The 137,655-nt window shown below is 53.3% G+C and overlaps 8 protein-coding genes across 8 annotated transcripts in view; 3 read left to right on the forward strand and 5 right to left on the reverse strand.

Moving 5' to 3' along the window:
• The window catches only part of GUCA1B (guanylate cyclase activator 1B), a gene marked incomplete at both ends in the record, with an annotated part of 4,422 nt that extends 1,729 nt beyond the window's left edge, over positions 1–2,693 (reverse strand). The window contains 2 exons of the mRNA XM_084275973.1: positions 390–539; positions 2,490–2,693. Coding sequence (XP_084132099.1) covers positions 390–539; positions 2,490–2,693 — 354 coding nt within the window. The remainder of the gene's footprint in view (positions 1–389; positions 540–2,489) is intronic.
• A 7,758-nt stretch (positions 2,694–10,451) lies between these two features.
• On the forward strand, positions 10,452–14,456 carry IRF6 (interferon regulatory factor 6). Its single transcript, XM_084276062.1, has 7 exons — positions 10,452–10,730; positions 11,581–11,785; positions 12,220–12,342; positions 12,443–12,589; positions 12,801–13,193; positions 13,562–13,680; positions 13,982–14,456. The coding sequence occupies exons 1-7, from the start codon at positions 10,557–10,559 to the stop codon at positions 14,201–14,203; spliced, it is 1,383 nt and encodes a 460-aa protein (XP_084132188.1). The 5' UTR covers positions 10,452–10,556; the 3' UTR covers positions 14,204–14,456.
• Positions 14,457–14,989: 533 nt separating this feature from the next.
• LOC311201573 (UPF0739 protein C1orf74 homolog) lies at positions 14,990–16,136 on the forward strand (the record flags this gene model as incomplete). The annotated part of the gene is made up of 1 exon (XM_084275985.1): positions 14,990–16,136. One exon carries the CDS (start codon positions 14,990–14,992, stop codon positions 15,821–15,823), a length of 834 nt encoding a protein of 277 aa, XP_084132111.1. The 3' UTR covers positions 15,824–16,136.
• Positions 16,137–16,842: 706 nt separating this feature from the next.
• On the reverse strand, positions 16,843–29,731 carry TRAF3IP3 (TRAF3 interacting protein 3). The gene is made up of 16 exons (XM_084275986.1): positions 29,671–29,731; positions 27,910–28,238; positions 26,864–26,960; positions 26,320–26,377; positions 26,087–26,111; positions 25,648–25,677; positions 25,306–25,401; positions 21,506–21,577; positions 21,153–21,293; positions 20,533–20,670; positions 20,155–20,290; positions 19,356–19,418; positions 19,217–19,276; positions 18,517–18,677; positions 17,147–17,413; positions 16,843–16,980 (listed from the first exon to the last, which is right to left on the reverse strand). The coding sequence occupies exons 2-16, from the start codon at positions 28,198–28,200 to the stop codon at positions 16,897–16,899; spliced, it is 1,719 nt and encodes a 572-aa protein (XP_084132112.1). The 5' UTR covers positions 28,201–28,238; positions 29,671–29,731; the 3' UTR covers positions 16,843–16,896.
• Positions 29,732–30,286: 555 nt separating this feature from the next.
• On the reverse strand, positions 30,287–39,346 carry HSD11B1 (hydroxysteroid 11-beta dehydrogenase 1; the record flags this gene model as incomplete). Its single annotated transcript, XM_084275825.1, has 13 exons — positions 30,287–30,846; positions 31,263–31,406; positions 31,945–32,130; positions 32,263–32,374; positions 32,759–32,889; positions 33,466–33,696; positions 34,101–34,256; positions 35,249–35,458; positions 36,076–36,219; positions 37,036–37,221; positions 37,849–37,974; positions 38,459–38,647; positions 39,259–39,346. 13 exons carry the CDS (start codon positions 39,344–39,346, stop codon positions 30,626–30,628), a joined length of 2,124 nt encoding a protein of 707 aa, XP_084131951.1. The 3' UTR covers positions 30,287–30,625.
• Positions 39,347–45,687: 6,341 nt separating this feature from the next.
• Positions 45,688–46,744, reverse strand: G0S2 (G0/G1 switch 2). Its single transcript, XM_084275933.1, has 2 exons — positions 46,647–46,744; positions 45,688–46,333 (listed from the first exon to the last, which is right to left on the reverse strand). The coding sequence occupies exon 2, from the start codon at positions 46,287–46,289 to the stop codon at positions 45,981–45,983; it is 309 nt and encodes a 102-aa protein (XP_084132059.1). The 5' UTR covers positions 46,290–46,333; positions 46,647–46,744; the 3' UTR covers positions 45,688–45,980.
• An 8,474-nt stretch (positions 46,745–55,218) lies between these two features.
• Positions 55,219–80,629, forward strand: LAMB3 (laminin subunit beta 3; the record flags this gene model as incomplete). The annotated part of the gene is made up of 23 exons (XM_084275826.1): positions 55,219–55,268; positions 56,916–56,980; positions 57,437–57,591; positions 66,305–66,419; positions 66,586–66,659; positions 67,130–67,312; positions 67,702–67,765; positions 68,103–68,278; positions 68,919–69,042; positions 69,436–69,624; positions 69,718–69,873; positions 70,431–70,627; positions 71,361–71,472; positions 71,937–72,309; positions 72,789–72,949; positions 73,957–74,165; positions 75,038–75,241; positions 75,936–76,080; positions 77,392–77,599; positions 78,529–78,670; positions 79,037–79,213; positions 79,571–79,724; positions 80,124–80,629. 23 exons carry the CDS (start codon positions 55,219–55,221, stop codon positions 80,258–80,260), a joined length of 3,570 nt encoding a protein of 1,189 aa, XP_084131952.1. The 3' UTR covers positions 80,261–80,629.
• Positions 80,630–82,697: 2,068 nt separating this feature from the next.
• CAMK1G (calcium/calmodulin dependent protein kinase IG) lies at positions 82,698–91,396 on the reverse strand (the record flags this gene model as incomplete). Its single annotated transcript, XM_084275964.1, has 11 exons — positions 82,698–82,791; positions 83,314–83,741; positions 84,450–84,537; positions 84,957–85,035; positions 86,034–86,146; positions 86,661–86,736; positions 87,288–87,411; positions 87,521–87,659; positions 88,358–88,432; positions 88,930–89,058; positions 91,302–91,396. The coding sequence occupies 11 exons, from the start codon at positions 91,394–91,396 to the stop codon at positions 82,698–82,700; spliced, it is 1,440 nt and encodes a 479-aa protein (XP_084132090.1).
• Positions 91,397–137,655: the final 46,259 nt, after the last annotated feature.

Raw genomic sequence — 137,655 nt, forward strand, 5'->3', positions numbered from 1 at the left:
TGTCTCAGTGTATTGTCACCAGCTACACAGGTGGGAAACTTGGCTCCTGTACGGGGCACGGGGCAAAACCCTCTCCCACTGGTCAGTTCTGTGAATCTCAGTGTTAGAGCAGAGAAGAGACATGGGAGCTCCACAGCAGCACCCAGATGCTGCATTTCTGGCCAGCTTCAGCAGGGCCAGGCTGCCCACAGTGGGGTCAACTGATCCCTCAGTCACCTCATCAGGCTCCAAACCACCCAGTACATGACCCTTTCACCAAGGTCAGGCATCCTCACCACATCACTGCCCACAGCTGCCTCGAAACCCAATTATCACAAAAACCACGTACATCACTGCATTGCCAAAGAACTGTGATTGCTTCAAGAGGTGATGAGGCAATGCCAACTTACCTCAACAATTTCCAGCAGCTCAGGTTTATCTATGCAGCCATTCCCATCCTTGTCATACACCTTGAACGTCCACCTCAGCTTGTGCTCCAGTTTTCCCCGTAAAACAAGATTCAAGGCAGCTACATATTCCAGAAAGTCAATGGTGTTATCCTGGAGAAACAGAGAAGCAGCTGGAAGTCACCTAAGTGGGTACAGTTGATAGAAAACTGCTTATGAAACAGAGATAAAAGCCACCAAGATACTCCACAGGACAGCTATTTGTTTTCCACTTCGTAGGAGACACAAAGGAGAGACAGTGGAGTCCAAAGCAGTCTTCCCACAGAGCAATAAGAGAGACACCTGCCCCCCTCCAGAAGTGAGCTTTTGAATACCCCAAGACAATGCAGATTACATGGAGAACAGGGATTAGTGCAGGAGGTGCTGCCTTTTGGGAAGGGATTGTCAGTCTCAATCTCAGCCGCTTCACCAATGAGACCAACATCCAACCATCACCCCTTTCCCCCCACCCTTCCCCCTCATTCGATCTTGGTCTGTATGAGGAAGGCAATGAAAACATCACCATTCAGGAGGCAGCAGCAAGGACACCTCCAGTGATTTACATCATGTGCTCATCCTCCTAAAAACTTCAGATGGGGAAGGGATGTGGGGCTTGGGCAGAGAGTCCTCATGTAGATCAACACCCACCCTACGTCCAAGCCAGGGCCCCACGTCACCTTCCAGCCCTCCCCACCCAGGCAGCAAACCCTCCTGAAATCCAAGTGATGCTGCCTGTCCTCAATTGTCCACACTCAATTGTGGGCACAGAGATGCTCCATGGACTGTGAGCTGCCACCACCAGCCCTCAGAGCCCAACCAGTGTAAAAAGGCAGCCGAGGTGTTGGCATTATCTTCTCACCTTAGGCTGTGAGGTCCTGAGCAGCCCATTACATACCACAGGCATATTTAAACAAATACATGAGCCTAGGCCTGATTTAGTGTTTGCAGCACCCCTTAAACACAGATTCTCAGTCACCTTAAGAAAACTCCTATGAAGCCAGAACAGGACTTGGCCTTATACACACACCATTTGCTCTGCAACCCTTTCTGCCCAGCTCAGGGAGCAGAGTTTGCTCCTGGACCTTTCTGTTTGTGCAGGAATTGGGGTTTTACCAGCTTCAGGTTCTGAGAGAAGCCTGACCCACCCACACCTTCTGTAGGCTTTCTTGTTCTCTCTCACAAGCTGACTTTTGTTGGCACCTCAATAGGATTTTGCTGCTGCTTTCAAAGGGAGCTTAAAGGAAACTGCTGTGTGTATATACATATATATATAGGAGAGGCAACAGACTTGCCTCCCCTTCTCCTACACCAACATACAGCAACAAACACCCCCGCAACTCCGAATACGATCAGGAGCTGCAGGAAATAAAAGCCTGAGCTGTTTGGCAAGCGCTGCTCAGCCCTTTGGGGATGGGAAAGGCACCCCTGTTCCATTTGCACCTAAAAACACGGGCTGGCCTCACGCTCCCTTTGCACCAACATGCGGGTCTGTGCGAGCTGCTGTGGAACCAGCAAGCCGGCTTTTCCAGGTGTCTGATGACAAACACAGCAACGGGAATCAAAACCAGAATATCTGAATTGCTCAACATTCCTGAGCTTTTCAGCAGATAAAAATCAATATTTTGTTACATGCCACCTGCTCACACCCTCCCTCCAGCACTCAGCGAGCAGGGCTCTCCTGTAACTCCCTCTCTATCACAACCAGTTTTATTCCCCCCCCACCATGTATCAGCCTCGGTTATTTGAGGATCTCTCAGCAATACTGTCTCAAAAGGCAACTGCCTAAATATCAACCTTTTTAATCCAACTTTAGTCCCTTAAGGGAACACTCTGTCCTTAATTTGTACAGATTTATGAGAGGATAAATCCACAGCAGCCCAGCCGGAGAGCGCTCCTCCTCCTGCCCCTGAAGATCCATCCATCGCCCTTGCCTTCGTCTCACCAAGCACAGTAACCAGGGCAGGAACAGCATCAAAGCACCTCCAAATTACTCTGCCCCAGCCAAACCCAGCACAAGAAGGGGTGAAAAATATTAGATAACTGTAAAAATTCCTCACCACTTACCCCATTCTTATCAAAAGCTCTGAACATGTTCTCGATGTACTCTGCTGCTTCATGGTTATCCTGGACCCCGAAGAACCGCTTGAATTCGTGCATGAAGAGGGTCCCACTGGGACACTCAACCACAAACTTCTTATACCACTCCTGCAGCTCAGCAACATCGATCTCTGCTTGTTCCCCTTCGGCATTGGTGAACTGCTGTCCCATTTCGGGTTGAGATTAGAAAAAGAAAGGGAACAAAGGGAAAACCCAGCCAAAGCCCTTAGCTTGTATTGTCCTTTTATCACCCTTAGTTGCTTTTCCTTTGTTCTTTTTCTTGTCGCTGCTTTGTGCCTTTATTCAATGCGAATATGGTGTCTTGGTTTCACCTTCTTTTCGGGTTTTAGCTGCTTCTTCCTCCTTCTCCCCTGGAGCTTTCACTGCCACAGCTTTGTGTGCTCGCTGGGTGATGGTAGAGCTGCTTCTCTGCGTTAGGGCAGCATAAGATGTGGTATGAGGCACATATAAAAATAGCTAAGATCATTAGGAGATTCCCACCCATGAGTCACAGAGACCTTCAGATGCTCTAAGCTGTGCCCTATTTAGGGCCGGGCTCCAGGGGCTCAGGGTCCTTCTGCACATAGATACCCTCACATCAAAGAATTCAGGAGCTGAGGTTCCCCCCTGCACGTGACACACAGCCCCACTTGCAGCTCTGTAAGGTGTCTAGGGAAAAGGCAGCTGTAAGCAACCTTCTCCAGCATCAGCTTTCCAGATTCAAAATGTACGTACACACTCCCTACTCATGGGGGATACACAGTGATTCAGGGAAGTGGGACATGTTACAAAACAGCAATTACAGAAGGCAAATCCCCACAAAATTAGCACACATCCACAAAACCTGTCAACTCATAAAGATAACTAAACACCTTCTATAGACTGCACTCCATACAAAATGGTTGCAAGAGCTAGTAAGTGCACATAGCTACAAATACACTCATCTTATTTTCATAATTAACTCTTAAAACCCTCAGTTAAAAATAGCAGGAACACATTAACAACTTACTGCCCAAATGTTTAGAGCCCCACATTCTCCTTATTCCCCTCCCATACATGTTTCCTCCCCACTGAAAGATACCCCCCACCTACACCTCTCACTACAGGTACAACACACAGTTCTGTCTCTGCCCTCTTCCCATTCTGTAGCCACTCACCACAGCCCAGGAGCAGGCGGCTCACAGCCAAAGATCAATCTCTCCTCCCCACAAACAACCCCCTGGGCTTTCCCTTTCCTCCTGGGGCCACCAGCTTTATACACATCACACCAGGTGCTCTGAATCTAACCAGTGTCAGCTGGAAAGAAATGACCCGTAGCTATAAATGTGTCTGAGCTGGCCTGGCATCTAGGTAGGATTCTTCTTTTAAGAGGATTGGAGCAGTGTTAATAAGAAACAATAGTCTTATTGTGTAATTCTCAGGCCCAGAAGGATTTAAGATGTTCAATTTTTTCCCCCCTCCCCATTAATTTGGAAAGAATGGCTCCTCATGCAGGAAACACCAGTCATGATTCAGCCTGAAAGGTGACACAGCAGAGCAGTGCAGCAGTTGGTGCTCCCCTGTAAGAACAGGGCTTGCTCTGGACCCATTCAGACTGGCTGGTACCCATTGGTGGTGAGTAACCCATTAGTGATGAGTAACCCATTGGTGGTGCTGCATGTGCACGTGTAGACATGTACATGGACTGATCTGCAGGGGCACAGTGTGACTTTGTGTGTGTGAGGGTGCCTGGGCCATGTGTGGTGTTACTGAACAGCATGAAGTGAGAAGGCAGGACAGGTATATGGGCATGGCAGGGAAGGGCTGGGGGGTTGTGAGTGCTTCCCTTCAATGAGAGGTGTATTTTCAGTAATACAGACTCACAGAATGCTTTGGGTTGGAAGGAACCTTAAGGGTCATCATGTCCCACTCCCTGCCATGGGGGGACACCTCTCACTAGACCAGGCTGCTCAAGGCTCCATCCAACCCGACCCTGAACACCTCTAGGGAGGGGACATCCATCACCTCCCTTGGCACCCTGTGCCAGGGCCTCACCACCCTCAGAGTGAGGGATTTCTTCCAATCTAAATCTACCCCCTTCCCATTTAAACCCATTCCCCCTTATCCTATCACTCCCTACCCCTATAAACAGTCCCTCCTCAACACAGAGCAGTCCCGTTTGTCTACCCCTGTGTCTGGGCAAATACAGTAGACTCAGCTGTGGCAGGTCTTCCTGCAGCAGAGCCAGGGAGCTTTGCAGGCGCTGGTGTGAGGCCTACCACCATTTCGCGCAGCTCCCCTGCGCCAAGGCCGCAGGCAGGAATGCGAGTGCTGAGAGCACACGACAAGACTCCACACGCCTGGGACGGTGTCTTGCCTCCTTGCATAACTCTGTTTTGCCTTATGGGAACTCGGTGCTCTGTTCCCAGGAGAGAAAATGGTTCCTCTTTGTTTTGATGACTGCAATCTTTTCCAGATGGGAACAAAGGGCTGCGGGAGCCCTGCGTGGCAAAGTCTAGCTGGTGCTATTGCAGGTATCATGACACACAATCGTGTTGATAAAAGTACTGATGTTAATTTGGCACTGAAAGAAGTTAAATCCTATAGCTCCTGGTATGGAAATTCCTTGGTGTACGAGGTGTGCGCTCAGCAGGCTGCACTGCCACGGCGGCCCTCTCAGTAGGCAGAATGCCAGCCTGGGAAGCAGAGTTTGTCAGCCAAAGGATTTCTTTGATTTGGAAAAAAGATGCAGGTAGAGGTAAATATAAGCAGAGAGAGTGGAAAATAAAAAGAACAGGGTTGTTTTTTTTTTTTTTTAGAAAGGTTGGTGCTGTTTTGGCAGCCTGAAGGGCAAGGCTCAGTGCTTTATACATTATGTCAATGAACCCTTTGGATGATTAGCTGCAAACAGGTAACATCTGATTACAATCCTGCCTAATGAGCTGTCCCCAGATTATCACCTGTACAGCTGAAAAGCTGCAGTTTCCCAGCCAGGAGCATGGAAAAGGGCAGCTTGCTTCCTGTCAGTTCAGTAACACAGCATGCTGCCACATGCTCCAGCACAGCCTGGTAGAAACTGGAGAAAAAAAACAAACCCCAAACCAACCCCAAACCCTGTGGAGAGCTGAGGAGGCTCATTTTCTTGGCATCTGCAGCACTGTGGGGTGAAGGCAGCAGTGGCTCTGACAGAGGTGGTGGGGTATTGGCAGGCAGAGCTGCCTGGCTGGAAAGGAACCAGTTTAATGAAACTGGAGGCAAGATGAGATCCTTGGCCCACACCTAGCCGTTTGCCACATGGTCACTGTATTTGGAGCTCAGGTGTCCTTACAGGGGGCCTAGAAAAAGCCAAACTCTGCCTAGGGCTGGTCCCAGCCCTCTGGCAACCAGCCCATGATGTGCATGTCAGTCTAAAGCTCCCTGAGCATCAGACCACAAAGGAGGGCAAACCGGAAGCATCCTTTAATTCACCCATCGGCAGGATGGACACGTGCGCAGGAGGAGTGCAGGGAGGATGAAGGCTTGTGCTGGCCCATTCAAGGAGAGAGCAAAGAACCCAACATCCCTGTGCACCTCTTCTCAAGCTTCTCACCAAATGCTGCGTGTTTTTACACAGCAGTACAGCAGGGTGGATGGCATCACAGAGCAGCTGCGCCTTGTTTTGTATATAAAAACGTCCAGGTGCAACAAACCAAACTCCTAAAAACCCCACTGACCTGCAAAAAGCCTCCTGACCCTTGAGCATCACCTGTTGTCTTTGTTGATGGTCAGAAAGATGTTATGATGTGCTGACAGACTGTTCACTGTTACCTCTGAGTGCTTCAGGTGTGAAGGAAGCCTGAAGTATTTATCTACAGCTCAAGCTGTGTGAGAACAACGCCAAATTGCTTCTACTCTGTGCAAAGATACATCTTGTGTAGTTCCAAAGCCTTGACACAGGACTGGGTGTAAGTCAGGAGGTGCTTTGGGTGTAGACACTGAGTGTAAGTCAGCCTTTCCCAAGCCAGGATTCAGCATTATCCGTGGTGTCAGTGATGGGAAGGAGAAGGGAAATTCCCACTGGTGGTTGGTGTTTTTTTGCTGGTTCACTGAAACTGAATAGTAAGGCGCTGTGTGGTGACTTGAAACCAGGATTCACCACTGAGTCACAGTCCTCCACCTACGAGGAAAAGAAATGAGATGCGAGGCTGGTGCAGCCCGCAGTGGAAGGCTGCGGCCGGGCCGGGGGGAGATGCTGCGGAGCCCCCCCGCAGCCCAAGGTAGGTGGTTTGCGAGCAGGGCCGGGGCATTTCCACGCTGCTAGGAGGGAGCTGCGTGCCCGTGGCTCCGCGGTAACCGCACCTGACTTTGCCTTTGTTCCGCGGAACCCCGGAACTTTGTGCCCCTCGCTAAACGCTCCCTTCAAAAAGAGAAGGGGGCGCGGAGGGGGGTAAAGCATCAGGGTGCGGATGCTCCGCTTGCCCCGAGACCTCTGGGGAGGGGAGTGGAGGGGGGGGGGTGCGCGGAACCGAGCCCACCCCGCGGCCGTGGGCGGAGCGGGCGGCGGCGCGGCTGCGCCCGGCGCACCTGGGCAGGTGAGGGCGGAGCGGGCGGTGAGTGTGCGCCGCGGCCGCGCTCCCCTCGCCCCGCTCCCCGGCGCCGCCCCGCCGCTGCGCCCACGCGTGGGCCCCGCGGGGCGGCCGAGAGCCCCCGCGGGCGCGGAGCTGGTCCCTGCCCGCCGGAGGGGTAAGTTGCGCGGGGCGGGGGGTCGCGGTAGCCGGTGGGACCGGACCGGCCTGACCCCCGCCGCGCCCCGCGGATCCGCCCGGTCTCCCGAGGCCGCGTGGGGCCCATCCCGCGGCGGGCGGGCCGGGGGCCGGGGCGGCGGGAGAGGGGGGGTCGGTCTGGGCCGGAAAACTCGCGGGGCGGCGGGGACCGACCGGGCGTGCGCGGGGCTGTGCGGGACACGCGTGGGCGGGGGAAGGGTCGCGGCTCCGGGCGGGATCGGGGGGTGCGCGGGGTGCCCGAAGCGGGTAACGCCCGCTGCGGACGTCTGGTTATCGCTCCCTTCCCCATCCGCGCCCGCGGGTTGTGCTGCGCTAGCCCCAGGCTACGCCTTTCCAGTGGGTGTAAAGGCCTGGAGTTAGGGCAGGGGTAGCGTTTGCCCCCCGCCCCGTTCTGTGGGGACCGGCTGTTACCGAGTCCAGAGCCCAAATTATCCCTGATAACTCATGCAGCAACAGAGCGGGCTGAGGCTGCCAGGCTGGGGCACGGGCACCCTGAGTTGTAGGAGTTAGTTGTGTGTGAGGAGCGTTGCTCACACCCTGCACAGGGACCATGGGTGCCTGCGGGAGAAGTGATGTACTGGGGAGCTGTGGGGTCCCGGTGTAAGGAGGTGACTATGTGTTGGATGTTTGGATGGAAACTCAGCCTGTTTCTCTGTGGGGACGCTGATTTAGCGATGCCTTTGGAAGAAAAAATAATAATACAAATTGAGTAGGATAATGTAATCAAACAAAGGTAATGAGCAAGCAACGAGGTCTGCAGTATCGCAGCGATGAGCCCAGGGAAGACCCTTTCCCTCTCTTAGAGGCTTGGTGAACTGGGTGGAGTGGGAGCTCTGAATGCGCCTGGGCATGCAGAATGTGAAAGCAGCTGTGCAGCAAGGCTGGGACAGGCTTCAGTCGCCTTTTCCTGGTGCACTGCGTGTTGTTATGCTGCTTGGCACCGCATCGCGGCCCTGAGAGTCATCACAGCTGACTGGGGCTGTCCCTGACCTTGGGCACTTGTCTGTGGCTGTCGGGGAAGGCTGCAGGATGTCTGCTCGTTATGGAGTTTGCTTGAGTTGTTCCTGTTGGGATAGAAGGTGTCTCCTCCAAGGAAAAATGTATGACTGAGTTAATAATAGTTGGGGTACAGGGAATAATTGTATTGCTGCCCAGAGATGCGCTAGCAGCGCAGGGATGTGCTAATTACATCCCCTACACCAGCCAGCTTGAGTGGGAATAAAGCAAACTGGAGGGTTCCTGGGTGTGTGCACTGAGGAGTCCTGAGAGAGGGCCAAGCCTCCCTTGGCAAATCCAATTAACGGTGCCAAGACGTTCCCCGAGCTCACCCCTGCCGCTCTGCACGGGAGCAGCCGCTGGCATTAGTGGACCCCTCAGGATGGAAGTTGAAGGTTGTCAGGCTGACTCACCGTCTGAGCTCAGCAATGGGATCCAAGTCGATTTGCTCTTGGTTATTGTGTCAACAAGCCATTGGTGATAAAAGGTCATAAAGCATTGTAGTGTCAGGTATTGACAGACACTGTCTGCGATCAGAGGGACATTTCCAACCGCGTACAGCAGTGCCACGTGACTGAGCTCGTGTTGTTGGAGAGAGGTATGCATTCTTCTCCCTCCTGTGTGGGTTTGAGTTTGCTCTTGGTCTCACAAATGTGTGTGTACACAGTGTGTGTGTTACTAGAAGCAGAGGGGACTGCTTGTGAAGTTACGTGTAAAGGAGATCCTGGAAACAAGCTTTAGTCAGGATTTCTTTGTTACCACGAGCAGTCGCATTTTTTCCTGTGCAAGGGAAATCGATACCCAGTTTTGGTCTGAACTTCAAGTCCAGGATTAACCTGGACTTTGTGTCTTTGCAAACATGCTACTCAAAGTTTAATTTTGATAGGTTTTTTGTCATGGATAACTGAGAGAGGAGTTTCAGAAGCACAAAAATAATTGTTGGGAATGCTTTCTGGTCCTGTGCAGCTTGGGGGAAGGAGTCTGCCAACATCCCCGGGTCCCTGGTGAAGAACTCTCTCAAGCTATTATTTAAAGCTGATTTGTAATTGAATCTGAATGTTTTCTTTGCTTAACAGGTAAAATAAGTTGCGTTCGGCTTAATTTTGTGTGAGCACTTGCATCTGAATGGGATCTGCAGGTATTTGAACAAATAAAGTCTGTTCCTAGACTAGTTCCTGGAGAGGATTTTTTTAATCTCCTCTATCTCTGCTACTAGATGCATTTTGCAACTCCTCCACCAGTATCCAGAGCTTGTGGCAAAGGCTTTATTTATCCTGCAACTGCTTTACTAAGGGAAATATTTGTCAGTTCTCGTGCCTGTTTCAAGATGTACAAATGACTGTGGGGATCCACCTTCTAAACACACGTGCAGCATAGAAGTCCCCTCCCAGAAATCTAAAGATACCACTGCTGCCTCTTCCTGCACAGGGACAGACACTGATTCTGTTTGCTTGGCTTTGCATCTGTTCTGTGGCAGAAAAATACTGTCGGCTGGTTGCAAGGGGAGCAGCAGCACAGGGCTGGTTAAACAACAGAGTTCACCTGCAGCTAACTGAGCACCGCTGCTTAAAAACAAAAAGAATCTAAACAGTGGGAGAAGGTCACTTGACTTTTAGGACGCGTGTAGGCAGACTTGGACTTGCAGTTCGTGTCCTTCTGGACAAACATCCTGGTTATTATAGGTCAGCGATGTTTGTGAATGATTATACTGTGCTCAGAGTGCTGGTGAGAGCCGTGAGAGGACTTTCAGAGGAACTTCTGTCTCTGATAAAACATTCCCCTCTGCTTCAGCCTCCAGCTCCCACCTCAGCTGGGACAAAAGCCTCTGATTCAGCACGCTGGTGGTTGTCCTCCTGGATGCGAGTCTGACACAACTCGATCAGCTCGGCCCCTTGGCTGAGGCGTACGTGGAGGCTTTTGAAATGCAGCTGCCTGTTCTTGCCGTGGCTTGTTGGCGGCTTTATCTCCCGCGCAGCGTTTCCAGCTCGGTGTGATTGGGGCTCGCCCTCCCTGCGCTCACTGAACACAAACAACGCGCCGTCTCTGCTTGCTGGGGTTGTAAAGAAGCTGTTCTGGTAACAGTCGTGGTCCCTGCGTTGCGATGCGCCTGGATCTCCCAGCAGAAGTCACCTACCTGAGTCTGGATGAGTGGCTTTGCTGCGTGGTCACCTAACAAGCGATAGGAGTCACGCTGCTGTAGGGTTCTTTTTCATCAAATTAACTGTTTCTGTGAAGCATGAGAGTCTCAACTAACCTCTAGCAGCTGGGCTACTATTACCCCTGTCTTTTGTAGACAATGGCGTTGCACCCGCGAAGAGTCCGCTTGAAGCCGTGGCTGGTGGCCCAGGTCGATAGCGGTATGTATCCCGGCCTTATCTGGCTCAACCGAGAGGCAAAGCGGTTTCAGATCCCCTGGAAGCACGCAACGCGGCACAGCCCGCAGCACGAGGAGGAGAACACCATCTTCAAGGTGAGGGAGGGGAAGCTTGGTTCCACCACGGCTCTTAAACAGGGACAAAGGGTTGAATTGTTGGCCCAGGCGCTGGATAGGCATCTCGGTAGCTGTTTCCAGGCACATTTTGACCTCAGAAAAGCCACTTTGTGCACCTGGATGCCAAGCTTGGCACTGCCTGAAATGGTGTTGAGTTCTTTAACCCCTTCCAACCTCCAAAGACCTGGTGATAACTAATTGTGTGGGATCTGAAACATGGCTGCTCTTTGCTTCATCTGCTGGGTTTAGGATGTGGTAGCCGGCTTGTTCTTAGCAGCAAACCGGTAAATGCTCTTACATAAACCTTAAGAGGTCCAACACTCATCACTGTTGTCCCTAATATTCTTATCCCAAGGGATTCATTATAACTCCTACACTCTGACCGCTGCCTTGGAGGGATCTTGGACCGATAGCCTGATCTGGGGTGAGAAAGGGCCAGCTGGGTGTCTGTGCCTGCCCTTCCACTCCATTTTAAGAGAGCCCATTCCTCCTACGCAGTATGGCTTGCTGTCAAATGTGACGTGGTATTGAACCCGAGACACTGAGAAAAGCTCAGTGCAGAGTCATGGACAATTTATACTTCAACTCCTGTGAAGATACATGCTCAGAATTGCTAATGGTTTGGGACATTTAGATTTAAGTCCTCCCCCCCCCCCCTTTCTTTTAATGGGAAGGGCTATTAAAGTGGAAATTTCTGTTATGAGAAGAGCTCTAGTTCAGACTTCTGCAAGAGAAGGATTTTTACAGTGAATTTCTTTAGACGTTTGATTTGTGATAAAAGCTGCTCTGCTGAGAGGGCTGGACTGAGCGCAGTGTACTTTGTCCCCAGGCTTGGGCTGTGGAAACGGGAAAGTACCAGGAAGGAGTCGATGAACCAGACCCTGCGAAGTGGAAAGCCCAGCTCCGATGTGCTCTTAACAAAAGCCGGGAGTTTAACTTGATGTACGATGGCACCAAGGAGGTGCCCATGAATCCTGTTAAAATTTATGAAGTGTGTGATATCCCGCAGTCCCAGGGATCAATCATTAATCCAGGTGAGGGCCTTGCTGATACAGGGCTGGTGACTGAGCAGGCGCTGGGCCAATGCCTGTTCTGTTCCCTCCGTGGCATTAACCCTCAAGCTGCCTTTGTGTGTGGCAGGAAGCACCTGCCCTGTGTAAGCCCAGCTGTGCCTAAACTGAAGAGCACGCTGAGCCACAGCATGCCTGCACACAGTTGCATGTCTTCTGCTAAGAAACAGTGGCAATAGTTTCTCTGCTTCCTTAGCTTTCTAGAATTATGTGCTCAGCTGTAAATAGTATGTAGCACAGATCAGATTTTTGCTTTTTAAATTATATTCAGAAAACACACAAATAAAATTACAATACTGTGCAAAGCCAGTGTGAAGATGTCATCATTTTTTTCCAAGCAAGAAGCGCTTCAGTGCTTCACACCGATCGGCTGCCCACAAGAATGTGCTTGTTTGCAGGTTCCACAGGCTCAGCTCCATGGGATGAGAAGGATAATGATCTTGATGAGGAAGAGGAGGAAGAACTGAATCAGTCTCAGCATGTCCCTATTCAAGAGACATTTCCATATCTTAATATCAATGGTTGGTGGCATAGGCTAATGCATTAGCTAAGGTATTTCCTTGTAAATTGGCATGTGCTTGAAATAAAGTCTCAGTGCATTAAAGAACTGTTTCCTTGTAGATTCTCCAATGGCTCCAGCCAGCGCAGAAAACTGCAGCCCTGAAGCTGTGTGGCCAAAGAATGAACCTCTAGATATGGAAATGCCCCCAACTGCGCTGCAGCACGACTTCTTCAGCAGCCCCGAGCTCTGGATCAGCTCTCTGCCAAGTACGTACATGGATTTGTAGTGCTTCTGTCATTGGATTTTTCTTTAAAAATAGTGTTGACTTTTTTCCTGTGGCTGTTTGCTTGTTAGCATGGAGAACTGGGTGTAGTGAAACATCCCTGTGACTGTAGTGTGGATTGTGTGGTGTGTTGCTACTGCTGACACGCTACATGCAAAGCCCAGGAAAAGCTAAACTGACAGTTTCTCTCTCAGTGACAGACCTAGAAATCAAGTTTGAATACAGAGGAAAGGAGACTGGACCAACGACGACTGTAAGCAACCCGCAGGGATGCAGACTCTTCTACGGAGAGCTGGGTCCTATGCCAGACCAGGAAGAGCTCTTTGGGCCTATTAGTCTGGAGCAAGTCAAGTTCCCAGGAACAGAGCAAATCACCAATGAAAGGCAGAAGATCTTCACAAGTCGGCTGTTGGATGTTATGGACAGGGGACTGATCCTGGAGGTCAGTGGCCATGCCATCTACGCTGTCCGGCTCTGCCAGTGCAAGGTGTATTGGTCTGGTCCCTGTGCGCCTTCCTCCACTACACCGAATCTGATTGAGAGGCAAAAGAAAGTCAAACTCTTCTGTCTGGAAACGTTCCTAAGTGGTAGGTAGCTTCTGCTTCTGAAAGATAGCTTTGGATACTGGTCTGGGCACTTGATGGTACTGCTGGAGAGTGTGGTCAGGCTGGATGCACTGATTAGTTTGTGTGCGAAGCCTGGGTAGGGGCCACAGCTTCCCAGGCTGCAGTGGCCTGTGGAGTAGGTGTGCATCAGAAGAGTCATTTGGTGATCTGGGAAACATTGGTGGGCCTTGCTTTAAGGAAAGCTCTTCTGGGTGCAAGAAATAAGCTGTGATTGTGTAGGAGTGGCTCTGGGAAAGGTCAGCAAGATCCTAGACAGTATAATGATGTGGGATGTGGGGAGAGATTAACTGAAAGAGGTTAACTCCACAGCATTCTGCTTTTCTTCCTAGAGCTGATTGCCCATCAGAAAGGACAGATTGAGAAACAGCCACCATATGAAATCTACTTCTGTTTTGGAGAAGAATGGCCTGATGGAAAACCCAGGGAGAGGAAGCTGATTGTGGTTCAGGTAGGAGCCAAGGCTCTGAAGTGACAGGGGCCAGCTGAGCTGGGGCTGGTGTGTTGGCTCTGGATTGATGCCCACAGATACCAGAGACCTCCTCTTCCCTGGTTAGTGACACCAGGAAACCCCAGCAGAGCTGCTGGGTTTTGTCATGGCAAATACGTGTGCTTGATGGCATCAGTCTATGAGTGCAGGTCAGGTTATTATGGAAAACATCCCGTGCATCCAGGGGAGGGGAATCCTGGCCAGATAACAGGACTGTACTGTGCGGCCATTAAGCTAAAACAACCAAATTCTTCTTAAACAGGTCATTCCAGTTGTGGCTCGGATGATCTACGAAATGTTTTCTGGTGACTTCACACGCTCCTTCGATAGCGGCAGCGTGCGGCTCCAGATCTCCACACCCGACATCAAGGACAACATCGTGGCTCACCTCAAGCAGCTGTACCGCCTGCTGCAGAACCACCAGGAAGCGTGGCCCATGCAGGGCCCCCCCATGCACATGGCGCAGCCGCTCCCCGCGCAGTGACACGCGCTTTGCTTTCCCCGGCGGTTTCTTAACGTTGTACATACGAAAAGAGTTATTTCTTAACAAGTGCCTTGCCTAAGCCTGAATAAAATCTGTAAATCTGGTCATTTGATTCAAATTCAGCTCTCTATGGTACTACTGTTGTAGCCGTGTTTAACACAGAGGTGATGACAGGGTACCTCCAGCTCCTCTGCTCTTTTCAGCCGTTTGCTTAAACAACCCCTATGTATAAATAAAATTTTAAATTCTGTAATATTTTTAATCTGCTGTTGGTATATTGTATATAAATACTTGATCTTTGGGGGGAGGGAGAAGGGAATAATCTCTGCTCTATTAAACCTCCCTGGACAGTATCACCTTGCCTTGTTTTCTCTCTTTAACTGGGCTAGAGCTGCACCCTGGGCAGGTGATGCTGCTTCTGGGTGGGGCTGGGTTTTTATATGTAGGTACACACACACACACGCACGATTACATTAACATATATATTTCAAATAATCAGCTCTGCCCCTTCAAGCAGACCCCTAACAGGGCTTGGAAGGGACCTCAAGAGACCATTGAGTCCCAGCTCGGCGCTGTGCTCGCCTTGCTCTAGCTGAGGGCCGTGGGCGCACCTGTGAACCGAGGCCTGGCGCTGGGCGGCGCGGCCTGCCCGGGCAGAACCAGGCCTAGAGCGGGGCGCAGCGGGCTTCCCCAGCGGCCCCGCCCCGGCGCCCCGCCCACGCCAGCGCCGAGGCCGACCCGGAAGCGGTAGGCCCGGCCGTGGCTTCTTCTCAGCGCGCCGTGGCCATGGGCCCGGCGGCCGAGGTGGAGCCCCCGGCGGGTAGAGCCCTGTCGGCACCGCGGCTGGTGGCGGCGGCGCGGGAGGAGCTGGGGACCGGGCGGCGGCGGCGTTTGCCGGCGGGCCGTGCCCTGCAGCTGGCCGGGGAGGTGCTGGCGGTGGCGGCGGGGCTGAAGCCGGCTCTGCTGTACGACTGCGGCGCGGCGGGTCCCGCTGAGCTGCGGCGGTACTTGGCCCGCTTGCGGGAGGCCGGGCTGGCCCCGCCCTGCTTGCACTTGCTGGATGCGGGGGGCTCGGCCCTCCTGCTGCACCCGGGACTCGCCCGGCAGAGGCTGGGGGCTGTGTTGCGCTCCCGCCCTGCGCCCTTCGTGGATGTCTCAGCGGGGAAGCGGTGCCCGGCTCTCTGTGGGCCCGTGGAGGCCGAGGCCATCAGGGGCCACCTCGCCGCCCTCCTCGCCCACCTGGGGGCTGCCGAGGCCACCGCCACCGGCCCCGTGTCCTCCAGTGAGGTTGTCCCCACGGGCTGGAACCTCTGCACCGTTGTCGGGGTGCTGCTGGGCTACCCGGTGGCGTATGCCTTCTCCATGGAGGAGGGCGACGAGAACTGTCTGGCGCTGACGCCGCTGAGGGTGTTCACGGCCCGGGCCTCCTGCCCCAGGATAAAGGATGGACTCGTGGTCCAGATCTACTCCTTCAGCATCCCGGAGAGCCTCTGCGCGGAGCTGAAGGAGCTGCTGGATGCCTGGTGTGATGAACTGGAGGAGGCTTTCAGCGCACAGAGTGACTTTGTAGACCTCCGCATTTCCAGCGAGGTGGTGACTCTTCCAGCAGTCGCCTTGTAAAACACACACTCAGACTTTTATGGCCTTTCTCTCACATGCCTTAGGGACCGAGGCAAGAGCGGCGGTTCCCATGTGTGGGGCTGGCTGAGGCGCTCAGGAGGCCCCAGAGCACCGGGGACTGAATGGTGATGATCTCAGGCCCCAGACCTCATAGGGTGGTTGCAGATCAAATACACGTGTACTTCCCACAAGATGAGCATGTGGATGTCTGTGCTCACAGCTGCCCTGCAGCCTGTCCTGACTGCAGAGCATACCCTGTGAACTCAGGCTGTATTTATTTGCTGCGAGCAGCTGAGAATTCAATAAAAAATCTGCACACCACGGTACTCTGAATTTGTGAAGTTTATTGTAGGCTCTGTATCATGTTTACTACTGGTGTGAAATAGTGTCACACACCGTCTCCTAGCTGAGCTGGCGCTGAAACGAGGGGTAGGTGCTACTGTAAAACCCGTCCAGTGCAGCATTGGAAGGGGCTTGAAACCCCTGTGTGGGTTTAACGTGGTGCTGGCAGTGAAGGGGAAGCGCATGTGGCTGTGGGGATGCTTGGCATCAGTCAGGCTCACTGGGGGGTTGAACTGGGTCCTGTGGGCAGAAGGTGGGAAGATTGTTCGGGATCGTGCGTGGGGGGAGCGTGAGGGGCTGTGCTAAAAGCTGGCTTTATTCCTCAGGTACCAGTAGAGATGGTCCAGGGTCACACACCTCCCATTTTAGGGAGGAAATAAAAGACTTGTGTGGCCTTCTCAGGCACAGGGTGTGAAAACTGGGGAGGCTGTATCCAGGGGGAACAGCCTGCCTCGTTCCACCCGGATTGAGACATCCAGTGCTGGCTGGAGTGGCTGTGTCCCTTGGTGCCACAGGAACTGGGCAGGCAGCACAACCTTCAACTGATGTGGAACAGCCAAAGCAGTGTCGGGGAGGAGTGATCTCTCAGAGTTTATGTGAGATTCTGGTGCGACACCAGCCCAGGTTATGAACCACACAGGTAAGTAGAAAAACAGCTGATGTGCACTGTGGAACACGGTGGTGAAGCAGAAGTCAGTTCCTGCAGTGAGACGGGTCATCCAGAAGGCCCTTCATGGTCTGTAACTTGTGAGGAAGGCGGCTGTGGCCACTGCTACCAGTGCCACCAGGAGAGGGATCCAGTGACTGCGCTGTCTCTGCAAGGAGAAGCAAGGAAATTGGTGGGGAGAAGAAACGTCTCATCTCCTCCCTAGCAAACACTCATCTCTCAGGAATGCACAAATAAATGGGGGAGCTTTTCCCAGCCCCATCTGCAGCCTGGGTCGGAAGGCACTGGGGGCTGGGGTGAGGAACGCCTCCCACCTTTGCCTGCTTGCCCTGGAAGTGGTTGAGCTCGTCCCGGCACTGGCGCAGCCTGGTCAGGCAGGAGCGGTACTCCTCGCTCAGGGCCTCCAGCTCCGAGCGCAGCTCCGAGCACTGCAAGCAGAGCGAGGGGCCGTTAGCGGGAGGGATCCCCTCGCTCCTGTACGCACCCCGAGCGACTGGGCCCCCGCAGCGGCTGCAGCGCTTGGCCGGGACGCTGCGGTGATGGGGGGGGTTGGCTTCTGCTCCCTGTACGCCCACTTGTACCTATAAGGAACAGAGCAGATCCCAGTGTTACTGGGGATGTGGCGATAGAGGCAGCGCCTGGCCCGTGATCACCCCGTGAGCTGCTCGGCCCTGCTGCCCTGGAGAGAGAAGCAGGAGTTATTTATATGACTGGAGAAGAAGGCGCAGCAGGATGGAGCAGAGCTCGTGGCAGGGTCTGCTTCTCATTCTGAGATCACCCGCATGCCACTGACTGCCAGAGCAAGTGCAGAGCCCTCTGCACCTCCTGAGACACGGAGCACACATGCCAGACATGGTTAAACAGCCTGGCCGTGCTGTTTAACCCCAAATCCCAGGGAGCACCCCAGCAGCCCCGGTGCCTTCTCAGTGGTGTGCTGGGGAGGGGGCAGCCTGTTCCCCGGGGCTGCCAGAGCCAGGCAGGTGTTGGGCAGCCAGGCTACCCCCAGCTGTTCCCTTTTGCTGTGATTGTGCTATACAAAACCTTTCCCCAGGTGGTGCTGGGGGTTGTTTGGGGTTGGTGTGTGTTCCTCAGCATGGGTCAGTAGGACAAGCTCTTCTCCTTTGTGGCTTGGAGCTCTGCTACAGTAAGTTATTGATCCTTTTTTTATAAGCTCTTGTGATGGGAGTGCTGCTGTGGGGAGGTTGGTTGGCAGAGGGCATGGTTTGGGCTGGTAGTACTGTGTCCTGAGGCAGGATTTTGGAAGGGAAGGTGCAACTAAGAGGCCAGAAGGCTTTGAAGTTTTTTGCAGCCCAGTTGTGAGGGCATTGCTTTTCAGGACCTGCCTGTTATTTGTAAGCCTTTTTCTCCTTCCTTTTATGCTCAGGAATTCAGCTTTTAAAGTGTGGCTTTGGCTTTTCCCTGTTAGTTGAGACTCTCCTGCCTGCAGGAGCAGGAATGGGTTTGTATGGAGAGGGCCGGGCTGCTGCCCCCTGCCCTCGTGTGTGGAGACTGGGGTTTGGCTGAGGCTGGTATCAGATGATTCAGCAGAGATCATCCTTACAGGAGAAACCAAGCTCTGGTTGCTGCCAGGGTGTTGTGTCCTGCTGCTGCTGGAGCACTTACACCCACAGCTCGCTCCCCAGCCCGGACCTCTGTCCCAGCCATGGTTTGGTGATGTCCTCACCTCTTTCTCCTTTGCTGTAAGCTGAGATGTCCTTTTCTGTATCTCATCCTTCAGACTTTCTTCTCCCTCCTCCTCCTCCTCCTCAGGGTGCTCTAACAGAGTGTATTGTTTCTCCTTGGCAGGAGTGAGAGGTGGTGGGGTCTGGATGGTGAAAACCTGGTCTAGAAAACAGTCAGGTTTCTGATGAGAAACAGGTCCTGGCTCTCAGTTTGCTTTAGATCTTGTTTGCTCAGCACAGTTGAAAGATAATATTTGTGTGCAACCCCACAGCAGAGGACACAGGAGCTGGGTTATAATCAAGAGCCTGCCTCTGCTGCAAGTTAATCATCGTTAGAGGAATATTTAGAATAAGTTGCCAGAAATGGGAGGGAGGGAGGGGTAAAATGCTTTTTATCTCTGTTGGGTTTTTTTTTCTCCAAGTGCAGCTGTAGTTGCAATTACAAACTGGAATGGTTTTGCTTGGGGGGAAAAAAATGGCATAGCCACCACTGTAGAGTTAGCAATGAAATCCATTTATTTTAACGTGTTTGCCAACATAAATACACTTATATTTAATGTTAACTAGCAAAATATGGTAACTCATTTTGTGCAGCTTAAAAATAATCCTTTGTTCTAAACCAGTGCAGACTCCTAGAGCCAGGTCTAACGCTCCTGTATCCAGGGAGAGGGGTGCTAGGTGGGAGTTACAAAGTTTGCTGACCTTTCCTCTGCACCATCGTGTCCTGGGTCTTCTGTGTGTTGGTCTGGTTCTGTATCAGGTCTGTGAAGGTGGAAAGCCTGGGTTACCCTCCACAGCACGAGCTCAGAGCTCTGGCTTCGTGCTTCTCGGTGTCACTTACTGTGCAGGTAGCTGATCTGTGCCTCCAGTGTCATCTTCTGGGTTTGTTCTCTTTGTAGTTTATCTGCAACAACAGCAAGAAGAAAACCAAGGCTGATGTCAGTCTCTGTATCTTTATGTAAGGATGGCAACTTTCCCTTTCCCCACATTTAATGGGAGGGGTTGTTACTGGCTGGGCTGAACTTTCTTCTCTGAAGGGACATGAGTTTTAGCTGGTAATTGCTCCATTTCATCAGCTTTTCCTGTGTTTTATTAATTTATGTCTGAGATCAGTTATGGAAATAAACTGCTGGCCCTGTTCTCTTCCTGGGTTGTGTTTTAAAGTAGCCATGTGAAGTCTGTGGGGGTTTCCCTGCCTTTACCAGAATTGGTACATTTAGATGCTATTAGGTCACATTTATACACCAGTGTCACCCTCCACCTCCCAGCAGCACCTCAGACAGTAGTGGGTGATGCCCTGCCATTGAGCAGGCTTGTGTGCAGCATCTGATGGGTCTGACAGGGGTGCAGAAGTCCTCATCAAAGCTGAGGGCTCATCTTTGAATCTTTCTTCTGTGTCAGGTTTTGAGTCCATGCTTGCTTCTAGAAAAGTTACCGCACTCCTCTGAAATCCTTTAATCTAGTTGGCAATGACTTCAGGAGCCCTCTGGAAACCACTTGCTCAGCAAGCCAAGATGCGTGGCACATCCTGCACACGTGAGCTTGGCTTTAAGGACCAGGATTTTAAGGCTATTTTCCTTATCTTCCTGTCATTTGGAGGATGGATGTGCCCCCCACCACCGCCCCCCTGCCCACCATACCTTCCATGGTGCTGATGCGCTCTGCCTTCAGGTCGTTGTCCTCCCGCAAGGCGCTGGCTTGCCGGCGGAGCACGGCGTGCTCGTTCTGCAGGCTGCCCAGGGCTTGCTGGAGCTGCTCGTTCTGTGTGTCTGCTTGCTGGGGGTGAGAAGAGCCCCAGGAGCATCAGCCTAGCTCCAGAATCAGCCTAGCTCCAGCACTGTGCCATGGGTGGCCTGTGAGCATCAGCTTTGGCCAGCGACATGCAGCCCCAAGCTGAAGGCTGGGCTGTGGCTGCTGCCCCTCATCCAGCAGGATGCTCTGCTTGGGGATCTCACCCTGCTTGTGAACTGGGAGATGGAAGCCCCCATGGGCGCTGCTCTGTTGAGGATGTCACATACCTGCAGCTTGCTCTGCAAGACCAGGGAGCGGCTCTCGAGCTCGGCGTGCGCTGCGCTCATCTTGGTCAGCTCGGCTTTGAGTGTGGCATGGTGCTCTTTCCAGAGGGCAAGGTCCTCCCTCGTCACTGCCAGGCTTCTCTGGGGGTTGGAAAAAGGGCCCAGGGGGTGGGCTGTGACTGGGGGCTTTCCCCGAACTGATGGGCACAGCGTGGGGCTGGGGCAGTGTGTTTGCCTGCTGTGCCAGGGCCGCAACATCCTGCGTGGGGCTGATGCCATCTGATGGACAGCACGCAGAGGGCTCGCTCTGCTGCAGGGACTGTGAAGCCTGGCAGTGTCTGGGATCAGACTGACTTGTTTTGCTGAAAATATCATTTAGCTTGTAGGTCAAAGCAAAGTGCTGCCTCTTGGGGGGAAATCCCTTTTTATATAAACAGCAACTCTAGAAAAAAGCATCCCTGGATGTTTGTGTGTGTGTTTGGCTGCTTGTTCTGAGAAAAAGATATATTTTTGCATCTTTGCTCCTAATGGTAAGCTAGTGACTGCCCTTCCCTGATGTGTGGGAGCTCTTTGCTGCTGTTAGACTAGATTAAAGCAAACCCAGGGTGAAACATGCTGCTTACTTGAGAATTCTGCAGCTGCTGCTCTGTTTGGAGCTTGTCCTCCAGCATCTTCTGAAGAGCCTCTTTTGCCTTCTGCTCGTAGGTCTGCTTCTGGTCCTCCATCTCTACCAGGATCTTCTTCACACACTCCTTGGAGTAACTCTTTAAAGGGAGAATTAAAGTGCTTGGAGGATCTTATCCTGCTCTTGCCTGTGTAAATGCTGCTGCTAACTTGCTGTGAAGCATTGCTTCAGCAAGCAGGAAAAGCCCTTTTCAAATCTGTATCTGATCAGATTGCTCAGAAACAGAGACCTGACCTGGTTGGGTATTCTGTCAGGTTTCTGTTTCTGTGCTTCTCAGGGGTCAGACGTTACCTGGGTGCAGGTCTGCAGCTGATTTTCAAGTGCCCTTAGTTTACACTTCAATTTATCTTCATTCAGCTGACCCTAGGGGGGGAAAACAGTTGGTGAGCTACAGAGTATGCCCCCAGTGTTTTGCTTGTTTCACTTCCTTGTCATCTATGATATTGTGGCTAAACTTGCTCAGATAACCTCTCACAATCTCAGAATAAACAGGATACAGGGGAAGGAAACCTTGTACACACTGAAAAACTCTCCTGGGGCAGTTCCACGGGGTGCAGGTACTTGCTGTGAGCTGGTAAAAGCAGAGCAAGGGGATTTTGGGTTAGTTTGGCTGGCATAGCTGCTGGTCCCCATGCACAGCCCCGCTCCCTGGCCTCCAGGAGCCAGGGATGGTTCCTCCCTGTGATGCTCCTTGCCTAAAGCTCTGGCTGGTGCTGAGGTCTTGTCTTGCTGGTTCCCTTAGGAACTAGATTGGGTCTGTGTTACAACATTAGCAGCTGGGCAGGGGATAGAGGGCAACAGCAAAGATTCATTTCCTTGATAACCTCCTCTCAGTGCTACTCAGGCTTCTGAAGTTCTGTGAAACCAGACTGCATGCAAATGCAGATAAAACTTCTAGCAAGGCCTTCACAGAGGCTGTTTTTCCACCACTGATACTGGTATCCTCTCTGTTTGAAGTCAAGCCTCTGAAAAGCAGCTCCTTGATGTTACAGGAATAGCTGCTAGACCCAAGCAAAACCAGATTCTCTGGTGTCTTGGCACTGTTTAAATTTGCACAGAAATAAGCTTGCAGTCCAGGAGACTAAATCTCCCCAGTTCAGTTGTTGATAGAGGACCTGAAGGCTCTATTGTCTTGGAAAGTGGGTGGAATCTTGAAAAGCATCTTTGTAAGTGAAGCACTATGCCCAGCTTTCCTCTGCAGGTTGTGTTATTTGCTGTCTGCAAAGGTTCCTGTTGGAGGGTGGTGTTGCCACAGCCGTTGGGCACAGATGTAAATGACTGTGCAGAGTATGAGGTGGCAGAGCACGGGGCCCTTCCTACGCTTCAGACGTGTGCTGGCAAGCTCCTTTCCTGGAGGGGCAGCCTATACGTTGGTAGAGGAACATAAAGGTTTCCCTGAACAGATGGAGGTGGCTGTTGGGGCTGGTACCAGACCAGCATGGCAGTGAGGGGGGAGCAATGTACGTGGGAGGGCATGAGAAACGATGCCTCTCACCAGCGAGGTTACAGGAGCGAATCTTGGTCGAGGCCTCATGAAAGGGGATGTTTTAAAAACCCAAACCAAAACCCTACCACTAAACAAAACACCAACACCCCATCTTGGGGTGATGGCTTTTCCCCTCGTGACCGTGTCCCTGCTGCTGTTACTAATGCTGCCTGGGGGTCCCTGCACGGCTCCTGGCTAGAGACAAAGGACACCCGTGCTCCCAAGTACCATGTTTGAATTCTCCATAGCCCTCTTCTCCAGAGTTACCTGAATGGGCAGCTCCAAAACCTCTCTCAAAGCCTTCTGCAGTTCTCTCTCACTGTCATTTAAGTGCCATCTCAGCATTTTAAGCTGGTTTTGGCTGGCAGCTGTAGTATTCTGGTTGCACTGTTCACTTGGTGCCTTATCTCATACTCCTTCCCTTAATCGTTTTAAATAGCTGCTCCAAAGCAATAATAATAAATGCTGTTTCTGGAAGGCTTCCAGTTTGCCCAAATGTGATGCTTGTGCTAGGAAACAAAGTTCATGTAGTAGTAATGCACTGGAAAGGACAGAGCTTAAACTTGGCAGTGCTGCGAGGTACTTCCAAAGGTCAGGCTCCCTTCAGAGGTCAGGGTGGGAAGAGAATGTATTAAAGTAGCAATTCTCTTCTTAAAGATGAGATTCTCTTCTTTAAGAGGCTCTAAGAGATTAAGAATAATTCTCTTCTTAAAGAGAAGAATGTTTATCAATATGGTGAGAAGTGCTTTGTGTGTATATATATAAAACCCAATTCTCCTCTTAAAGAAGAGAATTCTCTTAATCATAATGAGACTGACTTTGCTTCCTTCATCTGGCAGCATCTCTGAATCAGCTAAGCTAGTTTTACAACAGACGGGGGGATTTAAGCACAGACCTGTGGTAGGAAGGTCTCTCTAACCCAAAAGTAAAATCACAGGAGGGGGAAGGACCCAAATGCTTTTTATCCCAGTTTAACAACACCTCCATCTTCCTGCAGAGCATCCGCTTGCTCCATCAAGGCAGAAGCCCCCGTGGACACGAGCAGCACCTCAAAACCAGCTCTGTGGCAGTCTCAGGGGTTACTATCATAGTGCTCATGGGGATGCAATAGCATTTCTTTGAGACCTGGAGTACCTGAAAGGATTAAAAACCTGGTACTTCAGCCAGGCCTGGGAAGGGGTGACCAGCCATCAGTTCCCACGGCAGAGCGTTACGGTACGGGACGTCTCCATCCCTCCTGGAGAAGCCCCCAGCCCCAGCCTCCCTCTGTGCGCCTTCCCCTCGACCCAGGCAGCATCCACCTTGTTTGCCCCATCGTCCCCACTGCCAGCAGCAGGTTAATTTTTACTCTGCTGGCAGCCTGAAAGGCAGCAGCAGAGCCTCCCCACTGCAGCAGAGATAGCGAGAAGCAAAGTGCACCCACCTGCTTTTAACCTGAGGTTTCATGGCTGCTTCCTGCCGAGTGTGGCAGGGTGTTTTTTCCTGCTCATGTTATATTTGAAGCAGCAAGCACAGGCGGAAGTTTCTAACCACAGCACCAGGGCTGAGAGCATCGTGCCCAATCGCTCGCTCTCCTGCTCCAAACCAGCTCTCAAGCCGCTTTTATTTCGTGGCACAGTGAAGTGTAAATGAATGTTTGATTGCATCACCCTGCATAAAATGTGTCAGCTTAACTTTACCTCCTTGTAGCAGAACAGGCAAGGGCCCTGTTTCAGTGCTGCCCAGAGTGTTTGGGTTTCGTGGGGCGATAGCTGGGTGCTGGGCTGTGATTCAGCAGCGCACGTAAGGTGCCAGAGCATCACTGTCTGGGCTCCTCTGACCTGTGTTTAGGGCCAGAATATACCCCCCCAAAAGGAACCCAGGAAGTGCTGTGTGCAGGATGTCCCCGTGGGAGGGGCTGTCAGCCTTAGTGTTCCCAGATAAAGACATCATCTGATTGCTCCCCCACCTGATGAGTGTTTGCCAGGGCCTGGAGGCACCAGATCATCAGCTTGGTGCATCTAAAAAACATATTTTGGGGTGGGCTGTGGGAGGGAAAGCTTCAAAATATTTTAAACCTGTTTTGGCCAGGAAGGAAACCTGGGTGGAAGGTGCCTGTTGGGTCGACTCCAATTTTTTTTCTCCCACTTACAGACTTCTGTTTGCTTTTTAGTTAAGAAAAAGTGGGAAAGGGGCAAATACAGAACCCAACCAAAGCCTTACAGGAGGGAAATGGTTTGCGCTTCTTGTTGTTCTGAAAGCAAAGTACCTTTTGTATCAATATTTTAGGGGACAAAAAGGGGGAAAACTTCAGGCAAAGTTTCCCCCTGACCTCTGAGTGTGTGTCCAGCCCTCCCTGGAAAGAAAGCTGACAGCAAGGAAGGATGCAGGGCGTGCAGACACTGCAGGAGAGGGGTTCTGCCCCATGTCTTGCTGGCTGGGTGTTGGGCTTCACACCTGTAGCATCCCCACACTTGCAAAGCCCCAGAACTGGGCAGAGAGAGAGCTTAGGTTTGAGAAGGGAAGGCAGACAGACCTGGGCTCTTCTTGCTTCACACAAGCCCAGTGTGGGGCAAAACCTCCCCCTCCCAGCCCCCCTGGGAATTGCCACGTGCTGTTCTGGTACCTGCCAGGATTTTTCTGATGCTTGCAGCAGGGTGGAGAAAAGCTCCTGCAGAATGACCATCTTCTGCTTGAGCAGCAGCTCACGGTGCAGGGCCTCCTGAGGGAAGGGGAGAGCGGGTCAGGGGGTCTGCTGGGGATCCCCCCAGTCTGGCAAGGACCCCCTCAATCAGGGTTTCTGCCAAGCCAGGGGGTTCAGACAGGTCTTTGAGTTCAGCAGCATATCTGGAGCTTTCCTGCCCATGTTGAACTTGGGCATGTGGTGATGCTAATTGGGTGTTTAATATTAATTCTAACAGTGTTGATCTGCTTGCTGAGGGGGTACTTAGCTGGTTTTGATACCTACCTTCAGGTAGTTGGACAGCTGCACCATCTCCTGCAAGGGGAAAGACGAGTGGTTAATCCCATGGGATTCTTTGTTTGTAAACGTTGTGAGAACTTGCTACAAAATCCAAATATTTTGGCCTAACGGGGGAAGTTCCCAGCAGGTGTTTGGGTAGAGGAGGAGACCCTGCTGGGGTCTGTTTGCTTGTTTTTCCAGAGAAGTGAAAACATCTTCTCCTGCAACTTACAGCATTGGAGCTGTGGCATCTTTGCCATGGGGTCTATTGAAGGGGGCAGCTGCAGAGCCCTGGGGTAGAGCCCCCTCTCTCTTCCACAGCAGCTGGTTCATCATTTTTTGAAGCTCTAGAAACTGAGCATCAGTCAGTGCCCTGGTCAGACACTTTAGAAACTGATTTAATTTGCAGGAGTTCAAGGCTGGTTATTGTCTGTGCTTTGCTTACCTTGTTCAAAACTGCTATTCCACAGCTAAAATAAAAAGAGAAAGGGTGTTACTGAGGTGGGCACACTATGGGGGTCTGCAGCTGTCTGTGCCTCTAGACCCCAGCACACTGGGGGTGTTTGTACAGGGATAACTCGTGCTGAGGTGAAACGTGTCTGGGCTCGGGCATCGCTGCTGCCCTGTGGTACCCAAACTCGTGCCCCACAGAGGGAGGGGAGGACAGGACTGGCTTACTCTGTCTGCTGGCTCGAGTGTTTCACTCCTGCATGTGGATGTGTAAGGGTCTGGGTTCCTGGGAAAGCAAAGCAAAAGGGTGTGAGTGATCCCCTGTGCCAGGGCTGTGATGGAGCCCTCCTGTTTGGGTGCCCATCTCTGCCCTGAGGGCATCGCCTCTGGCATGCGGAGTGGCTGTTGAAGCAGCAGCTGGGAATGTGGCTCTGTAGGCAGGAGGGGACAAGGAGAGTCCTGCTCAGATGGACAGAGATGTAGAAGCTGAGGGGTCCTGCGGATCGACTCCACCTCCCAGGCCCCTGGATAATTTGGGGCGCTTATGGGGAAGCCACAGGGCAAAGCAGGAACGTTCTTAACACCTGCAGCTTGCAGGGGAAGCTCAGCCTGGGGCAGTACAACTTGGCACAGGCATGGGGCTGCTGGCAGAGGAGCTTGGGATGGAGGGAGCAACCAGCTCGCATCCCAAACTGCTCCATGGAGACTTGGAGGCGGGAGGGAGGTGCTGTGGCTGCTGCTGTGTTGGGAAACCCCAGCACTCCTCACCTACCTTGGGTGTTCACAGAGGCACCTTGCCTGGGGACAGCTTCTGCCAAAACACCGAGAGGGGGGTGTGCGAGGGAGAGCGTGGGGCAGCTCCACGGGTGCTGGAACGAGAGGGTGGCACGAGTCAGCATCTCCCCAAGGTCCCTGCAGTGCCTGAGTGAAGAGCCTCAGGGAGATGCCAAGAAACCACAACAAATTCATGAGGATCTGCTGCTTTGGCTCTGTGGGAAGGGGGTGAAACCTGCTGGCTTTGTGGGTAACAGGACACACTGGAACAGGACGAGTTCTCCCAAAGTGTCTAGAGATTTTTAGTGGGGGAGAAATAAGCATTTGGGAGGCAGGAAGCTGGGTTCTGGGTTGGGTCTCTGCTACCATTCAGCACAGAGGTACCTGCTCTGTGCTGGCTTCCCTGGGGCTGGGGGAGTGGAGGGCTCACCGCATCACCATCTACCTCTTGTTACCTCTGCACACGCAGTCAGGGGAGTGTGCTGTGCAGGGGGGCATGTGTGTACGTGCTTGTTCCAGATTCCTGCTGTCTAGCAGGTGATTGAAGCCAGGGAACCAGATGGCAGCAGGAGATGGGTATCTGCTCTGTGAAGGGGTCCTGTGGGGAAGTCACCTCGTGTTCAACTGCCTCTGCCCACGGAGGCTTGTGCAGCCCCTGGGGTGAGCTCACGTTGCATGGGATGAGAGTTTAGGAAGAAATTGGTTTGGTGCTCAGACTGGAGGGTTTCACATTGCACCCTCCTGCAGATGTTGTTCCAGACAGTGACTCCTCTGGGCTGCTGTTGTCTGTGCAGCACCGGGCAGGCCACGAGTGCCAGGGAGTCTCCAAATTCTGGGTGGAGGGGACAGTGTTTACCTGTCCCAAATTCTGCAGTTCCTGAGGAAATGCACATTTTGTCTGTGTGTTCCCCACTCTTTGGCTGTACTTTAATGTCGGGCCCCGTGCTGCTTTGGTCAGTGGACAGGTTGTGACTGCTTTAGTGGGTGCTATCTGGAGAGGGCAGAGCACCGAGCTGCGCTCAGGAGTGGGGGGCTGGACGTTACCTGGAGCAAGACGAGTGATCTCGGCTGCAGCAATGAGGAGGAGCCCAGGAGGGTGCGTGCTTTGGGCTCCTTTGGGCTGCCAGCATCGCTCTCCAGGTTCCTCCTCCTCAGGAACTCCCTTTGCCGGGGGCTCTGCGCCGGCTGCTCCGCTCTCCGGCCGGGGAAGCGGCAGGTGGTCGCGTTGTGCCGCTGCCGCCGGTTCTCCCGCGTCTCGTGCCGCCGCTCACACTTCTCATCGTAGCTCTCGGCCCGTCTGTGCTGCGGCCGGGCCTTCTCAGGCTGGCTGATCATGTTGGGCACAGCTCTGCTGCTCCTGGCAGCCTCTCTCCCTGTGAAACCAAGGGAAAAGACACGATTGGAGGGAGAGTGAATTGTTGGTGAGGTTACGTGGATGTGAGGTATCAGATGCTGGGGCCATCATGTGATGGGTACAAGTGGTGTTCCTGGAGCCGTTTGGCATCTGTGGACCCATGTGTGGGGGGTGTGTAAGATGCTCTGTGCTGTTCCTGCTCCTCTAGCAGGTGGTGCTGACAGGAGGATGCTTGGAGCAGAATTTCTAACAATTAACGCAGCCTGGTGAGCTTGGCCTCGCCACCAAGCAACGATGCTCCCATCGTCATCAGTGACGATCCCCTTCCTGGTAAAATAACATCCCTCTGATTCAACCTGATTCTTTGTGCACCCTGTTACAGCTTTTCAGCCAACCTAAAGCAAGCGGTGAAAGCACAGGAAGAGCAGCAACTGCTGTCTCTGCAGTGAACTTCTCTTCAGTGTGCACTTCTTGTGCTGTTGCCTTTTTCATAGGTCCAGATATCGTGGTGCTGTGGTGTGACTTGCTCTCCAGGCAGTGGCACCGTGTTTCTTAGAGGTGGCTGTCTCATCTGTGTGCACAGAGAGGTCTGGAGCACTGAAAACTTTGCAGTGTTGTGAGGGTTTGGGGATTTCTTTAATGGAGCGTCTATTGAGGCCCCCACACACCCACTCCCTGAAGAATACAGCTACAGAGTGCTGCTCTCTTAACCCCCTGGTTGCTCCCTGCATCCCCAGCTCTTGGGTTGGATGCTGTGTAACAGCATCCAGTAACAGGCTGCCTTGAAGCTGGGTATGACTCCATAGCTTGGGACAATGTGTGCATCTACAGCCAACCCCTCTCCTAACCCTCCAGGACCATCTAAAAATATATTTCAACTGGGGTTTTTTTCTTAATTGTAGAAATAACCCAGTTGTGTGTTGAATCCGGGCCTCGGATGTCCTGCTCAGTCCTCACTCATCCAGCTCTTCCCATCAGGAATTGCTCGGTCCCTCTCCTGCCTGTGCTGCCTCTGGGCTGCCCAGCCTGGTACCGAGCACCCCAACAACAGCTCTTGGTATCCTCTGTGAACCAAAAATGCACTTTAAAAGCAAGGTTAAGCTTAAAGAAATACACGGTCTACTACTCACCCCACACTGAGCAAACTGCTGAGGCCTCCTTGACAAGCTAATACTCCATTTCCTCCTTCTGTTACCCTGAATTACCCTCTCTAATTAGCACACACATCATTTCTCTTTGCCTTCCAAGCTGTTGGGCTTCTCGCTTCAAGGGAAACCAGATTAAAAAAGAAGAGTGCTGCTTGCTGGTTCATGTTCCAGCCTCCCAGTGTCAGAGGTGCAGCTGGGAACGGGGCAGAAACAAATGAGGAAAGAAGGTGCACACCCCTGCTCTTAGCATGGCGGCTCCGCTCCCCTCCATCCCTCACCGGCCCCAGTGCTGCGGGCACTTACCTGGCCCGGGGTGGGGGTCCCGTCCTACCCCTGAACTGCCCTGGAGGAGCAGGGGGCTATCAGGCACGAACACGCTCCATCTGCCATCTTCATGCCAACCGCCCCATTCTGCTGCTCTCACTCTGTGGAACAGGAAATGTTGCAGCCGTGGCCAAGCCCCGGTTCCTGTCCCTGCTCGCAGCCTGGCTACAGGCTCACGGCAGGCTTGGGGTTACCTTGGGACCCCAAAGTCTTTCAGATTCTCTAAGCAGAGCTAGCAAATATCTTTTGGGTCATCTCCCCTTATCAGTCTCTGGACGTTGAGTGCTGGTTCGCAGAGCTGCCTGTGGCACTCAGGGACTGAGTCTCCTCCCCAAGCTGCTCTGTGGCAGAGAGATCCAGACCTAGGGAAGTACAGTAATGCTACTTATTTTAAGGCTTCTTGCAGATTGGAGAGGGGAAAAATGTGTATCAGCAGCTCAGGGCAGGTCAGGAATGGCAGAAAGGCTTTAAGGTCTTTAGAGAAGTGAAAGCTGCGTTGATGCAAATTGTGCTGGGAGGTCGGTTTAACCGGTGGGGTGCTGATAAGGGCTCTGAGCCTGTGCACAATGGGAAGGAACATCAGCCACAGCACACATCTTGTACAGCAATGTGGGGTTTATTGTTATGGAGACCTGCCTGAAAGGAATACACAACAACACTTCCAGGTTCAGAGACCCTCTCGTGGCTTTGGGCGGCTCGGGCTGCTTGGCCCAACCCCTCTCTGGGCCAGAGCAGGTTGTGGAGCGGGATGCTGGCAGCAATCCTGCTGCCTGGAGCTTCCCTGAAGAGCCTCTTGGTTGGAAAAAGCCAGTCAGAAGAGTTCATTGCTGGAAAGGGTGTTTTCATGCTGCGTCTTGTCTTGGGCGCGTCGCCGGTGGCTTGGAAAAGGGCACCGAATCCCTGGGGACTAGCCCAAGGTGTCCCGGCGCGGGGGCTACGTCCTTTGGATGTTCTCCACCTTGTAGCCGTTCCTGAGGAAGGAGTCGAGGAAGTCGGGGGCGATGCCCCGGAGGAGGAGCAGGCTGCCCACCATGCGGTACGGGTAGTGCAGCTCCCGCTGGCGCAGCGCCCCGCTCTTGATGATCTCCAGCGCACACTCCTCCTTGGGTGCCGGCGTGCCCCGGATGGCGTGAGAGACCGCTCGTACGGCGCTGTCTGGAGGGAGGAGGCAGTGTCAGATAAGGGGGCTGCTGCAGGTACCCCTGGCTCACTTGGAGTGGGGGGGGTCTGTGGCTTTCTCTAATGAACCAACAAACTCTGGGGGTTGGACCCACTTAGCAAGGCTTAGAGTAGCTAAAATAAGTAGAAGTGTAGTGGTGTCCTTCCCTTCCCACCTTTCAAGTGGCTGTAGGACTGAGCTCCCACCTCTCCTGGGTTTGCTGCAAGGATCAGAGAGTCAAACCTCTCCGGCCACGCTTTGCAAAGCTCCCACAGTCACACAGCTGCTGAGGGTCTGGCGGCGGGGGCAAAGCAGCGTGCTCAACAGCCTGGGGATGGGGGGTGGGCTCGGCTCTGCTGGGCTCTGTCTGGAAATGCACTGAGTCACAGGGCCCCTGTGATGCTGAGCTTACCTGTGTTGATGTAGCCCAGGATGCAGAGTGTGATGGAGACGTTGACCTTGTCCACGATGAATTCCTGTCGCAAGGAGCTGAAAAATCCATCTAAGGCAAACTTTGTGGCAGAATAGGGGGCACAAAACGGGCCAGCAATTTTACCTGGAGCAGAGACACAAGGTCAGCATTCAGGTACTGGGCAGACACCAGGCTGTACTGCTCTCCTCTCCCTTCCCCTTGCCCTTTAAGGAGCTACAGTACTGTGATTTAGGTGATGGAGCAAGCTGTTGTGAGTGCTTGAGAAACAGATAAATGCAGGGATGGTTTAAAGGTAACACATGGCACACAGTGGTATGAATGCCTTTGGCTGTGGGTGGTACTGCTCTCGTACTCCTGCACATGTGTATGTGGCTCTGCACGCAGTAAGCTGTGGTCTGCAGCGCGTGAAGGTGACTGTGGGTGCCCAGACTAGCGGGACAGGGCACAGGTTATAAATCCCTTGGAGGAATTTAATTGTTCACCCAGGATGTAAGCTGTACAATGATCCTGACTCCCGGCAGGATGGCTCTGCCTGATGGGCCCAATCCTGCCTTTTGGAGAAGGTGCAGTGGGGAACCCTTGCAGGTAGAGGAAGAGCCATGGGCAGGGAGAGCCTGGCCCCTCGTGTGGGCAGGGAGAGCCTGGCCCCTCAGGTGCTCACCTGCCATGGATGACACGACAACAATGCTGCCCTCGCTCTCCTTCAGCATGGGCAGGGCAGACGTGGTCATGGCCACGTAGCTGAGGAAGTTGGTCTCCAGGAGCTTTCGTATGTGCTCAACATCCCCATCAAAGAACTTGAAGTAGCTGCGACCGATGTGATTTAGGATGAGCATGTCCAGGCCTCCTGCAAGCAGAGAGCTTGTGCTATTAGCAACCTGCACCTCAAAACAAATGAGCTGCTTGGTGGCTGGGATGGCCCCAGCATGCTGTGTGGGGTGTGTTGGGGAGTGAGGAGGGGCAGCTCCCCACCACCTACCCCAGGTGTTCTCAGCCTCCTTCACCACCACCTCGGGGAACGTGGTGTCCTCCATAGAGCCGCTCACGTAGCGGGCGGATGCGGCGCCCAGCTCGAGGCATCGCTTCACAACCTGTGGTGACAGTGACAACCATGTTGGTAATGGCTATCCCCCACAGACCCCCACCCCATGTCCCACAAAGGCCATTGGAGTGTATCTCTGTGTCCTCTCCTTCATGGGAGGAGACCCATTGCCCAGGAGAGTTCCTGGCTGCAGAGTGAACAGTGGCACATCTGAGCCAGCACTTGATGTTTGTCAGCAGGGCAGGATTGTGTAACTGGGGGTCTTTGCATGTGGGGTGTGTGTATGTGTCAGAAGGGGCTCGTGCTGGGATAGCTCTGGGTAGTCGGTAGGATGCCCGGCATCCTGTGTGCCTCGCTGGGGTTGGTATCTGCGTTCTGCCCCTGATGGGTTCTGGGTCCCAAACGTGTCTTGTGCACCCTGCTTGCCATTTACTTTCTGCAGCTTGGCCTCTGTCCGTGCTGTGAGCAGTAGGTGGGCTTCCATGCGTGCCAGGTGATAGGCCATCTGCTCCCCGATGCCGCTGCTGGCCCCGGTCACGATCACCCGCTTCCCCCGGAGCATCTCTGGAGAGGAGGGCACAGAGCTCAGAGCTGGCACAGCCTGTACCATTCCCCTGCCCATGGGCAGTGCAGCTCCTCTCTGCCCCCACCACCCCTCGCCTTGGGGTGTGGGGGGCTGCAGGCAGCAGCACTGCCCCACTGCAGCATGTGCTGCTCTGCAGACCCCTGCAGGGGTCCCCTGGCTAATCCCAGTTGGTGGGGAGCACGTGTGAGACTCGAGCTCTGCACCCAGCCTGGCCTGGGAGTGGCTTTTTGGAAATGGGAATTACTGACTAATAAGATTAACTGCTTCAAGGGGAGAACTGCAGGGTTCCTAAATAAATGACTTCCTGAAATCAGACACTTGCCATGCAGAGCCCATGAGCTTTCTGGTGCACGCAGGGTGCTCTGCCCCTTGTGCTGGGGGCTGCACTCCCCTCTGCACCCACCCCCCACACACACACCCTCAGCCCCCCGTGCTGTGGCTATTTGGGCTGCACTTTGGGCAAGCCCTTCCAAGAGCCCGTGTTGTTCTACACGGGCACGTGCTGCTGCTCGGGCAGCAGCCTTGCTGACTGTGGCTTTACAGCAGTGCCTTACCTTCACTGAAGTTCTCGGTTGCTGAATAAAAATAAATGGCCATTGCCAGTCCCAGCAAGGGGATGAAAACCTTGAGGAGCAGACCCATCCCCCTGTGAAAGCGTGGGCAGGAGCGAGAGAACCTCCACGGCTCCGGCTGTGGGGAGGTGGACGTGTGGCTCGGGTTGCAAACAGGGCTGGGAGCGATGGCAGTTTCGAGCTGGTTCTTATCTTGCACGACTCCGCTGGTATCTGTGAGACCTTTTCTTTGTGCTTCCGTGATTTAGCAAACATTAACCGGCCGGGGAGCCTTGCTGTGGACTTTAGGCTGTCCCTTTGCACCCTTGCCCTGTGTTTGAGGTGTGGTTTTTTTTGGGAGGGTTGTGGGGACGCGCTGAAGGAGCAGTGGGCATGTTGTTTGGGGTGCAGACCCGCTGGGGTGGGCACCCCTCTCTCTGTGCCTCCCTTCCTCACCAGCTGCCTCAAGGATTTACTGACCAGCAGCCCCCCTGTGTATGGGCTAATGGGAGTATCTAGAGAGAGCAGGGCTGGCAGGTTGGGGGTTTAAGCACCCTTATTGGTGTTTTGGGGGTTCTCCTACGTGGTATCGCCGCTGGTGTGATGCTGATGGTTTGTTGGGTGGTTCCTACACCTACAAAACTCTTCCCTCTCTGGAGGAATGTCCTGCTGCAGGCGGCAGAGAAAGAGCCGAGGGGGGTGAATAATAAAGATGTTCAGCTCTGACAAGTGTTGTGTGTCACGCTGCTCAGCGCCTGCCTGGGCATATGGCGAAGGGGCCTGCGAGCCATCTTCTGAAAGAGAAAGTTTAAAGGGCAAAACCCACTCTGTGTGTGCTGCTTTGTGTGGGCACTCTGGGGATGAGCAGCCCAGCAACGCCAGTTCCTGAGTCCCTGTAGAAATTGAGGAGCAAATGGATCCTGAGCAGTGCTTTGGTGGGAGGGGTTTGGGGGGCTTTCATTATGGTTTGTCTTGGGATGTTGGTGCTTGAATGGCCAGAACCATGTTGGATGCAAACGCATCAGCTGGGGTGCTGCTGCAGGGGTTGGGGATGCTGTCAGAGCTCGCTGTGGGCCTGTGCTTTGGGCTTGTGTTCAGTGTGTGATGCTCCTGGACCCCGAGCTCCCAGCCTAGTGTGGTGATGCAGCAGCTCTGTGCATCTGGAAGGCATCTGCCAGGTATACTCTGTGTGTAAGAAACTGTCTACCATGCTTGGAAAGCCTTGCTTGGGGTAAAACCCCCTGTGTAGTTAAGCTAACAAGCAATAGCATAAAAGATGGCTCTTCCTAAGGATAAATAATGAAGGATTGTTGCTTGAGCCTCCCTGCGGAAGGCAAGTCCATGGTGTCGTGACACTTGCAGCAGCGCATAGTGATGGGGAGAGGGGGATGAAGGACCCACAGCGCAGGCAGAGCGGGTGGGTTAGTAGTTTTATTGAATTACTGGCTTGTTACTGCTTGCCCCCAGTCTGGGACAGGGGAGGGGTCTGCCCAGGAGCGATGCTGCAGCATCTGCATCCCTCCCGCCTCGGACCGCGCTGTGTGGCCGGAGCCGGTACTCTCGACCTCATCCTGACGTCATTACCTCGTCCGAAGGCGAGCGGGGCTCTGCCGGGCTGCCCATGTCCCTTTCCCCCCATCCCAGTGCGAGGAGCAGCGGCGGGACCCGGCTGCACGTCCCGTCCCCGCCGGCAGAGGAGGGTGTTGGACCGGCGAACCCCCCCCCGCCCGCGACGCCGGGCCCGCTCAAGGCTGGGGGGCGGCGCGGGGCCCCGGCCCCTCTCGGCGCAGGCGGTCCAGCCGGTACCGGCTGCGCACCAGGTAGTCCAGCAGCTCGGCGGCCCAGTCCCGCAGCAGCAGCGGGATCCTGGTGGAGCCGTAGCGGTAGTAGAGCTCCCGCCGGCGCAGCGCTCCGCCCTTGAGGATCTCCAGCGCGCACTCCTCCCGCGGCGCCGGCGGCACCAGCAGCACGTCGGCGGCGGCCCGCACCGCGCTCTCTGCCCGGGAGCAGACGGGGCTCAGCCCGGAGGCCGAGGGGACTCAGCCCGGGGGAGCGGGGCCAGCGGGGAGAGTGCTGGGTGGGGTGCGGGGCAGGAGCAGAGGGAGGGTTAGGGTCAGTGAGCCGGAGCCCCCCGAGGTGCCCGAACTGAGCTCATGCATCCCAGCACGTGGAGAGCCCCCTGAGATGCCCTAACCGTGCTCGTGCACCCCAACATGTGCGGAACCCCTTGAGATGCCTTAATTGTTCTCATGCACCCCAGCGCCTGTGGAGCCCCCTGAGCTGCCCAAACCCTCCACGTGCAGCCCTGTATCCCATCCCATCAGTAGATGGGAGTGTGATGGGAGGTGGGCGGGCAGCACATCCACATGTGCTATGTGAATGTTGGGCTGTGCCAGCCCGTGCACAGTATCTGGTTTGGTGTATTGGGGGAATTAGGCTTGTTTCTTGGTAGAAGAGTGGCAGGATGCCCCAGAGCATGTTTGCATGTGCCTGTGTTATGGGCTGGAGGAAAAGCAGCAGCAGAGGGGAGAGGGGAGTTGAGATGCAGGGTAGGAAGCAGAGAAGGTGATGCTTGGGGTCCTGATCAGCCAGATCAAACAGCACAGATCTTACCAGTATCAATGAAGCCAAGGATGCAGAGTGTGATGGAAACGTTAACGTTCTGAATGCTGAATTCCTGCCTCAGGGAGCTGAAAAATCCGTCCAAGGCAAACTTAGTTGCAGAGTAGGGGACCGTAAAGGGAAACCCGACTTTACCTGCACACAGAGTGAAGTTCTGTTAGAGCCCAGAAAGCCTCTGCCCAAACCTCTGGTTTACCCATCACTGGGTCAAGTTATTTTTACCCAAAGGGAGCTGTTAATGAAATGCCATCCTGGCACCCCAACAGCAGCATTACAGGTATTCCTGCCAGCTTCCAGCTCTTCTAAGGTCTTAAGGCCAACGCCGTGTCGTGTCTCGGGTTATGTGGAACCTGCAGTAGCTAGGAAACCCTCAGAGGAGGGAGATGGAGCAGAGTTTGGACTGCTGCCTCTGGATACTGAGCGAAGCCGATTGCCAGAGGACAGTAACTCACATACCGGCTGTGAGCAGGGACATCTGTTTGTGATTTAGTTTCCTGACTTAACAGAAACTGAGTAGAACAGAGTCATGGTTTTGTGAATAGTCAGTCAGTAACTCCACAAATGTTAACAGGAACTTGACCTGCCAAAACAAGGTGAGTGATCAGAGACCCAGCACGGTGGGAAACTGCTGTTTCCCCTGTCCCCATAAAGCTGGAGCTGTACAAGCTCTGCAGCTCTACTCAGCATCCCAGCAGTGTGTGGGGTTGAGTTACAGGGCTGGCCATAAAGCAAGTTGGGGCAACTGGATTGCGTCAGAGAATAAATTCCATTGAGAAAATACAAAAATAATCTGGATTTAAGAGCTTTTTTGGGGTTTTTTTGGGGGGTGTGTGTATACGTGAGGCTGTTACGGCTCCTTTATGATGCCTGGTGACTCTGCAGGCTGCTGGCTTCTGAAAAATCTCCCCATGGAGACTGAGTCCCATGTCACTTGCCTCACTGCCCACTCACCTGCCATGGATGAAACCACTACGATGCTGCCCTCGCTCTCCTTCAGCATGGGCAGGGCAGACGTGGCCATGGCCACGTAGCTGAGGAAGTTGATCTCGAGGAGTTTTCGCACGTGCCCAACGTCCCCGTTGAAATAACCAAAGTATGATGTGCCGACGTGGTTAAGGATGAGCATGTCCAGGCCTCCTGCAAGCAGAGGAGCAGGCGTTAGGGCAGGGTGGGAGAGGGCAGCAGGCTCAGCCTTCCCTGGGAGCAGAAAGCATGCCATCAAACGAAATCAGGTTTTTGGGTCAGAGCCGTGACCTGTCATCCCTGGAGCAGGGATGTGATCCAGAGGGTGGCTGCCAGCAAAAATTTTGTCGTGATTTATTTTTGTTCCCCTAGTTCAAAATACAAATGCCCTGTCCCCAGGGAGATTCCCCACCCCGAGCTGCCCACAGCCCAGGATGGGTGCAGGGAGCTGCAATGCTGCGTTTCCGCAGCCATGACCCATAACCGCAATAGCACGGCTGCTGCGAGCCTGACGGGCGGTTTCAGACCACAGTAGCTGGGGTGTGATGAAATCTGGGATTATTACACTGGAACAGGATGTCATGAGGGCACGGGGCTGAAATCGAGAGCGCAGTTCAGTTGGAGCTGAAGCAATGAAGCCGGGCAGCGGAGTGGGACCGCGGAAGGCATAGTTAGGGGGGAAACCTCTCCCACCCCACCCCATCTCCATCTCTCCTGCTCTTTTCTTACTAGCCACGTGGCATAAAAGCAGCGTGGCCAAGGAGAGATGCAGTGTTGTGCCAAAGCAGGTTGGAAACATACCCAGCGAAGTCTGTGCCTCCTTCACCACATGCTCAGCGAAGGCCATGTCCTCCATGGTGCCGCTGACGTACCGCGCGGAGGCTGCGCCCAGCTCCAGGCACCGCTCCACCACCTGCCGCACCAACACTGCGCCTCAGAAACCCTCTTCCCTGCTTGGGAAGCCTGATGCGGCAGAGAAAGAGGGTGTCTGCTCCCCATGATGCATCCCCACCTTAAAACAGCGGTTTTGGAGCTTTGGGTGTGTGTTTAGAGACTTTAAAGCTTCAAAGGGAGCCTGGAAAATTGCTCCTGTGGTGAATGCGTTTCCCAAGGCAGTCTGGCGCTTTATGGGCGCTGGGGTTGCCTGTGTGCAGGGTGAGCAGGAGCCTGTATATCACCGCAGTGGAATGAGGGTGTGTGTGTGCCGAGGGAGCCCGTGTGGATATGCACACAGAACTGAGCACCTTCAGATACCCCAGCGTGTGTCTGTGGGAGGGGGGCTTCTGTGCACGCAGGAGCCCCAGACAGCACAAGTATGTGTGCCTGAGAGAGAAAACTCTGCCCAGCTGGTGTTTGTGCCGCGGTGGTTACACCTGCATGTGTGTGTGTGTTCCTGTGATGTGAGATTGACCTCCCTGTGTTGGTGTGTGCACCACCGTGACCGTGCGAGTCCCCAGCTTGCCATTTACTTTCTGCAGCTTGGACTCTGTCCGTGCTGTGATCAGAATGTGGGATCCCATCCGTGCCAGGTGATAGGCCATCTGCTCTCCAATGCCAGTGCTTGCGCCGGTGACAATCACCCGCTTCCCTTTCAGCATCTCTGGGGACCGAGGCACAGGGAGTTAATTTATCCAAACCCTATTTTAAAAACAAATAGAATAAATAACACTCCTCTAATGCCCTTCAGAGTAAGTAGTTAACTGGAAGCTGAGCGAGCCTGCGAGGGCAGGATGTCCGGCACCAGGATGTCTCTTCCAGCTGCTGGGAAAAGCTGTGCTGAGGAGCAGCTGCAGCTCCTCACCGAGCGCAGGGACGCGGCCACGGCGCTCGACTCTTTCAGCAGCTTTTTTTCCCCAAGCCAGGACAGAGCTTAGAAACACCCTGAGGATTTTGTAACAGAAATCATCTGCTAAGTTGCCTGCCTCAGAGCTGGAAGCCCCCACATTGAAAAGCCCATGCTTATAAACTCTCCTTTCTCTCTGCACGCTGGAAAAATGGAGGCTGGGAGCCCCTGCCTCACCTCGGGACGCCTTTCCGCACGCTGCTTGCTTGGTTTGATTTCAGGGCTTTGTTAAAGCAAGTTCCCAGCGCCAGCCACCGCACAGAGGCTGGGACAGGGTTTGGGCCAAGCTCTGGGCAGCCTCTATGCAAAACGCTCCAATGTGGCTTTTAGTTCTTCTCCTTAAAGGCGGATTTGCTTTGAGCACTTACCCGGCCTGAAGTTCTCCCTCGCAGAATAAAACCAGAAGGCCAAAACCAATCCCAGAAGGGGAATGAGGATCTTCTGCAACCGACCCATCCCACTGTGGAGTCAGGAAACACAGCATGAAAGAGAAGGGGGGAAAAAAAAAAACCCCAAAACAACCCCAAACAAACCCAAACCCACCTCAAACCCAAAGCAGCCCGCTCTGCAGAGCAGCGCCAGTCCTTTCAAACCTGTTAGTGAAGGAACTACAACTTCCCAAGGGCTGGAAAATCCCGGGTGGATGGAGGAGCGAAGAGAAGCCTTTGGTGTGCTCCTGCTGGAGCCGGGGCTGCTCGGCCTCAGCGAGGGTGCTGGTTGGGATCTGCCCGGCTCTTTTCATATTTCCTGTCCTACGTTTAAAATGCAGAATTTTGCACAACACCCTGAAGAGGTGTGTCTTTGCTGAGCAGCATCAAGTTTCACTCCCAGCACATCAGAGGCAGCCTAGTGCAGGTGGTTAAACAGTGATTTATTTTTTTTATTATTATTATTCCTGCTGGCACTGTGTGTGTGGGGATGTCACCCGCCTCCCATCGGTCGCTCTAAGGGACTGGGGGCTGCTGCACTGTGGGGGATGTTCAGCAGGACACACAGTGGGGGTCCTGTGCTCCCCAGGGCATTGCTGCTCTGCACCCTGAGGCAGCTGGGATACTGGGATTGGGGGTCCAGATGTGTCCATCCCTATCCTCCACCCCAAAACGAGCTTCAAAAGCACTTTGCTGAGGCAGGGTTTATTATTTGAGCAGATGAGGGAGCGGGGGCTGAGCTGAACCTGTCACCGGGGCTGCAGCTGCCCCAGTGCTGAGGGGCTGCTTGGCACAGGGAGGTTTGCAGCGTAATGCTGGATATTGTTTCCTGCAGAGAAATAAGGTTCCTCACTGCTGTGGTTCTGCTTTGGGCTTGGCAGGAGCTTTGTTCTTACTTTTTTTAAGTGAATAATCTGAGGAAAAACCACACAGCATCCGCTAGCTCCCAGCCCAGGCGCCAGTGCCATCAGTGCCGTTGAGCTTACGCAATAGGTACCAGCTGCGCTCCGGCTCCCAGCTGGGATCTTCATCACGGGATGCTGGTACCTCCTGTTGGCCTGTGGGATGGGGCTGTGCTGCCGAGGCTGCTGGTGCCCCCAGACCTGCCCTGCTGGATCCTCCTCTGCCCTCCCAGCTGGGAGTGGAACATGTTTGCTGGGACAAGACAAGAGCCTCACTGGCTGTGCAGGATTGGTTTTACCTGGCACGTTGCTGTGCTGGTCCCACTCAGACCCCTCCACCATAACCAACTAGAATGAATGATTTAAAGAAAAAAAAAGTCCCCTATTGTAGTTTTAAAATGAAGATGGTTGGACTTAGTGACACTGGTGGTTGGGCAGTGCAGCTCTCTGGCCTTGCTTCTGCCTTGCAGAGTGTTTGCCTCCTTTTTCTGCCTTTCTGCTTCATTCTCAGCTCTCCCCTCTGATAAGCGCCCAGCCCACGCTGGGTCAGATAACACCTGTACCAGGGCTCTGCCTTTTCCTGCCCCTGCCTTTCTTTGAACTTGGGCCGTGCTCATAGGGCAAACATTTAATTCCTGGGCTTGGGAGAAAAAAAAAAACCCTGGAACTAATTAACCTTCCCTCAGCAGTGATGCTGCCAGCGGGCAGGGAGGCTCTGCTTGGATGCTGCGCAGGGGATGCCGCCGTGAAGCGATGACTGTCAGCCTTTGCGTGGGTGTGTGGGGAAGGTCGCGTGCTCTTTGCTCCACCTTGGCATGGGGAGATGTGGGGATGGAGGCAGCATGGTGGGTACAGAGCCAAAACACCCCACTTGCCTTGCTGGTATGTCCTTTAATGGGAATTCTGGGCTGGTTTGGGGGGATTCTGTGAAGCCCAGTAGTGGGTAATAAAGGACTGAAGTACTTTTCGTTTTTATTAATACTTACTTTATTAATACTATTCCTTTTTCTAAAGGAAAAATCTGTGTTTGTGCCATTTTAGGCTGTCCTGTGTGGAAGCAAAGCGTTGGTGTATGCTGGTGTGGTCCGGGGGGTCTGGGGGCTGCGGCAGCTGCTGGATCCAGCTGCTCTTTGCTGCCCACCTGGGTTCGGTCTTGGTGGTCAGTCACCTTTCAGGGTGCTGCTGCTCCTCACTCCCACTCACAGCTTTTTCTGGGCTTGTTTTGCTGTATGCAACTTAAGAACTTGTTTTTAACCTTTTCCCGGGGGCGGGGAGAGAGGGAAGGAGGAGGGGGGTGGCCGGGAAGACGTGACTGCAGGGAAGTGTTTGCTGATCTCAGGCCACGAGGATGGTCCTGGCCCCGTCACTGCCAAATCTCGGTGCCTTGGCAGAGGGGAGCCGGCTGGCAAGCCCAGCTCTGGGTGTGATGGAGCACTGGGAATGGTCTCTTGCTTCTGAAAGGCTTCACCTGATGTTTTTTCTGGATGCATTTCCCACCCCCCCCATCCCCAGTGCCCATCGCTCCTGTATCACTCAGCGAATCCCTGTGTTTGGAGGGGTGATGCTCAGTGTTGTGCCAAGTGCTCTGTTGGGGGAAGGTTCTTCATTTACCATTGCCTGGAGCTCACTGGAAGGAGACAGGACACAGAACAAACTCGTGCTCCCAGGGGAAGGCTGGAGCAGCAGAGGGGACCCCAGAGCCCCCACAGAGCCAGCAGCCCAGCACTGCCTGGAGCGAGTGCGTTCCAAGGGCAGGGCTGGGGCTGGGGCAGGCTTGTGCATGCAGCCCAGGGACTCAAAAGCACTCAGCAGGAGTTGGGATACCACTTCTTCTTTTTTCCCTCTTTTGAGCCATATTTGGCTCTTTTTCAGCCCATTATCAAATCTTTGTTAAACACAGCAGATTTTTCTCTTCTCCCCCTCACCTTGCTTTCCTTTCCCAGGTAGACATTGAGGCATTGCCTCTCACACCCAGCTCTCCCACCACGCTTTACCACGAGCACAGATCTCAGCCCTTTCCTTACCCTTATGGAGTTATACTCTCATCAGGCTGATGTGCACATCAGTGTGATGCTGTTGAGCCGTGTCAGGTGTGTGTGTGTCAGCACAGCCACATGCTGCCTCGATGAGGCTCCTGGACATGGTCCACATCCCACAAACACCATCGTGCTCACGGCTGCACCGCTCCCAAAAAACACACTCAGGTCCCAGGGGAGATGATTGTGGGACTGGTTTGGTTCGATGAGGTTGTTCCTACTTGCTGCTGGTTTGGAGGAAACACCATGAAGTTTAAGCACTAAAAGGACTCTTATTCCTGTGTGACCAATGGGGAATTGCTGCCTGGGTATTTGATTGTGGGTCCTGCGGCTGCTTTGAGGCTTGGCCCCTCTCCATGTTCCCGATGCCCTTGGTGTTGGGTGGCAGAGGCTGCTGTGCTTATCTGGGACCCTAATTTTAGCCTGGCAGCTCTTGAACCATCCAGAGCCCAAACTGCAAATAGGGAGTGAGGACTCTGTAAGGATGTTTGGCTCATGCCCTTGAAGAGGGAGGGCTGCTGGGGTTCAGGTGGCCTCCAGCTCCCTGTGATGAAAGCCTGGACAGCAGCTCTGAGCTGAAATGAGACCTTTGAAGAGGTGTTGCAGGATGGGCACAGGCAGATACTGGCCGGGTCTTCTGCCAGCTGCACTTTTCATGAGGATTTAATGCACCAGGGAAATGTCACGTTTACAGGGTAAAGTAAACTGGGTTCAGACAAGTCTTGGAGAGTAACAGAAGTCAATGCTGTTGACTCAGCAATCGAAGTCATGCTCTGGATGTGGCTCTCCTCAAGAGCTCATTCCTCAGGACTCAGTTTTAAATGCTCCATGTGTTTTTTCCCCATAGCTTGCCTGCAGTGCCCTGATGAGCACCGACTGTACGTCTTACTCCATCTCCTTCCTCTCTGCTCTGTCCTGGCGCTTTTAACTATCCCTACAGTTCACCCAGGGGCTTTGGAAGTGACCCCACCGTGCTCTATTGCAGTGGGGTTGGCTGGGGTTTTCCCCAGTTTGTCTGGTGTGGGAGCACAGAGGTGGTGGGGCTGGGGGAGAGGCTGGTTTGGAGGGTCCTTTCACAGCTTCACAGTGGGGATGTTTGCTGAAGCCTTTTCATCTCCTGCGTCTGGCAGGTCTGTCATTCATCATCGTTAGAGCCATGCTAAACGGATTACTTGGCCACTGTATTGTAAAGAGCAGGTTAAATAAGACTTTATGTGGTCACTGTGGTGAATTCAGCTGTTAATAGATGTCTGATTCCCCCCACTGTGGACAGCCAGGCCAGTCTGTGTGGCTGCAATCGGCTGCGGCAACGCGCAGGCGTGACCCCTGAGCCTCACCTTTCGGGGTGATGTGCAGGAGGTAACGACCCCTGAGCCCACACTGCGTCAGGAGGCAGCAGATTGTCTTCTGCAGGGCATGGTTTTACCGAGTTGGCTCCGGCCCCGCCGGCGCAGTGCGTGGTTCAGCTGTCTAATCCTGTTAGTGGTCTTAGGAGGAGCTATTTTGACTGTTCCACAAACCTCTTTGCTTTAAGCTCCTAAACCCCGTGACTGGGTGGATAACTGCAGAGCAGAGGTGTGGGCAGCGGGGTACCAGCATGATGGGAGGGGGCCGTGCACATGGTGTGGAGATGGAGATGGGGGTCTGAGCCCAGACGTGGTGGAGGTCTGGCTGGCTGGACTGGAGCTGCCTGGTGACCCCTGGTCTCACCAGCTGGGCTCCAGCTTTGCCTCCTCACTTTGTAAATTCTCCCTTTTTCACAGGGCAGGATGAGAGACCTACAGCTTGTAGAGAAGGGCTGGTTGAGGGAACTGATGTGTGGGGGACACAGTTTGCAGTGGCCTTGGGCAAAGATGTGGTTCCCACCTCAGAGCAGTCTGCTCATCAGCTCGTTAGCTCTGCCAAAGCAGCGATGCTCCTCACAAGCAGTGACATGTGGTGGGTCAGACCTGGCCACGTTTTCACCTCTGATGGCCACAGACATTTGGGTCCCTGGTTTTCACCTGTGCCAAGTGTCCTGCAGGGATTCCAGGTGGGCATTCCTGTTCCATGGAGCCAAGCTGGCAACATTAAACCTTTTTAAAGACTGAATCAAGGGGAGAAGGATGGCAGGGCAGTGTTCAGCTGATGGCTTTCTCCAAGCCTGACATGCCTTTGGTATTGGTGGAGTGTTGGCTTGTGTAGCCTTGCCAGAGGCCAAAGCCTTGGCTCCAGACTAAGCCAAGGATTCCTTTGTGTGGTTGGACTCTGCTCTTTGTGCTTGCTCCGAAGCTCAAGCAGGGCTGTGCAGCCTCCCTGGCTTCCCTCCTCCACAGTCTGCTGCTGGTTGATTTCTTATTGCTTTTTTCTTGATAGAAGCAATAGTCAACAAAAGGAGCTGCAGGGCTCTGTGTTAGGGAAAGGCAGGGTGAGCATCAGCTGTGCTTTTACATCTCTGGATCCCCATAGTGACTTGTGCAGCTCTGGAAGGAGCGATGATGCTGGGCAGCTCTTTCTCACTTCCCATAACCTCCTGCTGTCCATGCAGATTGTTTCACTTCTAGGGGGTGGTGGTGTGTCACTGGTGTGTCTCTGGTCTGTGAGTGAGGTGTCTGGCCTGCTCCTCCCCTGCTCCCTGTGTCTTTGCTGATGCCGGATCAGGAAGGATTTGCTGCCAGTCGTGATGGGCAGGGACCAGGTCTCTTCCCCCCCCTCTGTAGCATGGTCAGGATCTTTCAGCTCGGGCTGTCTGGAGGGTTTATTTGACCAATAATCCTGAATGCAAAAGATTCTTACTAAGCCCAGGAAAGACTTCTTTTAAATAGGTGAAACTTGTCTAATGAGTCTGGCAGTGCCCTGGGTACAGCCCTGAGTGTGGATCCCTGGTTCCAGGCTGACTGTGCAGTCGTATCTGCCCATGCCTCAGTTTCCCCATCTATGACACCTCTGTAATACGGGTAGCAAATATTATTTTGTACACTTAGGTGTCTGTGGCTTGTTTGTGAAGGGTCCTAGGAAAGGCAGACTAATTTCTTTAGGCTTTTTTTAGCTGTGCAGCAGCCTGGCTGAGGGCTGGGGGAGGGACAGCTGGGGCTTTGGTTTGTTTGTTGGGCACGCATGGCCAGGGCAGAGAGGAATCTGTGCCGTTAAACCCAGATAACCCCGGGAAGGTACAACCCACCTCCAACTTGGGGACATGTGTCTGTCACCCGGGTGAGAAATGCCACCACCTCCCAGCTGACCCATTGTGGCCGAGAGGAGCTGCTCCCCCCCACCCCCTCCCCAGAACAGCCTCTCCAGGGAGCCTTCACTGCACGGAGGGTGCAGCCACCACTCTCCCCAGCCCCCTGTGTCCCCCCAGTACCCCTCAAGGAGCCGGGAGGCGCGAGTGAAGCCGCTCTGCAAGGCGGTGGGAGGCAGCTGTGGACACAGAGGGGGCCAGAGAGCATCGGTACCATAGAAAATATTTATTGATCTTGCAAAACGTTGTAAAACGCATCCGTAAGAAAAATAAGAAACCGTGCTGTGCGTCTCGCACGCTTTTATACCAACAAAAGGTATTTTTTCCCCACTGCTGCACAGCAGCAAATATAACCCTTCGCTTCTTCCAAGTCTTGCACTTGCGGTCTCCTCCTTCAGCCAACTCTCCCTCTCTTCTTGCTGGGGCCACCAACCAGGTCGGGCAGGGCAGCAGAGTCTCTCTTGCGCTTGGGTGCTGGGCCGGGGCGGCTCCCCGCGGGGCTCTTTAGGAGGCGTGCTGCCTGGTCACCAGCGCCCGCTGCATCGCCCCCGGCTTCTTGCTCTTGTCCAAGATCAAATCCTCCTGTTTCTGAGGAAGGGTTTTCTCCTGCCTCGGGGCCCGCTGCTTCTCCTCCTCTTCCTCCTCTAGTCTCCCTTCAGAGGTGAAAGGGCTGCACACTGTCTCCACCAGCCCGATAACCACTCCAAAGAAAGCCAGCACGCTGCCCAGCATGTACAGCTTGACCATCTTCCTGTTGGGCTTCTGGCTGAGCATTTCTTTGGCGAAGGGGATCAGCTCGTGCATGGTTTCCATCTCTGGTTCGGTTTGTTGGCGGCAGACCTGGGAAGATCTCAGTCCTGCGAGAGGAGAGGGGGACGTTAAATAAATCCAGCTGCTCGTTCCCATAGTGCTCAGAGCCTCCCAGGCAGCCCGAGCCCACACCAGACCCCCCAGCCCTGCTTTAAGCCGGGATGTTTTGCTGGAGGCTCCCTGCCTTCGGGAACACACGTTCCCCCCTCTCCCCTCTTCCCATGACCCCGCTGCTGGGGGTCCGGCAGCACAGACCCTCCGGGGCCAGGCTGGTCCCGCACCGCATCCCCCCCGCGTCGCGCTGCATCCCGCAGCATCCCCAGCGTCTCGCGCTGCATCCCTCCCATCGCACCCCCTTACCCAGAGGCTGCGGCTGCTGCTGCTGCGGGGCAGGAGAGGGGAGGGGAAGGCGGTGAGCGCTGCGGGCTGGCGGCCGGGGCTCGGCGGGGCTGCCCGGGGCTCGGCTCGGTAGCTGCTGCCCGCCGCTGCCGCCTTATATCGCCGCCGGGGCGGGCGGGGCCGGGCGGGGGGGCCGGGCCGGGGCGGGCACGGTGCCCCGAGCACGCCGCCAGCACGGGCCGGCCCCCCCCTCCCCGCCGTCTTGGCAGCTCTTGTCCTTAATCCGGCCAGGCTAAAAAAATCCCTTTTCCTTGGTTTGGGGTTTTTTTTTCTCCTCCCTTCTACAAAACTTGTTCATGTCCCGTCCCCCCGTCCCGTCCCCCCGCCCCCTCCCCCAAATACCCTAAAGTCTGGATTCAGAGCCAGAGATCCTTTCTATCACTTGTAACACAGCTTTGTGGCTGCTTCTGTAAGGAACATCCACTATATAATTTACTCTCTAATGAGGCTGTATTTACTGGGCTCGTACTGGGGAGTGATGGAGGAGGTCTGTGTCCATGGCTCATTAAATACAGCAGGGTTTGGATCTGGGGCTTGGATCTGTGCAAAGTCCTGGTCAGCAAAATGTGTTTTCACCTTGCTGCCCCCTTGTAGTGAGGTGGGTAAAAAGCTGCCTTAGGGAAGTGTAACAAAGGTGTTATGCAGGTCAAGGCGTGGAGGTGTTTGGTAAGGGCTTCTCTAGGTGGTTCATGGCAGAGGGAACTCTTAGAGAGTGGATAGATGCGGCGTGAGACTTGGAAATCAGAGAATAACTGGAAGCTCCCAGATTAGCAACAGCCACAGGCAGCCTGTTAAACCCCCCGTTTTTCACCTTTCCTACACTTGATGCTGAAAGTCTGTAACACCCTGTCACCAGTGTCACTCCTTGTGATTCACCTAAAGGACGGTGTATTTCCTTTTTTGGGGAAAAAACCAGGAGGCAGCACTGTCACACTTCTTCCCTGGCTGGCTGCCGGGGAGCATTGCATCAATAACACAGAGCAGATTACATCACCTGCCTCCGCGGGTGTCTCTCCATCAGCGCACGTATGCTGCTCTGGCTGGAAGCAGAAACAGTGTTCTGGTGGCCACAGACATTGGGGAAGTTGCTAAAGACACGCAGAGCTGGTGGGATTTATGAGTCCTGGTTCCTCAGAGGAGAGGATGGTGCCCGGACAGATCTCTGATCCGATCCATATGGCTGAGAGGCTGGGAGCTGCTCTGCAGGGGCACCGTGCAGGGTCCGTGGTGCAGTGGGAGCTCATGCCTGTAGCAGCACTTTTGAGGAGCTGTTGGTGCACATGAAAGAGGAAAAGCCCCGAGGGAGACTTGTGGAAGGTGCTGTAAAGGAGGTGGCTCCCTGGGATGAACCCTCTGGAGGGGCACCCAGGGGTGTGAGTAAAACCCCGAGAAGCGCAGCCCCCAAAGCAAGCCAGAGCTGAAGGGGGTTGTCCTCAAACAGGGAGGGGGGGTGAAAAAGCAGGGGGATTCTTTTCCTCCCTGCCCCTAGCTCATGGAAAGGAGGAATGGTGGCACAGGCAACGGGGTTCGTGGCCCTGAGCTGGGCTTTATCTCAGCCCGCACAGGAAGAACCTCTCTGTGACGTGATTGACTCATGATGTGAATAAGTGTGTGGTGTTTCCCCTTCCTGCCCTGCGACATCCCCAGCACCCCTGTGTGCGTGGTACCCCTGTGTGCGTGGCACCCCTGCGTGTGTGGCACGCCTGGGGTCAGCACCAGCTTCACTTCCCAGTGTGGGAGCTCTGAGAAATGTGGGAACGACTTGCATGGTGCGTTAGCCAGCTCCCTTTTATCCTTTGCTGGAGGATTTAAACACCTTCCCTTCTGATAAACCTCCCTTCGAGGTGACACTGCCCAAACTCTCCCCTAAAATCACAAAGCTGGATCGTAAGGCTTGGGCTGGATGATCTTAAGCCCAGCTCAGCTCCCTGCTGGCGGGCGCATGGACACTGGCTGGCCCTTCTGAAGGGACATGATGCTTCAATTTGTTGGTGGCTTTGTGGTTTGGTGGTGTTTTTTTTTTCCCCCTTCCTTGTTGAGCTCTGCCGTGGGCATGTGAGGAGCAGTGAGTCATTCCCAGCTCCTCACATCCCGCACGTCCTCGCTGGGAGGCTGGAGGATTTCCCCGCCGCCGCCCCTCCTGCCCCCCTCCCCAGCACCCACTGCTGGGTGTTTGCTCCAAGGAAACTGCTGGTGAAAACTTGGGGCTTTTTTTGCAAGTTCTGAATGTGCTTAGGAAACTGCATTGCAAGACAGGCTGTAAAAGTTGCTAAAGACTTGTCTATCCTCCTCAGCGTCTGGGTTTGGGGTGGGTTTTTTTTTCTTTCTTTAAATAAAAGGCCCTTATCTCCTCTGCCAACTTGGCAGCAAAGGTTGCAGCTGAGTCCTGCATTCAAGCCGTGTTTTCCTCTTCTGCAAGGCTTTGAAAAATGACCATCGCAGGGAAGATAGCTGGAGGAGACAGCAAGGAGACAGGGAAAGGTCAAGGGCGCTGTACCTCTGGCTGGGGCCAGCTGCCCGGCGGGGCTACAGGCTCTTTGGGCTGTGAGGTGTTCTCTCTGCCTCCAGCCCCGCAGCGCTGGCCTGGGTGAGCTCCTCAGGCCCTGCACAAGCACCAGCGAGCAGCCTGGCTGTCTGTCCGTGCAGCAGCCTGGCTGTCCGTGCAGCAGCCTGGCTGTGCAGTGTGCAATCCCCAACCAAAGGTCAGTGGGAAGAGTTGGAATTGGTATGTTTTGACTTAAATAAATAAATAATAGAAATATCCTGGGTTTCTTCTTGAGGCAGGATTTTCTTTGCCTCCTGACCCTTATATTTGAAAGCTGCTTTTTCCAGCTAGGAAGGATGCTTTTCATTCCCTAGGTATCCATGGAGCTGTCCATGCAGTCCTGACCAGCCAGAGCTGTGGGGAGAGCACAGAGCTCGAGATAAATTTGAGGGTTAACTGAGCAGTTGGTAATCATCTGTGCCAAACGCCTCTCAGAGCAGCGCTCAGGTTGTGAGGATTTAATGAAATAATATTTAATTCAATCTTGTTTTAAATTTGAGTAGCAAAAAATCTGTGCAAGCTTGTTGTGTGGACATTTAAATTGGATTAAAAGTGGATAAAAGGATTAATGATTAACACTAAATTAGACTAATTTTAGCTGTTCCTAATCTTATTTAGGAGAGTCTGCACAGGGAGGTTGTCAGGTTTAATTGCAGCTTTGATTAAACCGGGCTTTATACTGGGAGAGCTGCCTGTGTTTAACGTCAGCTGGAGGAAGAGCTCTGCCTCGACTTCCAAAGCGGCATAAACTCCTGAGGCTTAACCTGAATATTGCCAGGGGATGGCTGAGACGTGTGACCGCTCAGAGGGGCTCGGGGAGATGATGCTCCACACGTGCTGAGCTCTGCTGGATCCCGGTGCTGGATCCCGGTGCTGGAGCCGCTGGCTTGGGTGAAGCTGCTGTGAAATTGCTTTGGAGGCTCCAGGCAAATCGCTGCTGCAGTGGGGCAGCTCTGCCTGGATTTTAGCTGATTTAATGGGGATAACCTTGGTGCTGGTCTGGGAGTGGGAGCTCTGCCCTTGCTGCGCTGGACGTGCTGGAGCAGAGGAGCAGCCAGTGTTTCCAGCGCTGCAGGAGCGGGCTCGGCTCCCAGGGCCCTGGGGCTCGCAGGTGGCTCGGCTCCGGTTTCAGCTCTGTCCTTCCCCAGCTCCGTGCTGGCGGGGGGCACGGGCAGCTGCCCACCCTGGCAGGGGCACGGCAGGTGCTGGGCACGCCGAGGGCGCGTGCTGGCAGCTCGAGGGGGAGAGGGGAAGGGAAGTGACGGTGGTGGAAGGACCGGTCCCTGCTGCCAGAGCATCCCCGTAGGAAGCTCGAAGGAATCTTTGGGGCAGCTCATCTGCTGGGGCATAAACGTGCTGTAGGTGTTGACCCCCAAAACACTCGTGTAAAGTAGGGATGTGAAAAGGGACCCCCAGAGCCCAGCAAGGCATGTTAAGGGCCTGTCCTGTGCTGGAGCAGAGGAGGTGGCAGGGACAGCCATGGGGACTTTGGTGTTTAGCACCTAAAATTGCCCATTTCACAGAGTTCTGCAGCCAGCTCTCCAGCTGACTCGCTGGAGGCCAGGCCCAGTTCTCTTGCCTGAATCCAGACTATTTTGTTTTTTCACTCACTATTGCTTACCTTGGAGGAACACATTCGAACATAGCTAACACAGTGCTTTAGAGCAGGAATTGTGAGTCTGGGGGCCCATCCTGACCTCGCTGGGAAGCCAGCCCCATGCCCTGAGTGGCGTGGAGGTCCCTTCCCACCTTCCCAGGCCATGGCTCAGGGTTTAGCAGCATCCTGGAGGGGAACTCAAGGCCAAAGGCCGAGCTGACCAGTGCCTCCTGGTGCCATTTCCCGAAGCATGGCAGAGCATCTCCTCAGTAGGTCTCAGCAGGAAGGCTGCTGTGGCAGGAAGATGTGTTGCCTCATCTCCCACCTGCCTGTGCACAGACAGGGGTCAGGTGCTGCTGGACTTTGTCCATCCCAAGCGTGAGCTCCCTGGTGCAGCCTGGGGTGCAGGGCTGTGCTCCAGCCCTGCACCAGCGCGGCAGGATCAAACCCCACGTGCAGCCAGCCCTTGTTTCAGTTCTAGCAGGTGGGGGGAGGAACCAGCTGGCAGCCAGGAGCAGAAAATAGTGTGACCTCTGTTTTGGCCACTACTTGTGGTGCCAAGGAAGATGCACAGCTTGAAGAGGGCTCCCAAATCCCCCAAACATGAGGGTCACTGTGGGGAGGGGCAGCACAGAGACCCCCTCCCTGTTCCAACTCCTCCGGCTGGACATGGTCTGGTGGAATCTTTTCTCCTTTAGAAAATGGGGACAGGACAAAAATAAAGATGTTCCCCTGCAAGGATAATTTTATCAGAGCTCCCCATGGAAAGCAGGCAGGCTTCCCAGCACCCTGCCCCTGCCAGCTTTGCTCCCGTGCCGCAGTGTGCCCGGGGCAGGCTGTGCCATGGGAGGGGGCAGCCACAGGATGGCTCCACACAGGGTCCTGTGCTGACCCTGCCTGTGGCTGGGCACGTGGAGCTGCTGGGTGAGGAAAGGAGCGAGTGGGGAAAAGGAAAAGCCTGGCTCAAGGGTGAGCACCAACAGCCCTTGCTCTGGCTGTAGATGGGAGCACTGCTCCTGAAGGAGAGCCAGTCCCACATCCAGTGGGGTCTGGGGCCATTGCTGTGCACGGATCCGCTGCCCTTGGCTGGCTGTGGACAGGAGGTAGTAGGTCCTGTCCTGCTGTGCTGGGGAGGACTGGCTGCCTCCGAGGTGGCACACAGCAGGCATCCCAGGGCTGCCTACAGCCAGCACTGGGCATGTGCTGTCCTGGGGCTGCAAAGGGAGGCAGAGCCAGGTCCCAGGGAATTGGGAACCTTCCCAGGGTGCCTTCTGCAGCTCCCCTGCTTCCAGCTCCAGGTCTCAGACCACCTTGCAGGTCTTGGCCGTGAAGGTTTGCGTGTGTCTGACAAGACCCACACTGGCTGTACCTGCCCTGACTGATGATGGAGTGTTTGGGGCTTCATCCCAGGCAGGGGCTGGGACTCCAGAGTCTGCCCTGCCCTGTGCCAAGATCCTGCTTGGCATCACTAAACAAATAACCTCACTGCCTTATTTTTCCACTTCTAGTAGCAGCTGCCCGTACAGCAAATGTGCTTTCAGGAACTGTGTTTGAGGCATTTATTAATCCTGCAATGAAAAATGCAACAGCAGCTCAAGTATTGTTTAATGTCGATATTGTTTAATGTCAGTATGCACCAGCTGTAAAATTACACTCAATTAGCATCCTTTTCCCTTGCTGGGGGTGTTAGGTTTCAAGAGATTAAGTGTGCTTGCATGCCCCGATTACCTTTGTGCTCCTCTGAACTCCAGAGAGAGAAGTTAAAAGCTCATTCCACAGGGTCATTCCTGACTGCTCAGTGCTGACTGATGGGTATCACCCCCCAGGAGTCAAATTCTGATGGTGTCCTTGGGAAAGGGAGTTCTCATGAGCCTCTAATCTGAACAGAAAGCGAATGTCACACAGCAGAGGAAGTAAAGCAGCCACTCATGCAGGAGTCATCATCCTCTTCAACTTTGCCTCCACCGCCTGAGCCGTCAGTACCGAGTTCACCCTGGGTGCAGCATCCGGGGATCAGGGACCTGACGTGCCCCCCCCCGCCTCCGCCTCGGCTCGTCACACTCTGTCACCCACACGGAGCCTGGAGAAGGCGCAGGGAGCCGGGCTGCACGTGGCAGGAGGCTCTGGCTGCCTGGCCTGCTGCGGTCCCTGCTTGTAAAAGCAGAGGATGAAAGGTAAAAGCTGTTGCCAAAGGTGAGTTGGTGACGCCGATGACACGTGTCCCCAGCTGGCAGGGCTGCTCTGCACTGTCCTCCCTTCGCTTTTAGGGAGGATCAGCTGGTAATCAGTGTTTCTGTTTGCAGAGCTGTAGCCTCTTCCCACCTGGAATTTAAACCAGCCCAGCAGCATCTTTCTCAGTTGATGTCAGTTCACCCACCGCTGGCACGAAGATTGGGGACAGGATCACATGACATGGAGCTTTTCTGCCTCTGATGAGCACCTCTGGGACAGGAGGGAGAAGCTGCTCAGCAGCTCAGACCCTTGCACCATGGAGCAGGAGCTGACGTTATCCTGCCCACGGGAATGTCACCGGTGTGAAGAGGCAGCAACTTTGCAATGGCGCAGCGGGAGCTCCTTGGGGGCTGGTCACACATCCCAGAGAAGATGCTTCCAGCAGAGTAGTGTCCCCTAACGCTGTGTGAGGGCAGGGTCTGTCCCATGACTCACAGCAGCATCCTGCAGGGACTAGTTTTATTTGTTTCCCAGGGAATGTCTTACCCAGCCCTCTGCGCCTTGCAGGCTCCCACCCGGCTTGTGCAGGCTGGTGCAGCTGTAGGCTAAACAGAACAGGCCCTGGAAGTGCTGAGAGCATCTCCCTCGTCCTTCCTGCTGATCGCTGAGGATTGCTCCAGCATTTATATCTTAGTTTTCACAGTGCTTTTCTACAGCTACATCTCCTCTGCACGTAGCTGGGCCCAGCTGTCTGGATGCGTCTCAATCTGTAACACAGCTGCTCTTCCCCAGTACTCCAGAAAATGCTGTGGTAAAGTGGGCAGAGAACAGCCTTTTCTGAGCCCGAGTCCCATCAGGGGCCTGACAGGGCTGTGTCTGGGCTCCCCTGTGCTGAGCCTCAGTGTCCCTGAGCACCCAGCTGCTCTTCCCTTGCTTTTTATTGATGTGCAGTAGATGTTCTGTAAGTGAGACTCTCCCTGGCTGCTGTTCTTGTTTGAACTTGCAGAGCCCGACGCCCCAGGGGATGGTTTCCATGCTTTGGTGAGTGGCTGGGGCGGGCTGGAGGAGGAGAGGGTGGGTCCAGGGTTGTTGGAACAGCTCAACGTTGGGGTTCGCCTCTTCCAGGGCGTCCCTTGTTTGTGTGGCAGGATTGCCATGAGTGCTCTGTGCTAACTCGGGGTGGAGCATCGCTGCTTCAGCTCCTGCTCGGGCAAGGTGGATGTCTGACATTCACCCTCTTCACAAGAGCAGCCTCAGCCTCTGCTTTGGCTGCCAGCACTGCTGGGCATGGCTGTAAGCCAGGCTGGGACCCCCTTGGGCTGCTGATGGGTTTCACTGCGCGGGGGTCCGCTCGCAGCCTGCCTGCTGGATCAGATGGGTGTCGGGGGCTCCTGGAACGCCTCATCTCTCCCTGTCTCTGTAAAACATCCCTGTGTTTCTCCCCATTTCCTTTTCCCTGCCAGCCGGGGCATCTCCTCCGTGGGAGGAGGAGGAGGAGGAGGAGGAGGAGGAGGGGGAGGAATGTGGTGTTACGGCATTGCTGAGCACCACAGGGTAGGCAAGGGCCGGCACACCCAGCCGGGCACACCTCAGCGGAGGCGGAAGCTGAGCCGATGCTGTAGCCTTAGGGACGGGATTCTGTTTTCCAGCCCTGTGTGTACCTTTCCCCTGAGCTCCTGGGCCTCAGCTCGCACGCGCCTGCGGTGAGGACGGGCAGGTAGGTTGTGCCCACAGCAAAGCAACAGCAGCGGCGATCTGGAGGCTGACGTGGGCTGCTGAGCCCCCCCCTCCCCTTTTTACCCCCACCCCAGCAGGGCAGAGGATGTGATTTTGGGGTTGTTTCAGTAAAGGAAATGGATGAGGCTCGGTGGGAGTTTTTCTAGGGATGAAAACCTGATTTTTAGCTGAAATGTGGGGTGTGAGCAGTGCCTGGGGCTGCTGGGGGTGCGGGGTAGTGGCTGTGGTGTGAGCTGCTGAGCTGGGCTCCCAGCTGTGTCCACTGAACACTTGGCACCTTAGGCAGAGCTGTTAACGTTTTGTTGCTTTGCTGGCAGGGTAAAAAACCAACCCAGCCAACAAATCCCTGATGATGCTGTCTCTCTTACTCCGAATGCAAAGCAGCAGCGACCACTGCCCAGTGCAGAAGAGCTCTGAACTAGTCTGCAGGAGGGAGAAGAGCTCATCTCCAGGGTGTGCTGCTGGGGGGGGGGGGGGGGGATATGGCTCTTCCAGATGCTCCCAGGCTGATACCAGCAGCCATCCTGGTGTGGTACGGATACCTTTTGGGAATCTTGCCACTCTTCTAGGTATCCAGACAGGAATTGTGCTCCTTAAAATATTTGATGAGACTCTGACTTTTTTTCCCAGCTGGTGAGCTCACAAGACCAGGTTTTGTAGGTAAACCTCAAACCATCCCCCCTAATTCTGTGTCTTGAGGAATTCCAGTACTGCAGGTGGGATTGGGGCTGACCCTGCCTGCAAAGCCCGGCTGCTGTGCTGGAGGTCACCTCCAGGCACACGGATCTGTGGAGTGCTTGTAACTCATGTGGACATCCCTCATTAGGCTTTAAATAATTGAGTTTAGGTGCTGATAGTGCTGCTGCCTTGTCATGCAAAGCCTGTCTGAGGGGGTGGGTAAGCAGTCGGGTCCATCACCCTATGCTGAGCTGCACCGTGGCTCTGGGGGGAGCTGGGTTTGAGGTGACCTGGTGATGTGCAGCAGTGTCTGCCTCTGCCCCAGATGGGGTTACCTACGGGATGTGGGGTTACCTACAGGATGTGGGGTTACCTCCAGGCTGGGCTTTCCCTTCCTGGTTACCTGCAGAGCAGCTGGTTCACGCTGCCGTCACCCTTGTCCGCTGTGAGTTATGTCTGCAGCCATGTGCCCTGTCTCGGAGCTGTCATGAGTTATCCGGTAACCGGGCGTGTCTGTCTGAAGATGCCTGAATCACTCCCTTTATCATTACTGCACCCACAGGCACCTTCTCTCCCAGGTGAGGCAGCTGCCTGTTAAAAGCCAGGGAGCAGCGAGCCAGCGCTCAGAAGGGCTCCTGGAGCTGCAGGGTGGCTCCTGGGTGGCACGGGGAGAGTGAGAGGAGAGCTGGGGACACACGGGACGCTGCGGGGACCCCTCCAGGGACACAGGGACGAGGGCAGGTGAGGTGTCTGGCTGCTGGGGGTGTCCTGGCAGCTCTGACTCCCCTGGGCTGACCTGGTGGGGGGGGGTGTTTCCTGCAGGGACCCACAGTGGGTGCTTGTTCCATGGTGGTTTTTACGTATCTCTTCTCGTAGAACAAACCTTGGGCTGTGCTGGGCGAGTTTCGCTCCGGGATCGATTCTGGCAGCGCAGGGCACAGGGTGGGGCTGGGGAGCAGAAAGGGCAGCGAGCTGGGGAGAAGGTGACTGGGAGGGGTGTCCATGTGCGTGGGGACGTGCACGTGCATGTGTGTGCACACTCGCTGGGGCACAGCTTCTAGCCACACGTGGCACTGGTCCCAGCTCCTTGCCCGCTGCACGTCGTGGCGCTGGGGGCTGCGGCTTCTCCATGTCCCCCAGGGCAGCAGGGTAATCAGAAATCTCAGCCCTGCTGGGAGCAAGGGGCTGTGCTGGTACCTGCCACTTATCCCAGCAACACCAGAAAGATCTGAGGGCAGCGTGTGGGCAAGAAGGCAATCCTGTGCATGCTTCAGCAGTGTCTTCATGAGTTAGGTGAAAAGCTGGGGCTCCTTGTGCATTAAAACCACATCCAATCCAAGCACCTAGCTTTCCTCTTCGTTACTCCTGACTCTTCACCCCTATTGTTCTCTTGTAGATCAGTCAAAACCATCTCCCTGTAAACTGAGGAGGAATGTGAAGGACCTGGGCTGAGTTTGGTGTGTTCTGCTGGCTCTCGCTCCTGCTGGGAATTCTTCCCTAGGTGTGTCCTTGGCAGCATGGAGCTGTGCTGCCAGCTTTGGCCACGGGCGTTATTTGTCCTCCTGGGTAAGGCTCTCACTGTGTGGTGTTTCTGTAAGGAGATGGGGGGAGCTGACTAAACAGAAACGCTGCTAATGTAAGCTTTGTGTTAGCAGTGGTGTCGTGGCAGCAGCCAGGAGAGCAGGACTTGATAACAGTGCTGGTGTTGGCCAAAAGCTGCCCTGTGTCCTGGGGAGCCAGCTGTGGCGCTGGCTGTGTGGGTACAGGGGTGCCCACACATTGGCACCGAGCATCCCCGCAGCCTGGGCAGTGGCCTCTCACCAGAGGAGACTTTCAGAAATGACTGTTAGTACAAAGTGCTTTAAAAGTGCCTTTTTCTTATTAAAATAAAGGGAATTTGGGGGGAAATACTTGTATGTGTTTTGTGGGTTTGTCCCAAGCTGTGGAAAGCACCAGACGTGCTGGTTGATGTCTGTGTGCCGCCCTGACCCAACCCCACCTCCTGTGTTCCCGCTGTTCCAGCTGCCCCACAGCTGCTGGGCGTGGAGCTGTCCTGCCCCCATGGAGCCTGTTACCCCCCCGCTGGAGACCTGCTGCTGGGACGCTCCCACCACCTGCAAGCCTCCTCCACGTGTGGCCTCACCAAGCCCGAGACCTACTGCACGCCCCACGGAGAGGTAGGGTCACCTCCGCGCTCCGAAACCTCACCTGGGAACCCTCCCCTCCTTCCTCCCCTTTGGCAGGGGTGTGTTCAACCTCTTCACCCCCTTTCCAGCCACGTTGGGTCACCTCACCACCCGTGGTGTCCCCTTGAGCCCTTCTCTACCATCCCCAGGGTCGAGAAGAGGGGGGTGAGCATGAACTTGCTGGCAGGGAAAGGGCAGCACGGCTCTGGCGTGAAGCACTGGGGGCAAAACAGAGGCTTCCACATCCAAAATATCCCCAGCCTTCCTATCCCCAGACTGTTTAGCTACATACTGAACTCCTGTTCCCCTTGTCAGGAACGGGAATGTTTCAGGTCTTCCACAAAGACTTGGAAAAGCTCCTGAACTGAACAACTGGTTTCAATTATGCTGGTTGTGCGGGGGCAGGAGATCGTGCTGGGGAGGATAACGTTTCGGCCAGCTGCAGGCTCCTGGGGTACAAAGCTGCCACCAAATCAGAGCAAGGCTGGAAGGATGAGTCTGGCTGAGCACAGAGCTGAAAGCGCTGCAGGGGTGATGTCCCTGGAGTGAGTGCTTCCTAAAGCCTTTCTCTGTCGGTCTGGTGGTGTTAACCCTGCAACTGCCGTGGGGGGAGCTGGAAAGGGAGTGGGTTCGATGCAGGACAGGCAAAAAGGGTCTTGGAAGGGATGCTTGAGAGGAAAGAAAGTGGCAGAGCTCCGGTGAGGCAGTGATTCTACAGTGAAATCCAGCTTGAGTGAGTCAGCTGCTTCCTGTTCTAATTCCCCATCAGCTTGATGGCCAAGATGTGGCAGTAAGTGGATTTGTTGTGGAGCTGGTGGTGTTCTTGCTGGGCTGGAGAGGTTTTAGCTCCTCTGAGGGCTCAGGGATGGCCGGGAGCTGTTGGGCGGTAGGAAACTGGGGCAGCTCCCTGGCCCTGATGGGTATGAGCATCACGTCCTCCTGGATGCTGGGCTGGCTCAGCGTCCGTCCTTTGCCAGCTTGTTTTCCAGGCTGACAGCTGTGGTCAGGCATTTCCTCCATTCAGGCTCCCACTCTCTCTTTTTGGAGCTGTTTTGCTGCTCCCAGGGAGCAGGGCTGTTTGCTCTCCTCCCCAGCAAGCCCCTGCTGCTTCTCCTGGGTGCTGGGGCCCAGTGACAGGAAAAAACAAGCAGCTATTTCTGCTCTGACTTGACTTTTTTTTTTTCCTTCCAAATTCCTGTTTATACTCGAGGAACTCTGTACACAAATGTCCTTCTGAATCCCCACTTCACATGGGCTTTTGACAGCGCCTTTTACTTGAAGAGGGGACTTGTGGACTGGGAAGTGAACGTCTGCAAAGCCTCAGTTAGCTGGTTGTCCCAGTACTGGCTGGAGTGGGCTGGCTATTCCCATTGCCTGACCTTGAGTGCTCGCTCTGAGGAGCCTCCAGTTGCCATCATCAGCATCCTTTAGTCATCTTCAGTGGAGACTGGGCATCTCCCTCATGGCTGGGATGTGCTTTGGGCAGCAATGATCTGCTGGTGAGGGAGGTCTCCTGGCAGCGCTGCAGGGGAAGGCAGGGAGAGAGACTGGCAGTCTCTTCACGCCCTTGAGTCCCTAAAGCAGTCACTCTGTGTTCCTTACACCTCACCGTACAGGTACTGGGGTGAAGAGGGGTGTGAAACAATTAACACTGATACATAAATTGGCCATGAAGATGATCAGAGGGCTGGAGGAGCTCCCCTATGAGGAAAGGCTGGGGGAGCTGGGCTGGTTCAGCCTGGAGAGGAGAAGGCTGTGGGGGGACCTCACTGCAGCCTTCCAGTCCCTGAAGGGAGCAGAGGAACAGGAGTGGAATCAGCTTGTTAAAGGGCAGAGACTGGCAGGACAAGGAGGATGGATTAAAGCTGAAGGAAGGAAGGTTTAAATTAGATATTAAGGGGAAATTCTTTCCAGAGAGAGTGGTGAGGGGCTGGAACAGGCTGCCCAGAGAGGTGGAAGTGTTTGAGGCCAGGTTGGCTGGGGCCCTGGGCAACCTTGTGTAGCTCCAGGCCTGGAGGTTGGTGTCCCTGCCTGTGGCAGGAGGGTTGGAGTTCTATGATCCTTGGGGTCCCTTCCAACCCATGCCATTTTATGATTCTATAAATTGGATTCCCCAGTTCCAGCTTTGGGAGCGGGGTCTTGGCTTCCTGACTGCCTGCAGACACGTGATCCTTCACTGAAGTGAGAGCTGGGTCGTTACTGTGAGCAGGTTCCTCAGAGACCTTTATTTCTGTTCTATGGCTGGTGGGGACTCTGGGGGTACCAGCTCCTGTCTTTGTGGGAGAAATCCCCCTGGGTTGGGTATCTCCTAATTTCCTCCTCCTTTTTCCTACTTCCTTACTTTAGGCACAAATTAATCTCCTGAACTCACATTTTCCTTTCCCATCCCATAAAATGTAAGCACAGTTCATTTATCAGCTCTCAGGACTGGGGTTTTTTTGCATTACAAGCCTTGCTCTTCCTTTTTATTTTGCCAAATAGGTACAAATTTGGAATTGGTTTTGCAATCTCAGCAGAGGGCATGGGATGAGGGGTTGCTCTCTCTGGCTGCCGGTGCCCCCGTGCCAGCTGGCAGAGGGGCTGCTGTCTGGCCCTGCTGCCAGCCCACGCTGCCCCCAGGGTCCTCTTGTGCAATTCTGGTGGGTCACTCACTGCAGGCATCGATTTCAGCCTCTGCTCTGGCTCCAAATCCCCCTAACCTTTATACTTCGCTCTCCTGATTGCTCCATTCCTTGGCTGCAGGCTCAGTCTAGTGAAATCCAGGAGGGACACTGGGCATTGCCATTTATAGCACAGCGGGCTGCAGCCCTGGAGAGAGAAGTGATGGGGGGTGGAAACCAGGCAGACCAATGGTCTGGCTCGGAGACCAGTTGGAGCTTGGGAAATGGCCACTGGGATGGGCAGGGGAAGGGAAAGAGAGAGGGAAACTGAAAATACAATAGAAAAATAAGTGAGCCTGGATTTGGAGCCCTTGAAGGTGCTGATGTGTGTGTGAGGGTGTGATTCCAGGCCCAGATAACTCAGCTCTTTATTTAAATGCTAAATATAGTGCTTTGATAGGGAGAGCAGCGAATCCCAGCCTGGTGTGGGTGAGCATGGCCCTTAGAGCTCCCTCCCCAGTGCCCCCCTGTCACAGACAGGGACACCCCCCCCAGCTCAACGTGCCCAAGCACCATCCAACCTGATCTTGAGCCCTGCCAGGGATCCAGGGGCACCCCCAGCTTCTCTGGGCACCTTGTGCCAGGGCCTCCCCCCTCCCAGGGAAGGATTTCTGCCTCCCAGCCCCTCTCCAGCTGCCCTCCCGCAGCTGCCATCCCTTCCCCTGGGCCTGACCCTGTCTATATTCCCCCTTGGAGCAGCCCATGCTGCTGAGCTCTAGTGAAAGGAAGGCTCAGAGTGGTTTTCACAGGGATTAGCACGTTCCTGGTCCCCTCACGTGGTCCTTCCAAGTGGCCACCAAGGGCTGTGCCCACCTCTGGCTCTTTGCCACTGAGGTGGTACCAGTGCCATAGCACGTTCACCCCAGTGAGGAGACAGTGGGCTCGTGCGATGCTTTCAGCTTAGACATTCATGGCTGGAAGATGACTATGGGCTTTTCTGGGTGTTTCATTCATTTTGAAGAGTTCCTGAAGCGCCCTGTGCGCTGCTGTGAGATCGTTTGCTGAGGGACAGGCTGGAGAGGAGCGGAGCTGGGCATCCTTCGGGTGTCCTTGTGCTTGTGCTGCTGCTCTGTGTGTGTGTGGTGACTATGTGGGTCCTCACACCCCAACCCTGGGAGACTTCAGATATTAAAACGTTGTTTGTGTAAGGTCAAGGACTGAGATTCACTGCCTTCTCACTCGGTGTGATGGGGAGCAAAGGGTGGCAAGTCACCTTTGTCAGCCCTTATGTCATGGTGACCTGGGCTCATCCAGGTGGGAATGGAAAGGAGAGGCAGCAGAGAAGCCCAGTCCTGAAATGAGTTGGTGGGCTGGGAGAGTGAGCAGGAGAGCTCCTGCTGTGTTGGGGGATTCATCCTGCAGACGGAGGGTCGCGGCTGCCTGGCAGGGGTTGGTCTGTAGCATCTCCTCCTGTGGTGTCTCAGCGCTGAGTTGTCTTTGGCTGCTTCCAAAAATACAGGCCAGTGTCTGTGAAAGGGAACATGTGCCAGACTGATGCATCTGCCTGCTGCATCGCTGCTGTCTGCTGGCTGCATCTGCTTGCCCACCTGCACATGTCGGTTGGGGACCCTGGTGCTGATCCAAACCGTGGTACCCACTGGATGCTTTAGCAGGCCTGGAGATGTGTTGGAAGAGGGGAGAGCATGCTGAAAAGCCCCTGTGCCTCCACCATACTTCCCAGCTTACTGACTTTCCAGACCCTCATCATCTGTCAAACTCAGGTCTCTCACGCAGAAAGATGCATGCACAAAGTGATGAGCTCACTGTGGTTGGATGGGACCGCAGGAGGTCCAACCCCCTGCTCCAGGCAGGGCTTCTACTTTTGGGAATCGCTTCACCCTCTCAGGGGTTTTCACTGTCTTCCCACCCTGTTGTAGGTAACACTGCAACCAGGAGTTGCTGCTCTGTGCTTATCTCATCTTGGCCTGGCATTCGGGCACACCCTGCTCTTTGCTGCAGGGATGTGTCCCTGCCTGCAGTGAAATGTGCAGAAGAAAGAGCCTATTTCCCATTATTTTCCTCCTCCTCCCCTCTGGATCATCTTTTGCCACGGGAGGATGGTAAATTAGCACATATGCTGGGAGACATCGTGTCATTGCCTTGCAGATGAGATGCAGAACCACAGGACCCAGGCGGGGTGTGGGGGGTGCTGAGCTGGGCTGGTGCAGCCCAGGCTGTGTAGGCTGCCATCCTGGCTGGCTTTAACTGAAGCTTTGCTGAGGGGAGGTGCTGTGAGAACAGACAGGGTGAGGGAAACAGGCCCCCACCCACGAGCTTGCTTTGAAGCAGGAGAAAGGAACTTCATTCCCTTCAGCCCCATCCCACTGATGTGGGTCCAGCTCGGGTGGCTTCACCCCCATCTCTGCTGTCACCTCTGAACGTGGGGTCACTGGTGGAACCTGGCTGAGGGTCAGGGCCCCCCATCTGTGCTTTGAGCAGACCTCGGAGCTCGCTTCCCAGCATGCTGTGACCTTGGGTGGTAGATACACCTGGTGTTGGAGCACAGTCCAGTTTCACAAATCCCAGCCCCTCTCTGAGCAGTTTCACCACGCTGACATACCCCTGGGTAGCTCCTACCACATTTTCCCAGGGAAAACCAGCTCTGCTCTGCACAGCCCATCTTCCAGCTAATGGGGATGCAAGCCAGTTGCTCAGAGAATCCTGTAACTTTGAGTATAACTCTGCCCTTGTTCCTAAAGTAACTTAGTCCTGCCCACCCCATTTCCTACCGACCCTCAATCTCTCTGCATACATACAAATTCCCATTGCTTTTCTGACTGTCCCCAAGTAAACTTGGAACAGTAATTCCTGTCCCTATACAATGCTAATTGTGCAAGACCACACGAGGCTCCCGTATGGGAGGCTGGGTGCCAGGAGCCCGACTGACACAGTGCCTCTCTGACACGCCGCTGGCTTCAGCGCAGGACCCCCAAGGTCTCAGCAGCTATCAAAGGCTGCTTCCCATTTTTGCTGATGAGTAAGTTCAGGTTATTTTAGGTTGTGCACCTCTGCCAGGAGGTTTTGTTTCAGGGGCTCTCTACCCATATGAAGGTGGCAGCCAGAGCTGCTTAAAATACTTTGGTGTGAGTCCATCAGCTTAAAATTGTTTGCGGTTTTCTGCTCCTCCATGAGTGGGGAAGCATGGGAGGCTGACCAGAAACTGGTTCACAATATCAGAGCTGGAGGAGAGCAGGAGAACCTGCAGCAGAGCTGGGAGAGTGCATGGTGAGGGCTGGGTCTGTGCCTGTGGCTCTGCACGCACCGGGCGTGTGGTGTCTGTACTCAGGGGCACTTTTACAATGGATGCTTCTTCTACTCAGACTTTTCTTTTTTTCCTCCTTTCCCATTTATTCCTGAGACATGGATCTGTTTGCTGGCAGCAGGCTGGCTGCCCCTCCAATGGCTGCCTCATGAGTTACCTTGCAGGAGGCTGGAATTATTCCCTTTTGTCTCCCAACCTCCATCACTCACGTTTCGTGTGACTTTGAAGAGCAGCTTGGAGGCACAGAGGACAAGGAGTGGTTTCTTTGCAGACCTACAGCTTCTCTTATGAGTCAGCCTTTTCACCCCCCCCCCATCCCGTTCCTCTCATCACACATGTACTGATTCCCTTCTGCTGCAGCAGCACAGGGGCTGGATGGAGCCTCTGGCACTGGGCAGGGAGGGGACGACGTGCTGGGGAGCCAGGGCTGCCCCAGGGGTCAGTGACCCAGCTTAGACCATGACCATGTCCATTTGTCCCTGTCTATTCCTGGCCAGCTCAGCTCCCAGGGATCTGCTGGGCCAGTCAAAGCCAAGGGGAGAGCAGGGGGAAGGTGTGTGCTGGGTAAATCTCCCCTCAGCCTGGTGCTGGGCTCATTTTTGGTAATTCCCTCTGTCCTGAGGAACTTTGAGACACATCGAGACAGCCGCTGATGGCAGATCCCCTGTTGTGCAATAGAGGCCTTTCACAATTTGCTCTGAGGATGTGAAATGGATTTTGCCTCTGGTGTTAATTTTAGCCCTAATTACAGAGCTGCAGGGCAAAGAAACAAAAAGAAAGGGGGAAGTAAAAGGAGGGGAAAAGATTTTTTCCGTGGGGCACAGCCCCCCACTGCCCAGGGAGGGTCTGTCTCCCCCAGTTTAAGCTTGTTTTGACTTAGGTCACAGCTTAAGTGTGGTTGGGGCTCCGTTGCCAGCGCTGGTTGTTGGAGCTCCTAGAAAGCTCTTGTGTCCCTGGCTGTGTGAATGGCCTAATGAGTGTGGCTGAATCAGCCCTAATGAGTAATTTAGCCACGACTGACCTTTCCCCTTGCAGAAAGCCTTCCCTCTGCCGCCGGCAGCCCGGACCCTGGGAGGTTTAATCATTGCTGGGAATCGTTCACTATTTCTGTGAATAATCCCCTCAGCTTCCTGACAGTCTGCTGCCAGCAGTCCTTATCTGAAATGCCGCCTTCTGCCCAGATCCTGGTGTTTCTGATGCTTCCTGGTAGAGCCAGGAGGAGTTGGTAGAGCCAGGGAAATGAGATGATTGTATATTCTGAGTTCTCTGTTTGCTTACTCCACAGCACTGGTATAAATATTGTAGTTAGCCATCCCCTGTTCTGGGATGTTTATAAACATATATAGAGACTGTGGAAAACAGCATGGAAACAGATCAGCTCAAGCTTGAGGATCTCTCCTCAGTGTTGGACCCCAGGGTTGGGACAGAGGGATGAGTTTTGTTGTTGGGTTTTGGTTCAAAGGCAGTTTTTGTGAAGCCAAGTCCCTTTTTTCTAGGAATAACACACTTGTCTGGTGTGAGTTTCAGAGGAAGCATCCTTAAACCCAGATTGAACCTTTTAAACCAGGAATCTTGGTGCCCCCCCAGCCACTGCCAGCTCCCTGGGGCACAGCTCTCCCCCTACCCCCAGCACCTGTGTAGGGTCCGGATCCCCGGATGGGTTGGAATTGGCTGGCTGGAGTATCAGGTGGGGAGATTTTGGCACAGGGGGTGAGGTGCTGCTCCTCACTTGTCACCCGATAGCTCTGCTCCACCACTCATCTCATCGCCCGGGTCCCAAACATGCTGGTGCCACTGGTGTCACCTTGTGCCACTCCGTGACTGCCAGCCCTCCCAGCCAGGATCTCATGGCTTCCCCAGTGTCAGCTGTTAAACCTGGTGCCAGCCATGCACCCCTCCTCTCCCCCAAAGCCCCCCATCCTCCCGGGGTGACCACTCCAGACCTGGAGGGTCTCCCCACCCCATTTCGTGGTGGCCCTCACTCAACCCACTTGCCCATACAGTGCCCACCTCCCCTCTTGGCCAACGTCCAGACCTCCCCACTCCTCATCTCTTGCTCAATCTCCATCCTGCTGCTCTCTACACATCTCCAAGCCTGTTGGTGTGCTGCAGGCACCCGGTGGGCCCATGTCAGTGGCAGCACGGGCCGTTGCTTGGTTAGTCAAAATTTGGGTATTTGTTTGCTCCTTGGGGACCCTGTTCTCTCCCGTCCCAGAGCTCCTTGTGCTCCATCTCTGCTCCGTGAATTACTTGCTCAAGTGAAGGGCTGAACTTTGAGACGCTCAACTTCCCACCCGCTGACTTCTCACCCGCTGAGCTGTTTGCTGCTGCTCCCCTCCCAGGGGAGAGCGCTGGGGGGCCGAGCATCGCCCAGGGCTTTTTGGATGCAAGAGAAAGGCCTTTCTGTTCACCCAAACAAACAGCCCCCTCGGCTGTGTGTGGAAAAGGCAAACTGGGCCTGAAAAGCTGCAGGAAGCTTGCTGTCAAGTGTTGGAAAATGGGGTGGTTTGCTTAAAAAAAAGGGCATTTTGGATGGTTTGCCAAAAGTGTGTTGTAGTCAAAGGTGGTTTTGGGCTTAGTTTTCAGTCCATAACCCAGGAGTTGAGCCCTGAGTATTGTTGGCCTTACCTCTGGTGGTTCAGCTTTCTGACAAACCAGCTTTACTGATGCTGTTTGTTCTGCCCTGAGTCCGTGCAGCACCCCCTCGCCCCGGGGTCTGCAGTGGGGTCTTTCCCCCTGGCTGAGCCGGGATGGTCACTTCCCCCCACCCTTTCTCTTCCAGTGGAGCATGAAGTGCTGCCGGTGCGACTCGCGGCTGCCCCACAGCTACAACGGCCACCGCCTGGAGAACGTCCTGTCCCCCGCCGGGCACGCGCGCTGGTGGCAGTCCCAGAGCGGTGAGTGTGGGCTGGGTGCCTTGGGGTCCTGCTGGGTGGCAAGGGAAGAGGAGGAGGTGTTGAATGCAAGAGATGGGAAGGAAAGAAGGCGTTAAGTGACTTGGCTCGGGTGGCTGAGTGGTTTCTTTTCCTGGCACCCTCTGGAGCTGCTTCTCTGTGCCCACAGGCGTCGAGCGCGTCTCTTTGCAACTGGACCTGGACCGGACATTCCAGCTCAGCAGCATCCTGCTTCATTTCAGGGTTTGTGTGCAGCATCTCTGCTTGCTAGGAGGTCATGGATGATGGAGGATGGGTCCTGCAGGCTCCCCATGGGACATGGGGGTCTCAGTGCACAGCTCCCTCCAGGCTCCGGATAGGAAGCACGCTGGGGATATGCCCCGTCCCTCCATTTTCCCTGGTTGCTTGGCTGTTCCCCTGGGCATTTGGGCAGGGCGGAGCAGGGTGGTGGGTTCCCATCTCATTACTGTCTGCTGAAACATCTCCTTGGTGCAGACTGGTACTTTGTGGCTCCAAGTGTGGGGCTGGAGCAGTGCTGGTGAGGGGAGGGAGAGCTCAGGGCTTCTTGATAACCTGTAAGGGGGAGCTCAGGGGTTGTTCCAGCAGCCTGCAGGGACCTGAGCCTGGAAGGAGGAGGGGAACAGGTATCCCCTGGGCTGGGAGCTGGCTGGGGTGAGCTGTGTCACAGACGTGCCTCTCTCCCTGCTCTGCAGTCCCCCCTGCCAGCTGCGATGCTGATCGAGCGCTCCACCGACTTCGGCAAGACCTGGGAGGTGTACCAGTACCTGGCCTCCGACTGTGCCACTGCCTTCCCCCACATCCCCCAGGGCTCCCCCGAGAGCTGGCAGGATGCTCGGTGCCAGGTGCTGCAGGGGCACCCTTTGCCTGGAGGAAAGGTAGGATTGGGGGGGTTGTGTCAGGGACCCCCACACAGGCCCATTCTGCCCCCTGCTGTGACCCTGAGATTGGGGCAGGTGGCCTGCACAACGCTACAGGGACACGTGGTGGCCTGGAAGCCTTGTACATGTATTATATGGGGTGAACTGCTGAGGAGAGTCTTTGGGAGGGCTCCTGCTCCTTGGGAAGGCTCCTGCTCCTCTGTGGGTGAAGCCCTCACTGCTTTGTGATGAGCGGTGCAGTGTTGGTCTTCTGGAAAATGCCCTGAAGCCTTTTCCCTGTGGGAAGTGATGTTCCACAGAGGCAGGTCTGGAGCAGGAGTTGCCCAGAGTATGAGAAGAGCATGCCCCATGTTTCCTGCTTATAAACCTCTGCTTTTCCTTCCCAGGTGAAATTCAGTGTCCAAGACCTGGCGTCCACCATCTCTACCTCCTACAGCCAGACCATCGACAGTAAGTGAACGTCTGCTTTTACCTCTGGGAGAAGGAGAGGGGGTTGATGCACCTCGTGGCTCTTCCTACACGTGATGGAGAGCACTGAGCTGGGGTATCCCCATGGGGGAGGCAGGTCCTTGGCAAACAAGACCTTGGGCTGCACATTAGTCTGCTGCCCTGGCACCTTCAACACACCAAGGAGCAGCGTTTGGTCTTTGCTGGCGACTCAGCTGCTGCTCCTCGTGCTGGTGCCTCTGCCTCTTGCCCCGAGCCCTCAGCATGAATCACGATGCACCTCTGCATCCCGTGCCTGGGTGCTCACTGTGCCCTCACCCCTCTCCCCCATCCCCAACAGAGCTGGGGCAGTTCACCAACCTGCGGATCAACTTCACCAAGCTCCCCCACATCCCGCGCCAGGGCTACCACTCGCCCAGCACCTTCTATGCCCTGACGGAGATGCAGGTGCTGGGGAGCTGCTTCTGCCACGGACATGCCGACCGTTGTGATGCTTCAGGAGACCTGCACACCGTGGTGAGCATCAGGGTGAAGCAGAACACCTCATACCCTGTGGTGTCAGGGTCTGCTGCACACCCAGGAGTGCTCCTTGGGAGACCTTGGATGGGATGACCAGCAGTGGGGTGTGAGAGTCTTTCCCCAGGCCAGAGGTGTTTGTAATTTGGAGAAATGATGCCCTGCTTTGCCTGCAGAGATGGGGTGCTGGCTGTGAGACAGCAGCCTGTGCTATTCCTGCACAAACCCCTTTATTGTGACAGGAAGAAAGGGGGGAGGCTTTATAAGGAGTTAAAAAGCTCTGGCTCTGGGAGGTTGTGCTCTGTGGGAACCACTCCTGCTGGCTCTGGGGACCTTGGCTGCATGGGGAACATGCAGAAGGTTTTACCAGGCTCCTTCATGCCCAGGAGGATTTGCCAGCACAGCTTGCTTGCTGTGTGGGGATTCTCTTGGTCTTGTCTGCTTTGCCTTGAGTGTGGCTGTGCTTGTGGCTGTCCCTATGCCTTCAGCTGTCTGGGTGCTGGGGCATCATCTGGCCATGGGGAATGGGGCTGTGGGGGGGCTGGAGCTGGCCAGGGATGGTGTTGGAAAGGGAACAGGAGGATGCTGCTCTGAATGGAGCATCTGTCCTCCCAGGAGGGGTAACACCTTGTCTCTGCAGCAGGTCCACGGGCGCTGCGTGTGCCAGCACAACACCGCTGGGCCCAACTGCGATCGCTGTGCACCCCTCTACAACAACCAGCCGTGGGCGCCCGCGGAGGACCGGGACCCCCACGAGTGCCAGAGTACGGCGAGTTCCTTCCCCTCTCTTCTCCCCAAGGCCCTTCCTGAATCCTCCCCAGCTGGGAGCAGCGGGAATGGGGGCGAGCAGAGGCACCTTTTACCAGGACACACTGAGGGGCTGGATGCGGACACGGATCCCTGGGCAAACGCCCCCAGACACCTTTGCACGCTGGGCATTGCGCGGGGGCTGCGGGCAGGCGATGCCCCCCACCCCTGGGCTGCTCGACCATGCAGTGGGGCTGGCGCTGGCTCGGTCCTGGGCTGCTGGCGGGTGTCACCGTGTCACGCAGGGGGCTCGGGCACCCTCTAGTGCTGGAGCCGCTGCTGCCGGAGGGGTTTTGCGCTGTTGCAGCACTAGCAGGGATGTTTTGAGGTGGTTTGGGTTGTTTTTTTAGTATGCAATTGCAATGGCCATTCCTCATCATGCCACTTCGATCCGGAGCTGTACCGTGCCACTGGAGGGGCGAGCGGGGGGGTCTGTGACGACTGCCAGCACAACACCGAGGGCAACAATTGTGAGCGCTGCAAAACGAACTATTTTCGCAACCAGAAGCAAGATCTCACCCGTCCTGAAGCCTGTCTGCGTGAGTGCCCTGTTACCCCCACGTAGCACCTTCCCCAGCCCCCCCCCCAGCCGCCCCTGCACCTCTCAGCGTTGCCCCTTCTCCCGTTTGCAGCCTGTGAGTGCGACCCGGATGGCACCGTGCCGGGCTCCATCTGCGACCCGCTGACGGGGCGCTGCGTCTGCAAGGAGAACGTGCAGGGGGACCGCTGCCACCTCTGCAAGCCGGGGTTCACCCAGCTGGCCAACGCCAACCCCATGGGGTGCCGCAGTGAGTGCACCCCGAGACACCCCTCTGCTCTCAGCATCCTCGGTGCCGTTCCCAGCCAGCTTTCATCTGGGGGTTCCAAGCCAAACCCCTTTTCCAAAGGCTTATAAAGCTTCTTGCTCTGGCTGTGGCCTGTCTCAGGCAGCCGTGTGGCAAACAGCAGAGGGAAAGTGGAGTTTGGGGCGGCTCTTGGACTGAGAGAGGTTCCCTTCCTGAGAGCCTCCCCGGGTGCGCAAGGCTTGGGATGCCGAGGGACTTCCCGAGGTGATGCTGCGCGGGCGAGCGGGGCTGTGCGCAGCAGAGGGCAGCCGTGCCCAGGGCAGCACCGTGTGTGCTGCTGGGCTTAGAGGGATGCTGAGCCCTCTGGGGCTGCTGCATCTTGGGTGGGCACTACAGCCGCAGAGTAGGGGCGCGGGTGAGTCCTTTGTGCCGAGCTCAGGCACAGAGGAAGAAAGGAGTGCTTCGGGTGGCTGCAAGGTGTTGCCTTGGACCTGGCTCTGTGAGAAGCCAAACTGGTGCCCTGCACCCGTTTTTAATGCTCCAAACCCTCCCTGTTTCAGGATGCACCTGCAACGTGCTGGGAGCGCGGCATGATGTGCCCTGTGACGACGAGACGGGGAGGTGTTTCTGCCTGCCCAACGTGGTGGGGAACGACTGTGACCAGTGTGCAGCCGAGCACTGGGACATGGGCAGTGGCCAGGGCTGCCGACCCTGCGGCTGCCACCTGCACGGCTCCCGCAGCCCCCACTGCAACCAGGTACCTCCCAGCCCACCCTGAGCATCCTCAGGGGCAGGCTCAGCGTATTTTAGCAACGCTTCCTTTTTATTTCCCTGCACCAGCCAGCTTGTTCTCTTTTTTTCCTTCCTGGACTCTATGGAGCTGCTGTGAGGGGCTGCAGGGGTTGAGCTGCACAGCCGAGCCGTGTCCCCACCGAGCAGCACTGTGCCAGCATCAAAACCATCTGCTGGGTGGCTTCGTCATCCTGCCCTGTCCCTGGGAGCCTCGTGCATTCCCTGTTGCCTCCTGCTCTTTATTTTCCTCTTCCTCTTTCCTAGAAAACACTGTGACAGGCTATTCAGGAAAATGAAAGGAGGTGGTAATTATCAAGAAAGATTAAGCCATTTTAAAGGGCCTGATATTTAGTAAGGGAGCCCTAATAAGGGATCTTCACGCAGGCAAGGCAAGTTAATTATCCTCATTTGTCAATGAAAAGCATGTGCGTCACTTTGGGCTGGAGAGGCAACTGGGAACATTAAAGTTAAATGTAAAAAAACCTCCACCAAACCCCCCCAAAACCCAACCCATGACAAATTCTAAGAGCCAAAGGTGGGCTCCAAAAGGGAGGAGCCCCAGGATGCAAAACTGCCCTGCTGCAGGTGATCCCTTTGTCTTTGGAACAAAGCTTAAAACTCTTCTTTGCAGTGCCAGGGCTGTTTGGAGACGGTTTTGGAAAGAGCTGGCTCTCCCTGAGGCGTTTCTCTCCCCTCAGTTCACAGGGCAGTGTCCGTGCAGAGACGGCTTCACGGGGCGGACGTGCTCTGCGGCGCAGCTGCGGGTGTGCCCGGACAGGCACTACGGAGACGTGCGGGTGGGCTGCACAGGTAGGGAGCATCCAGTTCAGCTCAGCGTGGTGCTGCTCAGCACTGTGCAATCAGGGGTGATCCAGGAGGGACCTCTTGGCCCACGTCCCGACATCAGTGTTTCCCATCCTGTTTTCCTCTCTGGAACAGTTTCCTCGTTAATCCCTGGTGCTTGTCCCCATCTCCAGGTTTCCACCAGTGCCCTCCCAGCAGCCCTGGGCTAGAACCTTGGCTGTGCTGGTCTGGCTGGTGAGGGGTGAGCGATCAGGCTCGGGGGCTCCTCCCGTTCCTCTGCCCGTGCCACCTCCTTCCCAGATGCTGCAGGGGCTGATGGGTGGGGTTGGACTTCAGATTGTCTTGGAACCCTGTGAATGGCATCTGATTTTTATTTATATAAGTTTATATGCACATATATATGAAAATTTTCCCCCTCCCTGCTTTGGGGTGAGCTCACCTCTGTATCTCTCCACCTTTCCATCCCCCAGAGTGTGACTGCGACTTCCAGGGCACGGAGGATGTGGGGTGCGACAAGACCACGGGCCAGTGCCTCTGCCGCCCGGGCGTCATGGGCCACCGCTGTGACCAGTGCCAGCGGGGCCACTGCAACACCTACCCCGGCTGCGAGCTGTGCCACCCCTGCTTCCGCGCCTACGACGGGGACATTCAGCGCCTGCACCTGCGCCAGGCCGGCCTCAACACCTCCATCGCGCGGCTGCCCTCGGGGAGCGGGGGGTCCCGCTTCAGCTCCCGCCTCTTGCAGGCTGAGGGCAACGTGCAGCAGGCTCAGGGCATCCTCAGCAGCTCCCCTGCCACGGAGCAGAGCCTGGCCCGGGTGGGCAGCACGCTCGCTGCCATCAGGTGAGGGATGGATGCTAACAGGGCATATCCCGTAGCTGGGAGTGGATGCTGGCTCTTCTCTGTGTGCCTGCTCGTCACGCTGAGCTGCTTGCACGTGTTCCACTTTCTTTCTGGACCTGAAACTCTTGCTCCGCTCACGTGGTGACCAGGGCTCTGAGAGAGCAGGGCTTCCATGCGTGCCCACCCCCTGCTAAGTGCTGTAAAGGCAGGAGGCGTGCTCCAGATGGTCAGCATCCTCAGGGCATATTCAGCCCAGTCCCTGTGTGGGCACTCTGGCCTGGCGTGGGAGAGCTGTAGCCCAGCCCTGCACTCTGCCATCCATGCAACCCTGTGAGGCTGTGGTGTATCCTCAACTCTGTGGGCTCAGAATGCCTCTTCGCTGGGTGTTGGCAGCATCCCAGCACGAGCACACCCCGTGCTCTGTCTGCAGCAGCTTTGCTCTCTACTTGAGTTCAGGCTTTCTGCTTTTTCTCTCCCAGAGAGCAGGTCCGAGGCATAAATCCCGACCTCCATGTTCTGGATGTGACTGCCTCTCTGTCAAGGGAGCTCGAAGCCCTCAACAGCAGTTTGCTTATCACTAACGCCCAGTACCAGAGCAAGAAGACCCAGTTTGAAACCAGCCGCAGCACAGATCTGTCAGGTACTGTGCTGCAGCTGTAATGCCTCTTAATTTGCAGCCTTTAATTTACCTCAACGTGACTGTGCCTGGTGGCTTCCCACCGGCCAGGCGGATGAGATGGAGTTTGTAACCTCGGGAACAGGGAATGCGTCTTCCCTCCCCTGTGAGAGGGGTGTTTTCTACCCAGCCCCTGGTCCATGACCCAGGATTTCACATTATCAGGTTATTTGCTCTGGTGTTTTGGGGCTGGGCAGCTCGCTCCATGGGCAACATGTTCCCGTCCCCCAGCCAGCACGAGCTGCTTGGGGTGAGCGGGAGGAGTGGGAAGGGGGGAGCCCCACTGGGACCGTGTCACCGAACCCGGGAGGAAGCTGAGATAATGAAGGTTGAGCACAGATGGGAGGGATGGAGGGCTGGGGAAGGGAGCCAGGCAGCTGACAGGCGCTTAGGAGAAGAGCTAATTAAGCCCTGTGATGATGCTGGTGGTAGGCTGCCATTACATCCCTGCTACAGCTAATTCTCTCCGAGTGTCTCAGTGCTGCCTCCCCCTCCCCGCTGCAGCAGGCTGGGGATGTGGGAGCTGTGGCGAGCGGCCGCTGCCTGGGAAGGTTTGTGGTTTGCCCTGTGCTCCGTGTCTGAGCAGGGTTTGGGGTCCGTGTCCTGCCCCGGAGGGGAGCAGGGGGCCCAGCTTGGGATGGGGCTCAGAAAGAGCCGGGTCCTGCCCTGCCGAAGCCCTTAGGGGCTGCATGGAGCAGAGCCCCCCAGGATCAGCGTGGGCACATTGCCTTGTTTTCGTGTTGTTTCAGTCTTGTAGCTCCCTCCCAGAGTTCTGGGCTGGCTGGAGGAATGGCTGAAAGGCGTTTAGAAACACAGGGAGGTTTTTCATTGTGCTTAGTGACTAATCGCTGGCTGTGCCCCCCCCCTCTCCACACACAGCCCCTCGCAGTCAGTGCCTTCGGGTAGGTAGTTATGCTGCATTTATGAGTCACAGAGGCATTTTGTGTCGTTTATCGGTTTTATTCCTGCAGGAGCCTTCAAGACAATCAGCTCTGCTTACCAGACATCCTCCAGTGCCAGCAGCCTGGCATCCAGCGCCTCCGAGCTGCTGGCCGAGTCCCGGGAGAGCCGTAGGAGTGCTGTAGGGCTGGAGGGGGGGCTTGCAGAGTCCACCTCCAAGCTGCTGACCCTGAAGGGCGAGATGGCCTCATCCCCCAACCTGACTCCCATCCTAAATAAGGTGAAGATACAAAGTGGTTCTCTGATTTCCCCATGTCTAGTTTTTGGGAGGGCCCTGTAGTGCTCGGGAGGCAGAGGGCTCATCCTGCGGTCAGGACAAAGTCCATTTGGAGACTCATCAGTGGCTCCCAAGCAGCCTGCTGCTGTGGGACATCAGTGGAGAGCATCCCTTCCCTGGGACTGCGGGTTCCACAGCGTTGCCCACCACCCCCTCCCAGGCGCACGCTTTTTCCTCCAGGGACTCTGATGTGGCAGCTCTTGTGTCTCGAAGACCCACTTAATTTCTGGATGAGGTTTCTTTTATTTCTTCTTTGCTGCTTTGTTATTGCCATGGAGATCCATTTCGGGGCCTCCTAATGCACGGTTGCTGTGGAGACCACCAACCTCCCCTCTCCGCTTTTCAGGGCATCAACGTGTTCCCAAGCGATCAGCCTGTGCTGGTGCTCACACCGGCTCTGGGTTCGCCTGTGCCCCTGCTGCAGTGTGCTCTTGGGTGGGTGGCAGCTCTAGAAGATGTTGTGCAATTAAATCCACTGATGTTGAGGGAAGAGGGCGCAGGTTCTTCTCATCCCATTCTCCCTCCCGAAGCAAAAGGGTTGGACAGGATTCCCCTGCCATGATGGGGGGAAGAGTTGCTGTCCTGAGTAAATGGGGTGTTTGCTCCATGCAGACACGCTCTGCCTGACTCTTGGTGAGCTGCTGGAGTTGAGCTCCTGCTTTTGCTCCTGTTTATTTATCCTCCAGCTTGGGGTGGTGAGGAGATGCTGTTGCTGGGTCGCTACTTCAGGTGTGGGCACCCGGCGCTGCTCTACCTGTGCACAGCTCTGGCCGCCCTTCTCTGACTCAGTCACGGTCTCTCTCTTCCCTCTCCAGATCTGTGGTGGCTTCCGAGTGGAGATGTGCACGCCCGCCCAGTGCGAGGGGCTGCACTGCCCACGGGACAACAGCAGCGCCTGCCGGGCCGGGCAGCCCTGCAGAGGCATCGTCCCGCTCTCCAGCAGGGCCCTCGCCACGGCCGGGGAAGCTGCCAGGGAGTTTCGGAGCCTGAGCACCCGGCTCCAGGAGACGGCGGAGCTGGTGAGTGTGGGCAGGGCTGCCTGTCCTGCGGCAGAGCCCCGCGCTCCATCCTGCGGTGTCAAGCACCAGAGCCTGGGGGGAAGAAATATCCGTGGTCCAATACTCAGCATCAAACCTGATTCAACGCTTGATCTCCTGTGTTGGCTTCAGAAATTCAGGAGTGTGTTGAGTGGGAGATGCCCTGCTCTGTGCGTGGGTCCCACCTCTTACCAGCACAGGAGCCGTGGAGCTGAAGGGACGAGAGCAGCTCTGGAAATGTCACCAGGGCCCCTGTCCTCCTCCTGATTTGGGATTAGTATGGCAGAAAGGGTGGGGATGGGGAAACTTCTCCAAGCCCTCCCATGTAGCTGCTCTAACATTTAATGCAATCACAGTGTGTGTGTTAGTGCCGTTACACCTTTTTTCTACAGCCTCTCAGGTGCTTGCAAAGATAAAGTGAGTTTTCAAAGTCATTCAAAATCCATTTCAAAGGTGTTTTAAAAAGCTAAACAGTCCTGCCCCCTCTTTGAGCAGCTTCCTTTGCAAATCCACCCCTCAGCCTTTAACGTTTCCAGCCCTTAGAAGCGGTGGCATATTAAGAATGGGGAACAGCATCATTTCAAAGTGCCTTGCCCAGTTTGCTCAGAGCTGAGGTTGGGCTGCTGGGATTCCAGATCAAGAAGAAATGGCTCCACCAGGGTATTGTTATTCGCAGATCAAAACGACGGAGACCTCTACAAGTCAAATCCAGAGCAATACCCGTCGGCTTGTGGAGCAGATGAGCGTGACGAGGACCCAGATAGAGGGAGATGTGCGGCGCATCCAGCAGTTCATCCAGCAAGTTCGGAGCTTCTTGTCAGGTAGCGCTCTGCAAGCTGGAAAGTGTGTGTGTGTGCAGGTTGGCTTGGGCACAGGACAGCTGTTTGGTACAGGGATATGTGTGTGTGATGGTGTGTATGTGGTACAGTACAGGGGGAGGCAGCTGAAGCTCACCCCAGTGAAGGTCTCGGGTACCCACTTTATCTGCGTGTGGGTATTTGCAGAGCAAAGGCACTGTGCATCCTCTGAGCCAGCAAGGCTTGGGTCGTGTTTCCAGAGAGACAGAGGAAACACTTCAGCAGTGCAAAAGCCTGTTGTGGTTCATCCAGCTCGCTTGCTCAGGGCTGACTGTGCTCTTCAGAGTGACCCAAGTGACTCCTAGCTGTGTCATCCACGTCAGCCTCCTGGGGTGTCACCAGGGCAGACCCTGTCTGCTCCCTTACAGAGGAGCTTGGGGCCAGCTCTGAGGTCTGTCGGGCAGGAGGTACCACACAGCCTTGACCTTCTGTACACAGGTCTCTGTGGAGGGGTCTCCAGCATCCCCCCCAGGAACTGCTCTCAAAAATTACCTTTTAAAGAACAAACTGAATTAAGATAAGTGGAAAGCTGTGGAGGAGCTGGTCTTCTGGCTGTAGCATGGACAGCAGCTTGCTTTGGTCCTGCTCTGTGCCATGGAGCCTTGTGCCATCAAGGACAGCCTGTGCTCCCTGAGGATTTGCACTGGGCATTGACCGGTGTGGGAGCTCACGGGCAGCACTGGCTGACCAGAGATAAACAGACCGATCTGCTCTGGAGCAGGTGATTAATCAGATGAGGATTCCTCATTGTCCTGTAAACCAATGGGGTGGCTTAGTGCTCGCAGACAGATTGTAATAACATAATGAGCCTCATGAGCATTAGCTGAATAAGAAAATCAGGTCATTTGGTGCTGCCTGGTGTTAATGATGAGTGAAGATATTTCTGAGCTAATTGCTGTGCTAATGTCCCCTGGGCTCTGCCTGCTTCCGACTCCTCAGTTTTATTAACTTTTATTTGTGAAATACACAAGGCCTGGCTTGAAACACAACCTCATCTGCTCGCTGAGGTCCACCTGGCCCTGCCCGGGGCTTCGCCGTGGCATTCTCATTGCCAACTTCACGGTGTCATTTCAGTCCTTTCCAAAGGTTTTCCTGATGTGAACGATAAGCCCATTAAATTCAGGAGGATTAAATTCAGGGTGGGCCCTGGCAGCTGTCTGAAACACAGACTGTGTGTGAGAGCACACACGTCTGCCCTCATCCTCCCCTGCGTTTGCGCTCCCACCTTTCCCCTCTGCTGTCTCTGACGCTGTCTGTCTGTCTGTCTGTCTGCAGACAAGGACACGGACCCTGCTGCCATCCAGGAAATCTGCGAGTCGGTTCTCTCCCTGCGCCTCCCCACGGATGCTGCTGCGGTCCTGAGAAAAATGACTGAGATCCAGGACCTGGCGACGAAGCTGCAGTGCCCGGAGGACGTTCTTGCCCAGACGGCCGAGGACATCGCGAAGGCCAAGCAGCTTCAGCAGGAGGCCGAACAGGCCAGGTCGGTTGGGCTGGTGGCTCTGCCTGGGCTTGAAATCTCCCCTCACCGGAGCTGTTCTGGCTTGCGCAGCCTGAAGTCCCAGCACAGGGTCTTTGTGTCCATACGACACCTAAGAGGATGAGCCTGTGATCTCTACAGACACAGCCCTGGTGCCCCAATAAAACTCCGGCTGCTGAGAGCGAATCCTGTTACAGATACTGGAACAAGAAGGGCTTCACCAAAAGCAATGGAGGCTTTTCTCTCTCTTGAGTCCCTGTGATGGGAGGTGACAGGGTTGCACTGGCATTACATGATATTGGTGACCTACACCCTAGTTGCACAAGCGAGCATGAGGAGATTAAATGGGCTATTTGTTTTCTGGGTGAAAGTTGGGAGGATTATCCCATGGTCCCTTAAAAAGTAATTACAGAGTGTCCTTGCAAATTTGGAGCATCTACTTGGTCACATGTTGACTTGCAGCAATATCCCAGCACGAAGGTTAGCGGGATAAGTATGTAAACTCCTTGATAGTGTCTGACACCTGCTTAACCTGCTGGAAGTGATGAGACAGGGGAGTCTGGCTTTCTATGGGGAGCTGTCACCCAGCCTGAATGCAGAAAAGTGCTCGTCAAAACGGGCTTTCTGGTTATTGCTTTCCCTTTGAAACTTTTTCTTGCACCACTTACAAAATAAATAGTTTAAGGAAAGCTTTTCTCTCCCCTTTTTGGCTTCACTCCTCTGCTTGGGGGTATGAAATGGAAGTGATGCTCCTCCCAAAAGAAATGTCCTCTCATGGCTGGAGTGCAGTGTGTCCAGCTGTGTGGCATTTTGGGGAGGAGGGAGAGGAGTTTCCAGCCTTCTCAACCTTGCTTAGTTTGCCTCTGCAGCCCTGACTTCCAGTGCACACAATTACATACACTCACTCCTGGCTGTTTCCCACTTTTCCCCAGGAACCGGGCGAATGCCGTTGAGGGCAACGTGGAGGAGGTGGTTGGGAATCTGCAGCAAGCAAACACGGTGCTGCTGGAGGCCCAGGGTGCCATCCGGGGCTCTGGCTCTTCCCTCCGGTTCATCCAGGAGCGCGTTGAAGAGGTGAGTGACACGTGGTGACTTCCCAGCTGACAATGGTCCCCTGCTCACTGCTGCTTTGAAACTTCCCTGCTTGGCAGAGTTCTGCACTGGCGCAGCTGGGAAATGGCATCTGGTCAAGCTTTTGCTGTAAAATCCCTCTTCTTTCTGCTTGTGTGCCTCCAAACTCCAGCCACAGTCCCTGCCAGAGCCCCCTGAGACAAGTCCTGGGACCGCTGTGCTCAGTCACACAGGGGTCAATCCCTGCTGAGACCCCGCTTCTGCGATGGGTCCATCCAGCAGCGCAGCCGGTCCCTGCACAGAGGGAGAGACCTTGAGGACTGAGGTCTGGGTGTGAGTTCCTCCCTAACACGAGCGCTCTGCTCTTAGATCGGGGCTGTTCTTGGTCCAGCCGAGAAGAACGTGAAGTCCATCGCGGCCCAGCTGGACGGGCTGATGGAGAGGCTCCTGCAGCTGCAGCGCGACGCCGACCAGAACCGCCTGCGGGCCACCGACGCGGGGAACATGGCCAGGGAGGCGGACGAGCGGGCCAGGAGCACGCAGCAGGTACCAGGCTCTGGCACAGCGCAGTCCCAGATGTGCCCCACAGCTTTAGATAAGGTTTTCCTGTTCAAGCCGCAGCTAATCTGATGTGGTACCCCAGCACTGAATTTTTCCAGGACCTTTCTCAATCCTAATGCCCTTAGCTGGAAATTCTTTTCCCCTCTATCTCCTGCCTGAGGCAGCGCAGCCCACAGAGCTGTCCATGTCCCTCAGCATCTCTGCGAGTTCACGTGGTAACGCAGTGATGGAGCTCTGGTCCAGTACCTGTTTAATGTTAAAAACGGATTCAATGCTGAGAAATCCCCTTCCCCCAGTCTGTTTGCTGGGTCCTACCTGCACTGCTGGTTTGCTTTCCCACAGGCTTTCAACCAAGTGCAACAGATGTACGCTGAGCTGAAGAGCAGGGTGGAACAGAGCCCTGACCTGGGAGAGCAGGGCAGCAGGGCACAAAGCATCGACCGGGAGGCACGGGCTCTGTTTGAGGAAACTCTGGCTATGATGCGCAGGATGGGAAGTAAGGCTCTTTGGGAACTCAATGGGGTCATCTCCTGCACTGGGGAAGGGCTTTTAACCCCTGGAGGGAAAGAAATGATGGGTAAGAGCGTGCTTTAGGCAGTGCGACTGTGGGCTTGGGCTGTATCTGCTGATGCTGTGCCAGTAAATGTGGGGCTCACCAGGGGGTGTCTGCTGCCACGGCAGGGACCCCCCAACCTCCACTGCCCCTTTTCCTCCACATGCTCACTTCCATTTTTAAGCATTCAAAAGTAATGTCTCTGTTCAGAGCAGCCGTGGTGGGGAGGAGAAGGGGGAACACAGGCTGTTAGCTTTCCTCAGCCGGCTGGGGAGGGTGATGGCTACACTGCCCTTCTCCTGCCCAACCCTCACATAACCCTTTCCTGCTCTCTGCCCTCAGCTATAGAGACAGAAATTCAGGAAAGCCACAAGGCGTTGATGTCCAAGTCAGCCATGCTGCTGGATCTGGAGGAGCAGGTGATAAGGATCCGGGTTGCCATCAACAAGAGAGTTGCCTACTATGAGAGCTGCTCCTGAGCAAGCTGCCCACGCGCCACCGGCATCGCCTTCCTCCCCTGCAGACACTGACTGGTGTATTTATTCCCATTTTCCAGCTGGAGTTCTTGTGTGCCTAATGTCTCTATTTTTAGCAAATTGAGTTTCCATACTTCTGGAAAATAGTTGTGCCGGGCCAAAGGAGCAGCCCCCAGAGAGGGCTGACCTCGGGTGGACTGGTTGGAGCTTGCCCAGTGGTTGGAGGAGGAAAGGAGAGACATCAATCTTCCACTGCAAATACAAACCTCCCTGAAGCTGGTATTTCCAGAGGTTTTATAAACCAAGACTTTATTTCTGTTTCTTGTTTTAGCCAATTCAGTCTCTCAGAGCTGAATTTCACTGTTCAAATTAAAACCCTCATGTGGGGTCTTTAAAAAAACCTTTATCTACGCTGCAGTTAATCCTTGAAACTTGCTGTGGCTTCAGTAATTCCCTGCTATAGATCTTTCTTCAGAGACCCAGATCACAGGAATGGAGATAGGATCTCCATCATATCCATACAACATACCTGTGTTTGTACAAATAAGAGAAATGTGATCCCATCCTCCAAGGTGAAGTCAAATGTTCTTGTTTGACTTTTTGCTACAAAGCTGCTTGTTTACCACGCCAGGCTTCGCTGGAGAAGTACCAGAGGGTGCAGGTCTGCAGATGCTTGGGAAATGCTTTATCAAGGAGCTTAATAGACCATTTCCACATCAAATTTCTATGAATAACCAACAGGCACTTTACTAAACAAAACTCGGCTTTATTAAGCAAGTGTTTATTGTGCAGTTACAGACTGGGAAGCAGGGAATTTAGACCTTGCTGTGGTTATTATCAGACATACGGAAGTTGCTAGCAGGTTGTCTCTCCTTTTGTAGCTGAAGTGAGAACTGCGTAGCCTGGGCAGCTGGCTGATGCTGAACTTCAGAGTGCTGAAGCCTGGGGCTGTCCAACGTCCAAGGAGTGGCTAGGATGCAGGTTGTAAAAATAGCTCAGCTGCCACTGAGTAAAACTCTGCATGGCTTTGGTTGAGAGGGTTTACGTTGTGCAGTGCACTTGTTATGCATTGGACAACTAAACAGTACACAGAAAACAAAAGCTTAGAGCATCGTGCGGGGTCGGTGTGGGTCATGTACACTGAATATGCTGGCAGTAGCCTCAGACTTCCCCTCGCTCAAGTGCCCTCTCCCAGCAAAGACAATCCAGAAGCACCCTGAGGTCACTGCAGTGATGGATTCCTGGGACTAACGTGCCGCTCGTCACGGGTCGGTCGCTGCTCTGGGACGCTGCTGCCTGCCTGCTCCTGGCAGGACACAGCCTCCTTCCTCGCTTGCACTGCTGATGTCTGGCTTTGAAGTGCAGAAAAGAGTAAAACAGCCCTTCTGTTTCTGCAAGAGAGAGAATTTCAATTGGGAACTGAACTTTGTTTCAGTAGGCTGCTACCTTGCACCGTGCTCTGTTAATAAGCGGGGCCATGGGGGTTAGGAGCAGCTTGGGTGCTTTGTGTGCCTTAGAGAGAAAGGGTTATTGCAGGACTGATCGCTGAATGGACCTTTTCAGAGCCTATAGTAGATCTTGCATTTGCTGCTTCTCTGAACCCTTTGTGTATCACAGGTCTCTGTACAATCTCATCAGTAGAGCGTGCCATAGAAGATGACAGGATGTAGCTCACTTCATGTAGATTCTTGTGGAGAGTTGTGCTACCCTGTGCCCACCTTTGAGGGACATCCTTTAGTGCAGGATTTAATGGCAAAAATTCTTCCTGCTCCTGTATGCTGTGGTGCAAATGATAGTGATTTCACTGGTCCAGAATTAATCTGAGCTGTGGGCACACAGGATTAAACTCTGTATTCAGCTCACCTACAAAACGAGCATCTCCGTGCTCTGCTCTCTGGTAACAAGGTGAGTTAAACTGACCTGCCTGGACCAAATCTGGGAGAGAGAATGGTCCATCAGGCTGCAGGGTTTGTCCTGTCTGTGCTGGGCTGTGGACCAGCAGCCAGTTGTCAGCTCTTTGCTCCTGGTCACTGCTGAGACCAGGGCTGAAAAGCTCTAATCCCAGCTGGTGAAGCTCTTTGGTTCCAGCATGACACTCCCATTGTGGAGCTTTGAATAATTGCAGAGTTTGGTATGACAGGTCCCTCCCTGGATTCCTTTGGTGTGCTCCTTGGGCTATGCAGTTCTAAGTGTAAAAGCTGGACCAGGAATCACTGAACTGGCCTTAATGGAAGCTGGAAGATGATTCCTTCCTTGAAAGCTGGTGTAGTTAAGGCTTTTTATTTTGCAAAATACCCCCGTGAGACACCCTATTTCATGTATAGTCCCTCTGGTATTTGTGCCTTTCCCTGTTTTGGTGCCATAATGGGATTAATTAGAAGTGATTGGATTGCAGAGCACTTACCGCTGGCGATGTGGGGAGCCCGTGGCTGCCGCCTCATCACATGATCAAACAAACTCCAGTCTGCCCAGTGCCGCAGTGAGAGGAGTGTTTACTGGTTTTCATTGGAACAAGAACCTCTGATTTGAAATGACTGGTTGGAAATGGAAGAATTGGAAGAGAAGGAAGAAAAAAGAGAGAGAGATAGTTATGGTCTGTCTGGGGCTGAATTGAAAGAGTGTTTTTAATATGAAGGACACTGGGTGCTGAGAGCAAAGCAGAGCTGGGTGTGAGTCGATGCTGCAGCAAAGGCAGGACCCAGTCGCTCAGCACCAGCTCAGTAACTGGCCTCAGCAGCTTTAGCCACCCACAATTCCAGTTTCTGGAAAGCAAATGTGCCCAGCAGAGTGTGGCTGGGAGCTGGGCTGCTGCAGCCCGCTGCGAGCTTGGCCATGCAGCCTGGGCAATGCACCTCACACGATGCTCCCACCAGCATGGGGGGACCTGGCTGGACAAGCATTATCCAGCCAGTCTAAACACTGGCTCCTGACCTCATTCCTCCTTCCCTTCTACCTCCACCTGGGGCTGGCAACCTCAGTGCCAGGACACTCCTTCCAGGGACGGTTACTCTTGTACGCTTGGTAGGAAGATGATGGCTAATGACTCAGATACCTACTGGGACTTTGCAGACTTCTTCAGCAGCACTGTCTCGGAGCAGAAGGACGTCTTTGTTTTCTCATGCCCCATGCAAGCTGGACTGCAGCCACAAGAAGTTCTGGTTGGTGGGCTGTGGTTATCTGGCAGGACCAGGCTGCTGCCTGTGGGCAGCGGTCCGTTCTCCGAGTGGCTCTGGAGCTTTCCCCCTCGGGTGCCTGTGTCCTGCTCCAGCTGAGTGGGGGGGTTTGGACAGCCCTGCGCAGGGACTGGAGGGAGTGATGCATCCTTGTCTTCACTTGGTGTTGCTGGCCGGGTGGCCACCGAGGGGGTGTTGGGTCTGGATGCCTCTGAGACTTGTATAACGGGGAGGGAGCTCTCAGCCGCTGCGTGACCGTTCATGTGGAGCTTCTTCATGTGGTGCACAACGGCTGCAGCGTTGAAGGCTTGCTGGGGAAGAAGACAAAGCCCCACGGTGAGCACCTGGTGATGCCAGGCTGGATGGGTGCTGCAGGATGAGGGGATTGTCTCCCATAGGTGATGATGGGGGGGAGGGGAGGGAAGGGGGGAGCTATGTGTACACCACGGTTCTCATTTGCAAACTGCAGGTGCTTTTGAAGATTACAACCACTTCTGCAAGGGGAATCATGGAATTGCCTAGGTTGGAAGAGACCCTTTAGATCATTGCTGGGGACAGCAGTAAATTACCCCATGGTGTGAAACAGGGACTAGAGCTGCAATTTGAAATGCTGCTGTACAGGTGGTTCTTATGGCATTCCCCTCCCCACCTAAATTCTCACTACAACTCCTGATGTATACAAAGTACCAATTTATCTCCAAGGCAGAAAGGAGGAAGAGTTGGATTAAACTCCCAAGGAAGTTGGCCAATGGAGCACCAATAATCCTACCCCCCTCCCCTCTATTGCTCGGTGAGACTGCTACGGTGCGATGCCTGTGGTAAGTCTACCAGTGTGTATTGCAGTGGGGAGAGTCCAAACACACTGTAAAGAGGAGCTGTGGGCAGTTTTCAGGCAGCCTGTGGAGGATCACAGCTTTGGGTGCGTTACCCACACAGCTCGAGCCTCACTTACTGCTCCACCGCAGCAACCGGCGTTTGTTAGTGAGGTGGCTCTGGGCTCCCACCAGCCAGTGACTTACCCTCCATTTGCTCTTTGCAAAGTTTTTCTGAATCTGAGCGCTGACAGATGGGTATATGTCACGGTGAAGGGCTGTATTTCCATTAATCCTGCAGATGGGGAGAGAAGAAAACGGGCTCGTAGGCAGATGGCATTTGTAAGGCATTCCACATTCTGCAGGCAACTAACTGCTTTGTACGTTCAATCAGCAATAATTAAACCCAAAGGAAAAACAGCAACAAAATGTAACACAAACACACACTTCAGAGCCTGGGAAAGCTCGGGGTGGGATTTCTGCCTTGCCTCTGTTTATGGAGGCAAATATGCACAAATCACATCTTTAATTATTCATCACTTTCTGTCTTTGCACAACAAAAAAGAAACACCCAGGGCCAGGAGGAGGCAGCTGGTGACGTTAATGACGGGGACTAGGAAGACACCCCTGCTCCCAGCTACCATGTGGAGCAAGACAGGGAGCCTGGTAAAGCCCCATGGCCACCAGCTCCAGCCAGGACCCCGGTCCTCTCACCATGGGTGCCGCAGGGCTTCTTCACAGGTAAACCTTGTGGTCGGGTTCTTCTCCAGTAGATGCCTGATGAAATCCTTGGCTGTTTGGGAGGGCAGGAGAAGCAGAGAGAAAAGGTTGGTTTTTTTTTTCCCTTGGAATGAGATTGGATCTCAGCAGGACAGGGCAATGCTGGGGAATCAACATCACGAGCATCGGCCCCGAGGTGAGGTGGTCATGCTGCATCGCTACCCCATCAAAGGGAGATGTGTGTGGTGAAGGGCTCCAGATGAAAAACATGTCAACTGGGGGTGTACCATGCTTCAGGCTTAGATTATGTGAATGTGAGGTGAATTATTCCACTAAAAAATAACTCTTAAAAAGCACAGGAAGGTGCAAAGGTGCAAACTGAGCAGATGTGGAAGGTGCCCTGAAGAGTAGTTACATCGGGGGGTGAGTCTTTGCAGGGAGGATTGTGGTGGTGGTTATTAAGTGCTCGCAAACCTCTCGCTAGTTTTGTTGGTGTGTGTAAGAGATTGGTGTTCAAAATGTGCTGCTCAGGTGCTGCCTTCAGTACAGCCTGTGCAGGGAGCTCCAGGGGCAGGTTGGGCTGGTGGAAGGCTGCGGGGGCTTGCTGTGCTGTAGGGAAGTGTGACCTGATGGGAAGAAAGGCAAAAGGGACAGAAAAGAGATGGGAAGAACGGGAAAACCCAGAGAAAAACAAGGTGGAAACCCCCCGGCATCCCCTTGCTCCCAAGGAAGAGCTGAGCCCCCTCTGAGCTCGCTAATCATGGTTGTGAGAGTCAGGGTGATGTTAACAGGGGCTTCAGCTGAGGATGCTGCGGGACAGGCAGGATGCAAAGACCCTGAGCTCGGCCAGCGCAGCTCATTTTGGCATCATCCCCCCACCCCTGCTGTGGTGCCGGGCGCTCTGCAGCCAGTTCCCATGGCTGGGAGCCTGTCACTGAGTGACTCAGTCCAGCACTTCGTCCTCTCCGATCCCTGCTGAGGCGTGTGGGGGTGCGGGGGGCTCGGCTGGGGCCGGCTCGTGCCTGTGGGTTGTGGGAGGGAGCGCGGTGCTTCCCAGTGCCAGAGCTTTACCTGACTCGGAGATATCGTCCCAAAACGGTGACTCAAACTCAAAGTAGCCTTCCTTGATCTTTTCAAAGAGCTTGGATTCGGTCTCTTCGTAGAAAGGAGGATACCCACAGAGCCTGGGACAGAGCAGAGAGCCAGGGGCCCTTCAGTGCCACCCTCTGCAGAGGCAGAGCGGGCAACGGGGGGGACTGCTCTATCCATCCACCTGCCCCCACATCTAAGTGCATTGGTAAAGCTGCAGAAAACAGTTAAAACCTTAACTGCAGCAGTGAAAGGACAAAGCCACAGCTGGTACAGAGCTGTACGGTGTGGGAGGGAACGAAACACAAAGTACTGGGGAAGATTGAGTGATATTTGTAGGCAACTGAAAAAAAACCCCACCAAACAAAGCCTGGGATGAGGCACATAACAAAGAAAATGTGATTCCTTTCAGCTCCGCTCCAGCACTTGATTCCCCACATCCCTTTCATTTCCATGGGCTGGTGAATTCCTGCTGTATTCCCCCAGCCAAACTGGAGGTCTGGCATCACCTCCGCTTGCGCTGCCACTCTGTAGAGGTGTCTGAAGTGATGGAGGAGGGGTTGGGAAGCTCATGGAAAAACGAGTGGGGTGCTATGTGCTCGTACTCACAGGATGTAGGTGATGACGCCGATGGACCAGCAATCCACTGCTTTGCTGTACGGTTTCTGGGTGAGGACCTCAGGGGCTGCAGAACAGCAAAGCCCAATGAAAATTCGAAGCATTAATGAATTAACCCATACTGGGATGAGCAAGGGGGTCTTGTACGCTCGCCATCTGAGGTGCCAGAGTGCAATCGGCTGGTAACAGCCCCGTTTGCCACTTGGATCAGTCTGTACCTATTGTTCTACCATCAAATAGGAAGAACCACTGATGGTTTCTCCCTGCATCCTGAGCCTTCTGCCCGTACGCTGTGGATCAGGGCAGGGCAGTCTGGGGAATGTTAAACCAAATCCCGTGGGGTTACAATGATTTTGGCATCTTTTCAGTAAACACAGGGCTGATGCTGAAATACATTCCTCTTAAAGTACCCTCTTCCTTGCACTTTGGAGTGCTCTGTGATGTTGTAGTCTGCACTCATCCAGCCCTTTGTGGTCCACGCAGCGCATCAGTGAGCAGCATGGTGCTGTTAAAGTGATTCCCTGGTTTTCTCCTTTCTGCTAGGCAAGGTGCTGTATGTGCACAACCTTTTTCCCAGTCAGCCCACCAGTACAAACCCATCCCTGATCCTTGGCTTACCAACGTAGCCGGGAGTCCCACAGGCAGTGGACATGATGCCATTCTGCTCCATTTTAGACAAGCCAAAGTCTGTGATCATGATTTTGGAGTTCTCTTCAGGAGTAAGGTAAAGGAGGTTTTCAGGCTGTGAACACAGAAGGGTCAGAGGTTGGTGTTTGTGGTAGAAAGAGGAAAGAAACAACAGAAAGTCGTGGGGCAAGGGTGCAGCTGCTGCTGGGACAGGCAGCTCTCACCTTCAGGTCGCGGTGAACTATCCCGTTTTCATGGAGGTACTTGACTGCTGTCAGGACCTGGTGGATCACCACGCTGGCATCCTTCTCAGTGTAAACCCCTCGTTCCAAAATCCGGTCAAACAGCTCTCCCCCAGATACCCTGTGGAAACGGGAATTCAGAAGGAGAAAGGCTGGAAACAAAATGAAGCAAATTCAATTGTGCCTTTGTGTCGGGTGAGGTAACTTTCTGGTCCTTATCCAACTCCACCTACAGCAGAACCATTCCCTGGGCAGCGGGTTTTTGTGCTGCTGAGAGTTTGATGGGATCTCTCAAGTGCAATTGCAGGGTGTCAGTAAGATTGCTGGTAAACCTTGGGAATTTGGGGGAGGTGAAGGTGCAACTCCTGGCAGAGCTGAGCTCCAGGCACCCGCACTGCAGGCAGGATGGATGCCAGGCTCTGCTGCAGCACCATCCGGGTGGGTTTTTTGTGGGATCACTTCCTTTGGATGGATCTGGGAGTTAGCAGGAGCTGTGGGTGCTCAGGGTGATGCCCACAGCGAGCTGCCTTCTCTGCTGACACGCTGCCCGCTTTCATTTCTAGAAACCCCGCGCGGCGCAGCTTTAATTAGAAATACTTCTGTCTCTGCCCTGCTAAACTGTGATGAATTAATTTGCATAAGTAGCTCCTAATCTTGGTCTAGAACCTTGCTGCTAAAACAAACTGAACCAAGAGGTTTTGAGGAGTGTCTGGGTGAGTTCAAACCGCGCGGCTCCCACTTCGTTACTCGTGTGGGTGCTGGGGAGTGGGGTGCATCGCCCTGCTCCTGCCCCCTTCCTCCAGCCCTGCACATACTTACAGCTGCATCACCAGGTAGAAGTGGGTTGTGCTCTCGTAAATATCTTCTAAAGTCACAATGTTTTCGTGCTTTATTCTGCAAAGGTAAATGTGGGTCAGAAACAGCCCCGGTACGGACAAAGCGGCTTCTCAAGTGGAAAGCCCAACAGTCATCTTGCCTTAATCCCCAGTGACAGCTCTGTGGCTGATCTCCCTCGCCCTGCATGGCAGAGGGTTGTTGATGCCACCACAAACTCCCTCTGGAGCAGCAGGCACCCAGAGCAGAGGACCAGACCCTTCCTCTTTATCTGCATCAGGGATGTTACTTGGACCACAAAAGCATCTGCTCTGGTTCTCCTTTCCCTGAGTGCTGCTTTGCTCCATCTCCCTCCTCCATGGGTCTGGGCAATACAGCTGTTGGGGTTACCGATCCAGCCAAGCAACGAGAGAAGAAACTCATCTACTAATTCAGAGCAATATCTATATGGTCTATAAAAAGAAACACTTATTTCCCTATGCTGCTCTCACTGTAGAGCCACACGTCTCAGGAGGGGGCGTTGGTTCTGCTTTACGTCACAGTGTGCACGTACTCACTTTTTCAGCACTGCTATTTCGTTCTCCAAGCTGCTGTCCCTCGTGAGAGGAGACTTCTTGATGCATTTCAGGGCAAAGAGCTTGCCAGTGCTCCTCTGCTTCACCAGGAACACTTCTGAAAAGGCACCTCTGCGGAGAGAAGTTGTGTTTCAGCGGGCGTGCTGCTGAACTGGAGGGATGCTTACAGGGAGGAAGAGGAAATGGCAAGAGAAAACAGGTAATTGTAAAGCCAGAGCTACATCTCCAGCAGCCCCAAACTTTGGAGATTCAATGTAAGGGTATGAAACATGTAGGGAAAAAAAAACCACCCAGGAATTTTCTCTGTTGTAGAGAAAAGGTTATTGTTGCATAGCTCATCATGGAGCTGTGTTGAGAATGGGGACAAAGAAGATCCCTGAGATAAAATGAAATGAGGAATTCTTTGGGACTGTCTGTAAATATACTCCATCAGGTGAGATCTGGCCATGCCCTGTTCAGAGCACAGCTCCAGGAGGCAGATGGCAAACACATACCTCGGGTGGGTGCAGGAGGATGCCCCATCCATGGCTGTGCAGCTCGTGGCCCTTCAAGGAACCTGTGCACTCGGATCCATTGGGACTGGGGGAATTGTCCTGGGCTAAGGGGCTGCACTGGTAACCACCTGCTAGCTGGGCAGCCTGCGGCTGGGCTCGGGTAATTGTTGGGGTTACAGCCCCTGCAGAAAGGTTTAACTGGGCTAAATTCCTGCTTTAATAGGGATTGTGGCTCCTCAAAGCCCCCACCAAATGAACACACTCCTTCCCTTGCCCCGGGCAGTGTTGCCTGGGGACTGAGGTAGCTGAATTGAGAGCTGGGCTTTGCTGTGGTTTGGGTCTGTCACTCAGCACTTCAAGTGCACGACTGGATAACGTCAGGAAAGGCTTTTAATCAGCATCTGATGTGTTTTCCTTTCCACAGGGACCTACAGCACCTACGACCCTTAGTGACAGAGTGACACCGAGTGTCCTGTGCGTTCCTGGTGTGGGTTCAGCCCTGGGCAGTGATGAGCAGGTATTTATAGCATGCCCAAAGCTCCCAATCCTGTTAAAGGTTTGTCTTCAGTGGCCAAACACGTGTCTCAGGACAGTGACTGTGCATCCTTTGCCAGGTCAGTCCTCAATAATCCCCATCAAATGAGCAGCAGATTAGTTGGTGGCTGTTAAATGGAACTTGCCACTGAGCCTGCAAAGCGCTGCCGGGAGCTGGAGGGCAGAGCAAGGAGGTGAGGGCAGGGGAAGCCCCTTCCTGCCTGGGATGTATGGCAACAAGGGCAGAAACAAGGGCAGAGAACCTGTGTCTCCTGCCATCCACTACACACAGAATCCCAGTTCCTGGGAGCTCTCGGAGTTGGCAGGGATGTCCTCACTACTGTCCCTAATCCAGCAGTTGTTGATGCCAGGGGAAAGTGATAGTAAGTTTCCAGGGAATTTGAGATTCCGGATCTTCATGCCTGCTCCCCAGCTCGCTGAAGCCAGGCATGTGGGAAAAATCCCAATTTCTAATGCTAAAGTTTGTTATTAATGTAATATTAGGAAATGAACATCCTACAAATCAGATGCTGGGGCATCTGTTCCATATATCTGTCCCAAACAGTTTATAATAATTATGCCTCTTATTAAAAAATGATGAATCAACAAGTTGGCTAGAACAGAGCGAAGCTGTTTCTAACCTCTTCCCTTCAGGGAAAGCTGTTGGATAACCAAGTCCTGAAGCTGACCAGGACTGTGATGATTTAAAATGCCGCTCAGCCCTGGAGTAGCTGTTTTCTGGGAGCTTTGCTGTGGGTTCTAAAGTCGCAGCGAATTTGGCCGTGACAGAACTCGCTGGTGGAGGTAATTCAATTCCTCCTCCGCCACCTTGGAGATGTTTTCTTGTCTCATTCGCATGAATAGGCAAATTAAGCTGTTAACTCACAGAGAAGTATCGTACAACTCGAACATCCTTGTTCTTGCTTCATCCCTCAACTGAGTCAGGGTTTATGAGCTAAATATATGACTTTATTATAATAACGCCTCTCCCAGTGCTGTCCCTTGACCGTGCCTGACCTGGCAGCAGTGGCAGACCAGTGTGCTCAGCAGGAAAAGGGCAAAAACTTAACTGAGCTGCCAGGCAGGCTTAGGGAGAAAGGTGGGAAGCGTGGAACTGGCCACAGGGCTGGGTGGGAAGGTGCTGCTTCAGTGCAGGTTGGCAAGTGTGAGCCATCAGAGCACCAGGAGCTGCCATGCAGCAGCGATGGAGCACCCACCCCTTTCCTCGGGGTCCTGCCCGCCCAGGGAGGGGGAGATCTCATCTTGTGGCATCAGCTGGTGCCAGGGAGTCACTGCCCTGGGCTGGGGGTCGGCTCTGGTACTTACGATCCCAGGGCCTCCATGAAAATGAATGTTTTCCGGATGTTGCTTGTCTGTTTCTTCCAGGAGCTGCTGCTGTCGTCCTCTTCCTTGCGGCCCATCTCCTCCAGAGTGAAAGCAGGGAACGCTGCGAGGAAGAGGAGGAGGAGAAAGGTGACTGCTGCGGCACATGAAGGAGGGGACTGCTGGGAGCTGGCTGGATTCGGGATGCTGTGAGTGCTCTTTGCTTGGTCAGAGGAGTCAGACTTTCTGAGGGTGTGAAAGTCTGTGCCACTCTTGCTGCTCGTGGCTGTTCGTGCTGACCACGTCCCTGCCGTGCCGTCCCGCTCCAGCCGCAGCGTAACGCGGGCTCAGCTGGGAAGGAGCTGGTGCCCATATGGGAATACTCCTGTCGGCATCCTCATTTGCAGCAAGCTGGCAATTACAAATGTTTATGTTGTGCTGTGTATTTAGCAGTTCAAAAGCCCTACTGAACGGCTGCTAATTTTAACTCTCGCATCCACGACTTGGTGATTAAAAGTTGGGTGCAGCTAGTGATGGAGATGGATTATAGCTGAGCTGCCTTATCACTCAAATAACAAATAGTTTCAAGAGCTCGTGACTGCAGGGAGGGGAGTTTTCTATCAGATGCTTTGTTGATCTGTCTCGCACAGTTTGCGCTGCTGTCGTCTTTAATTTTTGTTAATTGACAGGTTGCTTTTGCTCGGAGCCATAACCTTCCCCTTGCCTCTTCCTCTCAGGGCTGTGATGCTGCGGTGCCGGCTGGGATGGTGAAGGGGATCCTGGGTTTTAGTGCCCTGCCCTGCCCGTGGGTCCCTGTGCTGCAAATACAGAGCAAGTGGTCCCTGCCTGCATCCCCCTGCGCTCGGCACGCAGAGGGGGATGAGAGCAGCTCACAGAAAACGCAGCTTTCTGGAGTCCCCCCTGCTCTGCGGAGCAGGACGAGCCCAGGATATCGGTGTGGGAGGGTGTAACTGCAGGAGAGCTGGTCTGGCGCTCAGCGGCTGAGCTGGGTGTCTGAAACGTGCTGCTGCTCACGGGCGGCTCGACCTTGGTTGGGTCCCCGTCCCCCACCTCCCCCCAGCACTAAGCTCTTTAGGGCGCAGGCTGAGCAGCGGCGCCGCAACGCAGCACGTACCCATCGGCTGGGGGAGAGTTACTCAGAGCTTACACAAGGTCTGGAAGGTGTGAAATGTTACACCGGTATCTGGGCACCCTTAATAGGATCGGGTCTGACATTACAGAACTGGAAGAACGCTGGAAGGTGAAAAAGAAGCCCCGAGACTCGGAAAAACCCCATGTTTTTAGAGAAGTGGGTTGTCCATGTCATCAGAAGAACGGCACTGAAAATATCTGTGGAGGGCAGGGGCTGGGGGGCTGCAGCCTCTGCACGGGGAACATCGTGCTTCTCAATGGCAGGAACAGCTGCCCCAAAGCCCGTGGGGCACAGCCAAGCCTCCAAGGGGCAAAGCACGATATTTTGTGTAAAAATAAGCGTTTGGGAAAGGGAAAAGTATGAAAGCAGAGAAAAAACCCAGAGATTTTGTTTCACGACAGACAGCTTAGATACCGAGTTCCCCCTGAACCTAGTTTATCTCCTTAATTAGCACAGTTTCAGGGATTTGAGCTCCTTGACATAATTTTTTAAAGGTTAATTTGACATTGACAACGAAATTGACTCAACTGTAAACAGTTGTAGGCTTCAGTCTGTAAAATCACCGGAGGCCAGTGTGCACTTGACCTTTATTTACCTCCTAGGACACACATGTAACTTCTAGAGACACAATCCTCACCAGACCCAGCCATACCTTGCTGCTCACAGCCAGCGAAGGTCCAAAGTTCCTCACAAAAACCTCTGACTGATGAATAGAAACCCTTCTGCCAGGATTTTGAGCCCCCAAAGGACGTTTCCTCGTGCAGCCGCCCGCCCGTCCCAAACCTCTCCAGAACCCCAACGTCACGAGAAGAGAATTCAGAGATCACAGGATCGCCTGGCTTGGGAGAGACCCTTCAGCTCATCGAGTCCAACCACAGCCCACCCCTGCCCAGCCCACCTCTAGACCATGATGTCTGAGAAGGTGAGTTTTATCCACCTTAACCAAGTATCAAAAGCACAATGCTGGTGTGATGTTGAACGATGGGTAAAAACCAGGCGACCTCTCTGTTTCTTTCCCAGCCTGGTGTCAAGCAAAGAATATGAAGCTAAAAAATGAAATATCAAAGAAAAAATAGTTCAGCCTGGCTGTGGGGACAAACTGACTGCTGGACTCTACTCCCGCACAGCCCTGTGGGCATGAGCTCTTTGGGGCAGAGCAGTGCAGAGATCCCCCTAGGGGAGGCTGGACCCCACTGCCAGCTCAAGGGCTGAGGTAACCTGTCGTCCCCTCCCCACAGGAGGTGACAATTTGGCCTGTTCAAGCCCAAGTGTCAAATTTACCCAACATTTGCCCAGCTTGAGCCAAATTCCATCGGCGTGCTGGTGCTTAATTCCTTATGAATTCAGCAGGGTTGTTTTCAAGACGGCTTTAGCTGCAGAGGGAAGGTAGTATGGTGTTTTCTTTGGTCCCCTGTGAATCATCTGTTCATCTTATAGTTCCTCCTTCTGTCACTCTCTGCGTACGGCAGTTGGCTCCGCCGGTAGCTGGGGGAAAGGCTGGATGAATAGCTCTGACTCCCTACACGTGTATTTGATTTCCTGCTTTCTCAGTGTTTCTGTGCCATCACCAGCCAGTCATTTCCTGCCTCCCCGCGCCCTTCTGTGAGGCAGGGAGGTAAGTGCTGCTATTTTGAGAGCCAAAGAATGGAATGTTTGAATCGCCCAAAACGTAAAGCTGCATATGTGCTGGGGTGATGCAAATGTGCTGGGGTGATGCATACATACCCACCTTCCCCATGCTGGATCCTGTTCTTCTCAGTACTTTCACAGGGAAGTAATCACAAAGCGGTTTGGTGCAGGACACAGGGAGGTCCTGGGCCAGCCAGGCTTATGGGATTACAGACCTGTGACTTTCCCAGTCCTGGCTCTGGGAACTTAGCTGGACTTTGTCTCTCAATCTGGTTAAGCCACTTGTTGCTCTCTGCAGCAGGCTGTGAGAACACAGTGCTGGGTGTGTTTGTTGCCTGGGTTTTGTTCTTGTTGAGGCTCTGGTCCATCAACACCCTGACCTTCCTCAGCGCAGTACACAGGGTATGGTCTGACAGGCTTTGCTGAACCTACAGCCTGGGTGAAGAAGCTTTGCTTTCCACAGCAAAGAACATGTGATGACAAAAGTTGGGCAAACAGCTCTGAGCTTGGACTGGCAGGTTCTCCTGCCATGTGATGTGTCCGTCCACGCATTTCCATCATGCTCCTGACAGATCCCAACCAGCTTCTGTGTCAGAGCCATCCTGACACCCTGTCTACATGTGCATCATCCCCTGGCTTGGTGGGATGTTCTCCCGACACAGCAATGGGATGCAGAGGTAGAGCATCCCCAGCCGCAGCAGTGGGATGCAGAGGTAGAGCATCCCCAGCCGCAGCAGTGGGATGCAGAGGTAGAGCATCCCCAGGATGCAGCTGAGAAACACCTTGTTTTCAACATCTCTGGAGAAGGTACCATCATCACCCTCCTGCCCATTCACCTTTTAGATGATAGTGTGTTAAGATTGCATCCTAAAATGGAAATGCTCATTGATTAAGGGAGGTAAAGACCTCTGGAGAGGAGAGCAAAGTACACAGCATTGCTTATGTTTGTTTGGCCCTGCTCCCCCATCATACCCAACGGAGCACCGTGCAGGACTTCAGTCTGATGAGTAGTTCCAATATTAATGTGTAACCTTTGGGCTCTCCTGTGCTCCAAGTCAATAAACGTGACTGCTGCTATACTCTGCCTGATCCAGCACATGACACATCGTTGCTTAGAATGTAATGAGTGTTATTATGACCTTGCTTAAATATTTCCTGAAGAGATTTGTTCCGCTTTCCTATCTGGCAGTAACCAATCCATCTGCAGACAGACACCCTGCTCCTGAATGGATATACTGCATTAGCAAAATTATTGTAAGACGTGATTAATAGTCTTGTGACAAAGTTCCATGGGGGGTGAGGGGGGATACACGCTGCTTTCGTCGTTTTGCCTTTAGAATCGGAAAGAAGTTAACAGAAAAAGGGAGAATGCAAAGTCAAAGGGCTTTGCTTTGAAAGAAAAGGCAGGAAAACAAGCAATCTGCATGTGAATGAATGAACGGCCAGGCCAGCCCCTGGGCTGGGGACAAAGGACCAAGAAATTGCAAACAGGAGCTGGCCGCTGCAAACAGATCCCCATTAAACATCCTGCATCCCCCCGCCGCCCCTCCACTCGCAAGCAGCGGGGTAACTTAGTGCCCTGGCAAATCCATCACGATTTTCCTTCCCAATATTTCCCGTGCCTTCAAACACTTGTGAAGTAAAATATCAGGAGGCAGCTCCCTCCAGCATCGCTACATACAGCGCGGCGAGGGCTGTAGGGTGCCGGGCTGGCAGCCTGGTGTGAAGTCCTCCCGCATTTCCCCGCTGCGGGGTAAAAAATCGCTTTTCCAATATACCCGCGGGGTATCCAGCATCCCCCCCCTGCCCGGCTGCGCGCCGGGAACAGCGAAGGGCCGGGAAGGAGAGAGGATTTTCGCTTACCCGAGTCAGCACCGGCAGAGCGAGTCCCGCAGGCGGCAGCTCCGGCGGGGTGTGCGGGGATTAGAGCGGGGCTGGGCGCGCAGGGCAGCGGGGAGGAGGCGATGGCTCCGCCGTGCCGGTAACCAGGCAGCGCTGCACCGGGTGGAAATCGCCACGAGCACGAGCTGCGGGGGGGGGGGGGGAGGGGGGGGGGTGCGCGTGCGTCGCGGCGGATAACGGGACCCGGCGCCGCGGGGACCTGGGATGGGCTCAGCCCCCGGCGTGTGGCAGCCGCCGCTCGTCGCAAAGCACCGAGTCTGGTGCTGGAACATCCCCGGCTGGAATGTAAATGTGATTTGCTTCAAACTAATGATTTCTGGGGGTTAACGGCCCGTTCTCGTTGGCGTGACAGAGGGAGTTCTGTACACGGGACACGGGCTGGACCAGGACAGGGGCTTCCCACCGGGATGCCCCGGCCTCTCATCTCCATCGCCCGGGAGGTGATGCTCTCCGGCATCTCTAGATGGCACGAAACCATGGAGATAAGCCATGGCAGCAGCGATGCATCTCCATCAGCGGAGTTTTGGGCCGTTTCAGCGGCTCTGTTTGGCTCTCAGAGCTCTGTGTGTGCCTTCCCACGGGGTGCAGCACGTGTCACCCCGGGAATTATTAATAATTCTTCGAATCTTTCTACAGCCTGGGATTTTTAGAGATGGCAACAACAACTTTACTCAGTTGATTTACACTGCTGCCTGGAATAACACATGAAAAGCGTCTCTATCACTGCAGAGTTTACTTTTGTATCGGGAACGAATCAGCTCTGAGGCAATGCTAGAAAGTCACAGTATTTTTCTTACTATTTTATTAATTTATTAACTAATATCTTGGATCTTCTTATTAACTAATTTTACTTTCTCAAAGCTATGAGCAATCCCATCCTAACTAGATATTTAACTGCCACAGTTAGAACTTGTGTTGTGAGGTAACTAAAGGACATCCCAGCCCACAGAGAGTGTTGTGAGATGGGTTGGGGTGAAGGAACCCACGTACCTTTGGCAGAGCTGAGTGCTCTGGAGATGTGCTCAGGGCAGGCAGAGGGGGAAAGCAACACAGCCTTTATTGAAATAGATTCCTTATGGTAGAAATGCCAAACAGAGCACCAACAAGGAGAACAAATGGGCAGCTTTTCCCAAGCATCCCTCTTCCCTGTGATGCTGGAGTCTGTCCCCAGGGCTTTGTTTGCTGTGCAGGGAGGAGTGGAGTCTGGCCAGGCTGGGGTGGCTGCAGGGTGAGCAAGGGGAAATGAAATGAAAAAGGGGACAGTTGGGGATTGCTTTGGGATTGTTTAAGGCAGAAATAATGAGAACAAAAGGGAAACTTTTACCATGCTCCAGTCCCTGGTGTTTGTGTGGTGGTGTGTTTGTGCTGGAGAGGAGGTGGCTGTGATAAACTGGAGTGGGTACACGCTCCTTGTCTTGCTCTTGTAAACATCTCCTGCTGTAAATGCACCATACATCATCCAGAAAGAGCATGACCATGGCAGGGTGATGCTAGGGACAGCCATCAGTTAGGAGTAGGAAGACATCTACCTGAAAAAACAGGAGAGCATCGCAGGGCTCTTCAGTGTGTGGGAGCTGCACCGCTGCCCACATCAAGAGCCTTCAGAAGAACACCAACAGCCCGGTGGGAGCCAGAGGGAGACGCTCCTGTGTGTGGGAAGCATCAATCAGATGGGGGCTCTTGACCTTGGCCTGTGGGAATCTAGGACAACAGGCAATTCAGTTCAGGGCCCGTTGCTGAGCTCTCAGTGGGCTCCAGTTAAAATAGCAGTTATTAACCACTGGTGCTCGGAGCGAGCAGCAAGTGAGGTTGTAGTGGTGTGAGTCACAAAGAGCTGTGATGGGAACCAGCAGCACCATGTGTGAACCACAGCAGCCCACGTGCAGAGGGGTTCCACTGGCAGGTCCTGCTCTCCTGGTGAGATGGGAGCTGGGCTGCTGCTGTGTGTGATGGGAGAAGGGAAAATGTTTCCTGAATACTGTCAGTGGGAGGGCAAACAGGGCAGCAGGGCTGTCACTCGGCTTTTCGAGCTGAGAAGGTTTGAGACGTGACACCCTGAATGTAAATACAAACGTGGAAAGCAAATACAGAGATCCAGCTCAGGGCTTCCCAGGAGCTTGACTCATGGGCTGTAAATCTCTGTGTGATCCCTGGGCACAGGGTGTGACAGCCCTTGTCCCTCCCTGCCTTTGCTCAGCGGGAGCATCCCAGGATCTCCGGGGCGGGTGCCGGCAGAGAGCCCTGCAGCACAGCCCGTGGCAGCAGCACGGGCTTGGGACCAAACCCAAGGAAATAAGGACTTGTACAAACGGCACGGCTGGGATTTCTGAGCAGTTAGTTGGGGGAAGGTGTTATTCTAGATGAGCTAACGTGTGATTCAATAACATGTGATTCAATAGCATATTCCTCTCGAGCACTCTGTGAGCATCAGTTCATTCCTGTTGCCTTAAAACGGCTCCTTAAAGCAAGGAGGTTCCTTCGTGTGCAGCGTGATGGGGACGAGGTGGTGTGGAGCCAGATGCTGCTGCTCTGGGGCTGTCCTGTCCCTGTGGCAAAGGGTCACTCCTTTCCACAGGATTCATACAAAGGGCTCAGGCTGGTAACTGAGTTAGGCAAAGACCTCAGCCATGGGCTTTTGCACATTCTTCTTAACCTGGTAATTATGGTCCCAGGAACTAAGTAGTAACTATTCATTTTAAAATGGTAAAGAATCCTGTAATTAGCTCCTGATAGGCATGCGCTGTTAATTAAGCCCTTCAGCAGTACATTTGCTGTGCAGCTTGATTGTGTGTCCCTAAATTCCAGCTAGCACATCTCTCACATTGCTAGTGTTCCCATAGGAATCTTCCTGGGATGCGTCCTGACCCTCAGGACGAACCCCCATCCCAAACTGTATAACCAACCCATGACCTAAAGATCAAACAGGGTTTGGGTTTGAGGTGGAATTTATTCAGCTGAAGAATGGCTCCTTTTGAATGGCATTTGGTCTGTGCTGCCCAGGCTCTTGGCCAGCCCCACCTTCCCATCCCATGCTGGTTGTGCCGCATTGTGCTTTTCCCATGTTGGACTTGGAGTTGACTAATAGGAAGTAGCCCCTAATTAGGTAATTAGGAACCCAGAAGGGTCTTTTTGATAGCTTTTTGAAAAATTAAGGGCTGATTCTGTAGGTTGTGAATAGATGTTTACTCGAGGGGTCAGTTAAACTGTCAAAAGCAAACTGTCATTTGGGGCTGGGGTGGGGGTGAGGACACCGAGGTACCCGCTGGCTGGGGATGCCCGGGATGTGGGGCCATCCCTGGGGGATGCTCGGGATGGGGCTGTCTCTGGGGGGATGGTCCCTGGAGGGATGCTCAGGATGGGGCTGTCCCTGTACGCCCGTGCCCGGTGCGAAGCCGTTTCCCTCCTCGGGCACGGAAACGCTCCGTGGGCATCGCGGGCCGGTCCCGCCGCCGTTCCGCGGCCTCGGGCTCCCTCTGGTGAGCAGCCCGGCAGCTTCGGCCGCGGCCGCGGAGGGGACCGGGGCAGCAGCATCCTCTCCCGTCCCACGGCATCGCTGCTGGGGAGGGGAACCGGCCGCCCCGGAGACGCGTCCCGGCCACGGCACCCGCGGGGAGAGGGGGGGAATGTGCCGCTCGGTGCGGGAAAAGAGGTAAAAACAGCAGGAGCGGTGAAATTCCGAACTTCCTGAACGATTGTTTTGGTACCGTGTGCTGGCTGTTAGAAAACAAACCCACTGACGTGTTCCCAGTAAAAATACAGCTCTTTATTTTTCCTTTTTTTCAGTGAAAAAAAAAGAGAAACCTTTCAGGATGCTGAAATCTGGCTGAAAGGCTTCACCAAGAGCGATTTTTTTCTTTGTCTGCTTATGAGATTTTTTCTTTGTCTGCTTATGACTGTGTGCAGTAAATAGGCGAGGAGATAACGGCATTGTGGAATTTAGCTTAAGAAAGAATCCAATTAGATTCTTCTGGGCTTGTCTCACACAGGATTATGTGTGGGTTTGTTAAGATTTTGTTCCTCTTGGGCCTGATAGCAGCTTCAAATCACTTTTTTTCCTCCATTTTATCTGGGATTACGGGCCTGAGAATAGGAAGGGAAAAAACCCTCCTGTAAGTGATACACCAACACCAGCTCCTGATCTGCTCAGCAGTCTGGGAGGAGGATGGAGACAGCCTTGACCTGGCTGTTCCCTCCCTTGCTGCTGCCGGTCACGCAGCTGGTTGTACCCTGGATCTACCCGTGCAGGGGTAACATGGCAAAACACTGGGAAGGGCAGGTAAAGTGTGAGGAGATGCTGGAAACCCAAGTGTCACTTCCAGAGAAGGATGAGGCAGTCCTGCTGAGCCAGCTTGGCTTTTTGGAGCATCACATGAGACACATCGTGACATTTGGAGAGCACGTTGAAGGGTGGGAATAAAACAGGTATTGGGAATAAACTAATATCCTGGCTGCTTTCGTGTTTGTAGGTGACACTGTGCACCTGGAAAATACCCTGTGGACGTAGAGGAACCCACAGTGAAAGTACTGACAAACACACTGCCTAGAGATGGGTGGTTTGGAAGCTGAAATCATTTCTCATGACCCTCTGAACTGCCTTTGGCTCCCTGGAGCAGCACGGTGCCATTCGGGATGATTTTAGGGGAGTCCCACCCACAGATTTACCCCACAGATTGAGTGACAGGATTTCCTGGGCTCACCATCACTGCTGCTCTGGAGCTTCACAGCAAGTTGTAACCAAGGGGCCAGGCCATGGACCGAAAGGACCCTCCATCCCCAGGGAGGCCGGGCAGAGCGGTGGGACACGAGGGCTCCTCCTTGCAGGAGCAGGAGTGTTTGTTTTGGTTTCTGGAGTGATGACAAGCGAGCAAACAGGATCTGAATCTCACATCTGCTCCAAAGGCTTCTCTTACTCTCTGTAAGTAGCCAAAACATATCAGGAGTTGGTAAGACAACATGTCTGATGGATTTATGCTTTTTTTTCATCAGCTTGCTGAAAAGTGGAAGCTAGATGACAAAACATTTCATAAGCAGTCACAGAGTCCATCTCTAGGCATGTGGGAGTACTGATAAAAGCCGGCTTTGCCTGAAAGCATACACTGCACATTAATACCCTTGGCTGGGGCTCTGTAACACTGTCATAGAATCATAGACTGGCCTGGGTTGGAAGGGACTCCAAGGGTCACAGAGCTCCAACCCCCTGCCACAGGCAGGGACACCAACCTCCAGGCCTGGAGCTACACAAGGTTGCCCAGGGCCCCATCCAACCTGGCCCTGAACACCCCCAGGGATGGGGCACCCAGCCCTTCTCTGGGCAGCCTGTTCCAGCACCTCACCACTCTCTCTGTAAAGAACTTTGCCCTAATATCTAATTTAAACCTTCCTTCCTTTAGCTTCACTCCATTCCCCTCATCCTGCCATTATCTACCCTTTTAAAAAGTTGATTCCCCCCTGTTTATAAGCTCCCTATCCTCAGGCTTCCCATGGGACCTGGCTGACCCTCACCCTTGGGAAGCATTTGTTTCCCTCCCCTACGGATGAGATGACCAGGCACAAGGCTCAGCATCCCTTCCCGAGGTGCTGTTGCTCCAAAGAGTGGGGCCATTACCCCACTTCAGCGATGTTTGGAGAAATTCCTCTCTGGAGCCTGCTAGCTGCAATTACTCAGAGTATCTGTTGTCTGACCGTTTGGAAATAACTGTGGGATGGCTGCTGGCAGCTGGGATGGCTGCTATGACACAGGGAACATATCCAGCCCTATTTAAATAATCTTTTCACTGCTCTGTTTAAAGAGATGGCAGTTATCCTATGGGTAAATAGACTACCTTCTAGGTACTCTGTCATCTTCAGACACACCATGCAGTTCGTTTTGGTAGCACTAAATCAAACCCACTTCTTGTCAGGAGGGACCTTCCCACCTCCTTCCTATGAAATTTGACAGTGTACAGGGCAGATAATGGCTTTGCTGCTCAGGTGACCCCCTGCTCCAGCTCAGCCCCACATCTAAGTGGGTAAATGAGACAGTGACATTGTCTTTTTATTTCATTTCCCTGGGAGGGGAACTTTTTGAAGCAGGTTAGAGAATGAGACTGGGATAGCTGAGTGAAGACAGGGATGAGTTACTCCAGTGTGTCCAAATGCCCCTGGGATTTTGCATGGTGAGAAGGAGAGCTGCAGAAGGTGGGGAGGGGAAGGAGCAGATGTGCTGGGAGCTGCTGGCAGTGGGCAGGCAGACAGGAACCCCCCTGGTTCGCAGCCTTTATTCGGCTAACCCCCTCCTGCAGCTGTTTCAGGTGTGGGGGGGTTCCAAACACACAGTCTCTGCTCCTCACACAACCGATGGCTGCCAGCTTGGAGGTGCCAGGCAAGAGACCACCTGCCTTTCTCCTGATTTATGGCCAGTCATCTGGTGCCATTTGATTCCTTCCAGCCTGAAACCATTCATTATTACACTGCAAAGAGCTAGAAATAACCCTCAGGTGTCTGTTTCCAGGTTGGCATGGGCAGAGCACAGAGTATTCCGAGCATCCCCACAGTGTGCAGGATGTGAGACAGGAACCGCCCCACGGCCGCCTTCGAAGGAGCAACGTGAGGAATGGACGTGTTCTCTCTGCATGAGAACCTGCTCAGGACTGGCTGCTTGGGTTTCTGCTGGGTAAATAGGAATAGTATTATTGTATCAGAAATAGTGTGGCCACCAGGTCTGGGGAGGGGATTGTGCCCCTGTACTGGGCACTGGGGAGGCTGCACCTTGAGTGCTGGGTCCAGTTCTGGGCTCCTCACCATCAGAAGGACATGGAGGTCCTGGAGCGAGTCCAGAGAAGGGCAACCAGGCTGGGGAAGGGGCTGGAGGGCAAATCCTCTGAGGAGCAGCTGAGGGAGCTGGGGGTGTTCAGCCTGGAGAAGAGGAGGCTGAGGGGAGACCTTATCACCACCTCCCCTGCCCTGCCAGGAGGGTGCAGAGAGGTGGGCGATGGTCTCTTCAGCCAGGGGACAGGAGATGGGACAAGGGGAAAGGGCCTCAAGCTGCCCCAGGGCAGGGTCAGAGCAGATGTGAGGGAAAAGCTCTTCCCTGGCAGAGTTGTGGGACTGTGGCACAGGCTGCCCAGGGAGGGGGCTGAGTCCCCACCCCTGGGTGTGTTTAACAGGCGGGGAGATGAGGTGCTCAGGGATCTGGGTCAGCACAGGACAGGGACGGTTGGACTCCATGGTCTTAAAGGTCTTTTCCAACCTGGGGATTCTGTGACTCTGTGAAATAGGCTTCTTGGCTGTGATCCTTACTGGTTTATATCTTGTTTCAGTGCAAGCTCCTGGTTTATAATAATGTCACAGCTCGAATCCCAAGAGGAGCTGTGGGCGTCTCGCACAAGGATGTGGGGGAAGTCACAACAGGAGCTGAAGCACGGGATGGGGATAGCACACCAGAGCTCCACTGCACGAGGAGAGGGTGGATTTAAGGGAAAGCTTCATGGTTACAGTGCCAGGCTCTGTGTTTCTCGCATGCACATGGGTGGCTTCAGCAGTGCTGCCTGCTCTTGGGGTATGGTGTAAGAGCAGCTTTGGGAAAGGGGAAAGGTGAAAGGACAGAGAGGATGGGAGCTGGAAGGAGGCAAGGGATTGAGAGCTGGGAAAAGCATGTTCTTGGGAAAAGGCCCTTCTGGAGGAGAAAGGCCTCTGGAGATGCAAACACAGACTTGAAGTCATTCTCACGTGGTATTTCACCGAATTAAAATGTTAATATTTTCTGCAGATAATTAACAGAGAAGCAGATGAACAGCAAAGACCAGTCCGCCAGACACTTCCCAGCAAAGCATTTTCTCATTATTATTTTCTGTTGCCTTCCTACTCTGGTTAAAATAACATATCATATGATACATGAGTGCAGATCGCTGCCAGCACGGGGAGCCAAGCAGTGAGTCTCCTGGAGGACGTGGGTGCCAGCTCCTCAGGGGACAGGAGGGACACTTGCTTAAAAGGAAGGCAGTTTCCAGAACTTACTCAGGAATTTCCAGAGAAACCCCAAAGCCATACGTCCAGGCAGCTGCTTGAGTATGAAATCTATTTATTCACCCTGCTTTTACTCTGTGCTTTTGCCCATATTTGATTTATTAAGGCCAAATGAGCTCTGTTACATCAGGGGGGGTGCACCAGCCACCGGGACACGGGACCTGCAGCTTTTACCAGCGTTTCAGTCCAGTGGAGCATCCCACTTGATGCTGCTGCTGGCAGGATGACCCAGGTCATTTCAGACGACCTTTAATTTCTGCCTTTTCCTCTTCATTGTCTTTTTAATGTATCTGGGATGCACTTTTAGCAGGCAGTGATGATTCCCCTGGAACACAGTGCAGGTGGTGCCGCTCTGTCTCTCCCCATGGAAGTGGACTTCCACAGGGGCTGCGTGTTTTCCTGCAGCCATATTCCAGTCCATCAGCAAAATATTTATCCCTTGAGCAAATTCCTTTTGCCGTGGGGAGAGAGCAGAATGTGGGACGGTTTCCCAGGATCCCAAGGAATAAGATTTCAAGCCGGGAGCAGGCACGGTCCATCAGGCTGGGCTGGCTCCGTGCTCAGGTCACACAGATCCCTCTGTGCTTCACATCCTGCCAATGAAATGGTGTTTGTCAGCAATAGTTCATTTGGGTGGTATTAATCTCTGAGGCTCGGCATTTGTTTGCTTCCCTCCCCGTGCTGCAGCAGCCTACGCTCCCCTCTCTCCCCGAGGAAAAACACATTAAAAGTCTTTTTTTGGGCAAGAGAAAGGAAAGGAAAACCAGCCCGTTTTCCTGAGGCCACGGAATTTCTGAGAGATCCATTTCAAGGTGTTTATTACAGCCTTTCATCCCGTCCCCTGACTGTTGAGACTGAATTCCCTGCCTGGCAACAGATGGGATGCCAAGTTATTTTTAGCAGTTTGTTTGCTTTGATTGAACCCTTAAACAGTATCCTGCTTTTAAGTCCTTGAATTACCTTGGGGCTAACAAGCCATGGAGAACTCCTCTGCACAGGGGAATCCAGGAGAGATGCTACCTGTGACAAGGAACTATCCCAGCTACATAAAACCAACATGCAGGGGACCTGGAGTATGTCACAACTATTAATGGGCACGCTGAGCAGCGAGTTACTTGTTTTATTATTTCACAGACAGGAAAACAGCAGAGATTAATGTCAGTAAGGGCTGGCTGAGCGTGTCGGGTTCTCCCTGAATCTGGCAGCAGACACACAGATGGGTTGAACAGCCTTCAGACGGGCACATTGCCCCTGTTTGCATGATCCTGGGCACACGACTTTTCCTGGGAAAGCAGCAGTTACACACAAACCTGCTCATTCCTTTTGTCTGGACTGAGAACTCCCTTGAAATTCAGAGAGAAAATAAAGACAGTAAGGGCAAATTGATCCTTCCCCTGGGCTTTTCAGGCTTTTGGACTTTCCACTGCCATTATTCCTGACATTAGGTGTGCTGGCAGTGGCTGGCTGGCCTCGTTAATCTAATTAACCCACTGGGTTATAAGTGTGTCCTGCTGGAGCCTGTCAATGAATCCATCCCTGTGTGTGGTACCCAAAGCGCAGCCCCTTCCCACAGAGGTGCAGAGGGGTGATGGGATGGTGGGACAGAGCGGCTGGAGCACCGGGATGCAGAGAAGTTTTGCATCAGGATGACCCCACCCTGCTGTGCTGGAGTCTGTTGTGTGCTTGGAAGGGGCTGTTCCTGCTAATCATAACTCAATATTGTCCTCTGAGTCTGTGACAAGCTGAAGTGGAGTGAGGGAAGAGGCACACAGCTCTGCCCAGGGGATGAGGCACTGCGCCTCCGCCAGCCCTGGCATCATGGAGAGCCCAGCCACCCCAGCCTATTTCACCATTGGGTTTTGGCTGAGCAAAGCCAGGCCCCCATCTCCCTCTCTCATTGCCATTCAGCAGCTGTCTCCGTCTCAGGGTCAGGAGGTGCACATCTGGATGCACAAATCCCCATTGGAAACTCCATGCAGGACCTTTCCATTCCTTCCCTAATGAATGTCCCAGGGATCCTTTCAATGGGCCGAGGTGCCTGCCAGCTGCCAGGCTGCATACAGAACAAAGTGTTGCCCTTGTGTTCCTCTGAAAAGGCCTTAAGGAAGCTCTGCCCCTTTCTGGGAAGCCTAAAAATCTCTGTGCCCGTTCCAGGCTGTGTACAGAACAGGAGGGTTACAAGTCTCTCTGTTGGGGCCTGGCTAGAAAACCAACCACTTTTATTAAAAATATTTTACTTCTGGGCTTTTTCCACCCATTTTTCCAGTTCTTTGCTGAAGTCACCCTTTGAGGCACAAGAAAAACTTTTAGACTCCTCCTTTTGGGTTGTTTTTCCCCACCTTTAAATTGCTTTTAATAATTAAGCATAATGGAGAAGCTTTGATTGGATTCCTCACTCAGGTGGTCAATTAGGTATATCTAAATAAGTTAGAAAATGCACTCCTTCAGACTCAATTCCTTTCCCTTTATCCAAACTAAAATACACTGTCCTCCAGAGGGTTCTTGTTTGAGAATTGACCAAAGGTAATTATTTCAGATAATTAAGATCACTAAGCAAAGTAATTTAATTTTCTTCCCTTCTCTTCCTCCCTCCAAGAAATGGAAATGTCTGTGTAACACTTGATCAATAAAAAAAAAACCCTTTTCAAAGGTTGAAGTTGGCCCAGGATGCTGTTAAGTTAGCAGGCACTAGCACGAATGGGAACCCAGCAGAGATGTTTCAAAGAGTAATGACACTTCCAGTTGAATGATTGGATTTGTCACTGAGATTTTTGGTTGGTTTGTATTTGGTTGTGGATTTAAACTTTGTTTCCCCCTTAAATTCTGGGTCTTTTCCAAGTGAGCAGGGCCAGTGGGTACGAGGGGCTGAACTGGTGAGGCCAGTTAGCTGTATTGGAGGCAGGTGCTGGGGCAGGGTTGGCCTGGCTGGGGCTCAGCAGATGAAGGAGATGTGGAATCAGGGGAAACAGGTGAACTGAGTTGAAATCAGGGTGCTCCACCAATAACCTGTGGGGGCAAACATTATATAACAAGGACTGAGGTGGATGGTAGGAGAGGAGTGGAGGTTCAGAGGCTTGGAGGATGGCAGAAGCTGGGCAAGAAAAGGTATTTTGGGGGTTTTATTTACTTTTTCCTTCTTGCTTTCTCATGGTCTCTGAGCGTCTGGTTGCCACACAATTTGGGGGTGATGTGTGGTTGGGAGAAGTGTGCTCTGACCTTCTTGTTGGAGTGATGGGGGAGGTGAGGGGTGTTTTGCTCTGAGGCACAATGCCTTCCATGTGTGCTGAATTGCCTGTTTGGAGCTGGAGGAGGGGTGGAATTGGGGGCTCTTTGGTTGTGGGGCTGTGAGGCAGGAGCCTGGTTTTATGTACTTGTTTTATGTACCCAGAGAAGTTGTGAGGTTTCTCTTTGTGCAGGTTTGGAGTTGTTGTGGTTCCTGTCAGGTTAACCCACTCTTTCTGTTTCTCCTCTCTCTGCAAATGTTTTCCCTGTCCCAGCTGTATCCTAGCTGTGTCCTGCTCTGCTTGGGCAGAGAGATGAGGATATTTCTGTAGAAAACACTGCTCACTGTTCCCTTTCCCTGGAACTCTGTGGTATCTCAGGCTGTGAGTTCAGAAGGTGCTTGGTCTCCCTGTGGGGTGTGTTGGGGTACAGCCAGGCAGGAATAGCAATGCCAAGAGTTAAGCAGCTTTGGGGATTTAAACTATTTCAGCCCTGTATCCTGGGCTGTGCCTTAAGCTCAAACTTCATCTACAACTGAGGGGAACCCTCCTGGCCCATTGGTGTTGCCTGAATCCAAGAGCCTCAGGCTGTGCTGGGGGATTGAGCTGCCTGGACAGCCCTGTGCTGGGGGGTGGGTGAGGAGTTGATCCCAGGAGATGAGCTGGGACCTCGTGGGAGTGGGAAAGTCTCCCACTGCTGCAAAGTCTGGGTACTGGGCTTGCTAGAAACTGTACTAGATACTAAAATGCTGGGGATGGGGCTTTGTGTCTGAAGTATTTCTAGAAAAGGCTTTGGCTGGGAGCAGGGGGCTGGCTGCTCCTGTGTCTTCCTTAAACAGCTTTGGCTTCTCAGAGTCACAGCTGCTTTTGAGGTCGTTTGTAATACGATGTGTTGGAGAAGCAAAAGGTGTGGGGCAGTTTAAATGTGGCTTTGTAGGAAGGACAGATCCTGGACAGAGTGTCCAGGTCTCTAACCTGTGACTACCAAGTGTTTGGGAACACTTGGTCACTGGTACTTTCCAGAGCAGCAAGCTTCCCACCTGTTGATTTCCAAAGCTCAGCTCATCCCAGCTGTTCTGTAATGCCTGCCTGCTTTCCTTAGAGCTTCCTGGGGAGCCTTCATTACCATTTCTGCTGTACAAGGGCCACTCACTGCAGCACACAAACACTTCAGCAGCCTGTCAGTGCTGGGCTTTGAAGCCGGTGTAGCGGCGAGCACCAGAGATCTGCGATCTTAATTAGTACAAGGGGTTATGGGGATGTTAATACCTGATCTTGCAGGGCTGACAGAAAGGATTAAAGGTGGTGGAATCGGATGCCTGTAAAACAGAGGGTTCTGGGCACTGCTGGCTTTCCTGAGCTCCAGTGAGCAGGTTGTGGCTCGCTCAGGTGGATGTGCTTGTTGGTACAAGTCTGGGTTGGAGCCTATGGAGCACTGTGGGTTGTGCTCAGGCCAAGGGTGGGAATGGCTGGGAAGGTCTTGATTCCTTCAAGCTTTGATGGCATCAAATTCTACCACAAATACTTGAAATAATGCCTACACCGTGTGGCTGTGAAATGTGATCTTCCAATCCATGTGTTTCTTTAACGAGCCTTCCTGGTGCAGAGGGGAAGCTGTGGGGTGTGGGCAGGTGGGATGCAGCTTATCCACACCTCTTCCTGCAAGCTCCTGTGACTGGAGCCCAGCAGAGCCCTGGTGATGTGGTTGCTGCCCACACCATCTCACAAGGTCTGTTAGACAGCAGCCAGAAGCCTTTATTTACTTTTTTTTCCACACCACTGTGATGAGCTGGAACACTTGTTTCCGTGGTGCTGGGATGCTGAGCAGCTCACGTGTGGGGGCAGCAGAAGGCAAGAGGCACCTTGGGAATCCCAGCTCGCTCTGGGGCTGTGTCCAGGGAGGTTACCCCAGGGAAAGGGTCACTCTGCTGTGTGTTTGTGGCAATTAATGGAAATCAGATACTGGACGGGATGTACCTTTTGCAGTTCTCCCTGGCCTTGCCCAGTCTGTTGCTGTGGTTCATGTGATGAAATTCCTGCCGTGCAGAGTCCTCTGTAAGAGCTCGGAGCAGTCCTAACCCTGTCTTGCTGTGGGCATGCCATGCCAGGGATGCTTCAGTGTTGTTCATAGCTCTCAGCATTCTGTGTGGCAGTGGGGTTGGAGCCCTGTGCCCACGTTTCTTCCACAGCCCTTTCCCAGTAACCCTTATTTCATGCCCTGATTTGGCAGTGAGGTGGCTCAGGCTGAATCATTCTGGATGTCTGTATGTGACAAGTAATATTGAACCTGTCCAAATGTGGCAAAAATCCTGCTGTAATTAATTAACTTATTGTATTTTATGATGTTTGGTGTTCCTCCTTGGCACCCAGAGGATCTCTGATCTTTGATCCGGGGGGTGTGATTTATTGGGCAATTATACATCCACACACCATCGCTCACTGGAGAGAGGAGCTGTGATCTCACCAGCCTGGGAGAACGTGATGTGGAAGGACTTTTATCAAATGGAGGAGGGGGGCTGATGGATGGGGAAGTTGGGGAAGTATCGATTCCAGCCAATATATTATCTTCCACATTAATACTGGGCAGACAGGAGCAAATAGAGATCCAGCACCAGTGTTAGTGGGATTTTTCCATGATGAAGAATCACCCTTCTGTGAAGCTTCATTTCAGTGAGGAAAGGTGTTTTGGGCCATTAAATGATTTCTTATGGAAATGGATCCTCTTGGGAACGTGGTGTGGGAGAGGAGTGTTCTGTACAGGCTGCTCTATTTTGGGAGGTGACTTGGAAGCTGGAGCACTGTGTGTCCTGCAGCAGCATGTCTCTAGGGGTGGATTGAGAAGAACAGTGGCCCACGTCCCCTTGCAGGTAGATGTCTCTGCAGGCCTTAAGCCCAGGTGAGGGCTGTGGAAGGGTGAGATCAGGAGAGGATTTCTTAATTCCCATAGTCCTGTGACTTTCCAAATGTCTCCTGTGTCAGGGCCAGAACATGCATTATGTGACACAGGTCCTCCCCTTCTATTACTGCTGCTTCTTAATTTGAAGGTCACTCCTCTGAGTTTAGCAGAGGCTTCTCTGTTGGTGACGGATGCGTCCCTCCTGCTATCCATTCTGCCTTGTAATACTGGATTTATTAATGCATCAGCAGAGCTCTTCCCATATTCATCAGAGCCAGATGGTGATAAGAAGGACTTCTGCTTTAAAAATTACCTCCTTCCTTTTGTTCCCTGGCCCCCACCAAGAAAGGAGAGGGAGGGGATTAATTTAGACTGAAAGTGCTTCAGTTGATGCTGCCTCCAGAAGTCGTTAGTAAGACAACCAGGTAATCAAACTGATGTGAGACCTTGACTTGTGTTGACAGAAGAGTGAACCACTCTGCAGCTCTTGTTTTCATGGGGACTGGGATGCTTTGTGAAGGATGCAGCATGGCCCCACGATGGCAACTGCTGATGGAGATGGTCTTTGCTCTGCAGACCACCCACGTTCTGTAACTTCAGCACAGGTAACCCATCCCCACAGGAGGGATCCAAGGGGTTCCTGTGTCTTTGTATGCTTCTAGTGGCTTGAGAAACTGCAAATTTAGGGTAAACCAGTTGAAGATGGGATGCTGGTGTGCACAGACTGAAGAATTCTGAACTCAGAGGAACTTTTAGGAACTGAGTGTCTCTATTTCCAGTAGATGGATGCTCTCACACTCGTGAGCTGAGGAGCTTAAGCTGCCTTGCTCCTGGCATCAAGCATCCAGTTGCTTCATGAGCTTCCCCTGTGTTGCCTTGTGCTGATTTTGGGTGGTGTTGGTGTCCCAGGGAGATGTGAACCAGGGTGGGGAGCAGCGAGTTCTCCACATGATTCCCCGCATCTGACTGCTGCGGAGCGCTCTACACGTTAGAGGGATGCTGAGGCTGGCTTGGAGTTATCCTCCTCGGAGTCTTTATCCAGGTATCTGGGACCATTTGCCCTGCTTGTTCACCGGGCAGACAAACCGGGCGGTGTCTGTGGGGGCATCTCAGCCCAGCTGGTGATGCTCCAGGGAGTGCGAACAACAAGGCTCCCTCCGCGCCAGGGGATGGATGCATTTTCCCCTGGTCCCCACTGGAGGTCACTGGAACATTGTTTACCATTGTCTGGTAGAACAAAGGAATCGCAGAACGGAGGTTTCACGAAATTAAATCTTTCGGTGTTTTTAGAGATTTTATTGTCAGTTTTTCCCTATTAAAATAAATCTCCAAATTGCTCCTAATCCCCGGGCACGGGGTGTGCTACTTTACAAACATCTCTCGTGGCCTGAGGAGATCCTGGCAGAGCCTGTGTCTTACAGGACTGTGAATCAACTGACAGGCATTGAGGGAAAGGCTCCTGTAGTGAGCTCTGTGCCCCAGCTTTCCTTGCAACACCCTGATGGACGCATCCCAAGTGCAAAGAATCAGACTGGTCAGGGTTGGAAGGGACCCCAAGGATCAGAGAGTTCCAACCCCCTGCCACAGGCAGGGACACCAACTTCCAGGCCTGGAGCTACACAAGATTGCCCAGGGCTCCATCCAACCTGGCCTTGAACACCCCCAGGGATGGGGCACACACCCTATCTCTAGGCAGCCTGTTCCAGCCCCTCACCACTCTCTCTGTAAAAAAACTTCCCCCTCATATCTAATTTAAACCTTCCTTCCTTCAACTTCACTCCATCCCCCTTGTCCTGCCAGTCTCTGTCCTTTTAACAAGCTGATTCCCCTCCTGTTCCTCTGCTCCCTTCAGGGACTGGGAGGCTGCAGTGAGGTCCCCCTGCAGCCTTCTCTTCTCCAGGCTGACCCAGCCCAGCTCTCCCAGAAGCCTGAAGCCAGCAGCAGGAACCCAAAATGTTGCTGTTACCAGTCCCTTTATCACATGTATGTTACATGCACTGGAGAGCAGCTGGGCAGCCTGGTGTTCTGCAAAGGCCATCCTATTAAATTTGGTCCAGACCAGGGAGGCAAAGGGTGTCTTTCCCCCACTCCCCCCTCATGCAGGCAGCAGTTCCTGCCCACCCAACATTTTGGGAACAAACCCAAGATGCCCCTCGTGTCCTAGATCCAGCCCCCCTCCTGCCTGAGTCCTCCTCGGCACTTGGTGCTGGAGCAGGAGCAGATGCTATGCTAACAGGATCTAATTATCAGTGATAGGAAAAGTTTGGCAACTAGTCATGGAATCAGCAGTAACATGAAACAAAGCCTCTCCCCAACCCATCTATCAAAGTGCACGCAGTTTCTGTTAATGATAGACTGAATAATAACCAGTATTAACTCAAAGGATCCCTTTCTATTTCCCAGTGATATTTAAAGCCAAGAAATAGACTCCTGACTCTTGGGTGATATCCAGGTTTCCATATAGAACTGGGATTTATATTTTTGTCTTTAGATGAGAAGTGTGTGTGAGATGTATCAGCTTATGGCAAATTAGGTGCCATTTGCTGTAATTTTTTGACTGTGAGAGTGCAAGCAGTTGAGTAGAGCAGTGCTTGGTCTCCTTGGAATATGTGTGGGAGGAGTTGGGGATTTCCATTCTGCATGTAAGTGCTTCCTTTAAATCTGTTCCCACAGGCAGCTGATGGATCCAAACCCCATGCTGGATTATTCTTGGAATACATAGAAATGCATAAATGCAGAAAACCCTCAATGTAACAGTCTCCACAAAGATTTCTGCTAGGGAAACACAATTTGCTGTTGAAAAACTTTGAGCAGAGGTTTGAATTGTTTGCAAGCCCCCAGGGAACTGGGGTTTGGGGAGGGGGCAGGGTCAGCCTGAGCAGGTCCCTTGCTGCTGCCTTTACCTGACGCTGTTACCAAACACCTCAGGTAGAGTCTGTCTGATGAGCTGAGGTAATATATCTCTTGGCCTCTGGCAGAAGCCTCCCATGAAGGGGTTTTTAGTGTCTGACTGTGTTTTTCTGTTCCCTCAGATCCCCCCTCCCAGGTCCCCATTAGGGAAGAGGTGGGCAAGGAAAACCCCAGTTTCAGCTCTGCTGGGTATTGGGGCAGAGATGGTGCTACGTGGTGGCACAAGCAGTATGTGTGGGAGCCCAGGGCAGACATAGGGTGCTGGAGAAGATGCTAAAATGAGTCTAATGGCCTGGCTGGAGTGTCTGCTTCACCTGTGTGCTCCTGGGTGAAGAGCTAACCTGAAGTGAGATAAGAGGTTCTTGAGATGCTTGTCCTGTCTCTGCTGCCTGCCCTGGGCTGCTGCTCTGGGTACCTGTGAGGATGCAGGAGGGCTGGTCCAAGGGATGTCTGCTGGTAGGCTCTTCATGATGACAACACTCAAAGACTTCAGGAAAGTAATGCTTGATTGTGTTTAGCAAGTAATTTTCTGAACCTAAATAATAAGTTCATCTCGAATTGATGATGAACGTGAGGACTTGAGCCCTGAACTGCAGAGACTTGATTAACGCATTAAAGTGATGAGGTACTTGGTTGGAATGAGAATGTATTTCCTGTGAGCTCTGTGTGATGTGCTTGAGAGATGCCCACACTGGCTTTCTGTGAACGTGAGGTGTTCCTGTGCAAGGGGAAGGCCATCTCCTGAAGTGTTACTGCTGAGTGATGGAGGGAGCTCACTGCTGCTGCTGCCCTTGCTTGAAGCTTTTGGCAGATGGGGATGGGACAGGAAAGCTGCTGGATGTAAGCTGTTGATAGTGGTACCCAGGAACTTGCCCGAGAAACCATCCCTTTATTTGTCAAATTAATAGCCTCAAAGAGGCTCTGAATAGCCTCATGGGATGTGCAGGTGTCCCAGCCAGGAGCAGACACAGCTCCCCTTGCACCACAGCACCAAATCTGAGCCGGGTCTGGAGCTGTACTTCTGCTTGTCTTCATTGAAAAGCTTATCCTTAAATGTTTGCAGTAAAGCCCTGGAGCCCTGAGAAAGAAGATGCAAATAACTTGACTCTTTTCCCATGGAAGCAATTAAGAAACTGTGTTAATAAGAAATCAAGTTGTTTGTAAATTTTAATGGTTTAAAAGATGCCCTGGGGAAATCACAACCAAATAGGATGCTTTGTTTGACGTGCACCCTTGCTAGCCAAGCAGCTCCACCTATGTTGTAGATGTGATCAATTAAAAATTATCAGGAGAAAATGATGTGTTCTTTTAATTTAACGTGTTTAGCCAGAAGGATTTTCTAACATAACGATTACAGGCTAGGAGGAGAGTGTCATCTTGTTTTATTCCCTCCCTGCCTAAGAAAGGGGAAGCTGTAGGGTGCCTGGCTACAGGAGCAGCATCAGTGGGGAGCTGGGTTAATACTGCAGCCCTGGTTACTGGCCCAGGATGGGTGTCTGTGCTCAGTGTCCTTGGGTGAGGGGGGTGGTGGAGATGTGGGGTTTGACACATGGTGCCTGGACATGCCTCTGACCTCCCCACACACAGCCAGGGATGAGAGGGGCACTGGGCTGAGCCCTCTTCTCTCGCCCCACTGGCAGGGTGTCCCATTCCCCGTGCTGCAGATGCTGAGCAGCACCCTGGCCCTGTGTATTTGTACTGTGCTGTGCTACACCCCTGTTCCCTCTTTGATTCCCCTCTGGGAGCTCATCTTCATGTGAAGCTTCACATAGAACCAGCTTGCTGACTCCAGTTGGTGCTGCTCGCCGGCACTGGTGTGCAGTGGGTTGGGAAGATGTGGGTACAGGCAGCAGTTTAAAAGCAAAAAAAAAAGAAGTAGTGAAATTTATTTCCCCCTTCAATTCGTGACTGCCAAGCTCACCTCATTACTCTGAGGCCCAGCTTGTGCTTTATGCAGCATGAGGGCTGGCAGCACTGCCTCTACTGTGGCTTGGAAACCATCCTGTGAAGAAGTCCTCGTGGCTTCTAAACGTGCTAATAGCTGACATATGCAGAGAGCAGGAGCAGAGCCTTTCATCCTGCTCAGTAGCCGAGGAAAACATCAGTGTGATGGGAACAGAGGATGCAGCTTAAGGCACAATACGTGTGTCTGAGGCGGGTGAGAAACGGGGAGTGACTCTGTGACAAGTGTGTTACTGCTGTTTGGGTGTGTGGTATGTGGTCTCCATAAGGCTGGATTATTGTGGTTTATAAGAGATTCATGGGACTACATTTAGTTGTGTGTAATGTATGTCTGCTCATACACAGAAATCACCACAAGGTTTCATTATTGCTGTGACACATCCCTTCCAACTTGTGTGCTCCTCTGATTATTGCAATTTGTTTCTCCTGGAATTCCTGTAAGGCATGACAAGACACCAAAGTTATGGGGAGTTACACAAAGGGCTCCTTTGCATATTAAAGACTTTGTATTGTCACTTGACTAAATTTGGGAAAACATCTACCACTGTGAGTGTCATTAGAGAGAGATGAATTCCAGTGCTCATTACTGGGATGCTGTGACAAATAGGTGGAGGAAGGACTATAAAGTGGCAGTGTGCTTTTTTTCCCAAGCCTTGTCGAGGCTCATTTTACTCCTCTCCATCTCCAGCAGTCTCAATCCCTTGATAATAAATGCAGCTTGCATATGAACAACCCCCTGGACCGATTTCCTTCCACTGGAAGGAGTGATTTAAAAGAAGACGAAAGAAGACATTGAATGTGTTCATTATTGATAATCTTAAAGATTTACTGTGGGCTTTCAGAAAAGCTGCTGCCTTAAAGCAAACTGCTTTTATCTCCTTTTTGTTTGCTTAGTTGGCTTTTGTGGGTTTTGGGTTTTTGTTGTTTTTTTCCTTCAGCAGCTCATGTAGGTAGAAGCTGGAAATTTTATTTTCTTCCTCAGGGGAAATTTTCCAGCCCCTGCTAACAGCTGGAAAGCTCTGTGGAACCTGGTAAGGATGTGCTTTGCTGGTGGAGGGGTGTGTGGAGTACATCAGACCTGGCTTTAGGTGCCTGTGGCTGCTGAGGGCAGCATCACTGCATGGCAGGGCTCTGGGACAGGGCTCCTACCCTTGGGCATCAGGTGTCTTCAAAGGGTTCTGAATTAGGCAGTAATTTTGAATATCTTTTTAAAAGCCCAAACCCTTGGTAAAATAATAGGGGGATCTGCTGAGCAATGAAATGGTTTCCAGTCTGGTCATCCTGAGCCCACGTGGTACAGCCTGATCTCCATCCTTGTGGTGCTCCCAGTGACACAGCACAGCCCTGGCTTTAGGTGAAAGTGTTCTCCACTTCTCTTCTCTCCTAATTGCAATAGGTAGTAAGAAGCCAAGAGGAAATGGAAGAGGAAAGGGGAGCTTAATTTAGATAAGTCCCCAACTGCTCCTTCATGCTAGCTGAAGGCAATTACCACAGTGTTTTGGGTTGTGTTGCTTCCAGGTTTCTCCTTGAGGGAACAAGCAGTTGGGGTGGTGCAGGAGAAGGGCTGGTGGGTGGGAGTCGGGTGCATCCTGAGCCAAAAATGGAGGAAAAGGAGAATGAGAATCTGTGCCAAAAAGCCCAAGACCAGCGAGTTCCTCTGATAGGTTCTGACCTTTTTTCAGCACACATCAGAGGGCAGAGGCAGCCACCCTGTGCTCAGAGTCATTAGATGTTAGGGATGTTTAAAGTACCAGGTACAGAGCTGTGAGACACAGACCAGATGTGCTCAGTCACCTCTTTGCCCTTCAGTCTCCAGAAGTTCCAGAATCTCTAATTAAAGCCAAAAATAGGTTCAGGGAGGAGCAGATGGCTTCAGGAACCAGGAGGTGTGAATGAGGGATGTGAACTCATTTCACCCACGTAACCTCTGGATGGGCCCTGCCAGAGCATCACACTGTCCTGAGACTGCTGGGGCTGGATGGGAGGTGGTGGGACTGGGGAGAGGGGCCACAAGCTTCACCTTGGTTCTGCACAAAGCAATTAGGTTTTCTGTGTGGATGACTGTTGGGAAGCAGAGAGCACAGACCCAAAGGTCCATGAAATTGAGAGAGGCAGCAGCTGCTCAGTACCTTGGAAAAAAAATCAGGACTTGATTTTTGCAGAGGCTTGGTCACATTGGGTTTTCCCTCCCCTCTGTCTGAAGATAAGCACCCCTGAACTTGAAAGTATTTGTAAAAATCCACCAACTCTCTGCAATTCAAACCCCACACAAAGGGGGGGTCTGAACTGCTGTGGGGCAGGAACAGACAGCCGGGTGGTTCCTGAGCTGCCTTGTGCAGCTGGATGCCATGGAGGTGGAGAAAGGAGAACTTTCCCCTGATGGTAAAGCAAGGAAAAAACTGCTGTCTGCTTGTGTGGGGATCTGGGCACATCATCCTTTCCCTGTCTGTGCTCTCCTCCTGCAGCACCTGCTTTCCTCAGTGATACAGTGCAGGATCTGGGCAGGACAGGGGTCACTTTTTGGCACAGAAGGTGTAATTAGCTGGTTGAACTCGTGGGTGTTTAGAGGTCTGATTGGCTAAAAAGGGCTTTGCAAGGTTTGGGTAACATTTACCACAGGACTGATAGGAAATACAGAGAGTTCAGTGGCTTGTCCCTCCAGCCCTGGTGCAGTGTATCTCTGCAAGGAATTCCCTCTGGGTCTGGGTCTCCTGCATTTCTAGGTGGGAACTCATCAGGCAGATGCAAACTCGGTGATGTGTTGGGGCAAAAGCAGAACCCAATGGACTTTGGGGTGTTTTTCCTGGGTAGCTGGAATGAGGCAGGTGACTCTGGGGAGCTGGGGTGATTGTGTGCTCTCATTCACCACATCCCAGAGCACCTCTGCCTCCACGATGTGGTATTTGCTTCTGAAGCAGGAGAGATTTCCCAAAGGTGTCCCAGCATGTGTAGCTGTGTGTTATCCCCAGAGTTAATTCAACAAAGTATACTGGAACACAGAGGATCAGAAAATATTTTCTCTGTGCTCAGAAAGCAAAACCACATGCTCAAACCCTGTCATCAGTTCAGAGGCGTTTAACAACCTCATACTTCACCAATCAGAATAATTAAACAGGCTCATTATTTTAAATATTCATTGAGTCCAGATTCCATGTTTGGCTTTCTTGGTCAATTTGGTTCTTGCTAATCTGGGGGAAGGAAAGAATGTTCTCTAGTGCTTAATTTGCATTAAAAACACTATAATTTGTAAGTAAATTGGAAAGCTTTTAAGTGAAGAGGGAACATCAGTGACTTGACAGTCAAAGCTCTCCTTTGTTTTTCAAGCATAATGTTCCAGAAAGATGCTCTTCCTTTCTTGGAATTACACGTGGGTAAGAATGAAGCCTTGTAATTGTTCATTAATCCATGGTTATTAGAAGACTGGTGGAAGAAAGCACCAGGAAAAGAGCCCCCCGAAGCTGGTAGTGTCTTTCCTGTGATACTTGCAGTAGGAAATTGATGTAAAATTTCTGAAGGGGGGGGTGAGTGATCATGAGAAGAGCTGTCACTGGGCTGGGGAGATGGAAGGATGGAGCTGCCTCTCTGAAGTGCAGCAAGACCTCTCCTGCCTGCTCCTGTGCTGAGCCTGTCCAGCGGCTCAGCCTTGCTGCTTGGACCTGATTCTTTCCCTTTCCACTACTCCCAGTTGTGTGAGATACTATCTTACTGGTGACCTGATGAGTGGCCTGAAAGGAGCACTTGGTGAGGAGGAGAGAGATATAAAGATACATCATTCTGGCTAAATAGTAGGGGAGGGGAAAAAGCTGCTTCTATTTTCTTTCTTGAACAACCTGATGAAATGTTTTAATTAGTTTGTTTGGGCATTTTTAAAAAGAAATCAGGCTCTACTTTTCTTCCTTTTTTGGTGTATCTGTTTGTGTGGATGTTGCTGGGGTGGGGGGGGGAGGGGAGGGGGGTGGGGAGGTCAGGTCTTTCCCTGTTGTATTAAAGATGCTGCTCCCACCTCTTTATTTAGGAGGAGGAGGGGAGAGGAGTGAGAAATGCAGCAGATCAGCTTATTTCAATGCAAATCTATTGTCGATAATTGCAGTTTTAAAATCTTCTCAACCTTCAGCTGAACAATGATGAAGAACAATGGCTGTGAATTATTAGCTGTTCTGCTTACCTTCAAAATAGTTCTCACATTGTTGTGATACTCCAATGTATTTATTTGTGTACATCTCTTTGTTCCCCTGATGTGCCTGAGGCTCCTGTGGTCTTTGTTTGCTTTGGGACCTCTGATAACTCAGCCTTGGTGTGTTTGTCATGGCTGGATCAGGGCTGCAATGCATTAAAAATCTCTGTTTCTTCCACTGTCCCAAAGGAATCGGATCCATTTTCCCCTTCTTCTGTTTCCAGGCCAGGATAATGCAACCAGCCCTGGTAGGGAAGCTGCAGGGCTTTGCACGGCTTGGAGTCTCTCCTGTGGTGTTTGCAGAGGTGGGCTCAGCTCCCAGCTGTGCTCCAAACTCCTGCCAGCTGTTGTGCAAAGGGGGAATGGGAGGCAGGTGGGGGGCAGCATTTCACACCAGTACATATGCATTCTGCACACCAGTGGTCTCTGAGTTACAGGGTATAGGGCTGGATGAGGTACTAAAGGTTGGATGTGGTACTCGGAGACATGGGTTAGTAATACAGGTGGTAGGGGGGTGGTTGGACTGGGTGATCCTGGGAGTCTTTTCCAGCCTTAGTGGTCGATGATAAATTATCGATGTAGAGGGCAGGATCACCTTCTGAAGCCCTGTAGCTCAGCATGCTTCCTCACTCAGCCCATCTGGATGGGGCAGACTGGGTTTGGAGGGGAGGACAAGCCTCATCAAGAAGGGTATTGCACCCATGAAACCCACGCACCTTTGGGCAGAGCTGCTGCCACCACATGTTATTGATGGCTGTTGAAGTGTTTGATTTGGAGGACAACAGAGTTGTCAAGGATTTGACTGTTTCTCAGCTGCCTGAGGAGTGTTGGACCTGACAATGCACCTCAATTAGGTCTTAAGAAATAAAATTGGTAGTACATGCTCTGTGAAATCAGGAGCTGTGGTGGATTCCTCAGAGAACAGAGCTGCTTGATTTAGGCTTAAGGATGATGTTTCTCCACATGGGAGTCACCAGTCACAATAATTACATTGCTGTCTTCTCATAATATGATTTATTTAGATGTTGCCGTATGAATTAATTCTCTCTAATTGCTGCTCTTCTCACTGTAAATCAAGGTTTCTTGCTTTCTGGAGAGTAGTGAACATGATCCTACATTGAAGTAATTAGTCCAATTAGAAAGGAAAGCAGATGTGGAAAACCAATTACTTCCAGGAATATGTCTGCTCCCATGTAGTCCACATGCTATTCAATCGAGATGGAGTAGGAGGTTAATAAAACATTGGTTTATTCATAAACTCCACCCAACTCTGAGACTCAGGACTCAACTCATGCTTGGGAGATGGTACCTCGTGGGGGGCTGGACCCACCAGCATCCTGCTCTGCTCTGGGTTTACCTCAGGGTTGTGCAGTATCTTTGGTTTCTCAGATTTACAAGCAATAGCAGGGTCCCTGCTCCCTTCTGCAGGGGCTGTGCCTGGGCTGGAGTGGTGTGTGAGGGCATCTGCATATTTGAGAGACCCAGCACTTGCAGTCACATTTCATCACAGCAGTTCTGCCAAGTTTGAGTCTACCAGAACATCCCCCAGACAGGCAGGGGCCTTTCTACATCTTCCTACACCCATCGTGCCTCTCCCAGTTTGGAGATGGGATTTGCTTTACAAAGGATGTACTCTGAGCCACACAAATGATGTATAAAACACCGAGTGTGAGAAGTGGAGGGGGGCAAAGGCTCAGCACTTCTCCCTGTAATTAATTTCCTGGAGCAGCTCTGGGAGTGGTGGCTGTTGTGGCCCTGGAGAGGCAGGACCAGGGAGCAGAGCAAACGTGCCACGAGCCCAGTGTGATCCCAGTGGCCTCTCTGGGGTTTGTTTTTGAAGCTCTTCATTAAAGTACCTGCTGAGGAGCTCTGCATTGGAAGTTCACCCATCTATTTTCTTCTATCTACCGTGGGGAAGACAAGTGTTCTCATAATTGGGCCATTAAAGGAGGTGTTGAAATGTTACTAATTGTCAAAGGCAATTAAGTGTAGCAACATGTCACAGGTAAATTAACGAGACTCCAGGTGTTTTGAGCAAATTGCATTTCTGTGGGTGTAAAACAATTCCCCTCATCTCTGCTGGCTGTCGGAATGGGTTTGGTGTGCTCTGCTCTTTGGGGTTTTTTCAGAGGAGGGTAGCTGTGCATCAGGACCTGAGCAGGCTGTCACTTCAGGGTGTCTGTGATGATGCACACTGTGTTACCCAGACTTTAGAGATACTCAAAATCCTGTTTTCTGGAAGATGTTCCTTCTCCTATCCAGGCTGGCACATCCAGGCTGTTCCCAGGCTTGCTCTGATACCATGGAAGCAGAGAGTGGCCCAGTTTGTCTCTTCCAGGCTGTGGAGTGCTTCAGATGCAGACCCAGCTATTGAGGTGGTGACTTGTAACCAGTGGCACAAGAAGGTTGATTTTCTCTCTCCACATCTCCATCAGTCCTTAATTCCTGGGGAGTTTTGGCATCCTGGCCTTTGAGATGTGGGAGCAGCTGCTGTGTGTGCCTGGCTGCGATGGGTGGATCGGGAGGCAGACCAGGCTGTACGGGTTCTCACTGCAGTCTCCATGCTTTGCAGTAGGCATCCTTCTCCTTGCATCCCACATGCACTTCCCTGGGATCCTTGCTTCTCAACGCCTTGTTGCCCTCACTCGGTGCTCGGCTGCTCCCTGGCAGGGGGCTGGCTGCTGTGGTGAGGGGCTGCTCTGGCCTCACTCATACACGTACAGCATCTGGAAACTTGCTGTCACACAAGAAAAGTCAGCTCCTTCATGGCACCTCTAGCAGAGGGGTGCAGAGCTCCATGTGCTTGGTGTCTGCAGCCAGGCCCTGGGGAGCACTGCTCTAAGGGTAAGGCTGCCTCCAGTACCCCTCCTGTGCTCAGGAGCTGGTCCTGGTTCACCTCGTAGGTGACCCAAGCTGGGCACTGGCCAGGATGTTTAGTTATTTTGTAAATGTGAATTTATTGGTAAAAATATTGTGTGGGGGGAGGGAGCACTCATACAGACTCACCCCTGCTCACCTGTGCATCATACATGCTGTCTGTGCAAGGTGTTGTACATGGGTTTAAGTTTGCATTCACGCCAGTTCCCTGACTTTTCCTGGAGCAGGGATAACAGGACTAACTGCTGCTGCTCTATTGAGAAGCATCGGAGCCACGAGCACGAAGTTCTTGCTGCCACCAGCACGGGTGCTGTTATCTCTGCTCCCAGCACAGCCGCTTTCAGGAAGACCTGCAGTGACCCCAAATCACTGCTGAGAACATTCAGAGGTTTAACCTTTGAACAAAGCCCAGGGCCTTGATTCCTGGTGACAGTTTTTAACGTACAAAATCTGGAGTTACTAAATCGGGAGTGGCCAGCAGCTGTATCCCTCCTGCCAAACCCCATGGCACGCTGCCCTCCCCTGCCGCTCACAATGCTGCGGGTACGAGGAGAGACCACAAAAGGGTGGCACTGTCACATGGGCCCATAATTATCACTCTTTGTTCCTCTTCTGTTCCTGATGCGTTGGATGCCCTCCCTGGGAAGAGATCTGTGATTGTGTGTATGTGCACACGCGTGTTTGAGGGTGGCTGAAACTCTAATTGTATATTATTAAAATATTATGATGATTTTTTTTTTCCCTTCTCTCCCCTTCCAAGCTGTGGCAACACACAGCACCTCCCCGATGTCTTCTGCAGCTGGCTCTGACTGGCACTCGCAAGGTTGTCCTCCAGGTGCTGCATCAGAAGTCTTTTGACACAGTGTCAGTAATTAAGTGTACAATTAAGAGAATGTCTGCAATTAAGTTCAATCAGTCAGTCAATCAAATCTACATTTGTAAAGGGTTTCCAAAGGGGCTCTTATCCCAGCCTCCCCTCTGCTTCCCAGCTCTGTGGAGCTAACGCCAGGCGTGAGGCTGCGCTGGCTCTGAGCAGCTCAATGGGCTGTGAGGTTTGTGTTGAGGGTGTTAAGAGGCCTCGCTGCCTCCTGAGTGAAAACTGACCCCAGATAAGGGGTTGGGGCACAGCACTGGAATGTAACTGTTAAAAAGGTTGAAAACTCCTGGCTTTTCTGGCTGGATCCCTGGGCGCTCAGCTCAGCGGTGTCATTTCTCACCTGCCTCCCTATGGGAGAGGATGAGAAGAGAGCAGCTGTCCTGTAGGTACAAACTAACCTTGTGTTGTGCCCCTTTGGGCATCTCTTGGCTCCCGTCAGCTTCAGTTTTTGAGGGGGCAGTTGGGGTGGCTGTGTGCTGGCTGCTCTTGTGCCCTCCCCTTTCTGGGGGAGTTTTCTGGGTCAGGTTTCCCTGGCCACACCAGTCTGGCCTTTGCTGTGCTTGAAGGTGGTTGTGGTTTTCTTCCTGCACCTCAAGACAGCGAACACCTCGGACACAGGGGACTGTGCTGTGGTTTCTGTGCCAAGGCCTGGCAGCTCCCACCTTTGTCTGGCTTGTTCTGCACTCTGATGGGGGTTGGTGACCCCCCCGAATTAATCCATTTCAACATGGGGTCTCTGGTTCCCCCTCACCAAGCTGCAGCTATTTGGGACCTGGTATCTGTGGGGAGCAGCTGGAAAGGTTTTGGGTTTGATGCCTGTAGCTAAACCTTGTGTCACCAAGTGAGCCTGCCAATGGCAAAGCGTGGGGGGTGCAGCCAGAGCAGGGCTGTTTCCCTGTGCAGATGTACCTGGTGTTAATAATGCTGCTTTGAGAAGTGTATCTAACGTGATGCCCCAAGCACCAGTGCTGGCAACACCAAGAAGCAGCTTGGTGCTGCCAAAGACTAGTGCCTGGTACTTTCCTGACTGTTAAATCTATCTTTGTGTGTGTGTAAGTTGTTTTCATGTCTGAATGTCCAGATCAGTATCATCAGTTGCTTTCTGGAAATATTCAGTCCATAGATGGCACACATTACTCCAGAAAGTAAACTCAAGGATTTTTCTTGTCTCTGGTGCTACGTCAACGTGAGCAACAAGCCGTGGTGGCTCTGCTAACGAGCTTGCATTTCCATAGTGCCTGTCACCTCTCAGTGGAGGGCTGCTAACCGTGCAGTGCACTGACAGAGACTCGTCTGCAGCAACGTGCGTCCCTGGCAGTCTGTCTGCTGTCTCGGTGCATTCATTGCTCTAATGTATGGAAAGCTGTTAGCCAAGACAGCCTTCATATGGCAGGGAAAAGAACAAATGGCAAAGCCACACGTTAATGGTCGTGCTGTGAGAGCTCCCCAGTGTGTCTGTAATGCCCAACTGTGTTTCTGTCCTCGCCCACAGAGCTCGTGGTGCCCTATGGATGAGGGCATCTTGTGCCAGGGGGACTAAAGGTGGCTGGGGAGGGCAGTACAGAGCTTCAGCAGAGCCAGGATCCTGGCAGAGGCTTCTTCCCTTTGGACCTGCTGCTGCCCAGGCAGTGGAAGATGGGTACCCTTATTTTATTACCCTTAATTAGTAAATAAGCAGACTTGTGGGTTTTTTCCATCTGCTGAGCCTGGCATGTGATACTTACACTCCTGCACTCTCACTCTTTGTCTTGCTACAAAGATAAGAGGGAAAAACCCCAGCTTGTTGTCATGTCCCCATTACCCTCCACCATTCATCACTGCTGGAACTCTAAGGGATGGCTTGTTAAGGTCTCTGTTCCTGGATGCCCTGAAGGAAAATACTTCAGGAGAAGATATTAAGGGCTCTTTTTGGTTACATGTTTCATGGTACCTAGAGAATGGAATGAGATGGATGAGAAGGTATAGAAAACTGAAACAGTATAGGGTTGGCTGGATTCTGTTTTGAAAGTGTTGTGGTCCTGCCACTGTCATGGTTTTATTTGAAATAGTGTAACTTCAATTAACGTTAATCAGGGAGATTTTGTAAGATACCCCACATAGGGGGTGTGTTGTGCCTAATGATGAGCCTGGAAGTGAACGTCAGCAGCTCAGTGTGCGCTGCTGGACCTGACTGTCAGCTTCCCAGGGAGCAAAACCCCTTTGTTGATCTGTGTTTGTGGGAATAGTGGTCAGCAAGTGGCTTCTGAATACTTTTTAGTCAGGCAGATGGGGGGGGGGGCAGAAGGACTAGGTGAGCAGCTGAGAAATAACACAGGACAATAAATTCTTCAAATCTGGTACTAAATCTATCACAGCAGAGAAGGGGGCCTGATGGAGGGAGGATGTAATTTGTTTTCTGTGTTAAATTTGCCAGACCTCATTCTTTCCCCAGTGCTGGTCTCGGGGAGGTGAGGGCTCTGAGAAGGCAATTACAATGGGTGAATGATTAGTGTTAGATGTGACACCTCCACGTGTCACACGTGTTTAACTGCATTAACCTCTGAGGAATTTACACTGATGCCTTAAGATCCATCTTGTGTTCAGCCTGAAAAATCTAAATCCTCCTTCAACTTAAATCTTATTTACACTCATTTTACTATGGAATAAATGGGTCTAGAATTTGAATGGCATCTGGCCAGATTCCAAAGGCATTGTGGCAGCAGAGATGCTGGTGTGATTCTTTACAGAAAGACCCTCAAGGGGCTGTGGTGTGGTGTATCGGTGCTGAAATGAGGTTACCTCCCAGTTTCTTTACTGGATGTGGCATCCTAGAGGGAAGATGACTGAAAGCGATGAGGTTACACATCTAATTTATCCACATTAAGGTTTAAATTCCTGTTAATATGGTATTTAAGCCTTCCAGAAAGCAGCTTTTGTGGTCTGTGTAGACTTTAATCTTTACATATTATGCAGAAAGTGAGTACATTCTCAAGATGGGTTCTTACTGGAGACTTTTGAGAAATATCCAGGTTAAGATGCTCTGCATTCTGCTCCTCCATTCCCCAGCAAGCTGGACCTCTGCTTGGGATGCCTGGTGTATCCAAATTTCCATGCAGTTTCCCTTCTCTGCCAGTGGGAAGCAGTTCCTCTTGTTGCTGATTCATCTCCATGCCTCTTGTGCTTCACTCCACTGAAATCTGGTTAGGTATGAGACAGACTCCGGTGGAATGAAGGACAACAGAACCCATGGATCATCCTTGTTTCCCTTGGGAAGTGCAGGCAGGTTTACTGAGGGTTAACGTACCTTTTAGGGATGCACAGCTGGTACACCTGCGATGTCTGGCTCGGATGTAGGTGGCATGAAACTCTATGGGTGCTGATGGGGATGCTATGGGCTGAGACTTCTGCTCCTTGACTTGTTTCCCTCATATCCCTGTCTCTCATTCACTTTAATTTGGCCCTGTAAGACAGTAGCCAGGTACCCTTTGTGGTGTAAACCAGGGGAACAACTCACCCTGGGACAGAGCAGTGCTCTCATCTCTGAGGGTTTAAACTACCAGGAACTTCTCCAAGTTAAATACTTGAGGGCTTGAGCTTTTATAGAGTTCCTGAGGGGCAAGACAATCACCAGTCCCTCCTGGCCCTGAACCCCTCAATTTGCAAACCTCAAAGATTGCCCATAGGCAACTGTCTTCTATGGGGTGGTTCTTTTTACAGACCTTTGGCAATAATGGGAGTGTGTTACACACACTACTGCTTCCCTTTAGCCCAGATAGGGGAGAAATCATCTTACTTAGTCACAGCCCCACCATGTGATGTGGTAACTGGTTGATTGCTCTGGGCTTCTCAAGCCAGGAACACACAGCTTGTCCCACCAGGGCACTGCCAGGCTGCTGCTGCTCATGCACAGACCTTGCTGCAGCTGGGAGATGGATTGTGTGTGGTACAGGATCGCCCTGAGGCACTAGGAAGATTCAGATAGTGAAGCTAAGTGCTGTCCCAGCTTAGTGCTCTGAGATGTGGAGCCTCTTCCAAAGGGCTTCCAATCTGAAAGAAAAAAAAGAAAACTGAGACTGTTAGAAATACCTCCCCCCAAAAAACCCCCAGCCCATCCCTGTATGTGTGCTGTGAAGAGATGTGAGGTTCTTGTAAAGGCAGCTGATGATGGGTTGAAGTATTTTACTCTTTGGAGATGTCCCTTTTACTGAGGTCTGAATATAAGGCATATATCTAGTGTTGTGTGTGGATTCTCATCTAAAGAATTGAAAAGACAAAAAATCTACCCTGAAACACACATCCCATGAGTGCAATGAAAGTTCCCAGTGTCCCAGCTCGGAATGGCAAATGCTGTTTCTAATTTGGGTGGCATTGCTTTGCAGGGGTGTGAAGCCAAGGTTAGGGATCCAGCCCCCAGTTCCTGCCTCCTTGATACCTGGGAACACTGGGATGTTCCAAGTGCCTAGTGAAATACAGCAACGTGCTTCAGCAGCTCTCCTGTGGGCTCAGATAACTCGAGATGATTTGCTTGTTCTTTGCAGCTTGGGAAAAGCCAGGCTGGGATGCAGGAACTTGACTCCAAGATGAGCTGAAATGTTCACCTGGGCTTTTAAAAAAAAAAATAATAAAGCCAAACCACAAAAGCTGCCACTCCGGAGGTGCTGATGGGGGATCTCACAGAACAAATAGCTTGGGGTGTTTCTCTTGCTCTTGCACACCAACCTGCTGCCTGTTGCTGCCTTGAAGCCTCTCCCTTCTCTTTTTGTCAGGACATGTTAAAAGCATTTGGGTAAGTCCTGAGAAAGGGTGGCCAAGGCAGGAACCCATCAACTGAAATTCCTCTGTGCAATCCTGGCTTATTTGAAATGCCTTTTATCAGGCAAGTTCGGACGGGCTTTAGCCCCATCACCGCCTAATGCGCAGCTCGCAGCTATTAACCCCTGCGTGCCTGCAGCCTGTGAAGCTGGTTATGCCCGGGAGAGGGAATAAACAGCCGGGAGCTGGCGTGGGCTTCCTGCAGGAACACCCGGATCGTCAGGGAAGGTGCTTATCAACGAAATCTCACATTAAAACAACGGTAATAACTTGAAATACAAGCTCCGGGGACCCACCTCCAGCAGCGAACTGCCCCTCAGTCTTGAACAACCCATTTAAAGTAAATTAAAGGTTACCAGGAAGGGGCTTTTTTTAACCTCTTGATGTGATACTTGGGTTTGGCTTCTCCCTGGGGGAAGTCTTGAGAGTCAGGCTGCAGGCTTTGGTGTCTACTGAGCATTAGCAAAGACCTGCTGCATCCTCAGAAGACAGGAACCTCTAACTAAAGCTCAGATAAACTTGTACTGGACTTTTCTGAACCTTGAAGCGAATGTTTCTCTGTTTTCTTTGTTTGGAAGCTAAGAGATGGGTGCTCTGAACCGAAGCTCGTTGCATTTGTTATGTTAAATGGACTTAGCATCAGGCCCAGTGATTGCAAGCCCTAGAAACTTGCAGTGCGATGCCCTGTGTGCTCTCTAGAGTGCCAGTGGCTCATAATCCTGCTTAGAAAAGCATATTATAATTTGTTTGACTGTAAAATCAGCTTGTTACTTAAGTATAAGTAAAAACTGCTTTCTGAAGTTCAGATCTGACATCAAGTGGGACTTGCAGAGGCAACACTTGAGCAGCCCCTGCCAGACCCATGTGCCCTGTCCAACCATGAGCTTTGTCAGGGCCTCTCCTAGGAAAGGTTCCAACTCAAAGCCGGATCTGCTCGGTCAGGTTTCCATTTCCCTGCCTGACTCCCATGTTGGCCCTGCTCTTTTCCAAAGCCCATGCTTGCAACTGGATGCTTTTGGTTCCTGAAGGGCAAACAGCCCTGCATCTCTCTTGGTCTCTCTTTTTGAGCAAGTTTTACAAGGTGGTTGTAAGTTAAACTCGGGGTTGGCTTTACCACCGTGCATGGCTCTTAGAGGAACCTTATTTTCCAGCAGTAACTTAAGTCACTTAGAAAGCTCATGATTCTGTTCTACAAGCGGGCGAGAAGGCCTTTGGCTCTTCCCTCTCGCTGGTACCCAGCAGCCGGTGCCAACATCTGTGGAAGGGGGGGGGAAGGCAACCTGAGCCCCCCGGCTCCTGGTCCCCAGCCCAGCCGTGTCCCAGAGGGGACACTCGCCCAGCCCAGCGCTGCAGCTGCAGCGGGCTAAAACTTTCTCTAGGAGGAGAACCAACAGACTTGGACACGCGTTTCCCTCTGCAGCAGTACCCCGGGCTAGGTGAGGGGATGCTTTCCAAGTGACTTTCACGGGAAAACGGGAAGAATCCAGCGGGTGAAAACGGAGTTCTCCCCGCTGGCCGTGCCGGTGGCTGCCCAGCGCTGGCATCCACCGTGCCAGTGGAGACCCAGGGCAGCTCCGCTGGCCTTAACTACCGCTACCCCGTGATCCCTCCCGGTCTGGGGAATGCCACCTCCCCTCGGCGCCTCTCCCCGTGTGTCACCACGTGCTGCCGCCTGTGCCTCGCACTGCCCCGGGAAGGCTTCGCTGCGCGCATCCTTCTAGCTCTTCCCTGGCCTCGAGTTTGCAGCGGGCGCTGAGCGGTGGGGTCGGGGTGCTGCTCCCGCCCCCCCCCCCCCCTTTTTCTCTCCAGCCCCCCGGTACCCCCCCCCTCCCCATCCCCACCGCGCCGCTCCCCCCCCCTCCCGCAGCCCGCACTCACCTGTCCCGCTTACCCGGGCGCCGGTCCCGCCTTGCCGCTGCTTTACGTAACTCTAGGCCGGCATAAACTGCGAGAACACCCCCCGAGAAGCGGGCGGGGAGGCGGGGGCCGCCGTGCCCATGGCCATGGCCGTGGCCGTGCCCGTCCCCGTGCCCATGGCCGGGGCTCGTGCGGGGCCCGGCTCGGGCCCCCTCGGCGGGCGCTGGCGCGCGGGAGGCGCCCTGCCCCTCCCAGGTGCTGCCCAGGTGCGGTCTTTATTCGCGCGCTGCCCCGCGGGCGCAGCCAATGGGGAGGGGCGGCGCGCGCCGGCTCCTCCCCGCGCTCCCGCGCCCGCACGCGCTGCCTGCGCGGGGGGCGCCCGGACGGGACGGGGCGGCGGGGACACCCCCCCCACCCCACCACCACCACCTCCTCATCACCCCCACCCCCAAACTCCGACCCCGAGGGGCTCGGCCCAGCCCGGCCCGCGCCCCGCCAGGCATTGCGGGCGCACCGGCACCCGGCGCGGGCAGCCTGACCTCACCACCCCGCCGCGGGAGCGCTCCCGGGCGGCCTCGTGGTCTCAAGGGACGTAAAAGCAGCGATGCTGTAAGTGGTGTTCGAGAGAGAGAGCGAGCGCGTCTTAATTTCGTTCTAAGCGATGGGGTAAGCGGGGATAGGTGACCCCCGCGGTCCCCTCCAGCCCCGGGACTCCTGGCTGCCCGCTTCTCGCGGGGGTTGCGCGCCCTCAGGGTCGCTTCCCGGCGCTGCTGGGGAACTGGGGAAACTCGCTGCGCAGCGCGCTGGGAGGCTGTACCCGCAACGCAATCCCTGGAAACCAGTCGTGCAGGCAGCAGAACCCGGCCGCGGGGGTGGGCATCTCCTCGGGAAGGACCTGGGTAGGGCAGCTCAGCGCTGAGCACGGTGGCTTTCCATCCCGCTCCAAAGGCAGGCAGCTCGTAGCCAGGCCCCCAGAGTCTCATTGTGTGTTACATCGACTCTGGTTTTGGTTCTTTTTTTACTCAAAAGCCCAGCTTTTTCACGGGGCGCAGGGTTGGAAGGGGCCCAGCCGCCTCCCTGGCACTGGGGGTGCGGCATGGGATGGGCAGGGTCTGTCCACAGCCTCCCGAAGCATCGCCGTGGGGCAGCTCCACAGGCCAGGCCAGAGCTGCTGTGCTTTGTGTGTAGCAAGAAATAACTCTGGGAGGCAGATTCTGGATCTCCTGAGTCCTCACCCATGTAAACCAAGGTATTTCCGTTCGTTTGCCCTTCCAGCAGAGCAACAACCTGAGTTTGCTGCTCTTTGCAGCCCTGACAGGGTACTGTCGCTCCCCGGTACTGTCGCTCCCTGGTACCGTCGCTCTCCCCCACTGCCTTCACGTAAGGACCACGTGTGAGTCCTGCTTTTCGCTCTGGGTGTTGGGGCAGCAGAGCTGCTCCGCCCAGGCTGCCGGCGTGGTGACGCAGGTCACGAGGTTTGGCCCCGTAATCGCCACGTGCCCGACTGTGCCAAGCAGGAACGTCCCTGGTGACTCCCACAATTAGGAATGAAAAGCTCTGATTGCTTCTCTTTTTGCTCTTTTGCCCCATGGTTTAAAGGGGGAGGTGGACACAGGGTGCCATCACCTAACCGCCTGTGTGAGCAGCCTACAAACATGTCTGCTGGACTGTGTTTGGAGAACAAGCAGCAGGGCTTTTCCAGTGGGAAATGTGTACTGGAGGTTACTGCTCATCACTGCTTTTGCTTCCTTAGGGATGTGTGGGGCAGTAAGCTGAACTCTGCAGAACTTGGCACCTCTGTGGCTGGAAGCTGGGGCAGCACTGCATTTAGAGACAGACTGGTTCTCCTTGTGAGTTTACAAGCCTGGCTCTCAGACAGCTGTGGTGGCATGGGCAGCCGGGTGGGAACGTAAGGATGTTCCCTGAGCACAATCTCTTCAACTCTCAGCTCCCTTCAGCTTTTGCTGTGTACCCGTTGGGTGGGAAAAGCTGCCTGCATGACACGCAGCCACTGCTGCAAGCTTCAAACCTGCTGAGGGACACGTGTCAGGGTGATGGAGGCTCTTCCCTGCCGCGTCCGAGACGCGCGCTCCACCCCTCAGCTCCCGAGGAGGAAACTTGTGTGGTCTCCAAGGCTTGTCAGCTTTGACCTCTAAATTTGTCCAGTAAATGGAATCAAATTATTTACTTGGTCTGCAGGTTTGAGACATCAAACACAGCAGAGGAAAGCTCAGGGCCACGGCTGCTGAAATTGACCACTGTAAATTCAGCCTGCGAGCGAGCAGAGAATAATTACTTGAGGGTTTTCCCCTGTTCGCATCCAAAGGTTGTTTATGATTGTGAAAAACATCTTTATAAAGCAACTGCCCGCACAGGCGTAAGGATTAAACGGAGCCCTCAGACTATGCATTCTTAATGCTTCTCATCACAGCAAAACGAGCCGCAGAGTAACAGCTCGCTTGGCTTTTATTGTGCACGGTGCCCAGGACTGTGCTGTGGCCTAGCCAGCCTTTCTGCACCCTGTGGAGCGCTTATTCCCACGTGCCTGACAGGAAAACATTCCTGGAGCCTTTCTGAAGTGAAGCCAGACACCCTTTTCTTTCTTTGATGGCAGGGAGTCGCTTCCCAGCTCCGTTCTGCTGGAGGTTCCCCGGACTGTAGCTGGGCTCAGGTGGGTGGTTTGCCAGTCATCCTTGGGAGCACTTCAGTTGAAGTTTGGTTTTGCCCTTTTCCCCCTCATTTTCCTTTCATTGCTACAGTTGTAAGACAAGATGAAGCAGAAAAAGGAAAGGAAACTAGAGGAAGAAAACCATTTTCCTGGAGGTTTGGGTGCATCTCTAGCAGGGGATGTGGCCATGAGAGTATTTGCTCCTTTAAATGAAGGAAGCTTTTGGGGAAAAAATGGTCTGTATTTTCTTGCTGAGCTTCCTGCATAGCTTCAGGAGGTACCAGCCACTTGTGCCGCCTCTGCAAAGAACCGACAAGCTGTAACCTGCTCCCTTGCACACGCTGCTGGGTGCCAGGTCCTTGTTTCAGCACCGTGCTCAGGGCTTATAAAAGGATGCAGGTGACACATCCCCCTGGCTTTGTGTTTCCCACTGATGCTCAGGGGGTGGCAAACCAGGGTTGAGGTCAAGAGCATGCCTGTGGGTGCAGAGTCCCTGGGAAGGGTCCTTCTGCTTCTCCAGTAAAGTAGGAAATGGGAAACCTTGTTCCTTTGGGAGTGTTTCATTCTGCTGTTTGACTTGCATGTTCCCAGAGGTATGGAGTTTTAACCGGTGAGTCCTGATGGGCTGAAGCAGGACAAAGGAGGAAGCACAACCTCTAACCATAGATAAGGTGGTTGTCTTCTGGTAACTAGGAAAGGAACAGTCCCTAAACAGTGTTGGTGTGATGTAGGTTTGTGTCAGGGGGAGAAAGTGTCTGTTGAGCAACTGAACAAGCTCGTAGATTGGAGCGTTAACGAAGGTGCTGGGGCCTCAGCCCTGGGTGTGCAGCATTGGGCGCAGGCGTGCTGCTGGAGCGAGCGGGCACGAAGCTCCTTGAGAAGACAATGAGGTGCCTCCGTGCCAACACATCCTCCCTTGCTGGGTGATGTGCTGGGGATGTTAATTACAGTGTAAGAGCTGCTTGCTGTGCCAGCACCCCTGTGAGATGCGTGCTCGGGGGCCGGAGGGGGCTCGGCAGCCGCTGCCCCATCTCTGCTAAGGCGTTCCGAAGGGGCTGTGGAAAGGGAAGGGCTTTAAATAACCTTCAAACAAAATAATTAAAGATTGGCTGTACCTTAATTGTAGAACAGTATCCCAAGGCTCTGAGGTAGCAGGCCTGTCCTCCTCTGCCTTTGGAGATAAGGTGGAACGGCTGTGTGTTAATTACCAGGAGGTTACTGAGATTTTCTGTGTCTGCAAGAGGCCACGGGCTGAACCTACAGTCAGTCCTGAATTTCCACTCCAGACCGTAGCCATGTGCTATTAAACTCTGCTTGCTCTGTAGGTCTGGGTGTAAAACCAGGTGTACTAGAAGATGAATAAGAGGCTCTGGCCCTTGATGTGTCTCTTCCCATGCTTGTTCAGTGGTGACACGTGGCCCCTGTGAGTAGCCCAAAATCCCAGCTGCTCTGTGCACGGTGCTGCAGGCAAGCACGTGTAGGGACTTCCACCAGCCTGGCTGGTCGGTCAGACCGATGTCTGACAGGGGGCTGGGGTACCTCTGACTCATTGCTCTCAGTGAGTCTGAGCTGTGAACTCAGTCCAGACCTGACCCAGCGAAGATAAACTCATCTGAGAGCAAGGAGGCAGAGTGCATCATCCCGCTGATGAGCCTGATGCAGCAGAGCTTTAGCAACAAACCTTTGAAAGCTGCTGGATATGGCACGGAGCCACCAGGCAGTGCTAAGGAATAGACCTTCCAGTTTTATGTTTGCCAAAAAAAACCCAAACAAGAAAATGTGAGACAAAAGTCTTGGCATCTGTCCTCACAGGTAGATGCTTTTAAGCAGAAAAGTTGGAATTTCTGACTTTTTTTTTTCATATGCTTTTCCAGCATAGCTCCAGGAGCCACCCAGCTGTGGCTGTGCCCTTTGTGCACCTCTTTCTAAATAGAGGGTCTGGGCACAAGCATCTTTCAGACCCCCAGTCCTGGGTTTGCTCCTGTGATGAAACACAAGCTCAGGGGGAACCTGTAAGCTCAGCTCTGTGGAAAAACTACCCATGCTGGTGAAAAGAGTTTATTCCTCAGTCTGCATGAGACAATTGCTAGATAAGGCAGTGTTATTTAGTGCTCGTGGCATCCTGTTTATTTGATGGGAAACTTGAGGCTTCTTCCAGGATGGTGTGTGGTGCTGCCCTGGGATTGCACAGTCGCTGCTCATCGGTGTGTATGTGCTCAGGGAGCGAAGTGCCAGCAGCTGGTCCAGCTCCGTCCTTATAAAACCTTTAACTGCTGACAAAGCTGAGTTTCAAAATGTAGTAGTGAAAAGTTTTAGTGTGGGAAATATCCCTGGCTTCTGGAGGCTTTTTCATAGTGCCCAAGCCTTCTCTGATTATTTGTGTTTCCTAAAGCCATTTGCTGGTGATGCTTACAAGTTTGGATGTGGCAGAGTAATTTCCTTTTTTTTTATGGCTTGAGTGAAGCTGAAAATGCCGAGAAATGCATTTTGGTTTGGGTTCTTTTTGGGTTTTTACTAACTGGAAGTAGGAAACAACTCTTTCCTGCAGCTGGTGGCTGCGTGTGTGCTGGGAGAGGCTTTTCTCCCGGCATTTGATGTGATGTCCCTGGAGAAGCGAGCGTGCTGGGGATCCGCTTTGTAACCCAGGACCTGGCTTGACCCCGCTCCCAACCCCTTCGCAGTGACCTTGGTGCCCATCCCCAGCATCGCTCCCCCCACAAGCTCCTGTCCGGCCGAGCGCCCGTGCTCGCTTCCCGGTGGGTCGGAGACAGACGGTCCTGCACGCCGGCTCCTCGGAGCTGTTGTGGCACGCCGAGCTGCCAGGCTTTGTCAACTCGTTCCTGGCCTTTTGTCTGCGGCTCAGAGCGCAGCTTGTGAGTAACCCGAGCCCTTCCCTCTGCCCGGCATGAAGGTACATGTCAGCTTATCGGGCCCAGCCGGGCCAAGGGCACGCCTTTGGGAACGCTCCTTTCTGCGGCCTCCTCCGGCTCTGCGCTGCCTCGACTTGCTCGGCGATGCTCTCTAGGGTAACCGCATCCCTGGCCAATCCCCCTGTGCCCTCTGAGCCCAGCGATACCCATTCAGAGCTGGAGAAAACAGCTGAAGGATGGAGCATACCCATGATCTGTGCAGCCGGTGTCCTGGCAGGATGAATTCTGAGACCCAGGGTACCCCAGGGACTGCTGGGGTGATGTGAACCCATGTGGAGAGACACTGGGTGTAGCTGGGTGTGTTGAAGTGACTCTGGGTTTGTTTATATGGCATCTGAATAAGTAACTGCTGGCATCGAGGAACGTGTGTGTGGACACCAGGGCCTGTTGAACACGGTCTGGAATTTGGAGCTTCTTGTGTTGGAGGGAGAAATCTGTCGTTTCCCTTTCTGTGTCTGTGGGCGATGTCTCTGGAGGCAGGATCGCCACCTTTGGGGTGCCTGAACCTCCCATCGCAGGGAGGATCTTGCAAGGTTCCTCCTTGCAAACCTGGTGTGTGGGGCTTGGGGATGAACTCACAAGTGGGGGCAGTTTGGGGGGGGGATGACAGACCCTGCAGCTCCCTCCTCTCTTCCTGCACGTGGGAACGGTTGCACCCCTCTGTTCAGAGCCGTGTATTGAAATAACAGATGGATGATTTTAATGGTTCTGCATAATAGCTGATGTTCTGATCTCTGTGTAGATTGGGAGGAGCCGAGGAGTGTTCGTGTATGTGTGGCGCTGGCTGAGGAGGAGATGAAAGGCTTCACACAACTATTCAAAGTCTGCGCCTCAGCTTTGCTGGAAGTCATGGGGGCTGTGGCCTGGCCAACGCTAATAATACCAATTTAATTATTTTGGGTAGAAAGGTGATGTTTTTACCAGCACAGCTCCTTAGACCCATCCCTGGGGTGATGAGCGTCAGGCCTGACTCACCTCTGCAGAGCTCCAGCTTGACAAAACCACATCAGTGTGACATCAGCCCTGCATGTGCATTGCTGGTCCTGAGCTGGGGCGATGAGGAACCCGGTCAGCAAGGTCTGGTGCTCGTGGTTTATGCTGCAGCTCTCTTGGTGTGCTTTGCTATGTCGGGATGGGGGTGAGCTGTGTGTGTAACTGCTGGCTCTGGGGGCTTGTGGCTCCCATGTCAGCTGTCCCTCTGCCTGTTGCAGTGTGGGATACATCCCTTTGATGCACAATCACTCCATGAACTGCTGCCTAAGTCACTCTGCACCTTGGGGAAGAAATGAGGACCTGCAAGGCACTCTGCTTGCAGGCGATGGGCTGTTACTAACCCTCAGCATCACATGAGGTGTTACACAGATGCTGCGTACTGGTACCCTGCATTGGTGTTACTGGCTGCTGTGATGTGTGTTCCTGTGCTCTCCTGTCTAAGGTGACATCTCACCTCAGGGTTCTTGGTGATGATGATGATTATGATGAGACAAAGGAAGAAGGGCAGTGCAGGTTTGATTTGGATCCCTTTGCCTCTTTAAACACCAAAGACTCCTCACTCTCAGCGAGACCCCCAGCACATGGGGCCGTGCCTGATGTCCTGCCTCTTTGCAGACCTGATGTACAGGGGCTTTATGCAGAATCCCAGTGTGTCATCGTTCTGTTAATGACTGAGGCATTAACCTGCCTTTCCTGATGCTGCTTTGTGTTTTCATGTTCTGAGAGGGGAGTTATTCCACGTCTCTCTCAGAACAAGGAAGTGGAAAGTCAAGCTGAAACTCTGCAAGTGTTTCCATGCCCTGCCCCTGCCTCGGGCTTTTCCTGGCTGGATGTTAGCTGCATCTTTGGCCCAAACAGGAGACACTTGGGGCAGGATCAGGATGGGACGTGGTCCCTGCTCTGGGCTGTTGAGCTCTTGGCAGGGGCTCAGGGCTGATCGGGGAGGGTGTTTGCAGCAGGACCTAGCTGTGCTCCCTCCCTGCATCACACTGTGTCACACAGCAGCTCTCGGGTGGAAGCAGCAGCTCCATTGCTGCTCATCTCGCCCAACTTGATCAAGTTCAGGAGGTGCCTGTCTGTCTGTTTGCCTGGGCTCAGATAAAGTGCCTTGTGCCCTGGCACAGGGCAGGCTGTCACCCACCCCAGCCAGGCCAATACCTGGAGAAGACCTGCTGTGTGTGTTTGGTGGTGACATCCTGTGCCCCTTGGCTGGTCCTTGGCTTTGTGGTGGTTTCAGAGCATCTGCCCTGGTTGCACAAGACCTCTGTTCAAAGAGCTCTGAATACAAGTGCTGTGGGTCCCGCTCTGTCCTCTAGGCACCCAGTGATGCTCCGTACTGCAGCTCAACTCCCCTCTGCTTTGGATTTGTTGTTTTTTTAATCTAGGCAGCAGACATGAAGCAACTTGCTTCATCGATGTATTGCTCTGGAATTAGAGCAGCAGAGGCATCAAGCAGCCAGGGCAGCCTGACATCAGTCACCGTCTTACAGGTCTATTCAGTTTCTCAATCACA

Source organism: Gallinula chloropus (assembly GCF_964237585.1).
Source record: "Gallinula chloropus genome assembly, chromosome: 27".
NCBI lineage: Eukaryota > Metazoa > Chordata > Aves > Gruiformes > Rallidae > Gallinula > Gallinula chloropus.

Coding starts and splice junctions, on each gene's coding strand:
- IRF6 (XM_084276062.1), top strand. CDS start 10,557: ATGGCGTTGCACCCGCGAAGAGTCCGCTTGAAGCCGTGGCTGGTGGCC. Junction 11,786..12,219: donor GGGATCAATCATTAATCCAG/GTGAGGGCCTTG, acceptor GCTTGTTTGCAG/GTTCCACAGGCTCAGCTCCA. Junction 13,194..13,561: donor TCTGGAAACGTTCCTAAGTG/GTAGGTAGCTTC, acceptor TTTTCTTCCTAG/AGCTGATTGCCCATCAGAAA.
- TRAF3IP3 (XM_084275986.1), bottom strand. CDS start 28,200: ATGATCAGCCAGCCTGAGAAGGCCCGGCCGCAGCACAGACGGGCCGAG. Junction 21,578..25,305: donor CATCAGAAAAATCCTGGCAG/GTACCAGAACAG, acceptor TTCCCCCCCTAG/GGTCAGCTGAATGAAGATAA. Junction 17,414..18,516: donor TTACAGCAAAGGAGAAAGAG/GTGAGGACATCA, acceptor TGTTCCTTATAG/GTACAAGTGGGCGTACAGGG.
- G0S2 (XM_084275933.1), bottom strand. CDS start 46,289: ATGGAAACCATGCACGAGCTGATCCCCTTCGCCAAAGAAATGCTCAGC.